Below are 144,179 nucleotides of genomic sequence, written 5' to 3' on the forward strand. Positions count from 1 at the left end.
TGAGTGGGGTGGAAGAGGGGTAGTGGTAGAGGAAACGAAGGGGTGAGAGAAGGGGGTATTTTGTTGCGTCCATCACGGCATGCAGCGTCGATATGAGCGGTGATATGAGCCGCGACAGGGCAACGGGAGCTGATGGGAAGCCAACAAAAAAAAAACCGACGAAAATAATTTCAAGGACTTATGCTAAAATAACAAACAAGCTGAAAAGGAGCGACCAAATTGGCTTTTAGTGCGTGCGTCAGAACGAGAGCGAGAGAGAGAGAGAGAGGGCGCGATCGACGAAACAGAAAACATCCCCCAACGGCGCGCACCCTTGCACGAATACACAATCCGTGCATGATCGTCGTCTTGGTGAAGATCGCGACCGAGCTAGTGTCAATTGTTATGCAAGCAAATATGCCGATCGCGGATCGAGTAGATCGAGCATTACGGGCACCCGGTGACAGTGTGTTTGTGTGGAAATCAAAGCGCGCCAAAAATCACTGTCATTTTAGGGGTTGCTACAAGAGGGAGTCCTGCGAATGTGGCCTTTTCAGCATTCGATCGCACTTATTTCGCTCACGATCGATTCGTGGATGGATTTGTGGAATTGTTGCCAACAAAAATGCATCTCCAATTCACTCACCACTCGCCTCGCGTGCTAATGGACTCGAGTGATCGCATAATTCGCAAACGGTAGGGATGAAAAAAACAATCGGTTAAAAGCATGGCCGCAAGCTAAGCCTTCGTACACGCATCATCGCCCTCGAACGCATACTCCCGCGACGCAATCAATGCGGTGCGATAAGCGAAAATTGATTTCCAAACACAAACCAACGCACCGGCCCTCGGTGCTCCTGGTGTTGGTAGGCTGCCGTTTCGCGCGTCCCTTCGCGGACGATCGCGGTTTCGAACAAAAACGAGAGATTTTGTTTGTTTCTATTTAGCAACTCCGGCACACACGCGGTCCATAATCGCCATTCCTTGCCGGCGCAAACCACAGCCCGGGACGAGAGCTCTTATCTTATCAGCGCAGCTCGATGTGTGTGTGTGTGTGTGCGCGAGCCCGCGAATACAACGGTGCCCTTCGGTGCCGGACTGTCTTAACCAGTTGCCGGTATTACGATTCACGCTGAACCGACCCAAAGCGATGGATAAATCTCAGTTCCGTAAACGCGCATGCGATCATCCAACGCGCATGCGATCAGCTCCCTGGCAGGACTCCTGGCAAAGACAGGCGTTATTTTTACTTCGCTTATTTTTCCGCCATCACGCAGTTAGGCGGGTGTGTGCGAAATGGCACGCCATGGTTCGCGTGGGGTGGCGATAGACACAGGGACTGAAACAAGAAACACATTCACCCCAAGGCAAGGGCCGGTTGCTCTGGAAGTGCTCGTCCGCCCACCCATCCATCCACCCACCGACACCCGTTCGCTACGAAATGGAATTCGAGAAACACAAAATGGTGACGTGTGCAAGCGACGGTGCGGTATGCGCGGTTAGAAACGCACCCTCCAGCGACTCGATCCTCGATCCACCACCAGCAGAACCGCTGGCCAACTAGGGGGTGTAGTCGGGTCGGGTTCTTATCGCTTCGCTTGGTTGGAGTAATGTTCACGAATCTACCCCCAAGCCACGCTCGTGCGTGGTACGGCAAAGCGTCATCGCGTCATTGGGGTGGAATGGAAGTATTCTCCCGAGTGTCTCGTAATCGTAACTGTTCGTTCCCGGCAGCAGTCCGGTTGGCTACGGGCGCTTTATGACGTACAGTGTGTGCTAACGTTTGGACAACTTTCGCCGAAACCGAGCCAGCCTTGGCCGTGAAGCACATTCTCGAGTCCGAAGCTATCGAGACTCGTTGCGTAATGCGGTAATTCTCTGGCACATTATCCACTAACGATCCGCGGTGGATTCGGCGATTAATTTGAAATTATTCCGCGATTACGATCACTCGTCGCGATTCACTTTCGATGTGATTAGACTTTTTCTATCTTTATTTGGGGAAGGGCAACAATATAATAAGCGAACAAACATGTGGTGTGCCCATGAAATGACCCAAACGGACAACGAAAGGCCTGATCGGTGTCGCAGGTAATATCAAGCAGATCCCTGTGCCTGTGAGCATCCCTGGACAGATGATTTCAAACCGAGCGTTGAAGCTTTTATTGCGAGTAATAAATCAAACGAAAATGCACATTTTTAATGTCCCGAGTTATCGCTCTTTATTATTAACGGTGCAATGCCGTGCATTTATCAACATTTTCCAATAAACACTGGCCAGCATTGTGGGCAAATAAAAATTGTTTTACGACTTGCGAAGGGAAACAATTGGCTACTTTAGCAGCACCATGTTTACCGAGGTTCCGTCTAGAAAACAGCGATCATGCGTTGCTTCCTTATTCCACAGACGTGCCTTCTTCTCGTCACGTCCCAACGATCGCTTCCAGCACGCTTGAGCTTATCAGCATCCCTAACGCCTTATTTGGATCGCGATCACGGAAACAACGGCATCATCGCCCTTCCACGGCTGAAGACGTGCTCCGATTTCTCGCACACGACTCAGCCCCTTTGCGTGGACGAATTATGTTTGCCGTCGTGGCAATGGCCCTGCCCAGAGTCCTCTGTTGCCTGCCTGCTTCGACCAAAGGGCGTCCTCAATTTACGCCACGCGGTCGCTGTTGAGTCGCACAAAGACGTCAGGCATCGTCACGGACTGCTCCAGATTAGCCGGGTTGTACGCGTCGACGACGATGCCACCGGGAGCGAGAGTTCGTTGTGATAGAGCAGCTTAAATGAATTTAAACACTTGCCTCCATTTTGATTCAATTCGTCCACTAAACGGCCCTGCTCGGATCTAGGCACGGATCAAGTGCGTAATTTGTGCCAGCGGGCTCACGACCGTACCACGTGGTGGTTACAAAATCACGCGTGGTGTTGCTTGAAAAACGAGCCAGCAACGCAGAATTTTGGTGGAGAGTGGAAGGAAACGATTGATTTGTGTACGGAATTCAAAAACAATAAACCACGTTGTGAACCGCCCTTTAGAGCTTCATCGCTAGTTAGCCGTTGACGTATGAGAAAAATCGTTTGAAAAAATACGGTTTATTCGGTTTCCAACAGACGGGTCCAGTTGAACCGGTGTCGAAGAAAACCAAAAGACAAACCACGGATAAAACCGCTTTTAAAGGCGAGTTTTAAAAAACCCATTTTTTGAAGCGAACACGTGCATCGGCACAGAAATCAAATCTTCTGCTTCAACCACGCTGTTTGCTACAGCTCTCGCTCTGGCTGAAAAGCGCTACCATTCGCTTTTCGCTCACTCTTCGGTCGTCTCTCGCGTTCGAAAGCGTCTCATCTTGCGGGATCCCTTCGTCCTGAAGCGTAACTACCTGTTCCTACCTGTTCTCATCCCCTTTTATTCAGCCTCCGACAGGACTCGGCACGATCGATAAGCGGGCAAGTGCAAGGGCGATCAAAAGTAAAGCGAGAGAGAAAGAGCGAATAAGATGCGACTGTACGGGTCCGTACGTGTATGTGTGGTTTTATGTTCTCTGATTATCCTTTGCCCTCGCAGCTTCCATCGCACGCACGCTTCGGATCGCATTCAGGCAGCATGGTCCGTAAATCTTGCGCGCTAAAATCCCCATACGCAATGGCGCGTAACGAAGAGCTGGCCACATCGAACGTACATAATAATGCCACTCCCGGGAACAGCATCCCGGTTCATCGGTTGACAGCCAAAGCTGGTACGTGGCTATGTGCTTACAGAGCAACCGAGCGAGAGAGAAAGAGAGCGAGAAAGAAGATGCTAAGGACGTCGATGTCAGCGTCTTCGAGGCAGGGTGTAGGTGGTGTATTAGATTCGAAAACGCGCTCGTAAGATGAAGTAGACAAAGTGATGGAAAAGAAAACGCAACCACACGCTCGCACACACCAACGCGCGTGTGATAAAGACACAAAACAACCCCCAGAAGGGCGCTGTCAGGGCGACAACGTCCAAGGAGCATGGCGGGTGCGCGCGAGATCGTATCTCGCTTACTACGAGCGTAATTCGGCGTTCCGCATCCTTCCGTCAGCTTCCCTTTCCCATGCTTGGGGCTCCACAATTCTTCCCTTATCCCACCCGCAACCCCTTTCAACCCCCTTTTTTACGGGCGCGTCCCCACCCCATTTGCAAAGGGGTTGTTTGCGGGAGCTCTCAGCCCTTTCTGCAACCCGTTCCCGTTTTTCCGACCACAATCCCGTTTTCTTGCAGCTCTCTCTCTCTCTCTTGCTCGCTATTATTTCTCTTTCAAATCACGCGTGTGTGTGTGTGTGTTTTTACTGCGCGATCGTCCCTCGCAGCCACCAACCCACCATCTGTGGCCGCGTATTCAAATAATCGCGAAACCGCGCACCAGAGAACGTGGAACGGGGACGAATGGCGCGAAACGTGGACTTTTTTGTCCTTTCTTTTTTTTTGATTCTCGTTCACTCTCTCTCTCTCTCTTTTATTTGTAGCGACGCGAAGGTGACCCAAGCCATAACGCAGAAGACGATGACGAGCGATCAGGGAGCTCGCGATCGGCTGAAAAAAAAAGCGCGCCAAACCTCGCGAGATCGCGACGATGACGACGACGGATTCTGCCGCGCGCGGAACCTGTTTGTTTGCTTGCGTGTGTGCGTGTGTGTGTGTGTGTGGGAGGGTGGGTGGTGGCGGGTTGCAAGGGTTGCTTTTTGCTCTCGAGTGGAGAAGCTGTTCTTGCGTGCTTTTTTTCTTTCTTTCATTCTTTCTTTCTTTCTTTTTAACAACGATGCTCTCCCGAGCGTGTGTCACGTTGCGTGGAAAGGATTTGGTGTTTTGGTTTTGCTGCTCTCTCCCCCTTTGGGCACCACTCCACCCACTCCACCACCCCATTGTTCTCGGGCTCTTTCGTTTCTTTATCATCCGTCGCGTCCCTTTTACCGCCGCCATCGAGTCCCTTTTCTTTCCATTCGTCGACTCATCGAGCCCTCCGGTCGCGATCGTGTTGTGATTGGGGATGGTTTTGCCGTTCGCTACCGATCGACTCATCGTCATCGATCTTGCCCACTTTTCTCCTCGCTAGGAATTCTTCTTCCTCATCGAAGCTTCCCGGGCGTATCCTTGTCAAAAACCCAGCACCGTTGCTGAGCAGCAAGCAAAAAAAAAAACAACGGCAACAACAACACGCTTCCATCGACCCCTTTTGCGAAACCAATTTGTTCGTTGTACGCGGAACGGGCAGAAAGAACGATGGCAGGAAGGGAGAACTGAAGCCACGACCCCAAACCCTCTCAACCTAAAACCCCAAAAGCGTCTCGGGGACGCTCGAATGACGGCCACTTCGCCTGCTTCGTCCACCAAAATTGCAGCTCCTGGGCTCCGCGCTTTCATCCTGCTGTCCTTCCTGCTCGCGAACCCAGCCAGCCTAGCATTAGCATGTCATTATTTGTAGATTTCCTTCCTTTTCTTATTCGTCTGATGCGTTTTTTTTTGTTTCCTCCTCGAGTCGTTCCTACTCTGCTCTACCCACAGCCTGGACGGACGATCGGACCAGTCTTATCAGCGACCATCCAGCGCACCACGCGGCTTCCTTTTTCCCTACACCACCACCACCACCACCATCACCACCGTCACAGGTCCACGAGCGCAGTTTTGGCGCGCATCGCATTTTGGCGCAAAAGTTTTGATTTTTGTTGCCCTCTCGCTTGCAAATCCTTCGCGAATCGCAAACAAAACAAAAACCCCCGCGACGTCCCGAAACCGGTTCGTCGTCTCCGTCGACCATGGTGGGGATAAGGTGAACAAAGGAAGTACGCAGGAAGCGGTGGAGCCTTGAAGCGAAAGGATCGATTTTGGGGGTTTTGCCTCGGTTCGTTTTCGGTGGTTTTTCGCTCCGTTTTTTGGGGGACCGCAAGGGCGACGGTGAACGGAGGACGATGGTGCAGGACGTTCTTTAGTGATGGTCTTTTATTCCTGCAGCCATCCAGATGGGAAGGTTGCTGCTTTTTTTTCTTTTCTCCCTTTTATGCCGAGGATCAGTGCCGATCACCCCCAGGGCGGATGGGAGATGGAGTTGGAAAATGGCGCGCCCGGAACCCTTCCAGATCCTTTCCAGGGAGCGCACGAGCTGGGCCGGTTGCGCGAAACCGAAAGAGTTGTCATGTAATGTTGAAATGCACACATCGCGAACACGTGCGCGAACCAACTGGTCGCTGCCGGGCTCCGAAAAGGCGGGAACGTGCCCAAGCGCGGGCTTTCGAATGGGACGCGGAATTGGGTATTCGTGTAATGGATGTGTGTGTAAATTATATTTTTTTTTTCAATTTGACCTCAAAATTAACCGCGGTGTTTACGGGTGGTGTTGAGATTTCGATGAAATTTTCCCCGAAAAAAAAACCGGGCTAGTTGATTTATTTATCTCTTCCAATCACACGCCAGATCAGCTTAGCGCAATAAATTGTGATATGGATGAAAAACAGATACATTTGAGGAAAACTCGGTACAAATATGTGCCAGGTGTTCGCTCAAACCGCGCCAATGGTTATTGCTTTTATGAGAACCTGTAGTATGATAAATGTGTGTACAATTTCCGAATACGAAATTCATTTTCATCCCGTATTTTTTTTTAGATAAGGTTTTGGCTTCAGTTCCCATCCAAGCCATCATCTAACGATCGTAAAAATCGCCCGATCAAATCACTGTGCAGTTTATTTCCATTTGTTTCACCATCAGCTATCATTATCTTGCATTATTGCAACAAAATAGCACTCACACCGTCATTTCGGCGGCACGTTGCAGTGAATCGGTCAATAATTTCATTTTAATTGCCCCATCCGACCCGCCAAACCGCCCCGACAATGTAACCATCCGCCCGGGTTGTTCGCAATTTGTTTCCGGGTCCGGGGAATTCGTGTGCCAATCATTTCTGGGCACATCGCATCGCATCGATTCGCGGCAATCATTTTGGCAATCATCATCTGGAAATGCCTCGTGGTTTCGGACGATTTCCAGGAACGGTACTTGCATGCAACCCTCACAAGACTCCATCCAGGGACCTTTGCGTCTTCTACGTCCTTTACCAGCGTGGTTTCTCGTCTGTTTGCACGATGCTGACGTCGAAATCTCGACATCACGCGCGCTTTGTGCCACCTGTGACTTTGAGTGGTTGCCAGTGCAGTCATGCAGCGGGCGAGTTTGTGTTTTTTTTTCCCTACAGCAAACCTTCTGCAGCAGCAAGGTTTGAAATTTTATTTTGCATTTTTTTCGTGGCCTTTGTTTTGTTTCCTTTCCGCGAACGCCCCTGCGGTCACGACGAATCAATTGGGAGGGCACGTTTACGCGTCGCAACACTAGCTGCCAAAGTAATATCAGACCATAAAGTATTGGAAGTGTGCGCGTTTTTTTTTCTTCATTATAGTTTTTTTTTCAGCTACAGCTCCCCACGTTTGACTGAAAGTCATCTCCCCGGGTCAGCAGTGGATGCGTTCATATTTTTACGAGCAATAAAATTAACATTCTGCTTACCCCCAGTCCTGGGAGCGTTTTGGGTTGTAAAAATAACCATCACTGCCATATAATTGGCCCTTTAGCGTGCAGTTTATGAAGGTGTCGGCCACGGGATCCGCGTAACGACTTAACGACGTGTGCGGAAATCAAGCAATTTGTGTCTCCTTTGTTGTCCTTTTTGGCCAACCAATCCATAAAGCTTTTGCCAGGTCTACATGTTGATTTTGAATGCACAAAACAAAAGTTGCTTGTCTGACACGAACTACGAACGTTTTCCAGGCTGATCTGTTCAACCGAGCCAGTAGGTTGCGCTCATTTCGCCCACGGGTGTCGCGAGTCGCATTCAAGCAGCATACCGTGTGCTTGGACGATTTGCCCAAAATCGAGGATCCTTCGGCCGGTTTTGCTCCTTACGTCAAACGCCAGGTCTCCGCAGACGCGGTCGAATGCCCATTTTTAACATCCTTTTTGGCTTTCCCGGATTCCCTGCCGCATGTCCGCGACCGCTGGATGACGCGAGGGCCCAATAAAAAAGGAAGGAGAGCGAAAAACGGAGAGCGAGACGAAAAAAGCACACCCAATCACGTCCCACGGGGCGAGCCTTGACATTGGCTTCTGCGTGCGAGGAACGCTGCTCGGAACCGAGCCTCATGAACCGTAGGAAGGTGTAATACGGTAAGCTGAATTTTTATGATTCATAATGTTGTTATTCTTTCCGAGCCTCTTCCTTTCTCGCTGATCTCGCTTCATCTTGACCTTCCGCATCGGTGCGTTCTGGATTGTGTCGCGGTTGCGCCGCGTGTATCGGCGTCACCATCTCTCTTGTGGCCGCATCCTTCCTCCGGTGGCTGTATCCTTTCCTTTTGGCTGTCGCCCCGAGCGGTGTACCCGGGCAGGTTTTCGGGTCTCTTTGCGTGGGTCGCACGAAAAGTGCCTGGATGCTAGCAAATCAGGCGACGCGTCGATTGTCGGCCCATTTCGGAGAGTTGCGTTGGAGGGTTTCTTTCATTAATTAAAAATCAAACCAACTCGACGTAAATGATCGAATGGGGTATTTAGAATTGGCTGATCTTTCTACGATCTTTCGAATAAAGTATAATTTAACTGGTTGATCTTACGAAAGCGCGATAAAACGATCAAAGAGAGCATAGCTTTGCAGATTGCGTTCTGTTAAGGATCATTAGCTATGTGATCGTTTTAAATGTTAATTTTAGATAGTAGTACTCTTAAAGCTTTCCACATATATAAGTCTCAAAAGCGATGTTTGTTTTTGTTTAAAAATATAAACAAAAATCCCTCAAAAATCATTTCGTATACGCTCGTACTCTCTGACACACCTAAACCCTGTCTGCAACGGGCTGTCCTTCGTTGCCGGCTCCTGCTGTGGGCGGAAGACGTCCGAGTACGGGCCACAAAAAAACGAGCCCTCGACGAAGTTTGGAAGGCAATCTCCAACACCAGCCCCCGTTTCAAGTGTTCTCGTCCACGTCCGAGACACGCCACGACCAGCAACGAAGCCTGCCAGCCAGCCTGCCGATTTCGATGGAAAATATGCCAAACCAATCCTGCCGAGGGGGTAGCGCAGAGTTATTATTACCATACCCCTTTTAAAGACTCATTTTTTACGCCGAATCTCCTCCTCCGGATCCGCAGGCAGCACGCTTTCGGTTGCTTCTGCTCCTTCCTGACATGCAGCGTCCGTTCGTCTGCATGATGCATCACGGTGCATACTCTTCCGAAGGTCTCTACCCAAGCCACTCTCGATCACCGCACCCTTGCAGTTCGTTTCTTATTTCCTTAATTTCTTTCCTTCGTCTCACACATCTGACGACCCCCGATCGAGGGATGTCTAATTTGGCTGGTGCCTAATGTTGGCAGCATGCGGTTTCAACGTAGCCCACTTGGAGTTTGGGGATCGCCTTTTTCCGTTTTCTGTTTCATTCACTCTTTCTTCTTCTCCCTTTCGACGTTGGCTTCTTTGCATGATTTATAAATGGACCGCATCAAATGACCCCCTGCTGTCGATTTATGTTAGGATCGTCCTCCAATTGTGCATGCGCATTCGACGATTTGCGAGCGGCCCCAAACCTAGGCCGATGCAAAAACCGCGCCAGCACCCCAAATCCGGATGATCTTTTTCCCGGGCCCCCGGTTCGATGGACTTTCCGTTTCGCTTTGGTTTGCTCGGCTGTCGTATTTATCGTGCTGTCAATAATAAACTATCGAGCTCCGTTTCCGACCCGTTTTCTGAGACGATTTCGCGGGCCCGCAGACCAGCGAGAATGTGGCCAGCCCGAGCTGCCCGGCAGCCCCCATCGACACAATCAAATTATAAGCCTAACGAACTTGATTGATTGCCTCGGTGGGCAGGAAATGGCGGTTCGATCGCACTATGCAACGGGCATGCGTGCATCGAGCGGCGGACGTTTGCATCTTTATCTGATTGTTCGTTTTGTTAGCGCTCGCTTGTTGGGCACCGAAAGCGAAATGAATCGACATCATTTTGGGCGATGAGTGGAAATGCGCGGCCATCGAATCAAATCGATACTTTCCGATCACGGGCCGAGTGATGACATCAGTTGACGATGGCTTCCGGACGTGGCCGGAGTGCCGTTTGCTAGCGGGTCATTGGAAAGGGCATCGTTGGGTCGGTTTTATTAACACACTGCAGATTGATTTGATGTCATTCAAAAAGCACCCGCAACTCCACGCAATGTGCCTTTCCAAATGCAAACATTCAACCCCTAAAGTACGCGCTGACGAATGGCCCTTTCTCGTTGCTCCTGGTCCCGTTATGCTTGATCCTCGATGTGGATGTTGTTTGGCAATTTCCAACGCATTACCAGTTCGTCGTATCCCGTCGACCCCTGCTGCTCAGCCGCCATGTTCAGTCGACCGAGTACAGGATACTTTGTTGCAAGCAGCAGGGGCGTTAAAACGCTTTTAATGCTACACAACCCTTTCCGTCCGCCATGCACTTTCGCGGATCCGTACACCGAAGGACCGATCTGTCAACCGGCAGGCGGCAAGTCACGGTCTGCGCTGGAGACGAAGGTCCGCGGGGACGATTTAATTTGTCATTCCAAATCCGGTTCCAGTCTCGAGGCCGCGCAAATCCGTTGCCGTCCGTTATCCTTCCGAGCAGGAGGAGACTCTGACTCCACACCGACGCGAGTCCTCTCCGATCCATTGTGTCGTAAATCTTCGTAATCAAAAGTTGCTTCAAAACGTTGAATCCATCACTCAATCAAACCACGGCCCGGGTCAGCCAACCAATAAAGGAGACAGCCTTCGAAAGGATACTGCCCGATCGGGAGCCGCACGCACGTGTGCTGAGCGAGAGCGAGAGGAAAGTGCGATGAAAAACAACGAAAAACAACAACTGAATACAAACGAAGCGTGATCCGTACGACCTCGGTTGTTAAATGTGTCCCCAGCCACGCTCCACGCGTTTTCCTCGCCGAGGCTTCGCACGCAGGCCTGGGTGAGTGTTTCTTTTTCCTGCCCGGCTGCACGCCGACCAAAGCAGCAGTATCAATAATGGCAGTGAAAAAGATAATAATACTAACGTTGGCCATCATGAGGGCAATAAAAACGCATTCGCGAGATGTTCTGTGGACGAAAGGATCACCGGTTCCGGCTGGATGCTGCTTCAGTAGTGAGACGTAGTGAGAACCGTATGGTGAGCTCCGAGCGATCCGAGTGAGCAGTGAGCTGCGAGGTGAGAGCTAGTGAGTGCATGCAAAAGCGCAAAAGCGCACACTGATCTAGGCGAAATGCATGCGGTGGTCATTGTATGACATCAATTCCTTGTTCATTACGCTTTCAGACAATGAGCCGTCGAATGCTCAAATCGTCAAAGGATCTTTTAGCGAATATTGTAATAAATTTCATACTCCTTAGGTGTGCGCTTTTGGTCACTCATGAGCCCACCATGCCAAGGGGTCGAAATGGACGCACAATCGCGTCGGACTGGGGTTGAACGACCGGTCAGGGTGGATGACTCTTGCCAGGCGACGCAAGAACCACAACACAGCCGACCCTTCCCACCCACGGCCACCTTGGGGCACGTCCTTTCTCCTTGCGAGCGGTTCGCAATCGAACGATCGCCTGAACCGGCACAACGCGTGCAAGTGTAAGTGCACCGCCATCGTGAGTGCAGTGGTTTAATGCGAGCCTCTTTGTAATACATTCATTGCACGGCACACGGCCGCGGGGTTTCGTCTCCTTAGCTCATCTCATCTTTTACTTTCCAAGTTGTTTTATCCGTTCGTTTGTTCGTTGTTGTCATTTCGATCTGCCCTGCAAACGGTTCGCCGTTTTTGCGGCACTTTCTTTGCAGCACGTTGCATTCTTTTTCTCCTTTTCCACGGTTGCCTTTCTCTCTGTTCATCACGCCTTTTGTTTTTCCTTGGGCTTACGCGCGAAACGTGGCGCGCGCAAATGCAAACGTGCGCGCTGGTTTGTAGTACTCGTTGGGCACGCGTTTCGAACGACAGCACACGTACGCCCGTACGATGCCCGTTGTTCTACCATCGACGATGCTGTTGCTGCTGCCGGCTTTTACGTTACCGTCAACAAACTTATTTGCTTTCTTAACGCCGTGCAGTGACGTTGTGGTCTAATGCTTGCTTTTACCGTTGTACACTTTCTTTCTTTACCATTTTCTCCTCGCACTCGCGCAAGGCAGCCACTTCGGTGTTTACCTTCGATTCTTATACATTTTTGTCAACACTTTCTTCAGTGCCGACACCGTCGCCGAGCTATCCATTAATCCTTTCAACTGGTTGTTGACTTTTGCGCGTCTCTTGCTTTTTCTCGGCCAGCACTGAATCAATCCCAAAGCCTATAGCAAGGTTTCGTTAGGGAAGCATTATTTTTAAAAGGCCGATAAACGATTTCCGATCAAGCTTTAGTTCGGATTCATACGCGATATGCTAATGGCGAACCACCGTTTGTAGGTTACGGTTTATGCAAATGTGAGCGAAAGCTGCGAGGCGCTTATTTCGGCGTCGATTTTGCGTGAGGCTTTCGTCACGGTGCGTAGACGAGCGCAATGGCAGTTCCGAGAACCACCGGGACGGGTTTTAATTGGTCTGCGTTCCTGTGGGACGTGCGAGCCCAGGTTCTAAATCTGCGTGACCATTCTGCGTTCTACGCATGGCTCGTTTGCATAATAGCCGGTGCGTGTCGTTTTGGTTGTGCGAAGGTTTTGCAAATTTTACGCACAAAACCTGATTAGCGATTCGGGATCGGTTCTGCAAATGATCTGCTATGGTGTTCGAAATTGGCCATACGATGCGAGAATTCTAATTAAGCACCGTGCTGCGCAAACATGGCAATAACGATAGGAGGGATGACATTGAAAAGGATATAAAAAGGTGCTTTAATTGGCCTTGTTTTGCAAATAGCTCGCCATTATCAATTTGCCAGTGTTGTGACTATCGGCCAGGGGTATTTATAGGACGTTTGGATGTTTGTTTCGATGCTCTTGATGACTTTAACATTTTTTTATGACATTGGAGCATTTTTGCAGCACAGTTTCCTGTGTCTGGTAATAAAATTATTCGAATAAAATTGCTTATTGGCTACTTTAAAGAGCCTGTTTTCGATTACAACCCCTACCAATTGAGCGCACGGTGATCATAAACAAGCTCGTTATGTTTTGCGTGGTATCTCGCGATCGGTCGCAAACATAGACCAGCATAAGCCCTGCAATTATAAATTCATCGTAGACCCACCAGTGGCCCAGCGCTCGTTCTCGTTCCCGACCTTAACCATCCAGTGGGCGAGAAATCTCTCGTCGAATAAAAACCACACAATCCTTAACGCAAGGGCCGATGACTGGGGGTGGGAACGGGCGCGGATAAACACCGCGAGGACACACACACGGTAAGGAACGCGCGAGTTCATTGGCCCATCGGTTCCACAGACCACAGGCGACCGGGAGAGAGCGTTGGCCTACAATCGATAGAAAAATCTCCATCCTAGAAAGCCCTCCGGCACTGTTGCCGTGGGGTGGTAGAGACGGTGGAACCGGTGAAGGGTGGCTTCGGTAGGGGCTGTGGGTTGGAATTGATGCCGTTTACGAAATCATGACGAGAGAGAAGTTGCAGAAAGGCAACATAACGAAAAGGGAAATAACGCCTGACCGGCGAAATCGAGAAAAAAACGAGAAAGATACAGTGAGGGTGAGTGATAGAAAGAGCAGAAAAGCTTAGACAAAAGAAAGATCGGTAGGACAGAAATGTTGAGGGCAATTTTCTAGCACAGCGAGGCCGGTCCTCGTAATCTTTCCAGCTTTCCTCGTGAGCTCATTACACACCCCACAAACCCGTGCGCACACACACACACACATGCTGGCATGGCTGCTATTTGTGTCAAACGAAGCCTCAGGGTATTTTTGCTCGTTGACGACGCCCAGGACTCCTGTGGCTCGTTTTTCAGCTCGCCTGGCCAACGCATTCTCGTTGGCGGTTTTTGCGTCGGGATCGCGTGTTTGTGGCGCGAGATCACGCGGAATGAACTTTGACAGCACGCGAGTGCGCAAAAGAGACGCCCTGGAAGGCGTGCTTCTGCTGGGTTTTTCCTCTTTCGTTTCGGCTTTGATTCTTCACCCTTTCTACGCCACGGGGAAACGGCCGGCAGAAGTGGACAGGGAAGTGAGATGCGTGCCAGATGTCATATCTCATCAGCACACCCAGGTGACCACCGATCGAGCATTGTTGATATCGAAACGCGCCATGACAATGGCGGTAGGGCAATGAAGCTGGCGGACTGGCCGACGGAGGCTTCGATGGCTCGCTTTAAAAATCTAATCCAGCCAGGCCGCGTGATATGACGCTTTTTGGGCTTCTCCCTTCGGTAGATTTCGCAGTCGCGATCGCTCTTGACGATCGTTCGCTTCCCATCCTGTGGGGGAGCCATTGTCAAAGGTCAATGCCTCTTTTATGCCCTACGGCAGCTTCCCTCGCGGGTGTCGCGGGAACGGGTTGTGGAGTCCGCCCAGGAGTCTAGTCCAGGACGGGAGGAAGGCCGAAAGGAGGAAATATAAATAAGCGGGCTTTCTCTCTCCCTCTCTTATTTTCGCTCGCTCGTTAGCAGTGGGCAAAAAATGGCGATCGATGAGAAAATTACCAATGAAACAACCCTTCCGATCGAGTGTCATTGGCCGGTGGGGCTGTCCCGCTTATCATGATAACCCTTCCGGAAGGCGAATGAACCGCTAGAGAGAGCATACAAAAAGACAGAGAGAGAGAGAGAGAGAGAGAGCAGTTGATTCAAACTCGACAGTATAAACCCACAGCCGCACAGTGCATGATGTAATGAGACAACCGGCGTAGTCGGCGGTAGAGGTTTTGTTGGTTTATGCTACGATTTGGACGCCACGTTCCACACGAAACCGTTACTGAGCTGTTTGTTTACGCATAGCGGACTCTTTAAATGCTTCCACCCCAACAGGTTGTCTCGACAACTCCCCTCCAGCAGGTCAGGTGGGTGTTAACTGGCTGGGAAATGGCGCGAACGTACCAAAGGAAACGTTCATTATCCTCCAAGTGCTAGTGCTTTGCATTCCTTACCGACACTGCAGTCTAAATAAACCGCAAGAAGGAGGATTCGCATACAAACGAGAAAGGAGAGAAAGTCAACCACAGCCAGGCGTAATTTTGGCGAATGTTGCAGCGTAAGTTATGCGCTATTTATGCTGTCAGGAGGCTGTGTAGGGCACGACGCGACTCGGTCTGCGAAACGCGGATCGTCTATGAAACCAAACAATGCCTTCAGTCAATTTTCTAGCATGACGTGATGCTACATATTTTCTCCATTTAAAAAGGCTGCCTTTGTTCGGATCCACGAGCCATCTCGGTCGCGCACTTCCGACCGCCAGTTGCCATACGTTGGCACGTTGGGAGAGGTCAACGAACCTGCTTCGAGTGCCCTTTGAAGTAAAGCGACCGTAATCGCTGAGGGATGATGTGGAGAGATCTTGTCCAAGAGAAATCACACGCCACGCGTAAAGGAAGGCGTTTTGCTAATGCGGCGCACTGATCAAACGAGCTGATCTCAAGCAGAGCATAAATAAAAATCAGAATTTACGGAGGTTTCCAGAACATTCATAACATTGACGAAAAGAAAAAATAACGAACGCATTTTTAATTTAAACATAAAGCATCGATGTTCTTTGCTTGTGAAGATTATTGAGTATTTAATTGCCGAAATCGTTCAACTATAACATCACATGTTTATTATTATTACATTTCCACTCCCGCTTTATTCCTTGCGTTGCAGGCCTTAAATCATTATGCATTCTAGCCACCATATGCAATCATGCGGCCTCGCTCGGCAACGTACGTGAGCACTTTGACAAGCAGCCGTTCCCAACAAACCCCGATTTGGGTGCTTGCGCTCGCGTGTAAAAGCACAAATTCAATCGATAAAGCGTCGTAGCGTAGCTCCCGTGAAACCGTTATTGTGCAAATGTGCATTCTTGACCTCAAGTGTTATCTAGCGGCTGATGTTGATGCCTCGACGACTGGCCCAAACCTAGCAGTAGAACGTGGAGCGAAGAATGTGCTGTTGTTGTTGGTAATGTGGAGGACAAATCGCACCAATGCGCATCGCTCGGTGCGTTTTTACGCGCGTGAACACGCCATCTGTAGCGTGCTTGATGGAGCAGAGAGGCAAAAACGGCATGCACTCGTGGGGATCGTGTCGGTCGTAGGAACGTTCGGTTCAGTTTCATCTGGTTCTTTGCTTTCTGCTGTGCTTGTTTGTTTTGGCAAAGAAAGCCGTCGCAGGCGATAACAAACGCGTAATGCCGACACGGCCACTGTTTCAGGCATGGCGGCTGGAAACGGGACAGAATGGGCAGTAAACAAACACAGAAAAAGGAATCTTTTACACGACCTTCACAACCGCAGAAAGAGACAGTCCATCGGCGTGAAAAATGTGCTATTTTTCTCCACGCTTCGTAGAACGAGTGGCAAAATGTTGTTTTTTTTTTGCATCTGTTGGATCCCGCTGGCATTTACAAAAAATGGATATTCTAGCTAAAGAAAAACAGCGCACAGAAATAACCCGCTAGCTTACGATTGACTTATTTTCGGAGAAAAATGAAACTATAAACACAGAGTTTAAAACATTGTGCAAGATTAATTTACTTATTGTTTAAGGTCTCAATTGTTGTTTGGTTTCTGCCCAACAAACCTGACATGAGCTCGCAAGACGTCTAACGCAAGTGATCTTACCAACACGCGCAGAAAGAAAATAATGTCTGCTAAGCGTAACTCGCCTTATCAACACGGATCAAGATGATCTTGATCTTCACAAGATCATCCTCCAGCAGCAACTTTGGTGATGATTTTGGCTTGGCTGGGAAACCCGGAACCCCATCAGAGCCCATGTTTACGGTTTGTTCAAACAACACCGTACCGATCGGGATCTCCACAAAATCTTTCGCTTCTACACAAATAACGACCAGAACGTCGCACATCTGGAGCAGCCACACATATGCGCCATGCTCGGCAAAGGAAAAATTGTCACACCTCCCGTGGAGGGGTTGCAGGCGAGATCGATATGGGGAAGAAATGGGGCCTGTCTTGGCGTCCCCAAGCGTGCAGAGAAAGCGTGAAGTGTGAGAGAAAAAAAATCCACACCACAACAGAAAGGGCATTGATGAGAATCGTCATTTTGCCGGCGGAGGCATCAGGTGGAGACACGAGACGCACGAAACGCAAATATACGACCATAGGCAAAGGACGTGACGGTGGGGCTAGTCAGGAGGGAAAAGGGGGGGGGATAAAGACAGCAATTGACAAAGAAAGAGCCAAAAAGAACCACCATGACCCACCATGAAGAAGAGGCGAAAGAAGGAGCAAAACGTAAACATCAACCTCGTCAAAAGAACGCTACTCAGCGCGTCACGAGACGCTACTACGGCCAAGGAAGCTGGTGGTGATTGGGACAGGCGGAGTGATCGAGAACACGCGAGGTGGAGCACGATAGTATGGATGCCGTTTTTCTTGAGGCGAACCATCCCCAGCGAAGAATGAAAAGCAGAAAAAGGATAACCAGCAAAAGGGTGCAAAGACAAATGGGTCCCGAAGGGGTACTACGAACTGGGAGTGCTCGGTGCACAGGGGGTTGTTCGCAGTCAGATACCCACGGAGCGAAAAGGAGAACAAGAGAGAGAGAGAGAGAGAGAGAGAGAGAGAGAGATCGCGCGTTAGATAAAAGAAGCACAAGACGAAGACGAACCCACAAAGAAACGTCAACAAATGCACACACTACAAGAAGGATGGAAGACTCCTTGCGAGAGCAGAGGGATTGGAGTGGAGTGGCCAGATAAGGGTGAAGGAAAAGAAGCACACAATACAAATGGCGAAGATAGCGTGGAGACGCGCGTTAGGATCGACCATAGCCTGGAGGGTGTGGTTTGCTGAAACGTCGCGTGGAACTGGTGCGATGGAAAACGAAAATCAAAACAACGTACGACGGGTTGGGTCTCCATTCCAACCCTCTGAAAAGGGTGGCTACAGCTCCCGTTGCCGTTTTTGCTGCCATTTTTTGCTGTTGTTGTTGTCGCTGGTGGCGATGTTGTAGAAGCATGTGACCGATCGCGTGGTGCTTAACTATGGCTTACGAACAACGCCGGACCTTTTCGGGGCAATTCGAGTAGAGGTTATTCGTCTGCTTCCCAAATCAAGCAAGTCTATGAGTCGAAGAAGGTCCTGAGACGGAAGAATCCTAGGATCAGAACTCCCAAAACATTGTTTGAATTTGAGTCAACATTTTGACCACACAATTCGCCTCCATTCCCACAGTGCAGTGGAGGAGCTTCGTAAAACGAAAACTGCGAAAGAGAAGAGCAGAAATCGTAAACCTCACGGTCCACGGCAGTAAGAAGAGGGTAGTTCTACGATCGAGGAGCTCCACTTTCCACCTCCCCGCCCCCAGCTGTGGGCAGCTTCCCCCCTTTCGTCATGCATTTCGCCCAACCTTCACCTTCCCCAACTCACCCAAAATGATCGTCCTTGTCTTGGCTGCTGCGTGGCTGAGCGCTCGTGTATTGGTGCGATCTCGGATCGAGCCGCGCGAAAGCAAAGCCCATTTTTGTAACGGATAAAATTCAAATTTTCAACCCAAGCGACGCGCTCGAGCGGCGTGTGTTTTGTTTTGAATTCGAGCGTCGTTCACGCGGGTCGAAGCGAGGATCGTTGGGATCGTCCTGCAGACGGGTACGCTCTAACAAAAGGGCTCCATTAGAGGGTTTGAAGGTTTCCCGCGAGCGCGCACACGTTTGCCCGTGGTTCTTTAGCTGCTTCGCGGTGGCTTCATGGCTATTGAGCGGTGGTTTTGGCATCTCATTGCAAAAGCCGACCCGGAACGGCGGCGCGACAGAAAAGAGGTCAAACACGCTCGATTACTACGCCAAGCTTGCGCCACACGCCACGTCGCAGTTGGGAAAAAAGACACGCCGCCAACACGGACGCGGCCGAGTCAAGCCGTCCGGAGTCCTGTTTCGGCGAACCTTTCCGCAGGGTTGTGCGGTTTTCGCACATCTTTGCGCATTTATGCCACGGTTGTGTCGCGCGTCAGATTCCGCGCTCGCTTGGCGCAATCGCGATTTCAATCGTGTGGCTTGCGTGCATTGTTGACACTGAGTCGCGGTGTTAGCCATTTGTCCTGGGCTCCGTTACTGAATGGTTGCCTTTGATCAAGGCGATTCGGGAGCATTTCCACTGGTCCATTTCGTCGACCCACACGTCCGATCGCCTTCTCCTAGCAGCTGCAAAGGAAAATAAGCTCGCGTGTAAATCATATGCCAGCATGGCCATACAAACTCGCCCAAATATTCTACTTTGGCTGTAACACCCTTTCTTTATTTCCGAGTTGCTACGTGTAAACTATCTGCGTAATACATAAAATTATTATGCCCGCTAATCACGGTTAGCTAAACACGCTGTCAAGCGCAATTATTTTAAGTGGTTTAGTTTTGTTTAGGGAAAAATATCCGCTTATCAACATGACGGTTCGGAAAGTATACAATGAGGGCACGTGATGTAAGCCCGAACGCAAACATGGTACACATGTGCAAGCACGTCGACGAGCACTAATTGGCCCATAGTCGATAACATTGGGAACATGACTCATAGTCCTTTCTTTTTTATTTTGAACATGTCCTATGTGCTTCCTCAATCGGGGAAACTCAAACTGAAAGAGAACAGGTTTACGCTGGTTTCGAAACGTGTGCCATACTCGAAGCGTGCTGTACAATGACTAGCAGCATTTGTTACGATTGTTTAACACACATTAGAAGTATCAATTTCGTAGCGTTTAATCTGGAAAATCGTTGGTTTTGTTTAGTGCTTATAAAATGGGTTATATTTAGGTTAAAAAATAGGTGTGAAATGAGCGGTAATTACCGTTCAAATAGAACAAGATAAATTAAATGATTTAAACATTTTTCATTCTGTTAGCGTTGTGCAGCACGGTGAAGATAAGGAACAAAACAATAAATGAACCCTTATCACGCCGTCGAGCAGCGGCGGAAAAAACATCCCATTTATCTACGCACAAATAGATAAAAGCTTTGCTTTCCAATGGTTCCAATGGCTCCGTTCTTGACCTTCAATTGCGACGGTATTGATAGCATTATCATCGCTCGCATAATGCCTGCCCCCGTTCGGTGGTGCTCGAAGAAGTTCGGTCCCAATATTTGGATTAGGGATTGAGATGTTTGACACGCTGTGTAAACCATGAGCGCATAGATTGGCTCGGGCGATGTTTGCCAACAGTTTGCTGCCGACTAGGAAACGTTCCGCAAATGTTTAAACGGTGCTTGCGTCTTATTTTGTAACAATCGACTCTTTGCTTTCCCAGCACGCTTTGCTGTCGTGTGGCCATTTGGCGCGTCCCTTAAGGTGCAACTAGTGTGCTTGCAGAGCATTTCGATCCTCATAGAAAACTCGCTCCCACTAAGAAGTGCGCTCTGATGGGATGCGGTTTGGAATGGAGACAGGGAAAAAAAACCTCAACCTCATCGCTAGACACGCGGCCCAGCATGAATTGTCTTTTCTGAAGGCTTGGCTCAAGATCGCGTCGCACTGCGATCTATTTTTTATGAACTTCTTCACGCATCCCGAGCGAAAATTGCGAGCGGACAGACGGATGGACGAATGAACGGACGAAGCACACTCAACAACAAAAAAAAACACGAGCACAAATAAAGGATAAAGATGGTCGGCGGGTGATAAAAATTAGATACGCCCGATTCGGTCTGCCTCCGGGGGCTACTGCAGGCCTCGTTTGTCAGCTACCGGAATCTGCGCGAGGTTCTCCGCACGCGAACTAGCGTTCCGGAAAGACGCAAAAGCCCACGCCGTCGCGCAACGACCGTACGCAAGACAAATTCGCAGCGAATCACTGTTAGCGCGCGCGCGCGCGCGTATGCTCGTTTTTCCGCTCCCGTCACGAGCAGAGGTCCCGTTTTGATGGAGCAGGACGTGGAGTGGATGATGCTTCTTCTACTATCGGCTTCTTCTTAGTTTCCTTTTGAGAAACCCATGTTTGGCCGAAATCCAACCCATGCCAAGTTGAGTTCTCAGTTTCTCCTTCCACCGAGCATAGTCGAATGTTTGTTTCGTTCTACCAGCTTATGCTTATGTTTCGAGGTGCGGACAATTTCGTACCGTCTGTCCTACGCAAACCATAGGTCTAATATGCGCAGCCAGAGCCGAGGTGCGATTTGCGAGTCCCTGGTGCTGGGATTACTTTACCGCTGTCTCTGGGCTGACCTCTTTCGCGGGTTCCCCGCGGTTTCTGAGCCTGTTCCACCCCGTCAATTCGCGGGAGGCTCGAGTGGCGAACGAGTTTTCTTAATGTATGAAGCGCTTGACAGTTTGAATGATTAGATTAATATTTAAATTTCGCCCCACCCGTTTTTTTTTGTGTTACTGCTGCTGCTGCTGCAACCCATCGACAGATGGAAGGGAAATGTTTGGGGACGAGAAATCTGTCAAATCTTTAAAGGGCTCCGTTTCTCATCACCACTTCCACCCGGTAACCGCAGACAAAAAGAAACTATCCTCACATGATCATGGATGGGGATGTAAGATGAATAAAATAGGGACTGCGACTTCGACGCGTCCATTTGAAGGAGTAAGAGCCAAGGTGCTTCAGCAGGATACAGCGAAAGAAAAAAGACAGGTCGTAGGTGACGAAATGAGTGTGTCTTTTATGGCAGAAAAGAACTGGAAATCAAAATTACCACAAGGTTATGTTTTACTCTATGTTCGAAGTAGAATCCTTCGGGGTGTGTTTTAAAACCCTAAAGTTGTCTTCCAGCTTTAAAGAGTGTGTATTAAATGTAAATGCCACACCTCGTTTAGCATTCTGTAATTATTCCATTATCTTAAACATGTGATATTCAATCAGTTTGCAGTCCATGCCGCAAAGCCCACATCTCGCAAGACATCGCAGGCGTTCTCACAACGATTTTTTTCTGATGGAGGGCTCCTTCGGCACGTTACCGATTACACGGCTCGTTTGGGGTTCGCACTTAAGATTACCGACCACAGCTTGCGCCTTATTTGATAAAACTTCAACGAATCTGGCCACGCATGCGTCTGTGCACGTTGATCGTTAAATTATTCACATTTTTCCACAAGATTTATGTTATGAGTCGGAGCGCTCCGTGGCCGAGAGATCAATTTCGTGCAGCGTGTATTTTTCGCAGCAAACCAGCGCAACCAAGAAAGCCTAAAGGTTCATAACCGAGATGGGGCGCAAATCTCCATGATCGTGATTTTCTCACCTCGCAAGGGGCATCAATTAAATGCTCCAGTGAGCCCCTGTGCGATGAACCGACAGTCTGGCTCATAGAAGTAGTACAACCTGCAAGCGATACGCATCGGCAGTCGCCGACCAACACGCCCCAAAGGAAGCGACTCATCAGACGCTGGCCAACTCTGACGATGACGGGTCAGTTTCTTTGCCTAGAGCCGGTATGGCACTCTTGCTGATAACGGATCTTGCCGGACGAGCCTGTTGACGGATGACGGAGCGTACTTCATCATCAGTGAAGCGGTTTGGAACGAGACGCTTTTGTCCTTCGAAAAGTGTGACTGTCCACTTGATTTCGAGGGCCATTGCGTTTCCGTGTGCCGTTGCGATATGAATAATTCCGAAATGACCCAGCGAGGAAATTGCTTTGCAACGTAACGCTTGGTCAATCGCGAAAACAACCGTTTGAGTTGAGCCGCTAACGAAATGCTCTTTTATGGGAGTTAGATTCGACTTCGCACCGTACGAGATCCGCTCGATTCGAGGGACCTCCAAGGGATTGGTGTTGGAGTCTCATGTTACACGATGTCAGGAAGGCCAGATTAGCCACGAGTCTGAACTAGCAGGTTTAGGGCTTCGATCGGAGTTCCTGGAACGGGATTCAGACGTGCCTGGGGATCGATGTGCTCATACGAAGTCTCCGCAAAACCAGGAGGCCCATCTCGTGAAGGAGGCCCTGTTCCCGAGAAAGAGTTGTTCAAAGCGACCCACCAACGCTCTCGTGTGTCTCTCGGGTTCCTTCTCGGGTTGATGTCCCGAGGACTGCTTCCACACTGTGCTGGACGTCTGGGCGAGTGTCGACGCAGCAGGAGCGTACCTAACTAATGATACTTTGTTTAGCGAAACACCCAATTAATCATTGGCCTGTCGAGGTTGGGTTTCGTCTCGGTGGACGAAAGGGTCCTTCAGTGACGTCTGCCTGCAATGGGAAGCTGTTCCCATTTCCTTCTACCTTTGCTGGTTCGTTTCGTCCCGGCCAGTTGAACCTCGGGGTGTTCGCATCCCGTATATATTAGCATTTCGGATGGCGTGCGACCACGTCCTGCGTTTCACACACCCTGTCAAGGCTGGAGGACGGCGTGTCCTGAGGTCGTGTGGGTTCCTTCCACGATGTTCGCCTGTGTGTCGGACCCATCACTAACCGGTCGGGAAGGCGAACGTGGCCGATCGTTTCCAGAAGCCTTCCTGCAGATCATTATCGCGCCCCGGATTGACAACATTGTAGCGGGCCGGGACACGCGGGATTGTGTACGACCGAAATTTGGCGCGAAATGTTTCCCCGTTTTCGTGCAGGGTAGGTAGGCAAACAAGGCGAGTGCAAAGGTTATATTTATTCATATTTTATTTCTGTCTAAGGCTTTGTTCACGTGCTTCGAAAATGCTGTTCTTTATCCCACGAGAAACATGGCCAAAAACATGTTTACGGTCGTGAAGATACCTACCGAAATCTGAGAAAATATCGTAAGCTAACGTTCATCGCGTGACTGATCATTGTGGAATGAAACTTCACGGTGGAGCGAACGATAGCGCACTGATGAGCTCACGATGTGTTTAAGGATCCTTTTAAGCGAAGGAAGCGTAATAATATCTTTGGTACACCGATCAACCTACAAAAGCACAATTTTGTAGTTGAATAGAATCCTGTAAAATTACGTGAAAATGCTGCTTGTTCAATAATAAGCTCTGGCATTATTCTAGCATTATTAAACACATATGTTCATGACCCCATGTTGTCTTGATCTTTTATCACAATATAAAATTTGATACAGTATTAGATCAAATATAGTTTACTCCAGCAACCGACCAGTGACGTGGTCAAACTGCTGCGCACACAGATTGCGCGTGATTTAGAGGAATTTCGCTTTAGTTTCTAATTTATTTTGCGATATGGCTCCAATTTCGGTCAAGATGCGATACATCCGGTACTATTAACACCAGACGTGCCGAAAGCCGTGTGATGCACTTTAAATTTCTATTACCCATTTCGCGCCTGTTGGCGGTTTCAGCCTCATTTAAGCCACCGTTGGGCAATTTCGCGGCAAGCTTTCTTCCCAGACGCTGTTGGGAATCGAAAATTACGCTCGATTCGCGCTACCGGTGCTGATTGCGGTCAACTTTGGGATTAGTGCTATGCGGCTTTTTTTTATGAAGGAGGGATTTGGTTTTTCGTTTAACCACGAGTATTAGCGCAGAATGACGGTAGTGCGAAGCGAATAACCAAACCATGGGCGTTTCACTCGACACACCAAGTGGCGAAAAGGAAGCCATTTCCAGGAGCACTGCAATCAGTCAAACCAAAAAAAACGAAACCAAATTAAGCCCACAAATTGAGAAAGTAAAAACAACGCGAAAGAACAACTGCCAAAACTTCGCATCATCGCAGGAGGAGGCCTGGGTTTTCGCGGCCAGCAAAAGGTAATACAACACGTGAAGATTTCGGTGGCAACGCGAGTAAAAAAAAGGAGGTCCTCCGATCACTTCGATAACTTGCGCGAGCCAAAAACAAAGGCTTATGGTGAGTGTTTTTGTTACGTTTCCTTTCTTCAAATGTAGAGCAAAGGCCTGAACAAATTGCTCTGTGGAAAGAGTACAAAAAAGAGGGCATTTTACGAATCCCGAAAACCGCACAATAGCATAGAACGACGAAGCGAAAGCTCGTCAAAGGCCCTCGGGGCGAAATGGAACCGAAACCTTGCAAGGATGGCAGGTCGAGGTTGTCGGTAGCCGAGGAAGATAATTATTTTTCCCTCCGAGAAGAGTGAAAAAGCCTTACCAGAGTGGCTCCTCGGGAAGGGAATGATGAGGAGCGCAATCTCAAAAATGAGAATTGCCGTGGAGTTGCTTGGGGTCGCTTGTTGCGGGAGTCGCTACGCGAAGTAGGAGTTCACAATTTTCGCCTTCTATCGGCACCACATTTCGAACGCCAGGGGTCGATTGCCAGTGGACCGTGGTAATCGAAGATAGTTTTTCTCCGCTTTTGTTTTATTTTCGGCTTTGCCTTTCGCGAGGTGCCTGAGGTATGTTATTACTCATGTCCAGGGTGGAAGATTATCGCGGTTACAGGTTGCTTGAGTTCAGTTGGACGTGTCCGTTTGTCCCGTGGTAAAAGACTTGGGGTGTAGAAAAAGTACTAAGTAGCTCAACAGACAACTCGTTTTATATATCAACACATTTAATCTCATAACTTGTGTTTATTTTGAAAAAAAAAAACTTTAAATAGAAGAAACTAACTGAGTAAATGTAAATCAAATAAACCAAATGTCAATCAACCAAATTTGGGCAAAAAAAAACAATTTAAATGTGATAGTTGATTGCTTTTTCCTCTTAATTCCACCGGAAAAACCGCTATTGCCGCTGAACTCGTCGTAACTCTATTGACAATCGGTGAAGCGAATCACTCCAGCACGAACAGACGTAACATGGAGCACGAGTTACATGACATTTACGACAACCCAAACCTCGGCGTAGTGCGCAGGTTCACAATTTTCTCTTCGCAACCGTGTTGCTTCTGGTGTTTGCGCCCGAAGCCTTCATATTTGGCACGGTGTGGGTTTGCGTTCGGCCCGTCTTACGCCTCGTCGGATCGGATAATACCATGTAATGCCGCCCTTCGCGCGAAGGGTGGTAGATTTAAAAGGGAGGAAACGATCAACGAAGCGATCATGCACCGCCACTAAGTACAACCAGGGCTCAGGGTCACTGTACGGATTGTGGCCTTCGAGTGGCTCCCTTCCCACGGGGCCTCCCTTTGTGCCCTTTTCGATCTCGATCTTCTTATTCGCATCTTTCCCACTTCGCCGCGGGCGCTGGCCTTATCTCGGGCCTCGAAAGGGCTCCCGATTCTGGCACAAGACGCACGTCAGCCAGGGGATGAAGGGCTCAGGAAGAAGCCAGCCGGTAACTTATGTGCTGCTGTTCCTGTTCTCTTCCCAGCCACGAAGAAGCACCCCTCGGGGGAAGCAACAGCGAAATAATAGGCCGCGTAACGAACCGCGCAACAGCGAGGAAGGAAAGCTCGTCTGGTGGTGGGAAATGAGGTTGCTCAAATTAACTTTTTGCTTTTCCGCCAGCTCACCCACCTGGAGTCGTGGCTGGTGCGCCCTTCGACGGTGCCCTTCGAAAGCCCTTCCGACGGACCCATCCAGACGGATCCGCGATCGCCAGCCGTCTCCGGATGACAAAACGAGTGCCCTCGGAACTTCTCGGCCCAGATGGGCATGGCCAGCTCCGGATGGGGGCCAGATTAAAGGGATGGAAAGTGGCCCGGGGTGGGTTAAAACCGGTAGCTTAAATGGCTACTCGTACCGTGGAGCAACGAAACGGAACGAACCGGCTTAGGCATGAGGTCGAATTTGTGTACAGTTTGTTGTTAATCCGCTTCCACGCTTTGTGCCATTGTGCGAGATTTCCAAGCTTGCAAGGGGTGAAACTGAATCGCCACAACGAACGCCCAGATCTGCACTGCGATTGTATCCAACTGCGTGGATCCTGGAGCCAAGTCGACGGGGCGAGATCCTTGTGGTTTGTTTTTCGTTCGCTCTTTTCTACTGCACCATGCGTCTTATTCGAACGATCGACTGTTCCTTCATTCCTTCAGGTGCAATCGAATCCCGCTACAGTGAGGATCGAGTTTTAATACAACAATTCTGTAGCGAACAAAACATTTCTTTCCTTTTTAAGAAAACCCCATTGGGAAAGTTTTAACATTTGGAGTAGTAAAAATCAGCCGTTTAAATACTCGCAACAATCGGCATTGGCAAATGGCGCAATTTAACAATTCATCGTGTCCCTTATTGAGGGTTATCGAGGGTATTTTGCACCAATGTGTGAAAGATTTAGCACCGCTCGGTAGCCACATTTCAGTGGAAATTTACGCTCGAGCTAAGAAAACAACAAGAAATCGTAAATCTTCAACCACCGGTCGACTCTGGGATGGCAGCAGAAGTGCACTGTAGCAGCCACGATCAACCGCCCCCTGCAAGGTAACGAATGGATTGTTGCTTCTTGATTTACGTTACTTCCATTACCACCGGCACCACCGCCACTTCGCCAGGAACACCAGCTGGACGACGACATGTGTGTCTTATCATCCACCGAAAGGTTCAGATGATTCGATGGCAGTCTTCGTTTGCCGTGATCCGGTGCTAATCTGCCTCCCTCGGGCACAAAAACGTAACCACCATGGACCAAGCCTGGCGCAGTGCAGCGAATTATGCAAATACTCATTTTTATTGATACAAAAGCGCATTAGTCTACCGATGGCTTTTGGGACAAGGCCTGAACGTGGCCCTGGGGAGAGAACAACGCACGAAAATGGAAGCTTTGTGCACACTTTTACGACCATCAATCGGCATTTAATGGGCGTCCGGAAGGATGTGCAAGTTGCAGTATTAAAATATTGACCAATCGATTCCAAAAACCCGTGACTACGTAGACTACGAGAGAAGATCGCTTACTCGTCAGTCTTGTGCTCAACGCGGGTTTTGTAAGCATTTTACACAGAGTTTTCGACAAACCCTCTTTTTGAAGAGATCAAGATTGAAAATGATTGACAATCTGTCATCTTGAAACCTTTCTGCAAATAAATGGGTCGCAAAAAATGTGCGAAAGTACCACACTCGTTGCAGCACTCGTAAACAATGCCATCCATTTAGCCGTTCCATTTATCCCACATGAAATATCGCCTCAATTGAAACGAGGCCAAGAGGCCAAACGAAGGCGTTCCGAAATGCCATCTTGGAGCAATATGAGTGTAACTTGATACACACCACGGGCACACGCACGATCGGTTGGTTGATTCTGCCAGATCGACGATCAACGGTAAGCAAATAAATCGGCTGCATCGACTCAACGAAGAAAGTGCAACTCAGCAATCAAAGCAAGCCTTGTGCATGTGGGTTAAAAAATGGCATCCGTTGCGATTGCCACCTTCTGACCAGTTTCACGATTTGCGATTTGTTTATCGAATTTCCTATCCAATAAATGTGGAACGCTTTGGCATGATCGCGATCGATGGGCAAAAGGAAGCACCCGTTCGGTGCAAGAACTCCGTTTCTTGGTTTGTTTACACGGCTTCGGTTAACAGAATCTGCCCGCAAACGACTGCTAATTGATTGTATAGCTTCTGATTCGCCGCAGGCGCTCGAAACCGATCGATGCAGTTACCACTCAGATGCTATCGCTTGTTATTTTGACTGGAAGATCGGGCTCGATTAATTTGCATACGATGCTGGGAATAGAAATGATAGCGATATTATGCGGCTAGGAATGCGAGCCAGCCTTGAGCGTATGTTTGCTTCGTTTTATGAAAGTCGTGTCCGCAATCTTGGAATTGAAATGCGAAACTTTGACTCCATGATGATGATAATTTTCGGCATTTTAAAATACCCACCTCATTATCAAAGAAGGTACTAAAACGGTTTTACCATCCCGTAAGATTATATTCCCTCCTCGGAGCGTGGAATCAAATAGATCGCCTTTCTCGCAGGACCAATGCCATCCTTGGGTTTGGGTTAACTTCTGTTCTTCCATGGGAGCATTACCTGCGTGTCGGTTCGTGGCGTCGAGGACTAGGAGCAGCGCTGGGGAAGCGAACGGTTTATGTATTTCGGTAGCTAGCGACGTCTTAATGATCACATTCATTAGCACCGACTGGCCGCGGTTGGGCAGCGCCGGCGATCAACTGCGGCTTCGAACCGACGAATGTTAAACGGTCGAGCCAGACAATCGAAACCGAAATCGAACGAACAAACAAACCAAACGCACGGTAACAGGCCACGAAACATTGGTGGAATGAGCAAAGGAACCAGCTCCACCACCGTCGGGAAGGACAAGGAACACGCATAACGAACACTTAATAGTGGATTCAAACAAATGTCTACCACTCCAGGTCGTCTGGGCCACCAAAACGGCCCAGCTGCTCGGCGTGAAGTGAACGCGAAGAACAGAAACAACATTAACGCTCGGACACAAAATTCAGTAGCACAACGAGACAGCCACCATCACTCTAAGCTCCTTTCGGCGAGGCGCACTCGGCAGCCAATTCCGGTAGCGTCAATAAATTAGCGGATTTTCGGCGGCTTTAAGCATCTTTCCGCACCATTTGGTTGAACGGGGCGCGTATCCTGAGCCGCGAGGAGCCTTCGAGGAGCCAGGTTGGTTGTGCTGGTTTTTTTTTTAAACATCCCTGGAACGAGACGCATGCTTGGAAGCGTTTTATGTGTTTCGTTAATTTTAAATTCTCGCTCCGGCAGCCGCACACGCAGTTTGGTGGTGAATTTGGCGTCGTCCTTCGTTGTCAAATAACAAATCCTCTTGCAGGATCTCGACTCGCTGTTGATGATTTTGAAAGTTCAATCAACAGGTTTGGTGTGTTACTGGCACAAAAATTATATTCAAATCTATCAGCTCGGAAGCAACTAAAAAGATGCCTTAAGACACCATCTAGAACACCCGAGGAAACGTCGATGGTTGCCGAGTGATCTAGAAAGAGATGCGTCTGGTTTAACTCCAACCAAGAATGGTACCTCACTCTTGGGATCACAATGCACTTCCCCATTGGCCCCGCTAGCAAGAGCTTCTAGCCGCAATCAAGGCCAACGCTTGTACCGGAGGGAGACCGAGTAAAATAATCGTGAAAATATTGCGAGCTAAATCGAAGGACCGGTACGCAGCGAATCGCAGCCACATTCAAACAGGCAGCCGCGCCTGCAACCTTGAATCCCGCGTGCCACAGCCAGTGGGTGGATGTGCACACCCACCAACGCACCATGTTGCATCGTGGCAAGGAACGCACTGGCAAAAGGATTGGCACTGGCAAGACGTAGGCCCGTAGAATCTTTGCGTGCTATTTTTAGCAGCACGTGGTACGCAACGGCTGAACGAGTGCGCGCCGAACTGGAACCGGCATGAGTCGCCTGTGGCATCTCGCGTGGGTTCGCGCAAACGGATGGAACAAAATAAAACCACACCATTGGGCCAAAGTGCAATTGCAAGCGGCGTCACCATATGCAGCCGCTGGAGCCACACGCGGCGGCATCTCGAGCCGGATCATGAATAATGGAATCGTCGTCCTGACACCCGGAGCTCAATTCCCGCACCGTGCGCCTGTTGGCGCGTGAATGATGGCGGCGTGAGGCCAGGGCCATAAATTAAGGAATTATTGTCCGCACACGAGTGGCGCACGATGGTCGATCCTTTATTAGAACGCGGTGGAGCTGCGAAGGGTTGTGGTGCAAGTGCATATGTCAGCAGGCGTATCCGTCAAGTGTGGTTCGAGGTAAGACGTCGTGAGGCGCGAACGTGGTCGAGCTTCCGCAGGCTTCGAAGGAACATGCCAGCGTAATTCGATACGTATCGCGATCGAGCGGTTGGCGCGCTGGCTAATGATACATTTAATGCCATCGGCGATCGAGGACGACAAGGATTAGGCGCATGGGTTCGTACCGGTGTTGAATTTCAAATACCCGCTCGGTGGCGGGAATAAAGCTACGGCAAGTCGACTAGAAACCATGCTTTGCGTGAGAGTCCTTCATCGCCATCGAAATCTTGATAATATATGCAGAAAGGAAAGAAGGTGCTACAAGTTTTATTTTAGCATTTGAATGTAGAATATCCTGTTCGCTTAGCTTGCCGATTTTAACGTTTTTTAAGGAACTTTGTGAGAACTAGAAAATTTTCGCCCTAACGTTGTGATGAAATTCCTCCTGCTGTGGTGCTTGAAGCCATTCAATAAAGACATTACGCGCGAAGAGCTGCTTTTTTATGGAATGATTTATGATCGTTGGTCATAAACGATCGAATAAATCGTGCCGCCTGCCAAGCAAGCATCCCGGTAAGGTTCTAAAAATATTGCAGTTCCCCCGAACCGATCTCACGGGGATGCCATTTGTGCGGTGCAACATTGCAGCAGTGGAGGTAGCGAGTTGCAGTAAATCAGCGAATACCATCCTGAGCATGAGCCCCGGGTACCTCGCGCATGATAGACGTGATCGCGGCAGATGAGCACAGCGTCCGTGCAGCTTTGGGCGGAGAAGGTTCCTGCAGCGTTAAGGAAAGAGCAATAAATCGAGTCCCCGAGCCGAGATGGCCTGTGCACCGTAGGGAATATGCAATGTAGGGCTAGGTAAGGCAGCTAATTATAACACGAAGCCGTTTGCAGTGCGCTCAACGCATTATATGAGGAATAATCAACGGGAATCCGGCCAGTTTCACCGAGAACGTGCTATATTCATTACCAACTAAGATGCCATAATGCATTGTAATTCATGTAAACTTTAATTTCATTCGAAAGATCGATGATACAAAAATATGTCTGAAAATTATTCCCTCGAACATGTTTGGATATTCTTTCATATTATCTACAAAAGAAAATTGGGCTAGCGCACGAAATCCTCATATGTTCTATAACCGCCATGCCTTTGCATGAGAGAGTGCACTCCAGTGAAGGTTCCTCGATAGTTTTATTGCGGAATGCAGTTCACCTTGAGGGCCACCGTTACCATCTTTCTCTGTTTCTTGTTCTCGCTAACCTCCTCATACACCAAGGGTCACGAATCAAGTCGCATGCAGAGAAACGCATATGAAATCACAGCCTTAAACATAAACATAAAATAAATGCCCTTGCACTTCGTTTACGATGCCCGTGTAGCAACTCTATTTCAAAAACGCGTGCGACCAGGGAGCCTTTAAATTGGCGATTTTCCAGGCGTACGATTTAATCCCTGCCCGGGGACGGCTCCAGCCAGTATCTCCGTGTATGAAAGTAGTAATTGCTCTCCATATGTGCCTCGGATCGTTTCACTTCAATGGGTACTGAAGGGAAGAGAAAAAGAGAACGTTCAACGGAGAGAGAGAGAGGAAGAGAGTCGTTTTTGATGGGCGCAAGGCGGTGTATTTAAAAGCACGCAATGGGTTTTAAATTTCAATTTCAACCGAACGTACTGGATGGGTTCCATGTGAAGCCGCAATTGTTAGGCTCTTTTCCTGCATGGTCACCTCACGGTTTCTTCCGGCACCGTGGTAGGGCCTAATAAAGCAGCACCATCTGAGCGCGGTTCTGGGACTGGTTCCCGAGAGCTCGCGCACCGCGGTCAGTAATCTTTCGCGTATTTCTTCTATACGCGCCGCAAGTTCATCAACCTTCGATCGTCGCTTGCCAACGGGGTGGCGGTTCTGTTTCTCCCGCAACTAATCATGTGCACATCTCCACCCGGTGATGGGACGCGGCGATTGAGGTCAGGTTTAAGAATTTGTTGAGAAACAGAAACAAGAACCCACGGTGCTTCCATCGGAGAATGGTGCGTAGATATCGCAATCGAGTGTGCGTTAGCTATTTCGAACGTGCGTGTCGTTTTTCTTTGCTAGGCGAACATAGAGCTAAAGAAGAAACGGAAGATGAATTCTTCGTCACAACAGAAGATCAGGTTCGTCTCCAGTTTCCCCCGACTTCTTAGTGCTACAATGCTAGCGTGAGCAAACCTGCCCACTTTGGAAAGAAAGCAGTCTCCGTTGGCAAGCGATGCTATCGAAATCGGTGTTAATGATCTCGTTTATGATCGTCGTTACGATTGGTCTCGGTCGGATGTATTCGTCAAGATGCTGGGATGTTTGCCAAACAAAACCTATAACCTGTAAAGTTTTCTGCCAGTGCACGTGATGATGAAGAGCCTATTGCCAAAACGAAACCTTCAATCACGTGTAGACTATAATTAAATGCGCGATCAATTAGAGCAATCACTCTCTTCTACGCACAGGGCTCGTGAACGTAATCTAGCAGTAGCTTTAGCGATCCTAATCCCTATCTCATTTTCCATCCAGACCCATTTCAAACCGGTTTGGTGAGGGAAAGACTATGCACTCCAAGATATGGTTTTGAGGGGTTTTATTTACATTCGCCCTACACACTAGTCATCAACACGACGGTTCCATCGAACACCGGCTAATGTAACGAGAAGGTATAACTAACGGATGGGCTGCCAGTACTCAAGAACGTCGGCGTACTTTTTGCGTTCTGAAAAGAAGAATAATTATCATTAACCATTACAAACAGGAGTGCTTCACACAACTAACCGGGTGTTGGAAAGTCTTCCGGATGCAGCGAAATATAGTGGCGGAGAGTAGCATCTTTTTCGGCGAAATGGGCATCGCGCCACTTATCTATCATGGTACATGCTGCACCGACGGCTAATGCAGCAGCGATGTGTTTCTGGATACCTATTGGAAAACAAACACAGGATTGATTTAGTTTTTATCGACTGATGGAACGTTACATCACAACCACCGAAGTTTGTACACATTACCGCTGAGTGGAGGACGACCGGTGCCATAGTTGACGTAGCAGGCTCCTACGAATCCAAATAAGCCACCCACCAATGGAGCCCACTTATCGTGCAGCCAGGACTTCGAGAACGAGCCCGATAGCAATTCGTCTGGAGATTTTCCGCCGTACATTATTGTTTTTCGTGAACGCGATACGGATTTCGTTAGTACGGCCTGTCTACAGCAACTGACGTTCGCTGTCAAAAGGATGACAACAGAAATGTTCAGCATAGCTTGTTGTAAAATCTTCTCTAATCTCTTCGATTTTATTTATCATATTTCAAAATTGGAGCTAAGATTAAAGATTATTCTCTAACAAATAAATTGGGTTTATTTCAAACATATCATTTCAACTATTAAAATACCTACAAAATGCTACAAAAGGTAGCACACTGCCACAGTTGATATCATGCTATAAAATTTGAAGTGCTATAAAGCATACGTTGCTTTCTAGTCTATTTTCCAAACGAAATATACAAAAATATTATTTAGAAAACCTGTTTGTTGAGTTCATAGATTTGCGATACATTCATAGCTAACATGTCATAGACTCGTTGTGCAGATGAAGAAACATATGGCGTATGATAATTTCAAATTTTTAAAGCATGCTAGCATCTTTCGTTTAAATTTTAGATTAGGACTATTCGTACACAATGTGAAGCAGGCAAATTTACCTATGAATTATTCTTTTAACGAGAAGACAATTGTTGGTTTCCAATCACAATAGATGTTGTAAGTCGTCCACGTGGTGCTACCGTTAATCAGAATGCGGCTGATGCACGATTACGATTATGCGCTTTATCTCATTATACAATCTAGGTTGTTTTGTCTTCGTAAGCTTGTCAACGACAATTTTTGAATCACCTAGCACGTGGTCGGGTCGATGTTTTTTGTAAGTCATTAGAAAAAACGCTCACTAGTTTTAGTTAATTGTCACATTCGTACCTTCAACCATTTAAAATTCACTTAAGCCATAACCTTTTGCCAGAATAATGCTGATATGCCATGGCGTCCGGTAACCGTGCTGTTAGCGCTTATTTCCCATTGGTCACAGGTTATCAACGATGGAGTTCCCTGTGATACCCCATAATCTTGGAGTGCGTAAACTTTAAACATATTTTTAAGTTTATAAACAAAAAAGAGCTGAGAGCTACAAACATTCTTATACTTTTACCCTCTCTATCAATATGCCACCGTAAAAATGCCGCCAGCATCATTTCATCCAGTATACCCTCGAAAACGATGCACTTTGGACCCCGCCTGATCGGTGTATGCCTGCTACTGATTCACTCCCATGATTGGTGCCTCGTGTTTTATGAAATGCTGCCGACTCTCACCGACCATTCGAGAGCGGCATCGTGCGGTATCACACATTAGCGTGCATTTTCCTTTCCAAGGGGAGGCTTATCAATTTAATTAATAGCCGCCTTTGGAGCCAGTCGCGACCGTTTGGAGGATGATCACCGTTGCGGACCGGTTTGAATCGTCAGTCGTTGCTGGGCATCTGCAGCATTCAGTTGAGCTGTAAGAAATCGTGCGGAAGTGCTGCCTTTTTCGGATTCCGTAACGGTGGATCAGTGCCCAAACTTCCGCCTGAAATCCGGCGCTAGTATCTGCGCAGTGTATCGCGTTCCATAGTGCCCCTAGGTGGGTTTATTGGCACCAATAGCCAGCGGCCACCGTTAGTGTCAGAAGGATCTGTCAAAATGCAGCCTCCAAAAACGATGGGTCAGTAGCAAGGAGCTGGGTGTGGTAGGAACACCGGTTAAGCATCCTAACGGCAGCACGTGGTTGCACCGTGATGGTAGTGATACGTAGCACAGTGTTTTTACTGTCAGTTAAATTCATCGTTTCAGTGCACCGTCAACTGAAGCGGCAACATTCGGGCTTACCCCAGATGGAGTCACTGTCACGCTTTAGCAGCATTCCGGTGGTCGAAACCGGCATCAAGACGGCCGGTACAGTGTACAAACGCGTGAAGACGAGCAACGGGCTACTGACATGGGGCTTCGAAACGGCTGAATCGCTCACGTACGCTTTGATCGACTCCTTGCGCCCGGCAACGAAGATGATCGAAGGTCCACTGCACCAGTTGGACAGCATCATGTGCAAAAGCCTCGATTTGGTCGAGCAGAAGGTGCCGTCGATGTATCTTCCGCCAGAAATGGTACGCCAGAGATACGCGACAACGTAGACTGAGCTGTGAGGTAACAGTCATTAACTGTATGCTTTCCCTTTTTTTGGGCAGATGTTTTGGAACACCAAGGAGTACATGTCCGATCATCTGATGAAACCAGTCCTGTCGCGTGCAAACTCGATGAAGAACCTAGGACACGCCGTGCTGGAATCACGCGTGTCTAATTATGCCGCCGGTCGGATCGATGGTGCGCTGGTTGTTTGCGACAAATACGTCGAGCGATACCTGCCCACGGAGCCGCAGGATCAAGTTGACTGTAAGTACCTCGCCAGGACTGGTCAGACGCACACGAGCTCAGCTTGTGCAACACTGGCCGGTTATCAGCAGGGAACGCCTTTGCAGGCACGTCCAGACCAGCATGCCTATCATCAGATTTTGGTGACCCTTACGACCCCAAAATAGGATGATAGCACTGCACGCCATCAATCATTGCATGTTGATTGTGCGGCCAAACATAATGCTGCAGCCGACTTCGTTAGGCGTGTGTGCTTGTTTTTTTTGTTGTTACTTTCGATCTTTAACGGGATAGCTGTTTTTATGAAGGGATTTGTTAATACAATTAAGCGAGACTGGTGTAGTTTTACAGCTTTACTAACATTTTAGCTAATGAATTATTGTTGTATGTATATTTTCAAAATGAGTGCATTTATGAGCTTTTTTTTCGTATTTACACCCCGTTCAAAACTGCATTTTAGCTTCCGGAGCCACCTGTCCAGCGAATAACACAAATGAAATGCACGTGGTGCAAACATTTCACCGAGGTCAACAGTTCTCTCGTAAGCTCAAGCGACGGTTGACATTCCGCACGCGCCAGGAATTAAGTGCACTCAAGAAGCAGAGCACGGAGGCTGTCCACGTAGTCGCGTATGCGGCCGAACTGATCGCAACCAACCCCCGGCTGGCGATGCAAAAAGCCGTCGAACTATGGCACTACCTGAGCAAGGACGAACCGGAAAACCAGGCCCGCCCCCAGACCCTCGAACAGCTTGCTGTACTGTTGACTCGTGAATCCGCTCGTAAGATGGTACATCTGATCAATTTTGTCACCGGTGCCGTAACACGCGTTCCGAAGCTGGTTCGAGCACAGACTCGCGAAATCGTGCACCACTTCCTGTTTGCAACCGACCAGCTAATGAAGACGGTGCATCTCGAGAAGGCCAAGGCAGCGACCCTTTCGGAGGCGAGCGGATTGATGCACAAAATACAGCACACCTACGATGATCTGCAGAACCAAACAAACCTTGCGCTGGTAAGTAGCAGCTGGTGGAACTCGCAACTTTGACGTTCCGAAGCTCGTCGTAGGATCGTCCGCATTAGACGTTTCAAAATTATCCTTGAGTGCTGTTCTGATCGGACGTAAAATTCCTCATCTTCCCACACTTTCACCCCCAGCATGGTCAGCTATCGCTGGCGAACATAGATCGGCACGATTTTATCCATTGGCTTTTGTTGAAATTGGTAAGTGGCCGTTAAAAATTGCTTTTCGAAAAGATCACTCAAAGGCCCTTTCGGTGTGCAAAACTCGCTGAATATCGCGTTCGGTCACGTGCTTTTCTTCGCTCGTCATCAAGGTGGAAGTATTCTTTCGCATCTCTAATGCTTTCGGTTGCTTATTCTAGGAACGCTTGGCAGTTTTTCTCTCCGGAAGCCTGGAAGCAGAGAAGATCACCACCAGCGGAAATCCACGTCGGCGTATCCAAACCCGGCCAAACAACAATCCGATGAATTCGAATATTAACGGCGTGTACTAGCGTTTGCCGTTTGCCTAAGTCTGCTGAAAGACTGAACCGTAGACCGTTGTTGCTTCGAAAAAACCACATCCCGCTCACCAAAAGGGACCTGATAAAGCCGTGATGCCCTTCGCGAGTTCGGGGTAAATCCGGTGAATGTTTCCGTTTAGCATCTAAGTGCATTTTAATATGTATTTTTTCTATTGTTTTCTGTTTGCTGTTTGTTAACACGATTAAATGGCGATAAACTAAAGTCCACACGTGTCGACTGTTTTTTTTTCTCTGAATTAGGCGTCTTTTATTCTGGTTTGGCTCTATACAGCTTTCTCTTACGTTAGTAGAATAAAATTACAATCGTTCACAAAACGGCAGGATAATTTCAACTTCATTCCTTCGGCTACCGGAGAAAGATTTCGACGCAATCGATGTGGACTAGGCGCAATCATCACAGCTTGCCTGCCACGCGTTCGCCTACGTTCACCGGTCGCTCGTTCGGACGGAGCGAATTGAAATATAATTTACGTGTGTGTTTTACAGTACGCAACGATAAAGGAGAACACACAAACTTAGAAGAAAATTAAAACAAACAAGAAACATAACAAATCTAATCTGTTCCTGATTGCGGCTTTGCTGCTCCCTATGGATCGGGTGCATCATTTGACGCAGATGTGCTGCGAGAGGGTTTCTTAGCATTATTTCAGTTTGAATTTGGCACAACATTTCCTCGACTGCAGCCAGATTTTCAGGAAGGATTGTGCCATCGCGTTCAGTTACGCATGAGCATCGATTCGGTTGGCATTGGCACTGATCGTGCCTTCCGGCTTCACAAACGCCGTTCGATTATTTTATAATCAAAAGAAGTCATACGTCGAAAGCAGTCGTAACACTTAAAGTATCATCACATTGAAATCTTAGCGCATTTTAGGCGATATACCACGGGTTACGAAATGGTGTGTGTGTTGAGTTTCCGCCGAGGCATCCTTGTTGCATCGAGCCCCGTGCCACAAAACTAGGTTCGGCCCTGAGGATTACGAAAGAAGAAAAGAGCATTATTTAGCTGCAAGTAAGGCATAACAATAGCAGTAGCATGACGAACAACGATGTTTAAAAAAAATTGGTTTGTTACCCAAGCAGCAACCTTGTCAGCGAAAGCATTAAAACATAACATCTGTGTTAAGCATTAGGCGCAAATGAGGGAATTATAGATAAGCAGCTGTGATCGCCTTTCAAACAACGTGTAACGAGGTAACGAACCTTTTCGAGCGACTTTCGGTTTCCGCCCTACCAATTCCAATATATCTAGGTGAGTTGAGAGGATGAAATTTTGGAGCACCACTAGACCAACTATCTCATAGGTAGGGTGCAAGGGAACATAGTGCGGCGGTGTGAGCAAATCATTGCTGAGTGACAATCATAACATACAGTACAATACGGTGCCAGGATAATCAGCACGTAACGCATCCTTAAGGGATTTTATAACGGCATTTTTGAAGGCCGCAACTCACACAAAAACATCACGTGCTATCAGTGAACATGTAGTGTACGGTGTCGGAAAAGTTGCCATCGATCTTCGGAGCATCTTGCCCACTTTTGTGACGTGGTGTGTACGTGTCGTGATCGTAGTGTCTTTTTGGGTGCATCAACGGCAAGTCTCACAACTCGGCACCACATCAGCTGCCCTTTATCAGTTCTCGGCACTGGCAATACTACTAGCTAGAGCTGCAGCAGTGGCTACTGCTGTTGGCCGGGATGACCGTTGGTGTGTTTGGTTGTGGCATTAATGGTAGTACTATCACTGCGATCGTGGTTTATATTATCTAGCTCGATGTCGGAGCAGTTGTCCGAGTTGGACAGTGCCGAATCCATCGAGGTGATTGTGTTATTTACTTTTTTATCGCTGTACATGTCACCGGATCGCTTCGGCAGCAAGGGTTCGTCCGCCGAAATGCCATTATTGTTGTCTGACTCTGCAAGAGGGAACAGAAATATAAATTACAGTCCCATTTTGTCGACGGAGTCATCTGTTCGATCCTTCGGGGGAGCTTACCTTTCTGTTCTTGAGCACGTGCTTCTTCCTCCTGCTTAGCTTTGACTGTTTCTGGTGTTAGAGTTCCGCTGTTCACGTTCTCAATCGCAGAGCGAAGCTATTAAACAACGAATATGAACGAAATAATAGAATTACATGTCAGTTGCGAATTGTGGTGCGTTTTCATCCTGATGTCCTTTGCTTACCTCCTTAAGAGCTACCACACCGACCAGCCGACCAACGTTAGTCACGTACGCGTGATTGATGCCAACCATCGAGAACAGCGAGTGGACCTTCAGGATGGACGTTCGCTCGACTAACTGGAACGGAGCTGGATCGATGTGCAGGTGATCGACGTCGATCGATTTCGCCATTTCTTCCATCTCCCAGGCCTTCTGATCCTCGGAGGACATGTCGATGACGCGTTCCCGCGGCAACTGCACCTTCTTCGAGATGCCAGGCGTGAGAGGCGGACCTTCCGATCCGACGATGCTCGGTGTGCCGATGGAACCGATCTCGGGATCAGGTGTGACGTCCTGCAGCGTGGCTGACTTACGGAAGATGATGTCGAACGCGGACCGTATGCGACTCTCCGTGCCCGTGATCGTGGTATAAGGCGTGTGAACTGGGCTGTGCGGAGACAACGGACTGAGTCCCTTCAGCGTGAACGAGTTCGTTTTCTTCAGGATCGATTTCTTGGGCTGTGTGCCTCCAAACACCGGTGTACCTGTAACGGAGGCGTTCGATTCTCGGCGTGCTTGCGGAGGCAGCATCTCATTGTTGGCACGCTCCCGGAGCTTCAGGATGTCCGGTGCTGGGACCACCTCGAAACGGGACGGACGCCGTGCCTTCTGAGCTTCGGCCGCTTCGCGCTTCTGGCGCTCCTGTTCCTCGCGAGCTTTTTCTTCAGCTTCCTTCATCAGCTTGGCAGCCACTTCGAGGCGTTTCTCACGACCAATATGCTTGTCGATCATCTTGATCAGCTCGTAACGCTGCACGCTACCAAGCAACACCTTGTTGTCGGGGCTGTCGACGATCGGCAGGCTGCGCAGGCTCTTGTTCGCCTTCAGGATCTCCTTCAGCTGCTGGTACGAGATGCCCTTCCAGATGTAGCGCACCTCGCGCAGCATAAAGTCCTCCACGTAGATGTTGTACATACCCGAGCCGGACGGCAGGAGATCGGGCAGGTACGGCAGCTTCTTGATCAGGATAATGCTGTCGTACATGGACGGCTGCAGCAGTGCGGCTACAGCGTTCGAGATAAGGGCCGCTATCATGACCGGCACGATATGCGTTATTTGGCCCGTCATCTCGAACACGATCACACCGACGGAGACCGTGTGTGTGACGGCACCGGAGAAAGCTGCCGCACCAACCACGGAATACCCGCCAGGGATTATCGGGGCGAGCATGCCACCGTATCGTACGCCATGCGGGAACCAGAGGTGCATCGCTTCACCAACTATCCGGCCAAACGCGGCACCGATCTTGAACACCGGAATAAACATACCAGATGGCACGGGAATGGTTGAGGCGATGATCGACAGGAAGAACTGCAGGAAAGAGGCGACAAATCGAGAGACAATCGGTGAACTTCGAGATCCTGTGTGAAGCGGAACTTGCAGCGTATGCTGAGCGTACGTACCGTGTACAACAGGTATATGATGAGGTTCGCGAACACGTTCGTTTCGGACGTGCGCCAGTTCGACACTACGGCCGCCTGCTCGACGGTCAGCTCGTGTTTGGTCCAGGTGAAGTTCGAGAATAGCTGGTGCACTTGATCGTGAGTGCTCAGCTCACCAGCGATATATTTGCCAAATCCAAGTGGGAACGAAAGAGTGGCCACAATCAGCGCCACAATGCCAGGATACAGGAAGCGGCTGTAACGAGATAACATAGTGAAAGATCGCGATCAGGACTATCGAGGATGGGGACAAACCATACACGATGCTTACTTCTTCTGCAAGAATTTGTTCATCTTTTTGTTGGAGCGCATGAACAGGACGTACTTTCGATGTACCCACACGTACAACGCACCTCCTAGGCCGCAAATGAGTCTACAAAATTTGAACGAACACAGTAAGTAGGCTGTTCAATAACATAACACCTCTCGGGTGCTCAGTACGCTCACCCAATCAGTGCGAACACGAACAGCTCCTGAGGGTCGAAGGGAAAATCCGACGTGAAGTTAGTCGAAAACATCGCCGTTACGGTGTCCGCTTTCTGGAACCATACGGCTAGCAGTCGGAACACTGTCGCACCGCAAACGGCCGCGAAGAACCCACGCCAGTAGTTACGCACGGCGAAGTACGTCGTGGTGACCTCAATGCTGAACAACACGCCCCCGATTGGGGCAGCAAAGCAAGCGCCAACACCGACGGCACACGCCGCCGCCAACATCTCGGTGTTGCGCGATTCGTTCTCGTAGATCGATTGGAATGATGTGATGATCTTACTTAGCAGCTGCGACACTATACTAGCTATATGTACAAAGGGGCCTTCCTTGCCGAGCGGCATACCACTGCCGAGGGTTGCGGTCAGGCCGATCACCTTCGCGACCAGCGTCTTGAAGGTGAGATATTCCTTCAGCGCGACACCGCGCAGGATAGTCTTCATCTCCGGAATGCCGGAACCGATACTCTGCGGGGCGACCAGGTGGACGAACCCGGCCGAGAAGAGGATCAGGCAAACGGGCAGCGAAACCCAGGCCAGGTATTGCGCCACCGGGTGGTTGGTGAGATCACGGTACAGCCAAACACGAGCTACAAGTCCAAGGACATGCTCAGTTAGGACGGTGCTATGATCTATGCTGTCGAACCACAGCCTGTTACTTACAGTTCGTGCACATCGAGATGCCCTTATCCATCACGTAGGATAGCATCGCCATGATGATGCCGAGCATCGCCAGGAACACCCAGTCTTCGCCCAGCCGCGCGAATGTGTTTCGCCACAGCCACGACGCGGCTTTGAAGCACTTGTTATCCCGGACGTCCAGCAGTTCCTGCAACGGTTTCCATCTAGTTGGTTTATAATTTTTGAAACATGGCTCATCCTGCGCCGTTGCACCAAGCGGCATTTCAGGGAAAGGAATGGTAGGGTGGAAAGGGATGCGAGGATCACATCAAAAAGGGTTACACCGTTGGGAACGGTCCGCGGTTACCTTGTTTCTTGCTTTATCATTTTTTTTTCTTCGTCGTTCAAGAAGCCTGAGTCTTCGCGCTTCATCTTTGGCGTATTCTCCTAGGTCCTTGGTGTAGCGACCATACATCTGTGGAAAGCGATGTGGAAAGAGCGATCAGTAATGAGAACCAACTGGCAAAAGTACTATCATCACAACCATGCAACGACAAACGTCATGCTGCGGAAGGAGTTTTCATTGCTATAATTTACGGATAACATCGCACTAGAAACGCAAGCAAACTTATGAGATGAGGCAATAGCAAAAGATAGCATTCGTAAATGGAGCTGTACGGTGAAAGAAAAACGACATCGAGAGCATATTCAAACGCTTAAAGCGACCATGAACTAGCAGCATACCGGCTGTAGCGTTTTACGCACAATTTTAACCCGTTCATGCTGCTATGGGCCACGAGGACAGCCCAAAAATATGACTGATGACAGTGTCCCGTTTTCGCAGCTCGAACCGCCTGCAATAATTGTTGCCTGGGGGAGGCGACAGGAATGGAAACAATGCTAATTTGTCGCGGTGGTTTGCCGGGATAATAATAGCACCAAAGAGCATCAGCGCTGCGAAGACGCACGCCTGTGCCCGGCAGAAAAATGCTCCCAGGGTGTTATGATGTCGTAATCGGGGAGAACACCGACGTATGCTTGGATGGTTGGGTTGGCTGTCGGTGCAAAAATCCCCCAATCTCAACGATAATTAATAGTTACGTTGCTCTTGAACTGTTTTGGCAGATAGGTCGGATGTGTAGACGAGCCCGTTTGGAGCTATTCGGAAAAAACATTCTAATGAAATGTGTATTATTGCTGTTAAAGCTAACCGAAACGCCATCAGACCCGTTTTTACACGAAAGGGCATTGATAGATCGCAAAGGTAAAATGTGCTGAAAGGCAAATTAGCGAAGGATAGAAATCATGCTGCTAGAAAACTCAAAACCAACGGCTTTATTCACCGCACGAGACAGCCATGCCCGAGCCACTGATGGGAAAATGAACCATATTGATTTGCTTTTAAATGTCGACACGAAAAACAGATCTTTCAAACACTCATGGCAGGTAGTAAAAACAGCATCACTAATGGAGGACGGAAAAATCATGTATCCGGTAACATTATCTTCGTGCGTAAGAGTCGCATCAAACGAGCGTACGTATGCAGCATGTTTAGACATTCAGTCGGACTGGGTTTCTTTCTCTCCTCATCGTTTGAGCGCGAACATGCGAAACAGAGTGGCAGATATGCCAACGAAACACATATTGTTCGTAGAATGGCCTTGCACGACGATTTTACGACAGAAAGCACGGATAGCGTAGATAAGAAGTAAATAAATCAATCATACATACGAAAACAATCACCGGGATCGCTAAATAATGTGTTTTCAAATCGAACGAATTGATAACGTTAAACAGAAAGAAATTAAAGTTCAGCGTGCACTTACGATGCTTCGCTTGCTGTTAATGAGCATATTAAGCATCCGTAAGTTTAGCGTCAGTGTTCCAGACACGGTTCAGCGAAAGCGTCAACGAAGCGATCAATTTGAAGATGACTCCCAATATCTGTAATTGCACTGCACTGTGGACAAAGTGTTGCTGTTGGACCTGACAGGATTCGCTGCCAATATGGTTCTTCGTGTTGGCGTGTAATGTGTGTTTGTGTGCCACTAGTGTCCACTGTCCACTTACGTAGTAGAACTCTTCAATCTCGATGTCAACGATACCTCGCCGAATTTCTTCCTTATCTTGTGGATCGAGATCGTCCAGGGCGCTCCCGACAGGACACCCTAGGGTCCCGCTAGAGACGCTGCTCGGAACATATGCACTTGCCTCGCTTTCGCTGCCACTTCTCGCGATACCTACAGCTCTAATATCATCTCCACCATCACCGGTACTGCCGGTCTGTTCTAGGTTGATTTGTGACGGCACAGCCGGGGCTTTGGCCAAAACCTGTAGGGCACTGTGTTTCAGGCGCTTCCGGCGGCTAATGAGTCGCTTCTGGTGGTATTTATCACGCTGAATATCCAGCGAGTCCTTACGACGTAGGATAATTTCCGGCTCGAACGAAAAGTCCCGTACGTATTCATCTTTGATCGGTATATGCATTGGAGAGTTATTGGCTGAAGGACTTCAGATATTGGCGAGCGAATGATGGATTACGCTGCAAGCACTCTTTTTGGCTTTGGTGACTGTATACGATTGTCTGATGCTAAAAATGCAAAGACGATCAGCAGGTAGAGAGTTTTGAATGCATTTAGATATTATTTTACCAACAACAAATCCTTAGGATAACGTACGTCCCAAAGATAAACTAAACAAAAATCGAAAATATGTTTAAAAACAAAACACAATACTATGGCGCGCATTTACATCGGGTCCTTCGTTATCCTTGCAAAATCGCGCGTCATAAGATGTTGCAAAAATTGGCAAGGAAAAACAACGCCATGAGTCATATTCTAACCTGCGGCAGACGGTGTAATCCACCATATCCCCCGGGTGGCGAAATGATACGAAACGAAACGGGTAATTTGAGACACCGTGACATGGTCACCAAGGTCGAGAAGTCCTAGTTGCCGGTGTGGGGTTTATAAAATTGAAAAAAATGAACCTAAAGTGTAACATCTATTTTACACGAACAATACATCTCGATTGCATTCGCAATGATCATCCTTTTGCGTCATTTTGCTTCATCATTGAGCGTGATCATGCAGGAAGAACAGATAACCTTTGCCGTGAAGTATACAAAATCCTTGATTTTCAGCCAAAAATTCTTCAAAAATGCTCTCTCTGTTAATCTTTGAAAGCTAGAATTTTTTCAAATAAAGGATTTGAAATGCTTTGCAGTTATCGAAAGCTTCAAACAACGCAATTGTCAAAAACTGAAGACTGGAGCTCTAACGGCAAAATAAAAACCGACCCTCTCGAAAAAGTAACGAGACCATATGTAGTTATGAGATGGCCATTGCAGGCTATAAATAGAAAAATTTGCGTTACGATACAATTGTTAAAAATAAAACTACAGTAAAACCACAAGAATAATATACAACGTATTCAACTCCTACTCGCGTAAAACAAAAATCAAGTCCATAAGCTGCACAAAACAAAAATTTAATGAGTGCAACTCCGCTCCACATTGGCGACAGGGCTAGTATTAGAGACTACACTGAAGGTTATTGTGTTACACTGAAGCACATGTAAACTTGCTACGGAACTCGTGCAATTACAGTATACATCTGTGAATCCACGCTCTCCGGTATTTGACGATCGTAGACATGATTTTTCTTATTTTTTTTTGGGTTAGGAAGACAACAAAATAAACACAGTGCTGAACACGCGTTTGGCATCAGCCTCGTCATTCCTAGGTGCGATGTTAGATCTATGTCGGAAACAACTACATACGAAGACGCTCTCTCACACAAGAACACACAATTTGCAGGTGCAATGTGTAGGATGTTGCATCTAGCTACAAAAAGATACTGCAAGCACTATAATGCATCCGCTCAAATCACTCACATGACACGATCGATCTTCAGTTTGTGGAGGTGTGCGTCTCCAATTGAATTGCCAAATATCCCTTCACTTATTCTATAGAACACTTCCTCTTGGAATTGGTTGCAACGGTAAATACTTGTTCACTTGTTCTACAACGTCTTGTACCGCGTTTTTTTTATCAAGAATCACTATTCCACGTGATATCGCATATTTGTTTCTGCTTACGAAAGGAAACGCTTGTCGTCATCGATGATCGCCCTCGTCTTGGTTTGAGTTTTTTGTCAACAGCGCAGTGAGGAAAACCACCTGCTAGACAAATACGCTGCTAATGATACATCGCGTTTCTCTATCGAAAAGTTTTATGGATGCCAAAAATCTCTTTGATTTTTCGTCATCGTCGTGCACGATCGGGAGCTCAATCGCGAAGGTGTGTATCACAACCATCCTGACGCGATAATGCAGATCGATTGTTGAATGTTTTCCCTTTCTTTTGGCAAACCACGAGATGCGATCTCTTGACTGGGAAGGGAACGAAACGCAAAAAACCCTTCTACAATCCTATACGACTGCGGTTTGCCCTAACATCAAACAGCGATCGCCAAGCCGAACGTCACCATTGGCAAACGTTCCGCACAGCACTGTTCGGCGGACCGGCTGATCGTACTGGTGAATGCACGGCAAGACGCTGGGTCGTTGTTCAGAGGAAATCGGCGGAAAATCAGATGCTCACTTTTTTTGTCCTCGCTTGGTCTAGGTTGACCACCGGCGGACCCGGGGGGGTTTATTTTTACAGCGACATACTCTTTTCCTGCTTTGCTGCGAAACACAGCCAGCCGAAAACAGCGTCGCCCATCGGTGGGTACGTTGGATGCGAGATGAGCAACAAATGCGCGCGGGAACGCTGTTCTTGAAAAGCGAAGGCAACCGTTTCGTTGTTTAAAATTTCTTCCAATTCTTAACGACCCACGGCGTGCTAGAAAATCACCTCACAACCAACCGCGCCGGTCGGTCGGTACGGCCAAGATCAAGTTCACGTACGCACTATGAACGAGGTGGATATTTTCACTCGATGCTATTGACCCGCGGTACGATGCGAAACGATACTCTAGCCTTGGTAAAAATCCCATTTTCCGAAGCCAGTGCTCAATACCTATATGCGGCATTACCTTTGGGCTCGACGACGATCACTGTTTAACGATCGGATTCATGATCTACCGCCCGCTCGTACCGGACTGGATCTTCTCGATTTTGTGTTCTCGTTTCGCAATAACAAAAAAAACGCGCAAACACAATGAGAATTAAAATCCGGAAACAAAAACTCGTACCCACAAATCACGATCCCGCCGCGAGTGAATCGCGAGCACGAACTGTCGCTGCAGCAGCCCGGGATGACATTGGCGACCCGACTGACGGGTGGGAAAACGGTCAGAATTTTCCGACACCACCCAGCACCAAACGAATCGACTAATGCACAATACACGCTAGCCTGCTGCTGACCGCGAAGGAGCATAACCCACACAGGTGCCGGAACAGCGGCGTGTGCGTACTTGTAAGCGATTTTTTTACGATCGCGAAGGACGCGGGATTCCTTTTCCGCGTCCCTTCCCACCTTCATGGGGCGCAGTATCAAGAATAAGCCGAAAAAAGAAAATGCCAAGTTCACCGCTACTCACGTGCGACGGAGAGACGAACGATTCGACCGACACGCTGCCCCATTGTCTGAATGACCGCCACCAACAACGACGATGACGATGACGGTGATCGACGATGGATCGGTTCGGTAGATTTCCCGCCGGTTTTTTTTTCTCGCAAGCGCGGGAGTCACTCGCAGGAGAAGTTGCCAATTGCAATAGGTGAAATGATAAGTGGCGATGCCATGCCATTCGAGCGAGCAATGATCGTTAAAATGGCCGGACGCTCTTGTATCGAGAATACATATCGAAGAAATTCACCCCAGAAACGCGATGTTTAATTTTAACTCGCATTTGTAGAAAGGTTATTTTACATATTTTGCAAACACTGGCACCTAGCCGGTTCACCCTCGCGCTTCAATGGGTGGAGCAGTGTCAGGGCATTTGGCTACAATTTAATTAACCGATTGCCAGTGAAGTCGTTCGCCCCACTACGATCATACAGCACGCTTATAGTCGCGGTCTGGCTTCAATAAACGCCCGGCAAAGGACGTGTGGTATGACATACGGCGCCGGGCCACGCCAACGGGGGATAGCAAGTTTACTACTTCCTGCCATTTTGTAGACCGATTTATGCACCGGACAGACCGTGGCGTTGATCCGGGCCCCTCACCGAATCTATCAATCATCTATCGCTACCGAGCTGCACCTGGTGCAGTCCGTAATAGCCGTGCCGATGGGACGCATGCTAGCGGTGAGCGTGTATTAAATACGATTCATCAATTCCCAAGCATGCATGCGCCATTTGCGAGCCGCCAGCTGATCCGCTTTTTACGGCGTTTTGTTTTGCCGCCATTCACGGCGACTGCGGTGACCGCAGATGACGTTGAGCATGATTTATGACGCTTAGCTTCGAGAGAAGAAGGGCTTTTTTTGCGGATTTTGTGTGGAACACCAACTCACGTTTACGAACGATACAAATTTTGGCACACTTTGGCTGCTAAAGAGAGCCGGGGCAAAGATTGTATGTTTGCTGAAGACGGGCTTAACCAAATATTGATCACAATGAAGCCAGCCAAACACGGAACTGACGACGAAATGCAAATGCAAATCTAAGACAGAGAATAACGAAACTCCTGCTTCTCACCTGAGCTACAAAGAAAACCGACGAAAATAGCAGCTAATAATGAACCTTTACAAGCTAACCGATTCAATTCGAGCGTTCATTTGCGATTCGTGTGTGTCCAGAGCTGGAATTGGTTCCGCCAGATACCGGCATCAATTACGGACCCTAATGTGTTGTAATTATCGTACCGACAATCGCGTGGACACGAACAGGCGGCACAGATAATGGCGGCGATGGCTGTGATGGCGGTCGCGTCAACACGCGTCATGCACGCAGCAACACGCCAGCATGCACGTGCACATGCAGAAACGAACAGTATGGCGCTTACAAGCGTGCGGATGTAGCCGTCTTCGTCCGTTTCGTACGCCTCATCGCTACTGCTGGCGGAGCTACTGTCCGGGTCGACGGTGTCACTCATGCTGGGCATCGGCATCGGGTAGAACGCTTGTGCGCGCTGTTTGCGTGATGACTTCTTCTGCCGTGGCATGTTGTCCATTGACGCCTTCAGGAGACGGCGCTCGCGGAACTCTCTTCGTGCGGAAGAAAGCAACATGTACGCGGCATGGTCTGTTAATATCCGTTGTGATGTCTTGATGGTGACATTCCGAGGCAGAATGAACTGTGCAAATTACCTTAGCACCCGCTCGAAGCTAGCCCATTCCTCATCGACTAGCTCGACGTTTTCTTCGCCAAACTCCTCGTCATGGAAGATCCGCTCGGTGTAGTCCGTGGTGTTGGCACGCAGCCGTTCCAGCCCACCACTTGAGGTGCGATGGCCAACCCGATCCCGCACCTTCCCGGTGCGATCTGTATCGGACTTGCGCCACATCTTGCTGACGCCGGAAAAGCCACTCGTACAGGCGTTGGAAAGCCGGACACTACCTACAGGCGTTGGGTCGCGAACGTCTGGAACGTCTGGAACGTCGGAACAACTGGCGCTGCCTTGTGCGGATAACAGCAGGAACTTATCTAATTTGGTACAATTTAGTGCTCAATTCGTGCCTCTCGCGTTGATACGCGCAGAAATGAATATCCACGAAAGAAGGGTCGCGATTGGCTCAACGAGAGTCGTGACGACTGACGTCAGCCGGTGGATAGTTTGTCGGATCGAGAAGCACGAATGAGGTCAACTCCACATCCACAGGTAGGAGCGTGATTTAATGGGTTACATTCCCCGTTCGGCAGTGGCTAGTTATTGCGCCGAAAGGAAGACGATCGCGATCGAGTTAAAAGACTCTGCTCTGGAAACGGAAACTAACTGCACCAGGCGCACATTGCAGTTAAGTTTGTCCACCTTTTGTCAAACACCAAACTCACTATGCTGCGTCGCGACGGCAGCCATCACCGATAGCGGTTACCGGAAGTGATGAACACGATTCGGTGCACACTTTAGCACTTTAGCAAAAACACCACACCGAACGCACGTCCAGATCGCACAAAGATCACCCTCGAACTGATCTCCTGCAGACAATGGATCTGCTCTCTCCGGCGACATCACGCTGGACTGTGTGACTTTCTTCGCTCGCATTGCGCCGTTCTACTACGGGGCAGAATATTTAGATTGATGGATTTTAATGGGAAAATTAGCGCACTCGCGGACGCTCTCCGGGAAGACATTCAGCTGGAGAGACAGCCAGTTAGAACGGCTACTTCTAACTAGGAGTTAGCGTCAGGTAAAGGTTGTTGGAGGTGAGAGGTCCATTTAACCACAGCTATAGCTCCCATTTTCCAACAGGAGCAACAAAAGTGAAGCAGTTACCTCGACCGTAGAGTACTGGCTGTCCCATAGAAGCGGATGTGGTCGTCTGGTACGTTCCTTTTTAAGAGTTTCCGTGCGGACCATCGTGTTCCTGGAGCACGACAAATCGAATGTGCTAAGAGAATTCGAGATGGTTGTGCGTAGACGCTAAAATTCCACCGAACTAGTCGAGCATCCATGGTAGACAATGCTCTTTTATAGACTTTCGGGGACACTTTCGCTCAAAAACAATGCCCGATCGTGTAGTTTCTTATCGAAGAACCAATATTTGGAACTGAGCGTTTTAATTAAAAGAAATCGCACTGCTTACAACGTTAAACGTACCACCGTGCATTCGAATTACGTCACTAGACAGGCACGTTTCATGTACCGCGGTGAACATTGTACAGATTTCGGTACGATCATTAAGCACAGTCAATTTGCACTAGTTACTTTTAGTATTTTGGTAGAAAGGCGTCTTCATGATCTTTGGATCACGCTGCTTTCTTGTAACATGTTTTGGAATATAAAATACTATTTTTATAAATTAGATTGTTGAACAGAACAAGACCAACAGGTGTTGTTTGCGATTTTTTTCGCTTGCTAACAACAACAACTAAGTTAATTTCTTTGCAATTATAAACCAATAAAACCTAGCTGCGAATAATTTCGTTTATTCGACAAAATTGCTCTTATTATATGGTCATTAAACTAGTATTACTGTTATGAAATTGATGGCTGAACAATGATGCCCAGCAGTTTGTGATATTCAAAAGTTATTTGCAAATAATAGTTACTATTGGGGTATAAAGGTACTTATTCGGGCATTACTGAATGTGTTATGAATTAAGTTTTATCAAGAAGAATTGCATTACTATTCATGAACATTTTAAAAACAAAAGTACGATCATGTTTAAGTTATGACTTAACATCTAGTAGCTTTTTAAGTTAAAATTCGATGCTATGTCTGTTTTGGATTTGGATTTGAACTTAGTAAAAAAGCAACAAATTCCTCTTCATCTAAATCACTTCAAGTTTGTTCAGAAACATTTCTCCTACTGCCAAAAGCATAACGGACATTCATCAGTTATCGCTTCGCACTCTCGTCTTGCGGCCAGCTGGCTGGCGAGAGATGTAAACAAGATTCCCTTTCGTTCGACGTGCGTCGAACATCTAGTGCAGCGTGACCTAGGTTCGGGTTCAGTGTTTGTATGCATCGTTCGTATGCACGCTAAAAACTCGGCATCAAACCTAGCGGTTCTCGTCCTACCTTTGACAATATGGTTGGTATGGATGGTTGCAATACCCTTCAGTTATTGCGACGTGGTACGAACGCTGTGGGACTTGGAACGGACAATTAGAAAACCTTTTTGGCATCGGGGTTGCGTTTCTGATCGTGAAGTCAGTAATATGCACTGCTTGGCATTGACCAGCGTTGGGGTGCAGGTGTGAAACAAATAACGAAAAGGAAGTTTTGCCAAAACGAATTCTAACTTTTCCAAGGACGATTAAAGTAAGTTTGTGATGAATTTAGACCTACTTCTAATATTTCTAAAATAATTGCAATGCAAGTTTTTAGTATAAAAAATGTGGTGAACACATGGAAAGGTGCTTTTTTTTACAAAAGCAGTTAAAAAGTTATCCGTTTTGCGATAAAGCAACTATGAATTGAGGCTAACAGAATGGCGGTTTTATGTGATGTTTGGTTCAAAAATAGAAAGCCACTCTCACACCGACCGATGCGATTTGTTCATATCACTAATAGCGACCGGCAACTGCAGAAGCGTGCCGTATCCAAGCTGATAAAAGTAAATTCCCATCTTATCCTAGCCGTGGCCCACAGCATGGATATTTGCACGGTCGGTTTATTCCGAAGGTGGTCGAACTCGTTGAGTTTAAATGTGTCAACCTGTTTTACATCCCCTCATGGAGTAATGCGAAACAAAAAACACAAAGTCGCTCCATAAAGATACGCGCAAATCAGCGGCGAGGCTGGTACGATAACAATGAGGATATCCAAATCGACAAATTATTTTATTGATCTTTTTATTGCAGTGGGTTTATCATTCCCGCTTGCCGTTTAGATAACTGCATAGTGACAGGAAAATAAAAAGTAAAACCAACATAAACAGAGCCGTAAAAGTTATATCAGCTAATACGGGTCTATCTAAATGTTTTACGCTATACTACGCTAGCTAATTCGGTCCATGAAACGTTCGCGTTCCAGCAACTCACTGCAACAATTTGCAATCACAAAACGCATCATCAGCCAAATACCCAATCGATCCAATCATGTCCTTTTGCTGTTGATGTAAAAACTCCAAAAACGATTTAGAAACTCCGTCAACGGCAACGATTATCGTCTATTGCAGTTGAGTTGCATTAGCTAGATGCGCTTGCATTAGCGACGGTCAACGTCAAGGCCACTACGAACACCTCAACACCGAGGCCTACCGGAACCACCCAACCAAAGGGCGTTGACGATGGCGCAAGCTTACAAAAGCACCGCCACAATGCACCCTTGCCTTCACCACGCCAGTTCACCCTTCACACGGCACCCATCATCGGCACGATCACACGGAACCGGTTCCAAACCTAGCGGGCATCGAGTGTATGGAACTGATCAGATTGCGCACCGATGGCCGACCGGCGCGTGCCCTACTAGTATGCAGTCACGTGCGCGTCAGCAGTAGCGTGCATTCCTAGTCGATTAGCATTCAACCTGTTCAGTGGCACCCACGCCAACTCCATCGTGTCGGCGTCACACGCGCTTTCTTACCGTGTTTTCGTTGCTGTCCTCACCGTCACCCTGGCCTTGGTAACCGACCTCCTGCAACAGTGCCATCGTGTAGCGATTAAACCGGCGCGGGTTGTACGGTGGTTTTCCGTCGATTTTCATCCTTTTCTGCAGGCCGATTTAAAATTCAATCTCACTCAATGCGAGACACAAGAGTGCGTTGGAGCTGTCAAACGGTGTGTTCGAACCGTAACTGTGGCGCGCGAATGCTAATATTCGCCAAACACAGAAACCTTCCCGGAATCCAAGTCGGGCAGATACAAACGCCGCCATCGTCGATAAAATCAACACTCACTGGTAAAAGCATTTCGATGCCGTTTCGCTCGGTGAGATATGAGTTGTGCTCGAAGCATACGAGAATCGAAGGTGGCGCTGGCGTACACCGATCGAAATCAGTTAAGGGAGAGGATAGATCTTTAACACTTTCTTATCAACGGTCTGATACACGGCCAGGGGCTTTTTGATCGGGCGATAGCGGCACTGACCTTCCGGTGTAGACCATTCTAGGGCCGGTCAACATGGGGCAGTTCAGTATCTGAGTGTATGTCCTCAGAGATGCATGTTTTTGTGGTCCACAATGTCAAGTTCAGCGCGCCGTTAGGCGTAGAGGACAAGAAAACCACTTCAGAACTGAGGACTTCTTACACGAATGACAACAATCAGGTAAGTATGTAAAATAAGCACGTGCAAGGATCAGTCTGCACATTACAGCGAAATAGAGGTTCTTTTCTCGTTTTATTTACTTATCATTTAATTCGTAGATTGAAAGTGGTAACTTAAAACAGGCAACATTGCAATATTCCAATATTTCTGTAAGCATGTTAGAATGTAGAATGAAGAATATTTTTTCCATATTGAGTCGTAATGTGATGTTTCAGAGAAGAAGTTTGGGGTTTAATTATTCATCAGAGAAACATGATAAGAAGTAGCAACAAAATAAGGTTGATGACCTACCGTTGTAAGGAGGGGTATCATTTATTGATGCCACAAATCCAAATGATTAAAAAATGATATATTGTGTCCCATGATAAAGTTGAAAACTTTTAATGCCTCTACTTGAAGCTACCGAATAATAAAGCAATGAACCATCACTACAAATAGATAAGATCAGTATGGCAAGCACGATACGTCGAAAAACTTCAACAAACTTGTTGCGTCCAATTTTGGGAACAACAACAGTTTAGCAAAACGTGAGCCCTAACGATAAGGGTTATCTCAGAGCGTAGAAGTAATCATGTTGGCTTATCTTTCTAGGAAAGAGTGAGATTTTTTTTGCTTCAACATGCATCTTTAACTATTTATATTCTTATCTTCGCTTGACAACTGAGCTCACGTTTTGCTAAAACAACATAGATTTATTAAGCGGCTTTACACTTGTCGAGTTTATCTTTTGTTTTGATCTATTGTATCGAAATTTTATCACTTCAATAACCCAATAAACATACGAAACTAAATGATAGACAAGCAACTGATCGAAGGAGTTGAAGTATTTGTTTGAGAGCATCACCCGCTTCACAGCACATTGATACTAATTGATAACAGATGTGATAAAACAGTTCCAAGGCAATTAGTTTAATCAATAAAGCAACCTCTTTGGGACAGTATTGCCAGTTTATGTTTTAGCATTTTGAGATCATCACCGTGGTGACCTTGGTGAGCCGGCTCACCTCTAAAGGCAGACTTAATTTTTACCAGTGCCTTCCACAACCAATCAGCTGGGGTCGTTCGCATGCGTGAAGCGCAAGGACGAAGTTGATGCAAAATATGATTTTTAATATCCAAAACACCTTCAAATATTCAAACATCTTTAATATGCAAACGGCCATCAGAAAAACGCGTGATGAGATCAATTTGCGAAAGATGATTTGTTCGATCGGCGTATTACGAATTCCTAGCACTGCATCACGTAGTGCTGCTTTTTGGGACCGTCTATGCGAAACCTTCGCTCGCACAAATCCGAGCATCCGAGCTACTGTTTGCATTGTGTTATTTATTTGCGTGACTCCCCGAGGCAAATGTCAACATCCAGTGGGAACGGAGTTTGGCCTAAGCGCAGTTTAAAACGCCCCTTTTGCGGCGAAGATCGAGTCGGGTTTACGCACGGCAGAGTTAAAAGAAACTGCTCCAGAAATGCCTCGCACGCGGCGCTATCTCCGGCTCATGTCCCCAACCCGCTGTTTTCGTAGCATATTAGACAAATATGTTTGCACAGCCGAGTGCGTGCCTGTACCTACCAGCGTGTGTGTGTAGCCGAGTCCGGGTTCCTCGTCGTCGCTTTGTATTTCCGCCAACACCTGCTTCATCGGCGTGATCTTCGTTGGGACCGTAAGGAAGTCCATCTCGCCGCTTCCACCACTCGCCATACCGAGCTTTCTGTTCTTCATGATGGTTTGTTTTGTGGGGATTTTCTATTACGTCGGAAAACACTGAACACTGAACACGGGATCACGCAACAGTTCACGCACAATTCGCCCGGTTTCACTTATTCTCGCCGGTGGGTGGTGGATATGGCACATATGTCACGGTTGGAAAATCCAGCCACTGTGTCACCTCTCGTTCTTAAACCGCGAGAAGCTGCAAAGAAACGGCGACGTAAACGAAGGAAGGAATTAATATGCGGTAGAGAAAATTCATACGAGGCAAACGTGTCAATCAGATCGGTCAACAGTGGGCCAAACACGTGATGCCGGTCAGCCGGTGACGTTCCGGGGCATCAGATGATAACGCGGCTGCATATATAGTTAAGTGATAATGAAACAGTCAAGTCTTTGCGTTTAGCGACCCTATGCAAAACGATACGATATGCTTGTGAGGCATTATGATACGCTGGATATTGGACCCGAGCTACGTCGCCTTTTGCATAATCCATAGTAGTTAGATCCTAAGCAGAGTAAAGTAGGAGGGATCTAATTTGATACATGAAATTAGAAATCACTTTCGAACGAAAGTCTGCCGTAATGCAACAGCAATGTTAATTGTCTCATTGTTTTAAAACACAAAAATTCAAAAAATTTCTTATACGCCGTTTAAACGACAATATTATAGCCATAAGCGAAAGTTAATTAATTAAGCCGTACCGCCTACCTGCAGGCGGTACAATTAGCAACACTAATGGTGTCAAAACTAATCATAAATGTGTCCCTCGTGGGGGGGGCAATTAAAGGTCAAAACTGGAGTGTGTGCTTCGATATATCGCTACCGCTCACCCTTCATACGATAATTAATCCCAAGGCCACACGAGCCAACCGCAACTTATCACACAACCGGCTTCCGACTGCATGTGCCTGCAGTTTCCAAACAGCGGCTGCAAGCCTCCGAATGGAAATACCCACATTTCAACACGAAGGTGCTTTTTCTTAAACATCCACGCCGCAAATTTATGGCACGAATGCCGTGATTGCATGGGGTGATTTTTTTTTGGAATTGGAATTAAACGCTCATCGAATGGAATTATCTCCTTCGGGCTGCCGTTTGCGTTTGAACGGGGAATTTATGATCAGTCTCGGGACGGAGCTTGTGCAACTTGAGCGTGCAATAGATATGAATCAGGTAGGCTTGCACATTCCTAAATCACAAATGTGAAAGCTTTATCTCTAGAACAACTGTAGCCTTAGATCGGTGTAAGTCGTTCGAGCAATCTCTGAGTCCATTGCGCGTAGCGAACAATAAAATTGCACAAATCATGATGTTCATACAAGCATATTGCTTCAGTGGATGATATTTAAATGCACCGTCCGTAGCGGACTTCAGGCTGAGCTAGTGGACCGAAAACGATGAGCGATAACGAGCAGACCCGGCCCGGGTCGTGACAAGGACTGCCATTGTGTGACAAGGACGCTTGTGTTCGACAAAAGTTCCACCAGAGCTGGCGCATTTTTGACGACCTATCAACAAACAACAGGCCACCACGACAGGGAGCCGTTGTCCCATCACTCGTCGCGTGTCGCCTTTCGACAAGCGAAATCATGCCTTTCCGAGCACCACTTCTTCTCCAAAGCCAATCGGGGTTTCAGCACAGATAAGATATCGACGAATCGGCACTTGGACAAGGCTCCACGTTGTGCTGTTGGGGGTTTAATCTTCTTGCAAATTGCGTTAAGAAGAAGAGTACGTCTGGCCTGATCTCGTGGCTTCAGTTCGACAGGCGTATTTTTTTTCCATCAGACCATTTCGATTTGATGAAGCTAGTACCATGCCAAACTTACCCGCCCCAACTGGAAACTGCGGAAACCGGATCGTGCCCGATAACGTACAGCACAGGGCAGGGTTGATGGACACACATAAGCACACACACACACACACACGCACAAAAAAATACGATCACGATCTCGACACAACGGTCTCGCACCAAAAATGCATCGACAACCGGCAGCTAGCGGGCGTTGCTAACCTAAATTCCGGGCGTTTATATTTCTTTTCACAACAAAGCTCTAACAACGTCCGCGCGCGCGATTTCGGAAGCGCCCATCGGAGCTTTCACCCGAACGAATTGGGGATTCCGTTTCGCATGCCCAACGGAAGAACCGGATCGAGCGAGCTGCAATCGGTGAGCCAGGACGAACAGTCAACAACAAAATCCACAGAATTGTGTAAAAGTTAAACATAAAAGCGAACAAAAAAAAATGAACACACACCGATCGCAACCAATCTCGGCAACCGAAGCCCGCACGGTTTGAAGTCCACTATTCGGTTGCGGTGTGTTCGTAGTACAACACACTCCACCACCACTGCACCGGCCGACATCAACTCGCTGACTGGCAGGCTGGCGGGCTGGCTAGTCGGGCTGACGGATTCCACCCTACTGGTGACTGATTCCGTGTCTGTTTACATCGTCCCCGGTCCGACCCCACTCCAAACCGGCCACCGGTGACAATGCCGCAGTGGCCGCGATTCGCAGCTGATCGGGTGTCCCCACCAGCAGTTCCACGCTGCGATGGAACGACGACGACATTAAGGCGGTGGCCATACGAGGTGTGATTAACACATTTTAACGACACGACAACGACACCTGGGGGCTGTTACGCGTGGGGCGCGTTTTCCGGAAAAACTGTACGGGGGCATTCCGATGGAAAACCCCCGACTGGTTTGCTCACGAGGTGCGGCTGAGATCGAGGCAAGGGATGGATGGATGGACTGCAATTAAATAACATGCAATAAATGCATCGGTTTGACAGCCCTGGCACTGGTAAGTACTCGGACGCACTAAGTCGTTTAGGTCGGCAGAAAAATGAAACCGATTTAAAAACGGTCGGATGTGAGAAAATTGTGTATAGTAATTTAAAAAAAAAACATTATTCTCGATGTTTAACGATGGATAGTTTTGATGGGCAATTTTATCTCAGCTTTTACCAACAGCTTATTAGTTTTGTTGGTTGCAATTTCAACAAGGACTTTTAGCAAGGACAAAAAAAATCTAAAAGAGGATTCATACCAGAGATGTAGCAGCAGTAGTATAAAACTATTCAAGGAAAAGTATCTAATGGTGGAGAAATATTCGGATCACCCAATCGTTGGCCGATGGGAGCCAACTGAGCCAACAACGACAACCCTTCGCTACATGCCGATGGGATGCGATAGCCCACGAGAGGAAGGCCGCAGTGTATGCGTGTAGGTTTTGATGCGCCTTATCACGGTGGCCCATGACGACGGCCATCGGCGGTTTACCATGGCGATGGCGTAAACAGACATAAACATATAAGATGCGGTCGCCGGTACCGGTGCGAAATCCCGAGCAAGGACACTAATGCCGTGCCGTCCTCATACGAGCCGCCGTGCAATAGTCGAAGCAAAAGGAAGAGCGAGAAAATGTGTTTGAGTTACTTCGTCGGGGTCTATCGAAAGCGAACGTACCGGATGATCATAAACGATCATATGGTGGGCTCCGGTTTGTTGATGCCTTTTTGCTGCACATACCGCAAGAAGAATAACGAAAGCAAACAACTCGAAAACTGAGTGCTGTGAAGAAGTATATTTACAAAGTGTTGTTCTTTGGTATGTCAGCACACCTTCGTTGTCTGAGGCACACGATGTGCTGGTAAGCCAATGAAAGTTGCGGTGATTTTTATTTAAAAAAATGTTAGCTGATAGCGAGAAAAAAACACTTGAAGCTACATTCATCTTAAACTACATTCTTGTGTTAGTACGACCGTACTGGTCGTCCTTAAGGATGCTAGTCGCGAAACCACAGATGCCTTTAGTGGGTTGCAATAGCAGTAACGGAACGTTGTCCTTCCCGAGCACGCGTTCATCGTCGATTCCGCAGGCTCAAAGGCTTCGTCGATCCGTGTCACGGAACGGTGAGGTCATCAAGCGTGTTTATCTGCATTGCTCTCGCGCATCAGCAGGAATAATCCGGAAATATTCGTTTCGAACCACCCCAAACTAGTTTGGTTCGGTGATGATTCGTAAAATATCACCGGTTACTTGTTTTCAGCTGTAACAATACAAAAAAAAACTAACTTCTCAGGTAGGGCAATTCTCTCGAGTCATACAATGGCCCAAAAACCAGCAAAACTCCTTGCCCATATCATGTACATGCAATGACGCAAGATTACTATAAAATGGATTAAATAAAAACAAATAAGAACTAAATTGAATAAATTACGAAAACTAGTTTACTGGTAGGACAACTTGTTGGATATGTCTCGACTAACGTAACGCTTTTCACCCCGCGAGAAACGATATAGAACGATAATAACTAAACGCTTCCTGCGGCATTTTCTCGATTGTTCGTTGAAACGATTTGAAACGGCTATTACGTTATGGGAAAAAGTAACAAACCATCGCAAAACACGACCGCAATCGCGATCGGATTATCGTAATTAGTTCCATTTACACAGCATCGAATTCAATCGAGCGATAAGCTAGTTAGCCGTTGAAAAAAAAAACGCCAACTCGAAAGGAAACTGGTTGAACTAATTTATCCAATCTCCCCCATAGCCCCGTCCACGCCTTCCATTTGTCATTCTATCGCCATATAGATAACGTGTCTATGAAGCGGTCCATTGCTTCCCACGATGCGCCCGATAAGTGGAGTTTGTTCTGTCGCCTTTTGCAACCTTTAATCCCATCAACCATCGTACAAGGATCGACGTTTAATACGTCATTGGGGCAGTCGTAAACGCGACCCGAAAAATGCATTTCGATGCGGAAAAACACGCGAACCCGTTGGCAGAAAGTATCGCGTAACGCAGTCGCACTAAAAATGCACCACCATCGTATGCATCGCACGGGGAATCGATCTTACCTTGGAAATACTAACCCACCACTCGAACGAGCAGCTCACCGTGTGCTCGCAATGTGATGCAATTTTGCTTCCTTTCCGCCACACCTCGCCGGCGCCCTGTGCTGGAAAGTGGACACTTCACCCTTGGCCACGTGCTAGCACGCGAAGTGAGCGCTGGCGCGCGAATCGTCAGGCGGAACCACACCAAAAGTGACAAGTTCAGTGTCACACAGGGCCACACACGCACAAACACTGGGGCACTTATAATTGTTTTACCCCGGGTGGATGATCAGCTCGGTTTCACGGCGAGAAAACGAAAAGGGAGTGTGCGAATTTCAGCTCGTTCTAGTGCTATTCCGTCTGGCGCAACGAGATCGCGCTCGTATTTCGCGCACGGGCTGCTGCGCCAGCTGATTCCTGCTGACACGGTGTCGTAGCGATGCTGCCGGATCTCGGTGCACGATTAGCGCGTTTTTCCTGCGGCGAGATCGTGTTTGGGAAGCGTCGCGTCTTTCCACCGTGTACCGGCGCCACAGAGCAATTAGCAGTTGTTCGTCAGCGGGAGCCACTCTGATCGCTTCACCTTGTACGATCGCTGATTTAGACGCGATCGCACTGCTGGCGCAGGAACGCGCAAAGGAAAGATAACAAAATGACGAATCGCAGAAGATTCCACCACGAGTCTTTCGGAGATCTTTTTGGGACAAAACGTGCACGAAAACCGATACCGAACCCGGTTTGGAGGTATTTCGTGTCGATCGTACCCAGCGTGATGGCCGTCGTCCGACCAGTAGCACACAAATTGGTATCAAAAACAAAATTCCACTTCATTCACAAACATGGCGGTAGGCGCACGGGTTGCGGATGAAAAACACTCTGCAACAACTCCAAAGATGACGGATTTAAAATTTTGTGAAAAAAAAACAAACATAAGCGCACACAAGAGGCGACAAACTGCGTCCCGAACGCCCGAAAGTATGATCAACCGGATTTTAGCAAAAGCACAAGGAAACCGCGATCGAGTGAGACCGATCGTATCGAAATGCACCAGACAACTGGCATGTGTGGTTCCCAAGAACTCGGTCGGAGTTGGGATGGAGAAGCGCAGCGAAACGAGAGGCGTGTACCTAACCGAAGCCGATCACCGGTCTCGATCACGGACAGGATCAGGGAGCACGGTAGCGAAGGGTTGTTCTGTTGGTGGCAGGCGCGTCTTAATGATGCGGCCGTCTACCGCCAACGATGAGGTGCAGGTGAGAGCGCGATAGAGAGATGCGAAGGAGATGGAAAGAGTAGCGTCTTCTTTCTTAAGACGACGAAAAGGTTCCACTTCATCCGTGTGCCATGTGGTGAAAAGTGTGCCCTGGCGAAAATGAATGAAAAGGTAAATGCGATCGCAAGATCGCAAAATGGATTGCCAAAATATGCACTGCGGTCTCGTTCGTGGACTAAATTGCATTGCTGATTTACATGAGAGTAGCACTTATTTGGTTATTTGGACTTAGTTTTAAAAAGTAATCTAAGCGAGTAAAATCGATTTTCTGTTATCACAACTAAATAAGATTATTTTTTAACTATCCAAGAAGCCGGTGTTTAGCACATGATTATTGATCAAGTAATATATTATGGATATGTGTTTAACAGTATCTCAATCTTTCGCTTATGTTGTGAATGTTTTAAACAAAACAGATCGAAACAACATTGCTGTGCTATTTTCTATTATGTTTTAAATATTGTAGACACTTGTGAAATTGCTTTGTAATTAAACACTCGTATGTCGGCCTTGACCAATCACCTAGACATGATAGAGACCAATCACCCTGACAAGCCATGGGTTAGTAACGTGTGAGCGAGTTTCTTTCCAAATATACGACAACCGCAAGTGGTATCATTTTTAAGTTGGGTGTCAGTTTATTTCTTGTGGTTCTCTTGCATATTATTTCCCTTGGCTTACGTAATTATTTCACTCCTACAATCAACCCTTCGTCGAACGCGAGTTCGCTCCAGAGAGACGCAAGCCTAATGATTCCTTTTGTATAATTAAACAAGAACTTGCGCTACAGCCACAAACGAAAGATAATCTATGTCATGCCAATACGTGACATGTTAATATTTATTTTATTTTAGAACTTTACTTTTGATCTCCTTCTTGTGTGGTGCTTTTGCTGCTGCTGATGCTAGAAGAGATGTCCTTCTTTTAATAATAATTGAGTTGTTTCCCTTGCCTCTATTTCGCTAACGATTTCTTAAGATCTATACATTATCCTTCGCAGTAGTCATTCTATATTCAGCGCCATTATGCAGAAGTATCACCACCACCATCGGTTAGCGTAACTGAAACTAATCAGTGTGCTCGTTTGTTAATACAATAGAACATTCTAAGTGCGCGGTCCCGAACATGCAGGGGGTGATTGACGTAAATTAAGTTTTACAAAAAAACACTCGAACCCGTTCCGGCCCTTGCCGGAACACTCACTCAAACTTGTCAGATTATCAGTAGTCAATGTTTGTTATTTATTATTACTTGAATCTTGCACAAACTTGCGTTTGAAAGAAAACAGAAAACATAGCCCCAAACAAGACGCGTGTGTCAGGTAAGCGTAAGGGTAAAATAAAAAAATTAAGATTTGTCATTCTAAGGATAAATGATACCATTGTACGCGCTCTCTTCGGCGGAGACACATAACAAAACGGCTTAGACGGATTCTGATAACGACTGGCGCAGAGAAATGTAGAGGAAAGGTCGTGAATAAGAATCCAGAAAACTCGCTCCGTATTGCAGCGCGAGCGAAGGAAAGGACGATGAATGAATGATGGAAGTGAAGACGTATGTAAATCTCATCTTAAAATCGGCTCCTCACATGCGTATTTCGATCGCGTGGTGCCTCAGTTGAAGTACCTTTTCGGGAATTGGTTACCTCCCATGCCACTGAGGCTGCTCCCACCCATACTACCACCGCCGTTACCGAAGTGGCGCTGGCCAGCGAACAGCTCGATGTAGCGTGAGCCCATCTTCTCCTTATCCTTGCGCATCGCCTTGATGGCTTCCTCCTTCGTTTCGAAGTATGCGTCTCCCTCGCCAGACGGACGCTTGCGACTGTTCAGCTGCACAACGCACTTAACCGGTCGGAGCGGCATGAAAAAATCGTGCATGTCCTGTTCGTCGCAGCTGAAAGGCATTCCACGCATGTGCACGCAGTACAGATTCGGTTCGTCACCGGAAAAGTCATTGTTGGCGTAGTTGCTCATGGAACCGTAGCTACCACCGCCGCTACCTCCGCCTGACCCGTATCCGTAGCTGCTGTTGTTGTACGATGGCATGCTGGAACTGTTGCCACCGCCCATGCTACCACTAGGCGAGTAATTGCTGTAGCTGTTCGACATCGGCCCCGAGGAGCGATAGCCTCCACCGCTGCCTCCGCGATCCATGCCCATCATTGACTGCATGTCACCGCCACCAGAATTTCCACCCGATCCGGAACCGTAGCCGCCACCGGTGTTGTAGTTGTTAACTCCGACATTGACACCGCCTCCACCACTGTTCATGACACCGCCAGGGGGACTTCCACTGCGTCCCGACCCGTAATTGGTACCGCCACCTCGCTCTACTTAAACGTAACACGAGAGAGAGTGCAAGAAACATCGAAAAGTTAAATTCACGCTCCACTGGCTACTAGCCATCTCGATCCTCGTTAACAGAGGAAAGTTACGAGTTAGCTACTTACTTAGCTGATCCTGCAACAGACGCAGGATGTCGATGTTGCCCAGATTGTTCGAAAGGCCCGCACCTGAATTTCCATTGTTTCCAGAAGAATACATCGGACCCATGTTCGAGCCGCTGTTGTATCCGCTTCCGCCGTTTCCATATCCGCCATTCGGACGATCGTTCCAGCTCCGACCCATACTGCCACCTGATCCCATAGGATTGTCGGAGTAATCTGTGGAAGGCATAGAAAAAACCATAAATGAGATCAATGCGAATCCTAACAGTAACGACGCCCACCCGAACTTACCTTGGCCATATCCTTGATCGGACATTGAATAGCCGCCTCCAGAGTTACGATCGTTACGTCCGTACGGTGTCATACGTCTCATGCGCTTTTCGGCACGCTTCAGCTCCCGAGTATTGCTGCGGAAAAGCTCGATATACCTGTTCCGCCAAAAAGACCGATATAAACGCATCCACCAAAGTCGTGTAACGTCACCAAGCAGGATATGTTTTGAGGAATACAAACGTGGAAAGAAGGAATAAAAATAAAAAAAAATAAATTACACACAGTTAGATTTTATCTACACATGTTTCGCTTTTATGGTGATAATTGGATTTGGCTTTTTAATTTCATAATATGTTGGGGCTTTTTAAAATATTCCATACATGAGATGCTGTCGTCAAGGTGAATCAATTTGTGGCGGAGGAGTGATGGACGGCAAAATAGGTGGCCGCGAGAGCTCTGTTAATGTGCAATATTTTTTTAGATGTAGGAATAAAACATTTGTATTGAAAGTCTCATATTTCATCTTAGCAGATTGATTATGTGCTCGATAGATGTAGCAGCATTTAATGATTATGTCGGTTTAGTTGCACCCGAAAATGTACCTTTTTAACAATCATACTCCTGCGATGGCAAGAAACACACGTTTGGTAGATTCTTTTAAATGCGTACACTACAGCCGCAAGATGAATTAAAGTTTTATCTTAAATAAAACTGCAACTGCACTTAATTTAGCGATTATCCCTGCGATCCCTGCATAAATCATCCATATATCCACCGTCAATTGATACCCACTTCCGACAATCGTCAGCACTCCACTAAGTGCAGGAACAACAACAGTGGGAGCCGAACCAATTGCACATGCGTGAAATAGAGCAATTGTTACCCGCCACAACATTTATCTAAAGCATTGGTTTGCCCCAAGTGACAGAGACCCATAACAGCGCCCAATTTTTAAGCGCAAACGTAACTCTTCATGTAGAAAAATAGCAGCAATAATAGAAGGAGCAATGATAAAGAAAGAGTTAATCGAACTTAAATCGAGAGTTACCTTACTTCAAAACATATATAGTCTTTCGCCACATTACGCAACAAGGAAAGCCAAAAGCTATTTGTCAAGACATCTTTAATTTATAAACTCCAGCGAAAAAAGCATTTCACTAGCGTTTTGCGAAATTTGTGGCTCTTAAGGTTTGAAAACGATGACAATGTTAAAGAAAGCACAATATAATAGTGTTATAGAACAACTGGTTTTAAGCAGGTATTTGCGTAAGAATAAAGTAAAAATTCATGACTCCATTAACAAATAACTCAATTTATAGTGAAAAAACTGACCCTAATTGATTGCTTTAACTGCTTTCCATACCGTTACACTACAATTTATCCGATGTTTTCTTTTTGTTTGTTTCAATTTTATAAAAAAATGTAACAAGAACGAACCACCCACCTGTTCCCAATCTTCTCTTTGTGCTTGCCCATGGCCGCTTCAGCATCGGCCTCGGTTGCAAACTCTACAATCGCCTCCCCAGATGCCCGTCCCAGGTTGTCCAGTAGCAAAAGAATCCCATTATATCCATTCTTTATCGTCAAGCCTGCGGGAGTGTGGTTAGTTTTCCGTTGATTTTGTTTTTTTTTGATTTTTCATTTCATATTGGTTTTATGTGTAAGGAATACGATCCGATCAAAGGGAAAGGAATACAAGGAAAAGTGAAAAGTAGTTGGAATTGTAAATTAATTCATATAAAAACGTAGAGAAAGAAAAACTCCATTCTAGGTAGCAGGGTTCGAAACAGATATTCGATTGATAGGAAATCAGACAGGAGATTGGAGGGACAGAGGATCGAATTTACCACTGGCCGTATGACCGATGCCCATTTTATAGTTCACGCGCATGGGATACCATTTCGCAGACTGACCCACACCCGTTAACCCATCCGCACGCCTCGCCCGAAGTAGTGTTGGGGGTGACTGCTTGAAACCTGGCGGTGCGGCAGCAGGCAGCAGATGGGCAAAAATTAGGGGGGAGAGGAGGACATATACTATCCCGTCCAGTCCGATTCGGCGCGGATCGTAAAACGGTGCAACGGAACTAGATGACCTAGGGAATTGAATCGATCGTCCTTGGCCAGATCGTTTATACTTACCCTGGAAGAACGCTTTTATTTCCTCCTTGGTGCTCGACCAGGGCAGACCTCGTAACTTCACGACTGGGCCACCGTCTTCACCGTCATCCACTTCCTGCAGAGACATCTCGTACTGCTCTTCGGTAGCGTTGAAAAACTCGATGTACCGGTGCCCGATAGTTTGCTTATTGCGCGAAAAGGCATTGTTGCGATCATGCACGGTGGCTACGCGAATGTACGCCTCACCCGTTTGCCGTTTCGTTTGCGGGTTCATGCCGATGTGCACGTGCAGAATGTTAACTCCATGCAAAAACGTTCTTATCTCTTCCTCCGTGATGCTCCATGGCAAGCCACGAAGGCGCAGGTATAGCGACGAACCATCGTCGCCCGTTGCAGGACCTTGATTCTGGTCGAATCCACTCATGGCGCCACCACCGAGATCACCGTCTCCGTCGCAACTGCCAACGCCGCTGTAGCTGCTACTGTCCTGTTGCTGTAGATTAGCGATATCCGTCATATTGAGCTGTGAGTGAGGATTGTAAACAGAAAAGATTCAATCGCAAAAAACGACCAAACGACGCTTGCCGCCGAACGTGTCAACGAAGAAGCCTATGAAAACAAATCATCGCTAGCGCCGCGTGCGGCAGTGAGCTTCACTACGCAGCATTGAATGCAGTGCTTAGGAAAGAGAAAGAGGAGAATACAAGCCGCTCTTGCGTGCTCTTTCTCGCCTGTTACGATAAGCAGAGCAATCAAGCGGACGCCATATTGGCGCTGAAAAACGAGGAGCATCGTGAAGGAGTATTAGGGCGAATGTTTTCGAAAATCACTGCTTAGTTCATAGTTTTGCGGTCACACTTTGATCAATGTTCACTCGCAACAGTTCTTACACTGGCTTAACTGTGTGGCAACTTCTGAAAGCAGCCAATATAATAGTAGGCGTTCTTTTCTGCAAGCATCAGTCTAGCCGCAGTCGTAGGCTGAGAGAAAAACTTACCGTGAGTTATGGGATTGACGTGTAATGCGTTATCTTCACTCTCGACACTGAAGCAAGCAAAATTGGGATGAGTTGCTCCGATATTTGGAAGAAACTTTCACTGCAATTTGCACCAAAACTAACTTTCACTCGACACAACTCGCCCACCCGGTCCTACCTCCACAAGAAAAGCAGCGAAAAGTGACGTTGTTTATGACGCCTTCGATGAAGAACTGTCAAATGTTAATGTTGACCTACGTTTGATGTCGGAAACAAGTTCAAAGATTGGTCGATTTTCATGAGGTTATTCGTATTTTACCGAAATGTTTCATGATACTTTTAGAATAATTACATTTCAGAATTTCACTTAGTGGCCTATTGCATGTTTTAGTTAAGTTTGGCGAATAATGAATCAGCTGTGGGAATGTATTATTATAGCATAGTTATTATAGCATAATTATAGCATCTCTAGAATCATACACATTTATTTATCGATTATTAAACTATTAGATAAACTAGCTTATGGTGTTAAAAAATAATCTGGTTTCTGCAAAAGAACTACTTATTTATTTAACGAGCTTATTCTGTTCGAATAAAATACAATATACTACACATTGCGGCAAGCATTAGTCATTAAATATGTCTTGAACTTTTACAGTTTTACCGGAATCTTCTGGTGCCGGCGAATGTTTAGGCAGTTCTTGCGTGGAGCTTTCTGCCGATCGTTTCTCCTTTTGTTGGCGTAATTTATCTTCGTACAAATCCAGTGCAGTCTCAAAGACTTTTGTCTCATCCAATGCTCCTTGCAAGGATAAGTTCTGGTATATTTCTACGAACTGTTGCGTTGGTGTGCGATTTTTGAAGTCCTGTAAGTTAACCGCAAACGGAGCCTTGCTAGTTTTGTGGAATTTTCTGCGAACCGATATAACTTCTTGTAGCTATACTTTTATTATTACTTAAATATTATGCTAGATTACTCTTAACTTACGCTCGGATCATATCTTCTTGGTAAAATATAGGGCGCAATGATACTTTAGGAGCAGGACGATCGTACCGTGGTTCCTCATGGGGTGGGAACGCAGTCACAACATCGTACCACAGTGGTCTTTCCTCAAACTTCATTGCACCAGATTTTAGCAGACCTTGAGTCCTAAAGAGGATTTATTTAGTTGCAGTATCACTCAGATTGTTCTCAAGGTATGCGTTTACCTACCTTGTGATGATTGTTCCAATTTTCTCGAGTCTGCTATTTGCCATATTTGAAAATATCTGAACTTAGGGTTTTGGTCCAACGGTTATCGTTGAAGAAAAGCACTTTTTAACTTAACTTCAACTAGCACTATTACCTTGCCAAACTGAACAATTCTGGATTGTCTTGTTTAATGCAAAATAGTTATTTAATGCTTGCCAAGCGATTTGACTACCACCATGCTTTTTTGTAAACATACAAAATATGACGGCTATGTGTTGAGTTTATACCTACAATCTACAACGCTTCATAACAGACCCCTTACAGGGGTCGCCACCTGATCATGCTTTTTACAGTTAATGGTAAGGAACTACAGCGACGTGTAATAGCAATTAATCAAATGAAGGTTAAATTATTTCGGTTTATTCCATTCTCTTGAAGATGAATTTTGCATGTTGTGATGAAAGCATGATAATTAGTTGCAAATGTATTTATATTTTATAAATATTCGATGATCAAATACATATTTTATAGTAATGACTACTCGATATTTGCGATAAGCGGTGTTTGTCTACTTTAAATACTCATAATGTTAATGCCTCTGATAAAGATAGACTATTCAGTATAAAATAAGCGCTGAAAACATCGCGTCAAAAAGTCAAATTGCTCAATGAATTTAACGAATGTCAGGAATATGTTAAGATACGTTTTGAGTTAACTGTGCGTTTTTTCCTTTTATACAATCTTTTATAGTTATATTAGGACATTATGTATGAAACATTATACAATTTCCCAAATTTTTACAACAGCGCATGTGGAGTGATGGAGACGCCTGGTTGTTTGTATCTGGTACGAGAATATATTTTTCTGTGTCATTCCCTATCTCTCTTGTTACTCGGTTGTTCCTAAAGTCTATTGTTTTATTCATCTTATATTCCTCATAAATCAATCATTGTCGTTATTGTTCGTTCTGATAATGATTTCTCTTAGTTTTATCCTTTCAATTTGATTATGCAGTAGAGCGGAATTAACACGATCGGTGGGAGCACAGAGAAATCAATTCCAGTTGTGCGAGAATCTTCGATAACTAATAAGCTGAAGACATTATATTGATATTGATTTAAACGAATCAACAAATTTTAACTGTATCTTTGAATGGACACAGCAAAATAATATTTAAAAGAAAGTCACCACATTCATCCCAAATTAAAAATCAACCATCGTAGTATTAGAGTATCTTGGAAGGTAAATTCAAAGCATGGCGAGCTCTAGAGAGAAAAACTTCATCGATGATTGACACGCCAACGCAATCTAACACGCACCACGGAGATGGTTTCAAATCGCACGCATGTACGCGCACCGCTAGCGACGACTTCATTCATGAAATGGAAGAGTGGCGTGAAGGATAGGCACCGTTCCAGCCGAACAGAGAGCTCGTCAAGCTCGCCACCAGTTGATCCATTTCCTCGTTCTCGCACTCCCGCGTGGAACAGGAAGCGTGGCTTATCGCAACGAGGTTATCGAAAACTCAACCGCTCTCGGTGCTCTAATTTTCCCGTATAGCATTTTCCGGCGACGCTCTCTTGCGGAGCAGTAATTCTCACACCTTAGTCGGTCGCTCGGCTCGTACTAGCTCCCGATGGTGGTTCAGTTCGCATACGGCAGTCAGCGCTTGTGGTTGAGCTTTGTGAACTCGCGGGAAAACGTCGCACTCCAAGGCAGCAGCGATACGTAACGTGCAGTCCTTCCGATCGCCGTCGGTAATGGTGTCTCCGAAAGCTCTCGTTAGCGATGGCTAGCACTGATGGGGAAATTCGAGCTGAAATGGTGCCATTCTGTGGTGTGTAGAAAGATCTGTCAACTCATATTTCAACCTGTTGCGCTGGCGAAGGATAAGACGTTTCCGGCTGGACAGTTTGCTGAATCAAACATACGTAACCTCCGGTGGTGTCGTGCAAGGTGTTCAGTTTGAACTTAGTGTGTGCCTACGCAAAATGCTTTACCCCAGTCGGGCTCGTGCTAGTTTTTGAAGTGCGTATGCGTCTCGTTTGGTGAAGAAAATGGTGGACGAGAATTACACCCAGCTGCTGCTGGATGCGGCGAGTCGGGGAAATATAACCGCATTCAGCACGGCCGCTGGACCGACCATGTCGCATGAAGAGGAGATGCAAACGGAGATGATCGTATCGACGATCGTGCCGATCTTTTTCGGTTTCATCGGCATTACCGGACTGCTCGGGAACGCGCTCGTTGTGCTCGTCGTCCTGTCTAACCCCCAGATGCGTTCGACGACGAACCTGCTCATCATCAACCTCGCTATCGCGGACCTGCTGTTCGTGGTGTTTTGCATTCCGTTCACCGCGACCGACTACGTCTTAGCGTCCTGGCCGTTTGGTGATCTCTGGTGCAAAATTGTCCAGTACCTGATCGTCGTAACGGCCCACGCTAGCATCTACACACTCGTGCTAATGTCGCTGGATCGTTTCCTGGCTGTGGTGCATCCGATCGCTAGCATGGTCATACGGACGGAGAAGAACACAGTGCTCGCGATTACGATCCTGTGGGTACTGATCATCACCACTGGGCTGCCCGTGCCCTTCGCACACGGCATCGCGGTGAGTGCCCCTGTTTGTCCTCCTTTTATCATCTTATTTCTCGATCTCACTCGTTTGATTTTGGGTCGATTTTTGGGAAACTTTCCACCAAACCCACCGTGCCATGCGGGCGTTGGTTTTCGCCGTCATCCTCGCGAATTAGGTATTTGTATTACGCCGAGTGGCAAGATAATGGTCGGTATTTTATTGGCCTGTAATGCTATGCCGCTGCTCGACCACGAAAACAGTTTCGATAATGGCGAACCGAACCGCGAAACCGTGGTGACGAGGAGGTTGATAAGAGCGTGGTGTCGGGGAGCAAAACCCAACCGCATCCTGATCCGATCGGTACCAATCGATATCGCACAGTGGCTGTCGTTGACGAACGTCTGTTACCGACATTGCCCGGAAGGGTAGCCGCGACCGTGTTTATTAATATTGCTTTTACTCACATACGCACACGTACGCTTTACTACACGCACGTTGATACCCCTGTTGATGGGGATGATGGCAATGATGTCACTGATGTTGGACAGTGCCCATCCAAACCTCTCCATTGTGGAAAGGTGCGGCATGTTTTCGGGTTTTATTTCCGTGTCCTTCTCGCCGTTGCCGCCCATTAATCTGCCGGAAACAAGTGTTTCGCCACCGGCCACGGCCATGTGTGGATGCACAGGCGTGGACGGCTCGTGACGAGCGCCATCTGGCTCCGCGAATGTGGAATGCTTTTGGGGATTTGCGGATGTGCAATAAACCGGCCATTGATTAGGGGCAAATGGGTACGAGACGTGCTGAGTGGGGAGGCTCGGTTGGTGCCCCATTTCGCTATGCTGCGCCTTTTGTTGGGCCCGTTCGCGGAATGTAATCCACCAGTGATACAAACTCAATCTCTCTTACCCTCAATATGGCACGCCTTGCCGTACAGCGCTGTCAAATTGCGCGCAGGATGGGACACGGCGTTCATTTTTTTTGCTTGTTTCATTCGATGACACTGTCCCACATCAGAGCGAACCAAATCGAGCCAAACGAGGTGGAAAAGTCATAAAAATTCCAAGCTTTGAAGATCCATTTCTATCTGACAAAATATGTGTTGTTGGAGGCAAATACAATTAATAACGCAAGCTTTGATCGCGCCTCTTATACTGTAACCGTCAGTGTCGCAGTGGAAAAACAGAGAGGAAGAACGAAAAAAAAATGCATCGATTCAAATTACCGCATCCGCGTGTTTCCATAACGCTCTCTCAGGTTTTGATATATACCATTGTTCACTGGCCTTGATTTGGTGGTAAAAAAATGTGTTCAATTTCCGATGCTACTCGAGCGAGGTGATAACTGCGGAATGATTATGAATAATTGAGCAGCAAATTATGCTGAATAGTGGAATCGATTTTGCCAGTAGTTATCGATCGTGTTGCGGTTCCTCTTAGTTATAAATAATCAATCATCTGAGTTGAATCCCATTTCACGGATCCCGTGCCATCCCTCGTTGTTTACATTGTGACTTAATTTATTGCAGAATTTTTTGTGACTGTTTCCCAATCATTATTCCAAACCTAGGTGGGTGTCACAAATCCAAACAACGGACGACAATATGCGTTTCTCTTTTATTTGGTATTAAATCAGTAGCTGGTTATGCAATCCTGATTTCTGCATCATTGATATTTAAAGAGCGCTTTTCAGTTAAACGTAATGGGACAAAAAAAATCGCCGTAGGTAAATACCGTTCGTTACCCCTTTTCTTGTCGCAAAATCGAATTCTCTCAAGGACCCGCGCAAACAGGCGCACTTGTTCGATTGTGAAATTCAACGAACTCAACCGTTCAATTGTTACCAAAGCGAAAAAAAAATCGGACGGTAAATGGAAGTCTTCGGTCGCAGAGCAATTGAATCAGAGCTTCACTTACCGGCTACGCGAGCTACCCACGCCGAATGTATCTCAAGAATGAAATATTTGCTCGCAATTTCCATTACACTCTAATGACGTTCTCGAGCTTCGACGCTGAACGAGGATAATGCAGGGTTTTTTTTCCACAGCATAGCTTGTCTGTGTTTTTCCTCAAGTGAATCAAATGTCTATATGCTTTTTTCTGGTGTCATTCTTCTATCTCCACAATTCTTAATTTTGTTAGCTCGCCCAAACGAACTGGTTTGATGGAAGGAAAACGAACGTATGGTTGTTATATTCCCCAAGATCAAAGGCTAAGCGTGCAGTGGTAGGAAGTGTACCGACTGTCAGGCACACGTCGCATACATCACGATGGCAGTGGCAACCCAATTAGTTTGGGAACTCCCACGGAACGGGCGCCATTTTTAATTCAATTTTCTCATCGATCTTTTCTTGAGCAAACACATCAGCTCTGTTCGCTATTTATACTTAATTTCATGCATGGGTTAATTCACTTCCCTTAGATTTATTTTAATTTAGCAAATGAAATAAACGACATACATCTAGCTCAATGGAGCACATTCGTTGTGAAATGCGTACCAAGTGAAGTGGATATGTTGACATTCGTCTGATTTATTTCGACAACGGATAGAGCAGAGCCAAAGTCGTTTGAGGAATTGATTGCTCCTGGGCGAAGGAACAAAAACACGCTTAAGTGCTAATGAGCTGTCGACTTTCTAGAGGACGCCCACGAAAAACCGATCGAACGAATAAACAGCCAAGGGCTATAAATGTGCATGGTGCCGGTGATGGGCACCGTGGTTGGGTGTGTCGTTTCGGAAATTGCATTATCGAAATTGCATTCACAACATTACCAGTTTCCTTTGTGCCTTTGCACGTAATGCAACAAAATCAATGCACTCACCTTAATGCGACCGCTCGTTTTGCCTGTTGGTGGACTGAATATAAAGCACAAAATGGTAATCACCGGCATGGTCGATGGAAGAAGGTGTAGCTCTTTTCTGTTCGTCGTGGCAGAGTAGGCATTATTTGCAGCATTACCAGAATAAAGTTATGCCTTTTCTCTCTTTCTCTCTATCTCTCTACCTCTCTCTATGTTGACCAAAACAAGCGAAACAATGAGAATTGTCCGAAAGGACGAACGTACGAGGCCTATCTAGTAGTTGCCCCAATTGGAAGAATTTCATATCGTTGGGCTGCAATTTGCATTTCCGAATTTATAAATTCCAGTCTGTGCCTGCGTTGCAGATGGACACGTGATACCTGTGCATCGGATTCTGCACTCAGAACGGATGCATCATGGTCATATCGTTGGAGGAATTTGAATGCATTTCCATGGATTTTTAACGAAAGATCATGTATTTTGTATTCACTTGGCATTCAAAACTTTCAACAGGCAAACATTCCGAGACCACGAGATAAGCAAACTACGAGATAAGTTTTTCAATATACGAATGCAAAAGATTTGTGTATAGTTGCGCTAGCGATTTTATTTAAATATTTCCACAACAGATGACTATTTTTCTCCTGCCTCACGTTAGCAAACTCTCTTAGTTTTTCCTAAGCTTAATTGTTTCGTTTCATTTCGCCAAGGAATGAAGGCATAATTTCATTAGCCTCATCTGAGCGGCTGATTGGAAGATCGGTTTGATATAATTATGTTCGTCACATTGCTGTGGCCAGTCGCTCATAATAATCACAGACCACCTCCGATAAGGCGACAGGATGCTGGGGTGGGAGATATTTAAATTTGTCACAACGGTGCTTGCCAAGGTTAGTGCTTGCCATGTCGTTAACACTACGCTGCTGCTGCTGCTGACAGGGGGTTGGAAAATGTGGAAAGAAAAAAATATAATCGCCCAAGTTCAGTCGCTTTTCTTGAGGGCTGGAAACGTTGACAACCGATGCCTAGTTGTACCGCCCAACACGAATACTAATTATTTGCCCATTTGCTCGTACCTCGACCGTGGAAATTGGCTCGAGTAAGGAGCGCGTCTTACGGTCTGGCTTGTGTACGGCGGCTTGATAGCATCATCTAAGATAAAGGAAGCTGGGCGCGCCTGAACGCCGATTTCGGTGAATCCAAAATCGTCCATTTAAATTGGAACCGGTCGAGTCATTTTTATCGTCGCGAGCTAATCACCGTTGACAATTTTGATTGGCCTCAGCCAGCCAGCGTGCTGGTTTTAATCAGATTTTAATGGCTTTTGCGACGGAATCTAGTGTTAGATCAAAGCCGGCTGTTGGTCGGTATATCGAAGGAATAGAAGGAATTTCTTATCGCTAATGACGGTTAACTGATGGCACGGTGAGGATCAGAAGAATGTCGAATGTTAATTAGAATTGTCTGGCGCTTAAAATATGGGCTCAATTCTACGGCTTATTTTCGGTGGAAGTGACTACGTATGAATTGAGTTGTACTATGTCGTTTTTTCACCATTTTTCCAATTGTGTCCCCACTTTTTTCCAATCTTTTCTATCATATTCCGTGGCATAAATTATGCCATGATAAAATCAAAATAGCACAAATCATAATAAATTGTTCACAGATACTACACAAATAGATCATTACCTCGTAATAGACGGATGATCGCGAACTCCCTCTGGCGTGGTGTAGGCACGTGCTCGCTGGAAAAAGAAGGAAGATGAAGCCCTTTTGATCGCATTAAAACGTTCCTCGAGCAGTTCTTCACGCTTTTCGGGCGGTTCGCAGAATTTGTAATACTTTAGAAAGTCCGTCATACCCGAGGGCGCTGCCATCGTTGTTGGCGAAAAAAGATGGGCTTCTTTTTTTCCTTTATTTTACCTTCCAAACGGACGTGCCCTTTCCAGGTTCTTCCAGCCGCTTTCCGGACCGTTGAATCCGATCGGGCTTCCGCTTGGTTTGCTCGATGCGCCCGGCATTCTCCGCAAGACGGATTCGAGTCGGATTCGTTATGAGTGAATATATTTATATCATTCTCTAGTGGGATAGAAGTTTGCAGAACCTTGACTTAGGCCGTCTAATGCTGCGACGATGGACGGTTTTGTAATAGCATCAGGGCGACGAACAGAAACGAAGCGAAAAGAAAAGCCAAACCAAACGCCATCCGGGCGTTCCCGAAGTTGGTTTGACTTTTCCTATTTACTTTGCGCGTCTAATGCCTTCCGGCTCAGGATGCGCCCCGTTAAGAATTCACGGTCGAATCTGTCCTCCGTCCCGTCGTCCTTTGTCCTTCCAGTCGCTGGCTACATGGCTCATCGCTGGGTTGGCATGATAGAAATATGTTTGTCGTATGCGACGGCGCTTGGGATGCCTCTGAAAGGAAATGACAAGCAGGACCTGGCAACTGGCCCAAAAATCATAAATTCGCCTAGAACGAGCGCACCCCGCCCGTTCATGGCCTCCAATTATTCTGCTCACATTTTTGGTGAATTTTTTTTCTCACTCCCACAGCTCTATAAGCTACGTGTATATGTATCTTCTGTTCTTTTCTACGAAAATGTGAGCGGCTGTTGGGCTGTCGGAGGCAAACTTTGAATCAATTTACGCATCTTGACTCCCGATTAGGTTCGAATGAGTTTGCTCGATGATTTTGCTGCCTTTTTTTGTTGTTGAAATTATTCCACATTGTCCATCCACGTTTTCTCTTTCGATGGCCGCTTGATCTTTTCGCAGTTGAAAATTGGCTCGGAAAAGTCTATTGGCACGCGCGTAGCCCCCGATAATGTAACGGAATTCACAATCCCCAGGGCAGCGAGTGGGAGCATGCATGAGTGGGAGCTCAAACTGCTTTTGACCTCTGTTAGCGAACCGGACCCGAGCGAACTGTTTGGCAAATGGCAACCCCTCCGGACACTTGCTGCGCCGGAAGCGGGCAAACTTGTCGAATAATTAGATTCTTTTCTGCTGCCCTTTTCGTGCTGCGCTCGCTTGTCTTGCTTTGGGTGCCGGTTCCGGCCCCTGGCCTTTGGTGCTCCAACCAAACCGGATCGCCTTATCCTTAGCCGGATGTTTGTCTTTCCCCGGCTAGGGTGAATTATCTTGGCGCCGAAAACTGGTCCAAACTTTTCTGCCACCCCAGAGGGCCCCGGGCTTGAGAGGAAATAATTATTCTCGCTCTAACGCCTGCGCGACGCCGGTGGGCGAGTTTCCTGCGTGGCTAATGCCGTGGGACGGTGGGACGACCCGGTCGGTGAGGGTAATTTCCGCTTCCGAGCGTACTGGCTGCGAGATTTCCTTCAGCTCCAGCTCGGAAAAGCTGGACTTGACCCAAAAGAAATAATAATTCTCATCTTCTTATTTTTTTTTATGAGGAGACAGGCGCTTTTCTTCTTGCCGATTAACCATTCGGGTTCGTTCGACCGATACCGAGCACGGTTCACTGCCCCGTGTATGCCGTACGGACGATAATTTACTGTGACGGCAATAGGTTATCGAGCGCGTTTGCCAAGAATAATATTGCCCATTTGCACCGGGCGCGTTCGGTACGGTTGTCTTAACCTCTCATCGTCACACACCGTGGCCAAGCAGAACGACCGCCAGCAGAAGCTGGGTGGCTTCTTAGTGCTTCCAGCGAAATCGATACCGCCACTTTTCCCGAAGATGGTTCAAATCTTCCCCCACCCCAGGGCCACAGGACTACATGGTCGAGAGAAGCTAAGGCTTTTTCGCAAATTTGTCCAACCAAACCGCCCGAATCCGGGCAACCCGAGTATCCTCCCACCGTTGACATGCGTGCTTAGTAAGAGCAAATAATTTAATCAGCTTGCCGGAGTGCGCTTGGCGAGTGAGTTATTATTCGCCCAGCATCCATAAATCTCCATTATTGCCGACGCTGGTTGTTTCAATGTTTCGCCGCTAGTTTTCTAATCGGTGTGATTTATTCGTTCCGACCATTGCCGGCTGGCTCGACGGGCGGGAAAAGCGGAATTGGCCAACGTGTGCCGGCGTGTGTTGGTCGGCCGGCGGAATGTGGGTCAATTTTGAGTGGCGGTCCAGACGCGATGGGCAGGCGGTTTTTGCTATAAGATAAACAAATAAATCACCACTTTCAATCAATCACGACCATGAGGCCGTTTTCACATGACACGTGAGGAAAAGACTATCGGGCGGACGGGCGAGATGGCAAAGGTCTCGCCGATCGATCCTGCAATGAAGGCAATGCGTGGCTGGGGTTTATTGATTTTTCGCAAGCAATACGACCCACGAGCCCTTTGAAGCGTGGCGGTTTGTTGATCTTTTATTTTAATTCGTTCCGAAGAGATGAGCTTAAGCAGCTCATATCGAGATGGTTGCGTTACATATCGCATCGAAACGGCAAGCATCGCTGATGGTGGTCCTTGTTTCAACATGTTGTCCATTCTTAGCCATGAGCTTCATTCAATAAAAAAAAGGGAAAGTTAATACACCACACACACACACACACTCAAACAAAGTGGTAAAAATGTGTAGCAAGCTTTCAAGCCTCGTTGGGTTCGCATTAGCATTTGCGCAACCCTTCTGCTAATATATTGCTAACATCCATTTTGTTTGATAGCAATCCCTCGCAAACGGAGCAGCAGTACCTTTGCTTGCAAATGGAAGCCGATGTTTTAGTTTGGGATCGCAGGAAACTTTTTTCCCGACGGATGAACTTCATTTCCATACCGAATTGCTTAGTCTACCCCGCAGGGCTTAACCGGAACCGGTGCGGGCGCTTTTTGACCAGTCGGTAGGAGAATTGTGGGAAAAGAGAAATCTGTCCCTTGATAACGTTGTTAATAGTTGGTACGGTTTTTACCCACCGTCAAAAGACTGCCCGGGGAAAGCGCGAATGGACGCGAGAAGATAAAAGGAAAAATGTGCCGTATTTATTTTTCCGCCATGATTAGACACCCACAGGCCGATCGTTGGCCCGATCCTTGGGAAAGTGTGGCTTGGGACGGCGGTGATGGTGGTGATGGTGCGACTGTTTACTGTAAATGAAGAGATGAAGAGTTTTTCAGCCGCAGAAGTTGCTTTTTTCCTTGCTTTCTGGCGCTGCCTTTACGTCCCATCGGCTACATAAATACGAACGTAAGCGAACCGGAACCGGTCCTGGGATCGTCGGATTAACCTAATTTCGGTGTTGGTGCCCGGCTGGTGGCAAAAGGGGTGGTATTTTGCCTTTCACCCAAATTGGCCAATTGGGACGCGTAATCGTGCCGTAATCAGCATTACACCGAAAATACCTTACCGCGGGTGGCGTTTGCCGAAGGGATCCGTGGGAGGAAAAATGCAATTTTCCTTCGAGACTTGTTGGATTCGATTTTCTCGTTACGTCTGCTACATGCCAAGCTACAGCTGTTGCGATGGTTCAGTAGCGATGTGTCTCTAAAATAAGGCGGTAGATATATAATTGCGTTTCCGCACTCGATGCGTAAAGCAGGAGTAATTATGGTGCTCAAAAATAGAGCAGCTGCGGGGACGGGCAATCATATAATATCATGAGCATGGATCGTAGCAGTTAGGTTTGCGAAAAGCAATAACAACAGACACGCTGAGTGATAGATGGAATGATTGGGGAAATTGTTGGTTCATGGTTTGCTCAGAAACAGTGAAATTATATTCTTGATCGGCTTCACAATGACACGCAAATTGGGAGTATCTAAGCAAGCATATAAATTTGTTTGGTGACCACCGATTATGGCCTCCTGGCATTCTACGAAGGACTACGACAAGCCATCCAGGATGATGTAGAAAAATACTAACCTAATCCCTAATATGTGGAAGTGAGATTTAAGCACTTAGGTTTTAACCGTCCTATTTTGCTTTATAAAGTGTTTTCTGTTATCAGTCATGGATTCCTTTTTTTAAGGCTAATTAATATTCTAGCCAATAGAATGAATAATAAAATTTGTCGGTAGCTTAAATTTGTGCTGCACAAACAAAACCAAGTAGATGGCATAAGATTAATAATAGCGCTTCGGGGGGTATTGTTACATAACATTAACGTTACTGCTGCCATTACGCTGGATGCAATGATTCATTCACGAGAGGCGAACGCATGAAGTCTTCTCAAACTGGCTACAAAAGAATCGCACGGCGAACATGCCAGAAGGCTTTAGCTTTCCCTGTTCATCAATAGGTTTTTTTCCTTGCTCATACAGGATTTTTGTGTTCGGAGTAAAGCTCTTATTTTAATTAAAAACCTTGATCGAGGAAGGGGAAAAACTTTGCATCACCGACATGGTGCGATCATAACTCAACCCATAATTCATGCGAACGCGTTTATCCCAGCTCCCATCTGGGCCGTAAGCGTTGGGTTATGGAATTCAATTCTAAGAGAAGAATTTCGTCCGCTAAAAACGATCAAGCACCGAACAGTGGGTGTGTGATTATTTCGAGAGCGTTAAACTATGGTCGTAAATCATTGTGGCTGAACGTGGAGCCGCTTGGCAAAGAAATAAAGCAAACCACGTGGCTTGTACGGTGGGCTTTTTTTTGTTTAGGAATATTTTGATATGCCAAGGTACGTTTGATGCATATGCAATGAGGAGCAGCTGAGGTAGATGTGCCTCCATCGATCATAGCTTTGAGCGAGTGTAAGTGATTGTTTAATTAAGCAAAATCCATCCACCGGTCGAGATTGTTGGTGGTTGGTTGGATGGTATTATATAAGGTATTGAAACAAGAAGATGCATGCTGTACAAACACATTACGATAGAGTGTCATACGACAGAAACAAACGTCTTTATGTATACACTCTGTCCACTATATCGCCCCGAGACGATGGACGATAGCAAAGTGAAGGATATTCGCCCACGGTGCCGCACGAAGTGGTCGTCAACATATTGCTTAACCACTTTTCAATTTCAACGTTCTGGTAAACACTCAAACAATTGTCCCACATTTCGTGCCCTTTTCGCAGAGTAAACATTTGTCCTAGCTCCTGACGGAGAGCACTATGTCACGATGGTGCTGGAGCTTGCTGACAGGGAAGTTGATTTATGAAGTGCCGTATCCTCCGAAGCATACAAAAATGCTCTCAAAATCTGTGACAATTTTATGCCGAACATGCTGTGCACCCGTACTTTGAATCGGATCGGTGCTGCAGTTGCAATCGATGCCAAAACTTGCAAAACTACAAACTTTCGGGTTTTCTGCACAGCAAAACTCGAAAGCACGATGATGATGATGATGATGATGATGGGACTACGTGTTTCTTCTACAGTGCTAAGCCTTCTCTGAAAATAACTTTTCCATGGAACAAAAATTAAAGATTGAACACGAGCCACGGGCTTGCGTCATAAATTTAGCTCAAACCCGACAAAACCGGCACCGGGTCGGCATGCGGGATTTGTGCATTATTAATGACTGCCGCTGCCAAAGATGGAAACTTTCCGCGCTTTGATTGCACCCAAGGTATTCCGCGAGGGAGCTTTTCGCCGGAGCCTTACCTTCTTACTTTCTGTTCGCGCATTCACACGATTTGTATGTCCATGGCAATAAAATGGAATCGGTACGGTGGCCCCACCACAAGCCTTCTGATAACGAATGAAGAAGGAAATATTTTAAGTTTTTGGAGGGCTATAATGTCCTATTTGGTTTGTTTGAGAGAGAGAAAAGGTAGCAAAGCTGCCTTTCGTTCACCCACAAGTCGTTAAAAATGAAACCCTCCTCAAAGCGAAAAACAGCAAACACAAATCGAAGAAAACCGTTCGTCCATCGATAGCCCATCAATCATTCGATGAAAGGCGTGGTGAATTTTCTCGGTAAACCGCCACCTGAAGCGGAAAGGTGAACCAGAGCGTTATATGAAGCTGTCATAATAAGCACCGCCGCATGGCGGGTGTGTGAACGAGTTGGCGTTGCTGAGTTTAATTGATGTAGTTGGTACGGACAGAGCGGAACGATGAAAGATATCGTAATTATAGTGGACAGTTTGAGAAACACTGTAGCAAAAATCTTGGCAAACATAGCCGCATTTATTAAATTATTTATTACAACGTGTTCGTCATTGCGTGGTGTTACAAAACTGTTTTAGCACGGTGAATGAATTATAACCGTATGCTACCATCAAAAGGCATACAAAAAAAGGAAGATAACAATCACAGAACTGTTGTTTTTGACAGTAGCCGCTTTCTGTCATGGCAACATATGCTTCTTCGGTTGATTTCTGCAACATTTCGCATGATTTCACGCCTGAACAATCCCTTCGAGTCTGGGTTGCTTTACTTGCTGCAGTCTACGCTCCGTTGATAGGATTATGCATTTTCTTGTGCCACGTTTTCCGCTGTGCGCTGGCAAAGTTTTGAAATCCTCCTGGAAGCGCTCTCCCGGGCATACGGACAAGAGAGTGTGCTATGATGGGCTGGTGAGTAATCAGACGCCCTGGCAGAGTGGGTGCGCCGGATCAACGGGTCAGCAGGCACATGTTCGTGCCGCCATGATAAGAGCGTCAATGGGACGGAAGAAGCTATTCCTTGCCGGATAGCTGCGAACGATCTGGGATAGCCAGCAGGAAGCAAAATGAGGTCAACGACGTTGATGTAGACGGGAACGAATAGGAACCGGAGATGGGGATGTTTTGCTGGCATCGGCTGTACTTTTGAAAGAGAACGCTGACACGAGCCACTCCGCGCAATAACACTCACCCTTTTGAATGTGGCAGTGGGTTAGGATTTCATTCACGAAATATGTGGCTCAATTTGCAAAACTTGTAAAATAATCCCGGCGAAAACAGTATAACTCACTTCATGCCCTACGTAAATATTGCTGATCGGAATTTAGAGCGTATAATCTCGAGAAGTTATAGCTATTGATTGAGCATCGCAGAGAGAAAAACTTTTCGCATTTCATAGGAAGTCAGTTAAAAAAACACACATCCTTCTATATGAGAATGATTTGTATATGAGAATGAGCAGCTCAAAATCGTGTCGAGTTAGAAACAAATGTAAGTGAACCCGTTAGCAGATAAGCGTTTTTCAATTTCGCTCCGTCATGTTCCTTTCAGGGACTTGGTTTTCCATTAAGATAAGTAAGAGTGTAAATACTTTTCCAGCGATTCGGAAAAAAAACCATTTCTCGGCCGATCAGCTTTCGACATTTTCTCATATAGATAAGCGAGCGCGAACGCTGCACAATCGCGTCGGCTTAAGTTAACAGTTTGACAATCAGAAGGAATGAATTTTATCGCAATGTCAACACACGACACGTATTTAAAATTCATGATTCGTCTTTCACCGGGAGCGGTGAGAAGATACACTAGAGCAATTCCAATGCCTAAATGTAACGATGAGAATCGGCAATGACGATATCCGGTTGCTATTGTGAATTATCGCAATATTCTGCCATCGTGCATGCGACGTTGGTTTAAGCGGACCAAGCAGATGGTTTTTATATTGATATTCAAAACCCAAATAGACCGCTCGCGAAGATGGGATGTGGGATTTCGAATTAATGGATCAGAACGGAATCCCCTTTTGAAACGTGGTACACACATGGGGCTTGACAAACATCAAAGCGATTGGATGGGACACGAAATGAGTTTTCCCCACGTCTTGTACGTTTGCATACGCTGTACATAGCGTATTACATTTTGTTTGTACGCAGGAATCAAATCAACAGGGTTTCGGTTTCATCATGCAGTGCACAAACCACAGACGGATCGTGAAATTTCACGGTAATGTTGTGTTATGTTTTTTTCTTTATTTTGTAATTTAAAATATGATTAATTTCACTGTCGATGAACGCAGCACGTAAATAGTTCTTTCGTGTTTGAATTATAGTTACCAGTTTGAATAAAAAAGGGGTATCTCTCCTGATTGCGAAAGTGTATCCAATGCAATCTTGGTAAGTTTAACATTAAGTTAATCCCATCGTTAATCCCATTGAGACTAAACGCTCAACATTGGAAAGAGTTTTTAAGCTCAGGTGGATCAACTTCACGCGAAACATTTCAGGGCTACGCTTCGCTGAGGGCAATTTAGCTCCAAATAGGTTTTGCTACAAAAACAGAACCCAATCGGCTCAGCATGCGGCCGTTTGAGGTGTACACATATCGGAGCATATTGTGTGTAATTTATGGTTCAGTGAACGACCGCCGAAGAAAGAAAAAATGCGAAATACCAAGAAGGTCCCTTCACTCTAGTGTGAGGTATTGAAAAAAAGAACCACGTGAGTCACCGGCCTGGAAGAGGGACCATCCAAAAAACGATCATTCGTAACAGTCACAGGTTACGAGTGCCACCCGTTTTGGTCGTTGCTGCGGAACAAATGGCGATTGAGCTGTTGGCCTGCTGTTGCCGGGTAATTCACGCAGACCGAAGAGGCCCCCTATGAATATTCCTGAATGCTCGTACGCCTGGGGCAAGCGGTTAAGTTGTCAACATTCTTCCGAAAACGAGAAATCGTTTCCAAGATATCCGCCACATGACGGGGAACCTGTCCGAGCCAGAACACGACAAACGGGAGTGATTGAAAAGTCGACACACTTGGGTTTTCTCTGGAAACGTCAAACGACGCTGGCTGTTTTTTTGTATATTAGATTTCCTCGTCATCCGTGGCAAAGAATTCGTGTGTGGGTGTTTGTGTGTGTGTGTGTGAATCCTGCGTAGACCTTTTCGTACATCGTTGAAGTCCTCTTTGAACTGTGATATGCCCTGCTGGGCGTGTATAACCGTAATCTGAGGGGCAACGATCGGGCCAATCAGTTGACGGTACGTTTGTTGCGTTTCGTTTCCGTTGAGCTACGCAAGAGAGCGATAAAGTGGTGCCCTTTGGGTCGCAGTTTGCATAAAATTTTCGATCCGCCAGTAGCTTTTTATCCAGTCCGTCCAGTGACGATGGCCTCGAGTAACTATTTTTCTTTCTTCGCTGACGCAAAGGTCTCGAATGGTAAGGATGTTTACGGCTGTGCGTCGCCCTACAACTGCGGACTCTATGGCAAGCGGTTCGGGTTTGATTTATGTGCCGTAAAATCATGGACATTTTATTTGCATTCCGTGCTCCATACGGGACGTCTCCGATCGGTGCAGGAATCTTGAGAGATGCCTCTCATGGTTCATGCGCTATTTCGCAACTGAGGCATCCAGGTGCTCGAGCCACAAATGGTCGACCCGCATGGTGGGTCAAAACTGGATCGATTGTATGTTGGCAGCTGGGCGGAGTTGTGGCAAATCGCAGGGGCATAAAAAAGGCTTTGGAATTTTAATCCCCACCGGTAACCGGGTCTGTTTTTGTTCCGGCCGCCGGTCCAGCTGGCAGAGATTGGGAACGACAACAGAGCGCACGTTCCGTTCACCTTCGCGTTCCCACGGTTCGCTTCGGTCCGGCGCGCGATAGCGCCCTTCCAGAGTGCACGCCGGGCGGAAATTTCATTTTCTTGCGATTTTCCGTTCACGCTCGAGCACATTTCAATCGAAATTGATCCAAGCTTCTGGCACACCCGGTGCGGTTGGGTTCCGGGCGGGAATGAAAGCTTCGCGTCGCGTTGTGTTTGGTGGCGTTTCGCGAGGGATTGTTTTTCTTCCTCATTTTGTTTGTTGTGTTTCCAGAAATATTCTCTCATATCTTTCACCAAGGGCTCGCGGCACTCAGAACGTCAGCTCCGACGGGCACTTGGCAGCAAAATTTTCAGATCGTTAGCATCGCTGGAAGCGCGAAGGGGAAAGATTAACTTTGCTTTCTTTCTCTCTCTCTCTCTCTCGCGGGAAGAGCGATAAGTAGGCAGGGCGCCCGAAAGGAGCGACACGGTGTGTTTATGTGTACCGTAGCTGTTAATTTTGACAGCTACGGCCGCGTGCTGGGCTTGCCACTCTTCGCGCTACTAATTCCCTCACGATTCGGCCCGCTTGCTCTCGTCCCAACGTCGAGCTTCGTTTCACGGGTGGCTCGAGCGGAATGATGTTGCAAAATGTGGCGACCGGAATAGCAAAAACAAACAACATCAAATGAATTGCCGTCGCTGGGTGCTGCTGCTGGAGAGGCAACACTGGCGATGGCCTGTGACCGCTGGCGAATGCTGCCACGATGCCTGAGCGCGCTGGTGATGGAGCGAAAAGTGAGCAGCGTTTGCTAGCGTCTTCATAATTGTAAAAAATAGAGCAAAGCGCTTTACAGAAAAAAAAAATACACACATTTTTTCTACGCAACTCCTGGGAATTGTGGTGGAAGCGTCCAAGGACGGGAGGGAAAAATGCTGTGCTTTCAATGAAGCGTTTGATTGGTAGGTGGGTGGAGATTCAGGGCCTGCGGAAAGCTTTGCTGGGAGGGTTTGGGTGCGGAGAAGAATCAATTTGCTCAACGGACTGGCAGAATAATGATGATTTTTCGTAGCCACCACTGCAGCGTGTATCGTGAGCTGTTGCTATTCTCATTTCGCGTTCTGGCACACCTACTTCCGCATTCCTCGAGCGCGTTTACAACGTGGTAGTGTTGAATTCCTCAGAACAGGACACCAGAATGGCTTCCAAGACGCGTGGACACCGAAACGTGACATCGAAGGTCTGGCTGAGAGTGATGATGTTGCGCGGACGCTGCCGGTGTGCTGAAACCATTCGAAGGAAGGATATCGTTGGTGTGCAGTGGCAATGCTGTGACCCGATCCGTGCTCCGTCGAAAGGTCGTCTACCATGGCTACCGGAAAGGTGCAAGATACAGTGTCGAATTGCTATAATCGTAAATTCATCATCGTTGGTGATGGTATGGATTTCTGCTGATTTGTCATCATCCTCCGCGCATCGTTAGCGTTAGAACCGATAATTTATGCGCTTCGATGCGCGAACGGAGTGATTGAGGTAGAAGTGCGCAGTACGACGTTGTTCAACCACCAGCATTTGTGGTTTGATTTCGTGTCCTTCCGTCCAGCTACATTTATTATTTCTGCTTCTACAATCATTTTGCAATCCGATTGAATTGGGAAAGAGTAATTGGAAAACAGAAACTATTCGTTCGGAAAAGTTTTTGCAATAAAAATCATATATTTTTTTAAATCAATTTATGGAATAACACGCATTTCAAATTGAGTCAGATAATGTAGATAAACATCGAATATTTTTTAGTTTTTTGTTACTACTGAAACAAGTAAATTTATGTTCATTTTTGCTTCAACGCATAGTTTTTATTTCAATGGAGACGCATGGTGCTTTGTAGTTTGTTGCAATAGTGGGAGCATTGTGAGACAATAATTGGTAAAAAAAATGATTTAATATAGTTTTACATCAACTGCTGATATTGTATACAGTATACAACAAAGCTAATGATTGAAAATTGCTATTGAAATTGCTTGTAGCAACTGACGCGTAACCATGATGGAGGCGCATGGTTGTTGACGATCTTTTTTCGAATAATGTGTTATTGTAAGATTGAGAAATCATAGAAGTTTCATCAGACCGACTAATGAAATTAACATATTGTAATTGAGTTTGTAATGTCAAATCAGTTGATCTAAAATGTTAGTAGTGCATGCACCATTTCCCCAACAATATAGAACAATTTTCTAGATGGTTTGTTGTACTCAAGTACTATTACGGGCAGGGTGTTTTTAAAGTTTCGCAATTTGTTCACTATGTAAACTGATCGTAAGGTTAGGGCGTAACGTAAGTGTTGCTCATTAAGTTGATTACATTACAGAAAAGTGCACGTGATTATCCTGCAAGTAAATTTAATGCGCCATTTACCAGCGTTCGTGCACGACAACCGTGTTTGTACTCGTGTATGTAAGTTAAAACTGCCTCCGAGGGTTATTTGGTCAGGCGCATAATATGCATAGTTCTGGCGCTTCCCCCTCTTTTGCTTCACGAATGACGCAAATTCAAACGACCAATCAACGACAGCAAGTGCAGCGGTTTTCCGTGTTGACCTTATCAAACATGCTCACCGTCAAAGATCGTTGCCAACCCGGTGGCCTCCCAGGACGTGACGACGTTAAGTGTGACCAAATTCTACCACCTCCTATACTACATCCCAAGGACGAGGTAACACTTGGCTGCTAGCCGAAGAATTCAATTACCGTCAATCTTGACCACCACTGCTCTTTCCTGCTGCTTGAAAGGGGCAAGCAAAACAGCCAAATACACCAACCGTGCGGCATTACGTGTCTCAAAGGCACGCCGTGAGTAAACTGAGAAGGTGAACGTCGTAGGAGCAGCTGGAGAGCGCAAGCACTCCCTCTTCTAACAGCACTTGTTTACTCGGGCGTCTGTTGGAAACCATTTTCCCGGGTCGAGAGATTTCCTTTGGAAGAGGAGAAAAATCGTTTTATTTTCCAACGCGTGTGGATATCCCCCTTTGAGTGCCCAAACCCAGTGTGGTTCGGGTGGCAAACGTGTGCCCGTCCTCTGCCGAACGGACATTTATTGTGCTATGAGGAACCCTAAATTTCTACCGTAGGTGATGTAAGGGCAAAATAAACACCCGTAACAAAAGGGGTGCGGGATTAAACGTGCAAATATTTCACATCTACCATCGAACACGACAAGGCACAGAAGAATTAGTGCACGACGGGCAGAACGGAGCGGTCGATAATTTATACATCACAGGAGTATGGAAACGGCTCCGACCCGTAATATGCGGTGTTTGATTTTTCCGTAAAAACACGCGCTCCACCAACTGTACCGTGATTAGTTCGTTAGAAACGTGTATGGTTGTTTTTATTCCCGGCTTCGTTATGCTAGGCTTCGTTCGTGTAGCTTCGAGTTCCTGTTGCATCGGGGTGGAACGGAGCAAAACCAAAAGTCACTTGGGAACTGGCTAGTGCTGCAGCTGGATGGCCAATTAAAATTCTAATGAATAGCCCATATATATAGGGGCACCGGGGGCAAGAAGATGGTCACGTTCGAGGTATTACACATGCAAGTGGTTCCGTTTATGCAGCTGCTAAAGAAACTAAACGAGCTAGTTAGATGGTCGGATGGAGACTTCATCTAGTAAAGTTATGCACGTTACTTCCAGTTTGCTTCCGATGCATCACGGTTAATTCGTAGATAAAGTTCAAAGTTTACAGTGCTGCAGCGTACTTTGCTCTTGATTGAAATTTGCTTCCTGGTTTTTGGGAGTTTTTGGATCAGCCGATTCTGGCGCGTTCCTCCTGCGTGGCGGTTGGAACGAGGTCAAGGCAAAAATATACAACATTCCGCTATGTTTGCTTTGCATAAAAACCGACAATTTAACCGCACCGTCGCGTGAGGGCTGGCCACGCATGGTTGGAGGTGCCTACACACAGTGAGCTGCAGTCGGCTGGGATCAAGGCACTTCGCCACATCCGATACATCCCACCGTGATGGCGGATGGTGGACACGAATGCTGGCAAGTTCTGCAACCGTTCCGAGGTAAACCGCAGGTGGTTTATATTCCGGTGCATAATGGTTGCTCAGGTTCGGGCACTCCTGGGTCCAGTTTGTTTGCTTTCTTGTCACATTTGCCGTGCTGTGGTTTGTCTTGATACGAGTTATTCTTTCACTGCTTTCTGGCGCTGTACCACGCGTTCTTTTACACAGCACAGGCATGATTCAGCGTTTCCGTTTTGGAAAGTGTGCTGCTCTTTGCTAAACAGCAGCGGCAAAGTATTCTCAGTGCGCTATTTGTGCGGTTCATTTTTCTTACAAGGTCTCACAAAGGAACAAAGTGTAATTAAGTGTTTTTATGCAATTGCGATAGCACAACTCGCTCATAGGACAGGTTTCTTGCGAAAACGGAAGGATGTCAAGCAGCGTAAAATTGTTTTTCCGATTTGCTTTTGTATTTGCAACACGGAAACTCTTCCAGAAACGGAACACTTGAGTAGTCAAAAGATTTTCTAAGTTGAAGCACTTTCGTTTGATGCTTGAAGCTCAAAACATAATTAGCTGCTACGCCGCATATCATTCCTTTTTAAAAACGCAGTTCAGATCCGCATCTTGGCTTCTTAAATCTAGCAAGAGCTAGAAAAAGAAGAAGAGTTTGTTATTATATATGTATATATAAATTAAGCACATTGAATAATAGATCTAGCCCCAGAAAGAACGTGTACAATTAAACAATTTAGTGGAAATTGAGCTAGTCACACTACTGGTCCATAAATATGATTGAAATTGTGATCAAAGATAAGTACACTCCAAAATCGTCTTATCCAAAACAAAACGTAATAGTACAACACTATTATCGAATAATAGCCTCCTGGGACCAATCCCAGCACGTTATCGGCTTATCGCGATTCCATTCACATTTTGGGAAATTTATTCTACATAAATAATATCACAAACGCCGACTAAATCCAACAGGTTCAACGTATTCTATTCCGGTGGAGCGTCCGATACGTGTCTGGCATATCGTACTTCGCCAAGAACTGGTTCGGTCCTCGATATTGCGTGCCCTGAACGGCTGATAGATGGTCGTTACCGTAAATGTGTCTAATGAAAATCGCATCTTTATGATCGGAGGTCGGATTGCCGATTGGATCGTTTCGCACCACATTTCGATTCATCCCCGATACTCGCTGATTACTCCCCGAGGGACAGTTTGGCGTGGTGGCTCGTAGTCTTTAAGGGGATGACGTCGAGTACACCGATTCTGACATTAATCTTTCTGATGTGCGCGCGCGCTTTCCGGATTGCGGTGGAACCTAATAATGGACGGTTATGGGATTTTTCTCCTTTCCTGTGGTTTCGTTTCCCACATTAAAACTCGATCCATTCTCGGGTCGAATGCGTTAAGACCAGCTGGCTTATCCTGCTGACACTGCCGCCTGCCGGTTTCGTTGGGATCAAGACTCGTCGAATGCCTAAGCTCACTCTGGTGGCAATAAAATTATAAATTACGGCACTTTGCTCCGTGCCATAGCCCTTTCGGTGAAGCCATCCAAGGTTCTTGGACCAGTTAGCTTCTCTCTCTCTCTCACTCGTCTTGCGTGGTCATTGTAGGGTCACAATTGTTAAAGGTTGGTTTTCTTCGCGTTTTTGGCAATACCACTTTCGGTTCCCGTTGGATGCTGTTGTTTTTGGTTTTTATGTGCTGCGGCAACAAAAAATACGCCTCACCAGCAAGAAACGGGTCATCGTTTTAGTGACTACACGAGAGAAGAGCGTAATTTAGATGTTAGTCACGCGTTCGGTTGATAGCCATTTTCGGCAGAACTTGTCTGAAGACGGGGACACGTTGCGTTTCTTGAGAAGCTCTTTAAAACTTTCATAATTTAAATCAGATAAAATGTTCTTATTTTACCTGGCGGCTGCTACGAAACTAGCATTTTATGCTTCAAGGCGGTTTCATTTAAAGCTTAAACAAAACAGTTTATTTTTATAATTTACTGAGCTTATTTTAAAACTAATATGATATCCAACTCATGAGTATCACGAAACTCTGATTAATCTTACTCTCTCATTCTGGCAGTTATGCGTGTATCAAAATTCCAATAGAGGATGAATGCTCTGTATCATGAAAGGAATAAGCCACAAAATTCAGTACATGCATTTTATGCTGATGATGCAAAGGAATGTATTCAGTTCACACGAACCACCCATGTCTCATTACCGTTGGGATGCTTCACGCGTCGCATAGCGGTGCCTCAACCAGATCAGTCAGACCAGGAAAAATACCTGGAAAGCGTGCAATACGTCCTGTAGGTTGAACATGTTTTCTCATGCTGTCACAGTACGATGACGTAAAACAACATATTGATTAACCTTCAAACACTCGTGCAGCGGCCGGATGCCATGCAAATAAGTTCATTATTTCAGTATAATTTATCCCGGCTACTCTGGCGCGAGCTACAGTGACTTTTGCTACAGGCGGCATTCAATGGTCACCTCGATTTCTCGCAATTCATAATGCGATTAACCCATTTCTGTTAACGATCTACTCGAGCGTCCGTGTGACTCAAAATTTCATCGGTTCGACACGCGCGACTGCCCCCAAACCCGGCAGCGATGTTTTCCATCCATGGACCACTTTGGCTATGCCGCCATGATGATAATCGATAATATATTAATGATTTATGATCGCAAATGTTTGCTCCGCAAAGAGGCGACGGCAGTTGGATGGTATCGCGACTGTTCGTTTTGTCATTCCCGTTGTTTGTATACCGGTTGCTATAGTTGAACGAAGCATAAAGTGCCATTCGCCGTGGAGTCACAGCTAGTAGAAATTGATGTTTCTCTTTTATTTTTGAACTGCGGATTTCCGCGAATTTCATGGGAGCCTGACGACACAAAAAATTGAATGAAAAACCAGCATTCATACGTGGTAGCCGATGGAAAGTGGGAGCTCAAAAGCCTCGAAATAATTAAGGGAATCAATTGCATAGGCGTTTGACGAGCATTGTTGATAGAAAAATAAATATTATCAACCAAAACAGTTCAAATCAAAGTCAAGGTAATCAACACGCCTTGGATGTACTTTAATCAATGTACGATCTGAAAGCATTTGAAACTTCCCATTAGTTTTATTATATACATTTTGAATTTAATTTGACTGCATAGTAAAGCAGTTAAATTATACCATGTACAGTAATTATGAAGCTCCTAAAGCCGAACCTTTCCCAAAATACACGTAATGGTTGTCGTTTAGTTTGAGAATATGCCACTACAACTGATTCTCACGTTGTTTCTTGTGGAAGCGACAACTCACGCGACTTTGAATGATGGCCGTCTGATTACCGAGCAGAATTTAATTAGTTTATCAAAAGCTGTGTCTACAAATCCACCAGTACAACGCTGGTCACGGCACAGGTCTGCGATCTACCTACCTATCGTCTGTTGGCTTCGACGATTGTTTGCATCTCGATTCGAATGAATGCGAATCTTAATTGAAAATACCCCCCGTCTCGTACGGCATTTGACCCTGAACAGGAAAGCGCTGTGTTTGCCTGGTATCGTGAAGATGAAAAACGCAAACGATGCTGATTAAATTAAACCCATTCCGGAATGGCGAAAGGTAATGACGGTTCACGGTCATGCTACGGTGGTCTCCACATCCGAATCGGCGAGGTTACAGTAAATAGCCCACCACGAATGCTTTCGTCCTGAGGCATGCGAAAATACAACGTCATGGTGTACCTGCGTAGAACTGGGTCGAAGGAAGTCATTTGTCTAGGATTGAAATGGATAAGAAGTGACCGATGAACTTGCCAAAATTAAACTTTATCGATATAATTAAACTCGATCGGCCGCAGCCATCTTGTTTCATTCTGCACTCATTTTGAGGTGAATAAATTCGACCGGCGGGTATAATTCGGGCGTCGTCCCATGGATCTTTGTTGTAACAGCAACATTATGGCTCAATGATTACGGTGAAGATCTGATTTGCAAATGGCCGTCCAAGATAAACCAGGTGTGGTCGATGGTTCAACGGGCGGATGAAAAATGATGTCGGGCAACTCGTTTTTTTTTTGTTAAATGAAACGCATTTATTTCCATTCCCGAGCCCCTTTACGCAAGATACCCACCTTTTCCAGACACAAAGCTATTGTACGAAAGTTTTGTCGGACCCCACCTTGCCTCTTGTGAGTTCGCTGTGTGAGTCCCGGGAATTATACAGGGTTGAGATAAATTAGGCACAATGTAATCAAATTGGAAGGTTCTGCTCTTTTTCCGATTTTTTTGCAATGCTCGTCATTCTGCTGAACACTACGCCGGAGGTTAGATTCGTGTGAGTACGGTAGGCTAGGTAGTGTGTATCCGGAGTCCCCGGTACGGCGAAATCAACCGTCCGAAATGGGGATAAGAAACAGAGGCGTGGCTCGGTTGTGGTACGGCAAACGGTTCGATGATGTAATGGCGGGCAACTCGAAGTTGCCGAACGTGTTGAAGCGGGATTGGGATGGTTCGGTAGAAGAGCGGTTGGCACGGGTTCGGAAGGGAAAAAGTGACACGAAGGAGCTTCCCAAAAGCGAACCAAAAATGGATGGAAAGGTTATTAGTGAAGGGCTTCGGTTGAGAAATGTGTGCATTAAACATCCATTTTGCAAGATCGGTTAGGAAAACAGATTAGTGGAAAGTGAAGGACAAAAGGAGAGTGGTAACGAAGTAAAGTTAGGAAGCATCGGCTGCGAGAGTTCATTTAGGTTTGGGTGCTACTAACCCGAAATTGCTGACAACAGGTGTGGTAGCTAATTGGAAAATGCTTCAAACAATTTTAGCGTCGCAGGCGAGGCTGTCAACAAGTGTTTGCAAAGATGAAGGGACTCAGCTCTTGGGTGCGGCAGATTATCACCAGGGACCACTGGAAAATTTCTATCACGAGTTGGTAAAATGTAGTCTTACATAGACTGCATGTAATATAATAGTTTATATTGAGCTTAACGAACGTATACGTCACTGAAATAAAATTCTAAAATCGAGCAATTGATGAAATAACTCCTAATGTATCTTTATTTTTCACTTAAATTATACATCTTTGTATTACATTTTCGATATGGTTTCATTTTCCATTTAATACATTACAATAAAAGATTCTAGATTTTGCATAAGATTTTCATGCACAATTTCATTAGCTTAGTTGACACCATTGGAACTAATACCATTTACAATATAAACAGACTGAAACCAAGGCAAATATGTACGGTAAAGTTATATGCAACTACAATCCGCGGCACATGAGCAGAACCGGTTTTGATTTGGTGTCTCGTTTCGTATTCGAAGTATTGTGGTGATTCTCTTTGCTTGGTTTTGTATGCTTTGGAAAAGGGACAAAGCACCGAACGATGCTAAGCAAAGCTGAGTCTCCAAATAAACATGCAGTGTACTGCCGGAAGCAGCTTAGTATGTAGAAGTCACATGGCAACATCACCGGAAATTGAACAATGTTTTTTCGAGCACCGATTGCAAGGCATGCCAATGCCGGAAGGTATTGATGGACGCGGTATTGTTGGATCACTGAGAAAGAAAGCTCGACCGGAAGCAAAGACTGCCATTTGCAGCCTAGTAACAAATGCTGTAGGAGCAGGGAAAGCTATCAGGATTTCACTGGAACCGGATGGAGTTTGGCCATCAGAGCGACTTTGTTGACAGAACTATTGTGTCGACTGAGTAAGCTGAGTGGCTGTTGTCAAGGCAATAATACGGCTCGTGTGCACTCGCTTATGCCCCGCTACGGTGCTCTGATATTGCTAATTAAATCATGAAGCTCATGTGAAACGATTAATGTCACCTTACACGGTATCAGACCGTAGATAATTGTTTTTCATGGGCCTTAACGATAGAAATTATAGCGTTCCAGCAAATAGCCACCCCAGGGAACTCTGATACGTCCCTTAAGCTACATCACAGCAATCCGAAAGCTTGGTGTTTTGAGTGTATTAATTAGTATCGATTATGTTGGTTCAGGGTAGTGTGCGTTTAGTTAACACCATCCAGAGGACGAAGCGGTTCAGTAAGCCACCAGAAGGTGGCATAGTGTCCTTCGTTCTTGGAGGAGGAATTCATGGCTCGGTCCCGACCTAGCGGACACGGCTATTGCACGCGAGACGGAATTGTTCCACATGTGTTACGGTCAATTCATAATGCATTATGTGTTTCGGAACTGAGACGCAAGCACTAATGCGATAGCTATTTAATTGATTCAAATGGTCGAGCGGCTGATGGTCGAATGGTACGTAAAGGAGCGATGAAGCTCTATCGCCTTGCTTGTCGATGACTGTTGCGTGAAAGTGATGTTTGAGGTCATAGGAACATACGATAGATACATTATTCATGTAAGCACTGCCGTATGAATAATCGATTTCCTATGTAAATGTGTTTTTTTTCACACAGCCTACTGTCTGTAGGTTTTAAAGATTTTACGCTAGTCTTGCGATAATCGCTTAAAGTGCTTCAACACTGACAGTTTCATTAGCTTTAATACCAATCTTGCCAGAATCCATGCTGCTTGTAATATTTGAAACAGCCTTTTTCGCAGTTTTATTCCTCTCGTTTCACTCGTTTATATTTAAAAGTGTCATAAGATATAATCCATACTTCATTCTCAAGACTCCTGAGTGTTGCCTACATCATCGTTTCTCTCGTGACACATAATCAATTCACTATAATTGAGCTAGCTTCCCGGACGTTTTGCGTGACATTACGTCGTTTCGTAGAATGATGTGGTATGACGCTCCACGCACCCTTCCCTGCGATGCCACCTTGCTATCTCGATTCGTCACCCGCTTTTTTGCTCAACCCAACCGCAGAAGACATGCTAGGCTTCCATTTACCTTCTGAGACCATAACCGGAATCCGTTTACGCTCGTAGTGGTAGCCCCCAACGCAGGGCTGCTCGACAAGTAAATTATGGTGAATTTTATTAAGAATGAAGCCGCAGTCTCATGAGACGCCGTGGGGGTGTCAACAAGCGACGAAACCAATGCCACCTCGCAAAGGGGATGAAATTTCACTTGCTGGTGCGTTTATGCTTCCGCAAATGGAGTGAAGCTAATCTGCATTGCAAATTTTCCTTCAGCCGTCCTTCAGCTCCAAGCGGGAATGGGCCTGCACTGGAAGGCATGGGAAACAATAGCAAAACCCTCCCCGGGCGCATGAAGCGATAACGGAAGAGTTACTCTTACTTAGGCGTATAAATTCTGACATTAGCCCCACCACCATCGTCGCCGTCTGGTTCGAAACGGCTCTAAGCTTTCGCCAAGATGTTCGGTGCATCCTTGCCTGCTACTTGGCTCAGAGCCACCGCCACCAGCACCGATCGTTTAGGCTGTGGCCACCATTTACTTACGCATACATTATGCGCGTCTTATGGCAGTGCTCCACTCAATTCTCGATGGTGGAGTGTATTTGGTGGCTACTGAGATGCCGGTTCACTAACAATGTGTGTCACGGTCAAGTGGTGCCGTTATCTTCACTCTATTCTGCCAAATGTACGATCAAACCATTATCAAGAGCGTGTAGTAATTTGCGTGAATTTTTTTTTCTGTTGCGCTCTTTCACTACCAAATATTTAATAATGGTCTTCTGTTTCAACATTCGAGAGAGACTCAAAATATACAGCTAAACCTTGGATTGAAAAAAAAAACATTTACTTTAAGAAACGCTGCCGGCATTGATTTAATCGCGAGCACTACCACCACGCAAATGCACGAATTTAAAGGAAAGGGTAACTATATTTGCTCATCTGTACCGTTGTTTATGTTACGGGTTTGGTACAGTAAATGTTACACATCAATATGATAACTTCGGCAGCTCATTAAGGTCAGACTGCTCGACTGTTTGTGCATAATTTCATGTCTAATGCATACATTGGGTCAATTCCGAGCCATGCCAACGTTGTGTCGGTTGCCTTCGAGGTTCAACATTTGTAAACATGGGGCTGCTAGAGCGCTCGGGAAATGATGCTCATCTCTAGGGTTTTCGCATACCGCCGGAGGAAGGCCTTTCTAATCAAACGCATCTCGGTCGCCATATGAGGGTGGCTGGGATCTCAACGAGCCGGTCAATAGTAATCAGCAATAGTGGATTAGCAGCTTCGCCAGGCCCCGAAGGAGAATGGAATAAATTATAAATGGCGAGGTAGTGCTGGACTGAATCAATTACACTTGTTGCATATGCGTATACCGCACCGAGTTTCCCTAATTTTGTGAAATACGATGAATAATTTCTTTCTCTCATGTTGCAGGCGAAAGGACATGGAACACTCGAGCATCGAGATGTATATACGTGCAAAAGTACATACTCGGAAAGTGATTCCTCTGAGCCATTGTTCGGATCGCTTTCGTTGGCTAAGGTTTAGTCTTCTTGCAGTACGAAAGCTTCGGTTAGAGAGCTGATGGTGATGGCAAGTGTCAGTGTTTGTCGGTACCTTGTCGGACGCTGGAACGCTTTCGTTTAGCATCTTTTCAGCAGACCATTCGCATTACCTTCTCCCATTGTGGTGGTGAGTTGTACGGTGCATCGTAGATCGGTGCTTTATTTCTTCTCCAGAGGGCAAACCACGTCGTTGCACAAGATTACATTCTGTGGTTTGGAAATTGAAATATATTTTATCCACACAGCGAACCTGGATCGGGTTCATGTCGATGGGCAGCTCCAGAAGGACGATGTTTGAAGCCACACGTCGAAAACGTGCGATCCTGGAGCGAGATCGTTGAGCCGTCGGTGTGTCGGATGTACAATAGGGATTTGGTAGTGTCGGTATCCGAGTGTAGTTTTATTTTACTGCGCTTAACACCTAATACGTCGCACTTGAATGCAAGCGTGTGCGAGCTAAATCCCTTTGCGGGCATTCGGGCGTGGATAGAGCTAAGGTGGTGGGCGATTTATTTCCCAGCAGATTTGCGCAAACGTTTGTAAACGGCTATTCATGTGCATACGTACATCGTGTGTGCATTCGAACGTTGGCCAGATGGGCTGGTCTAAGGTGCTGGCCGTACTGTGCTGCTGCGGTTGTGACTACCTTTTTTTGCTGAAAAACTCTTTACCACTTATCATGGGTCGTACATACGAATAGATAGGAATGTGTGGCATTTTTTGGTCTCTCTCGCTCTCTGCTTCTGAGGATCGAATTTATTGTTCCAATACAATCAAGAGCGCAAGAAAACACAATACTTTTTTATTGACAACAAAGCTTTCATGGCGTGAAATGTTTCCAACCGTTTGAGCTGCTTTGGAGATTGTGGTAACTCACGCCATGACGTTCTTTACACGTTCTAGCACTGTCTCCTATCGACAGTTTTTCGTTTGCCCTGAAGGCTACATTTTTACCTTACATTCCTTCCACCAGGGGACCATTTTCGTTCCACAAGAGAGATTGAAAATCAATCGGCTTAAGACCGGCCGATGTGGTAGAGCACATTCTCGAAATCGATTTTGATTACACCTGTCAAAACATCCGGGTTTTTTCCACTACGTTACCGTACGTACGTTGGATCCAACGCTCTCCATCCTTCGGGCTACGAGTGTTTATTTGGTTTCGTTTAATTGAATGGACAGCGAGCGAAGAAGCCAGGTCTACTATACAAGGGAATGAGGCGCTACTTTATTATCCGTCGATTCGATGAAGTTCCATCTGGAAGAGGAAACTGATACAGACAGCCTAATAGAAGCTTGGCAAGTGGAATTTTCATTGAATTTCGATAGGGCCGATCGAGGATGGTAAAAAATTTCCCACCCAGTGTTGAAGAGCGGTTGATTCGGAGAGAGATTTGTTTTCATTTCTTCCATTCATTCGCGCAGGGGTGGGCTAGAATAAGAGGCACTATTCGTCATCTCACGATAGTAAACACAAACAAGCTCTAGCAATTCTAAAACGAAAGATGAAAGGAATATCAAATAGGCGATCGATACCACAAGTCATTTTTTTCCATTTGTGATGGATTCCTTTGATAGCATGAAAAGCGTGAATGAGTCGAAAGCAGAGTTATTGAATTCGAGTGAAAAAGGTGAATCAAGAATCCCAATATTATGCCGTGATTTTGGTTCTGTGTATGAGAAACTGATGCCCACCTTATAGCAATGCTAAAGAATATTAAATATTGATGCATGTTTAATCACGTTTAACTCCATGATCGGAAAGGCATGTTCGAAAGTTCATCAATCATCAATTTTTAACAGGAATACTTTGCTCATGAATATGGAATTCAATTACCGAACAACTGACGGCGTTCGCCGTGTTGAAAATAATGGGAAAAAATTGAATTACGCCACCGTTCGATTTTCCAAAGAAATGCCCAATGGGGGTTTCTCACGTTTGACCAACCCAATTGTAGCCTCTGAAATGGCTGCACGATGTACCACGCAACCGCTGTATTGAAAAAGTGAAAAATGCATTGTTAACAAAACGATAGCATCTTTTGATACCTTTCGAATGCACAAATCCGTAAAAAATTTATGAAACAGAATCCAAAAAGAGGATTTAAGAGCACTTTTGCAGTAAGAAATTCGTATTATGTTTATCACAACTATTCAAAAATAAGGATGAAGGAGTGATTACGAAGGATAAGTAGTAGCATGTTTCTTACAAGATATACTGAAGCTTCTTGGAGAATCATAATGCTAAAGTATGATGGATATTTTTTAGTCAAATAATCTTAGAGTTGAAACGGAAAACAATTTTTTTGAAATAAATTCTTATCGATTTTGTTCTCTTTCACTGCCTCTGCATCTTTCACAAAGTAGTCCTTCGATGTTATTGGATCTGCCAAAATCAGTGCTGGCCGGAGAGTGAAATGATTGAAAACTTCTGCTTGGATAACGCGGCAGGAGGTATCTTCAGTTACTCTCATTTTTATGTCCTAATCATTGGTCGTAGGCAGAATTCAATGCGTTTTGCTAAAAAAATCCACTCATCGTGCCGATAGCCATTCGTGGATGAGCCAATGTTTCTGACGGGTTCACGACCATGGTAGTTAAAAAATCGTTTCCCGTAGGCAACTCTTACTTGATGCGCTTCGATGGATTCTCGTAAGTGCTGGTTTAGCGGAATGATGGAATCTGAAAAGAATAAGAATCAATTGTTTGTGCAGCGAACCATGGAAATGAGTCAATGAAGAATGTTTTGGTAGTTATGGTGAGAAAGGGACAAGCTATTGGTTTGTAAAATTGAATGAAATATAACCTGCTTAAGATTTGCCTAACGATGGGTCCTTGCGTGGCGAATATTTGATTTTTAACATACCAAAAGGTATGTTCTACAAAATTAAATCCTTTTCTCTTGTTTGGCATTGGAAATATTTACATACAGCTATTCACGTTTTGGTGTAATGAGTTTTTTTTTCTGAAAATTTGATTCTTTTTGGCAAATCAATGCAGTTCACATTACCAGAAACAAATACTCATACTATGTTTTAGAAAGTTTTAAAATACATAAAAAAACACATAAAAAACCGATTCCTTTCCTTAGAATTCACATCTTTGTTTCCAATTATTACACGTGTCCGTACAGAGGGAGCATCAATTTTTATTACCTGTCTTATCATGCCATTGTGAACAGATTGTCTTGGCGAAAATTATTCACGACAAGAGTGGTGATTGATTTCGAATATTGATTGAGAAATTAAGGAACTCATCTTTTTCGTTTATTTTTTCTGTTTTCCTGTCTGCGGTGGCTATGAGCAAGAATTGTGTCGAGGAAGTATAAAACTTCTTTATGATCCGTTAGTGTTAGGACAAGGTACTGTTATTTTTTCCAGCTCCAGGAACACAGTCAGTGGATGATAACTTTGCGTTAAATGGTACCGTAAAATTTATGATTTCTTTCCTGATTTACGACTGTACCGGTTCGTGATCATCGCGGCTTCTCGTGATCATGGGCATACCAGCAAAATAATGAGAAGATGTGCCACAAGTCTGCTGGCGATGGGATCGCATTTCGTTGGTAACGAAATCATTGCCCGGTAATTAAATATATTAAGTGCTGATTAATTAATTTACGTCCGTGAGCGCATCCTTCAATCTCGCGCTAGGAATTGCAGAATGAGAGCGTTTATTTTCGTCTGGCGTGATGAAGCGGATGAGAACGAAGGCAATAGTGAAGGTGGAGACTGTTGTTGCCATGCAAGATTGGTAGCCAAAGAAACACGCCAGTCTAAGTAATGGCAATGAATTCGAGATTTTTTCCACTGTTAAGACAAATAAGCTGGTAGTCATGGCTATTAGCCAAGCATGGAAAACGCCGGTTTTATCATATAATCTACCGTTTATTGACGATGTTAGTTTTGCAAGAGACGCTGCTTTATGATCCAAATGATACAGTTCGTACACTATTCATTCAACGCCTTTACACGTCCGCTAGTCTCCAGGAAACAGAACGATTATTTTGATTTATGAGGGCAAGAAAACAATAACGGGCTATAAATCGTCCTTTTCCTTGTCGATCGATTCAACACAGCTGGCTCGTGTTGGTGTTCAAGAACAAGTTCCTCACCGGTTACAAGGCAATAAAGGTCATCTGTATCACCAGTGATCGGAGGCAATTTTTTTGCGTTGTCACTTGTGCCCAACACCAATGACGAAGTGAGCTGCATTGTGGTGCAGCAGCAAATTGTACGGTTTCGTGCTCTGAAGTGGCTTCTACAAGAGCTGTAGAAATAGCGGGTATTTTGTAGGGAATTTTGCGACACACATTCCAACGAACATGCCGAAGCTAGTGTAGAAACCGAGTCTAACTGATATTAGGGAGCACGGTCGAGCATATTTTTGAAAACCCTACCATGGTAATGTGGTATATGCTGAGCATGCACAGGAAATAATCGGGTGTAGTGGCATGAAAGTTGCGATACAATGAAGCCATATTTCCAAAACTATTTTCATAATTATTTAGACGATGAGTAGTAATTTGTTCTTTTTTTGTATTTGAACAAAACATTTTTAAACATTATTTCACTATTCTCATACTTGTTATAATTAGTCGCTATGCTCATTAATTGCTATGATTTTATCGATTTTTTCGTTATAGAGATTCAGATACAATGACCGCGACATGGCGACATGCGGGTTTCTGAAGAAGGACACCCCCGCTTTTCCAACTTTCCACATAGCGTTCTTCCTTAGTTCATACGTTGTGCCACTGATACTGATCAGTGTCCTGTATATGTGGATGTTATCACGATTGTGGCGAAGTTCCGTCGGAGGTCGCTCGGCGGAATCGAAGAAAGGCAAAAAGCGTGTCACCCGGCTGGTGGTGATCGTGGTGGCAGCCTTCGCTTCACTGTGGTTTCCAATTCAGGTAAGCTTCAGCAGTACATTGTTGTATCCATAACAAAACAGTATTACGTCATGCGCTTATAGAGCTTGGCTAGTAAAAACTTACATAATTTAAAAGTAAAACGCAGGCACAAAGCTAAAGGTAGAGAAATAAACAGTTGAAAAGTTGAATAAAGAAACTATACATTGTACAACAACATTAGTGTTATTGTTGTTACAAGATAATAGCACGAATTGTGAAGCAAAATTGTATGTTTTTCAACTAAAGGATCGCGACTGATTTAGCAGTTAAAGTAGACCATATTTCAATGAATATCTTAAAATGAACGCGAGGAAAAACCTTCTCGTCGTTCCGCTTTATAATCATTATTATGTTTATAATCATGACTGCCTACAGGGTTCTTTCATGGCTTTTCCTTACTGTCGTAAAATAGCCGACTACGTTTCGTGCTCACATATTTCAGTCCAGCGAGCAACATTTAATGCTCGTTAACTGGGAAGTTTTGTTGGTAATAGATTTTTTTTAATCTCATCACTTAATGGGCGCTTCGTTATACATAACGCAACAGTAGATGAATTAAATTGAAACGCGTTCTTTCGTGCTTACCGGAGCTATATAGTGAAGCTTATTCGTATCGCTTGGTTATTTTGTTGTTGGTCTGGGGAACAATATTTCGTGAATTCTTTAGCACTAATAACGCTCCTCGCATACACTTATGCTAGCCCCTAGCCTGCGTTAAGGAATGTGCACAATAAATTGTAGCAAATCAAATCTCGACTCGATTGGCCGTAGCATAATGGTGCGTACCAGATGGACTGTGATTGATTGATGACCGAGAACGATAGCAGACATTAGTTTTGGCACGCGTGTAAACCAACCTCGATTGCATTTGATTGATATTGTTACGTGGCTGACGGGCCATGAAAGAATGCGAGCTGGAATGCGCCGTCATCCATTAGGATCCTTCTATTCATGTGGAAGTTGGGTTGTTTCTTACCGCTCGTTTAATTTTGAACCGTTCAAATTCCAACAACACAGATTATGCGGGGCTAATCAAACTTATTCAATTAGCCAATACATACCTGAGTTGTGCTAATGTTTAATACATTGAAAATCAATATCGCTTATGACGGCACACATTGTTATGTTTTGTAAGCATAACAGAATGCAACTAGCGTGGACAAGGTACTGCATTGTACATGTTCGATTTATGGATAGTAAAGTAGTATAACATTAAAGCAAAATATATAAATACATTGCCTTGTCAGTGTATCTTCTACATAACCCTGCCTTGTTGCAAAAATGGAGTAAACATATTTTTTAAGGTTATGGTTGAGGCTATAGGTTGTAAGTTAATGTAATGAATACTCTGAAAGCTAAATTCATGCGGGTAACGATAGTTAAGCTATTGTTCCACGTTTTAAGTGCGTACGCGCTGGTTCTAATCTGCAAATTTCTGCGTAATAATTGTTTTTGAATGCTAACCATGCCCATAGGTGGCATTGGAAAATTATTATCATGGATTTCATTGATATGCCGGAGAGAAAATTGAATTCAACCGAAAGGGGGATTCATTGAATGGTTGGTGTCTGTATCCTGATTCTATACAGCCCGTACATACGCAGGCCGTGATGCAAATGAGAAATGAACTAATTTGAGTGGGCAAGGGATGCTGTTCTCTAAGCGCTTCATAGGATTACATCCGTCCCAGCTAATGACTAGAAAGCCTCTATTTAGTGCTATTTCAGCGATGGACAGGATATTTCGGTCGAAACCCCACGTAATTTGGTTCTGGTGACTACACTCGTTTTGTGCGATGGTTTGTAATTCATGGAAGCTTATTTCCACTGGTAGCTGGGTGAAATGTGCGCTACATTGGTCGTGTTGTGCATTGAATCGCTTGCAATGCTACGCTTGGTTTGATTTGCAAGCAATCCAGGTTTATGAAATGGTGGTTCAGGATTCATTTCTTAGATTTATTGAACAATTCATAGCATTAGTTTATCTCATAGATTGCACATCCAATTATATCTAACGGTTATACGTAATCAAGGATAGCACGCTTGCATTTTGCGTACGTTTTAATCATTTATTTTTTCTCGTCCAGTTCGTCTATAACGGAAATGTAACTGAGCACAGGGTCTAAGAGTGACGTGTTGTAATCTTGTATGGATGATTTCTCAATATTTGATTTTTCGTAACAGCTTAATTATGAAGTTGACAGAAAAACAACTGGATCACTTGGAGGTCATAAAACTTCTGAGCATACCCAGGAGAACTCATTGTCAGTGTGCAACGTTTTCAGTGACCGCATATTGTGTTGCATAAAAGAGAACGAGCACTTCCCACAGTTCGTCATTTGTAGATGGGCGATTCCCAGTTGACCGTCATTGCACTTCCATGCTCCAGGTTGTTAGTGCACAGTACGGCGAGCAGTGCGTGAGTGTACTAGCACACATTTGGTATGAATTTAATCTCATTAAAATGATAATTGCTTTGCACGTCTGTGACGCTATCTGCTGATATTTTTATTGGAGTGGTTGGTTTTGGTACTTCAGTATGACCATTTGGAAGACAAAGTTCATATGAAAAACCCGTTTAGAGCAATTCAAGTCAGGCGGAGCACACGGTACAGGCAAGCTGTATAACCTGTTTTCATATCTCATTTCCACAGCAATAAGCTAAATTCTCGGTATTGCTATGAATACAGTACAAATTTATGCCATTTTATCCGTGTTGTTATTATGCATAGCTGTTCCAAGAACATAAGGGTCAAATGTCGGATGAATTTTTGAAGCAGTGTTCAGTGGTAATAATCAACCATTTATGTACACTTGATATATACCATGCAACAAAGTATTTTCTAGAAGTTTTTACTATGTTTTGTTTCATGTATAGTTTAGAGAATGTTTCATTCATATCTAAAGTCGCGTTCATCTGTCATTAGAAAAAGTCATACATAGTTTATAATACGAAAAAAAAATGCAATACAAGTAATACTTTGTTGATATCAACATCTCATAAATGAGTCTCTGATTTCGTGATGCTAATACTAAAACTTTCAATTGCTTTCATCCTGACTAGATGGTAGTGTTTTTATTCGCAAGGGCTCATTGAAAATGATCATCTTGAATAAATCTTTTTTGTTGCAGGTCATTCTGGTGCTGAAAAGTGTCGATGTTTTCGTACCGGATACACATTTCAAAATATCGCTACAAATAGTTTCGCATGTCCTGGCCTACACAAGCTCCTGTATAAATCCCCTGCTGTATGCGTTCCTCTCGGAAAATTTTCGGAAAGCGTTTCGCAAGGTAGGTATTTCTTTCTGAATATGACCACTGTGAGTGTGTGTTTGTGGGTGATTTTTTTTTTCTCGTGTCCCAAAGCTCGACCTTGCAGGGGCTTGGTGAGACACGTTGATATTGTTCTTTTCATCACCGTGTTTCGGCTGTGTGGTTAGTCATCTTCCCGTGGGGAGTCATTTATCATTCCATTATACGTTACGGTACGGAAGACTTTTTCTCTGCTCGTAAAAGGTTCGGTCCAGCTTGGTTGCCCTGGCGCAGAAAACAATAAATTCTAGACATTGGTTTATGGTTTGCGGTTACTTTCATGTTTCATCTGTACCTCAAAGGACACTGTATATAACCGCTAACCTGTGTGTAGCTGTCGTACTTTTGCAAGTCCATGAGGTACAAAATACCACGGGTAGCAAGTACGAAATCTTTTAGATTGTTTTGGTTTCTATCGATGTAGGTCGTTTCCACAGTATCGATGTAAGTAATTAACCTTAGCACGGTTGATGTTTATGTCCCATTTGAAACCTTAGCTTTTATTTATTTTCGCTAGATTTACGGGTCTTTGTTGCAAAAAAAAAAATACAATGGTCGGGTTCTTAGAACACGTCATGCTATTATATTACGCTTTTAAAGACAAACATCGTTGCACAGGGAAATGTTTTTACTCTACGTTACGTATTTCTTGTTTTTTCCTCCAGTTCATGATTGTTTATTTTTCAAACGACTGTTCAATTGTTTCGGTACATGATCCCTTCGTTAAAAGATAGCTTGCAGCAAATTGACGGTAAGTTTCTAAAAATATGAGTTAAACATCGAAAAATACCGTCGCTAGCTCTTAAATATTTACAGTAGCAAAACACGTTTGTTGGAATACGTGTAGTAAAAATAATTTAATTCGGCTTAGAATCAAAGTCTACAAAGCATGGTGAGGTTTAAAATATTGCTTTGCGGACATATTGAAACAAAACAGTACTCCAACACATCACAATATTTGCAATCTGCGTTGTGAAAATAAACATTGTTATTGAAACTGGGACATGTATCCAGTGAATGCATTAAAAAGCGTGTGTGAAAATGATGTCAACTAATAGCACGGATTGCTTGGACAAGAATATCAGGAAATGGTTACTTGTTAGACAACATAATTACGTTGAAACTATATGCATTGTTTTTTGAATGCTCATGTCTAAACATCAAAACAGCTCCCTCGAAATGATGAGATGTAACGTTACAAGCTATGCAATCTCACAGATCGGTACTACATTGGCTATCCAGAAACGTCATATGGTCAAACACATTGCAAATGTATGAACCTGCTGTTTTATTCTACTGGCTTCATCATCAATTTATCTGGAATCTTTCATCTCAAGAGACGTGCTAACTTTTGAATCATAAACTAGCGTCGTATGAACTGTCGGGACTGTAACAAGCTCTCGAATGTAGCAGAAACATCAAGGATTAGTTAACCCTCGGTCACCGTAGCCCCAGAACGACCGGTACACGTACACGACGTTGCTTTGGTAACCCTGTTTGATGACGGTTCCGGTTGACGTGATCGGAAACGAGATTGATTTTCTTCGATGAAGCTGTAAATAAATAGTGTCGAGTGGGCTGGAATCTGAGCTACTAATTTGCATTTTGCGTCTTCGGTATTGAAAGTACCCTAAGTCAACACAATTTACGCATTGTATTTTATTGCAAAAGGGTAGAGTCTCCACGTGACCATTAGTGCGAGGCGGAAGTGATCAATCCAGATTCGATGCGAAGTGACAGACCAGTAATTCGTTACGTGACGATTGAGCTCAGTTTAAGGTTGAGCAACACACGTACTGGTGAGCTTTGGTCCCAGTTATATCAGAAGATTAGAAGCGTGTCCACACGATGCTCGAAAGCAGAGAAATGTAATCACAGTATTCCTTCTAGTGTCTGCTGAAATTAAGTGTTGATTTATTATTTTTAGTTTTTTTCCCATTTTCATACATTTTTCCAAAAAAGTTATTCTATCTAAAAACCACATATGTGCATAAAATAAACAAAAATAGAATATGAATTATATGCAAAACAACGCATGTTCGCATATTACACAGGTTCATCGTAGATAAAATAGTGTTTGAATGTGCAAGTCCTTTATGCAAATGGTAATACGCTATGGACAGATAAGTCCAGATGAAAGCAAGGGCGAAACTTGTCTAACGCAATTAATCTGACTGTATCCTTGGAACGACCATACTTCGCTCAGCTTCTGGGACACTATCAATTGTTGCTTTCGAATTCAATCTCCTAGCAACGCAATCGATTCCAGGCAGAGCTTACACACATTTCTGACGTTTTGTTTTCGTGCTGCTCTATAACATTGAATCGAACATCTACCAGATGCTGACGATACATTGTAGATGATTTCAGATTTCTATAGACTCCACTCTGTATCCGACGGATTCCATTTCCGGGGATACGGTGGCAGTTTTATTCATGTTTTATCGAAGCAAATTGACTTTCAATTTGTTGCTTGGTTGATGAAAAAAGCTTTGTGAACACACAGTTTCGTTCCAAGATTAATTATTTTCGGACAAAAAATTAGATAACTGGAAAGTTCTTCAAGTATAGAAAAAGTAATGTCTAGTCAAATTGAAATGGTTAAATGGTAAACTTATTAGATGATGCTCAATTCATTGATCTACTAGTTATTACTTTATCTAAGATATGGGCCATCCTTCAAGATATTCGTTCCAATCATACTGTATGCTGTAGCATTTATGTACAGTGATTGTTGGTTGAGCGCGTTTTTATCGAACATTAACTTCAAATAAACTTTCTGTGTGTGCTAATTCCGGTGTATGCGATAATCACCTTGAATATGCTATTTTCGTCCAGCGCATCATTGGTTAACCCTGCGACGATCGCGTCATGCACTTACGCACATGCAAGTGGATTGCGGTATTCCGAATATCGAGATTGTTTATTTGAAAACCGTACCCAATTGCCAGCGGAAGTGTGGTGTGAACTCACGCCGAGCATCGAGCCGAAAATGGCGTTTTGTTTACACGCTCTGGCGCATAAATAAAACCGTAACATCAAACGTTTCCCAACGGCACGCGGTGGAATTTCTCACATGAGAGCTCGTAACGTAAGCCAAACGGTCGGGCTGCCAAGCGAGTTTGATCATGTAAATGTCACATGCGCCATAGGATGCTTTTTGTTAGTTGCTCCGATGAATCTGCTTCTGCTCGAGACAGTTTTATCTTCAGCGAATTGCCTCCATTCATGTCGTTCGCCCAGAGACCGATAAGACTAGATGAAATACACATGAGACTCACGCTGCCCGAGAAAAATGGTCACTGTATAGCAGCGTTACAATATTTGCAACTATGCCGAATGTGAAATGATTTTTTATTTTAAAATCATTTTAATGTAAGCATCTACGTTAGCTCGTATATTTAGTATTGAGATTATTTTGATGACGTTTTCAACATCACTATGGTTGTAGTAGGGTTCCCAATAACAACTTTATTATAAAATATCACATGTTTAGGGAGTAAAATAGGACATTGAATGTATGATAATTTCAGTCAATCCAACAGGCCACTTGAAACGCTGTCGCTTTGCTCAATGGCTCCGTGGTTCTGCTTTGATTTTCGTTTCTGTGCCCGTAATATGCCATCGGTATCGTGCTTTGAAAAATTGAGCCGGTCCTGATGCACCGTCCTCGAGCTCTACGCTCAAGGACAAAGAACACATGCAAAGCACATTCATTTTCCTTTTCACGATGAATGCAGCTTGGCGTGGCATCGAGCAGCTGCGTTCGTGTACTGTTGCTGCGATAAGGCCACGATTTTATTACGACGGGAAATGGAAAACGATTCGTTTGGTGACATCAGCTACCGTTCCGTGAGATCGGTTCGTTCTAGCTGTGCCGTTGTGTGATGAGTACGTAAGGTAAGGCATCGAAGGAAATATGCTCGCAGCATGCATCGAGTGGGACGACTGCTGTCAAATGATTTCCCGACGATTAAAGGTTAATGGAAACGATGGACAACGTGACGCGGGTTGCTCGCAGAGACGCGCTTCGAGCAGTGCGATTGCCTTGGGCAGCTCGCTAAAACGATACTAAAGCAACGAGATGACCAAAGCGGACGGCTACGTGCTTGGGTTAATGAGTATTTCGATCCACTTTTTCTCCATTCGCAGATCCCTGACTTGCATAACCACAGATTTGGTACAGTTTGAATGCATAGTTCTGTTTGTACTTGAGATTGGAAAGGATGGCTACGAAAGGACATTATAATTAAGCACACGGGAAAGTTTGAGTTTTACGTAGGCTAACTTGCTGCTTGGGATGATAGATTGAACGACGCACATTTGGAAATGTTCATTCTGTAACGAAACAAACTTCCATGTGTTTCCATATTGAAAACACTCTTAAAGATCTCTAATTATGTGATATGCCATTAAGAACGAGATAGACATTTACAGCATGCTGTTTTTTTTTGACTGAGGCACTGCATAGGACATCATAAGAGTTCATGCTTAAATTTTCATTGAAAATTTTTTGTGCAAGCTGTGAATATTTGCTTGCAAAAACTAATATGCTATTTTTAGTATTTTTAAACAATTATCCTATACTAAAAACCAACATAAACTTAGGAATATAAAACGCATCGAAAACAGCTAGCTGAATGTTTAAAGATGTGCTGATAGTTTTAATGTATGCGAAAGTTAAAAAATTCCAGCAAAACCAAAAAAAGTTCACACGTCATATTACTACAGCCGTGCAGGAATATTAAGTTACCACGCTTGCATTGAAAAATAGCAAAAACAGGTTGCAACTGACGGATTATTCACTGGGCTACCCTGAAATGGGTTGGCAAATAAATTATGCAAATACGAATTTTGAAACTTTTTGCTATTTGCACAGCTTTTACGAGGGATCTATCGGTTTTGAATTTGCACAAGCGATATTTTACAAAGCGCAGAAAGTAGTATTTGATAACGATAAAGTTGTTGTGATTGCACATCCAACATTGATGTTACGATAGCAGGACGCAAAATATTCTCGCTCAATTGGGTTTATCGTTTCTCATGAGAAAAAAAACAAGAGCTTACGAGCCATGCGACGAAATTAGCCATGTTGGGTGTCTTATGACTGGATGACCTACTTTCCAATAAGCTATTTTTCATTCTGAAGAGTCATTACCTTTCCCCAACATTGTTCCAGCATTAGGTAGGCCCGGCGTCTGTGGTCTAGGTGGAACTGGGCAAGTCACAAGCCAACCAGCTATGGCTGGCGACGGGCAAAGTGCTGGCTAGCGATGAAACGATGTTTAACCTGATAAATATTTAATACGGGAGTCACTTTGGCGCCCATAATGTTAAAACCGAGTGGTCTTGCATACGGCGGGTTTCCAACAGCTTTCCGGTGGTGAGGTCGTGCTGAAAGAAACGATCTCATTGCAGGAGATGTCAAGCGTTAGACCGGACCAACGTCGGCGTGCTGCAACCACTCGTAGGTACAAGTGAGGCCTTCGCGCACTAAGGGCTCGTTCATTTCTCTCCTCCGAGCCTATCATGCTCTCTTTGAAGGTAACAGCGTTGGAAAGTCGTTTTTCTCGCCATTGCATCCCATGGCTGACAAGCAGCTTTTCGTGCAGCCAGCGGGAGACCACGTTTCGGAATACTTTATGATCTGACAGCGTGTAGCGCGACAGATGACGCTGAGAAAAGGCTGAAAGGAAGAGCGCACGAACTGTCGAAAGATGGCTTCAATCTAGCTTCGCTCGTGATGTCGCTCGGCTTGATGCGCTCGATGTCCGGAACGAAGATTGCCATCCGGTAGATTGTCATCTAAATTTTTAATCCCGACTGTGCCTTCGTACACAGTTCAAAGCAGAAACAGATAGCAAGCTGCACTAAGCGTAGCGCTTAAAATGGTGCGTGCTTTAAGTACGAGAAATGTGTATTGAATATTTCATTGTCTTCTATTAGGTGTGTGAAATGTGTATGGATAAAAATGTAATTTATTTAATTACTGCCAAAGAAGCTTTTTGTATGTATGTTAATAGGCTGTACAAACAAGTACTACGTGAAGCATATTTGAAAATCTTTACAAATTATAATTTTGCTGTGATTGTATTCTATTAATACTTAAATGTTAATATTGAAAATCTGTGCAACAAAAAAGAATTGCTTCTACATTGCCCATAACGTATGCAAAAAGTTGGCACACATGAATCAAGCATGACTCTGTGAAAATGAGCCAGAAATGCTGTCTATCTAAATCATGTCAGGTGTCTGAATGATGTTGCTTGTTTTCCGTGTAAAGCTTTTCAGGAATAACATGTCCAAACCATATGCCAAAGGTTACACGTTTCTGAAAATATTGCATTTTGGAATAGGAGCAAAAGAAATAAACGGGTATGAGTTCACTGGAATGTTGTTCATTCAGTGATTTTCTATCAACCGTATTCACTTTCCATTCACAGAGTATGCATAGCGTCCATGGTAATGAGTGGATTTCAAAGGTTTGAAAGGATCATAGTGAGGGTAATAAATCACCCAGAACCAGTTGGGAGATTTGTCACACACTCGTATTATTTATTGATTTGCGCATAAGCCTTACTATGATTATCACTACTGTCATCATTTGATGAATGTGGCTCAGAATTTAACGTTGTCTAACGAGTACTCATACGAAGTGCCCATCATCGGATCAAGCTAAGCAGGGCCTTTGTAAAAATGTGAAAAATGGATCGTAAATGAATAAGTTCTTATAACTTTATATTTGCTTTCAAACATAGAATGACTTCGTATAACATATTTCAAGAGTAACAGCAACTACATTAGGCAGTATAAATGATTATTTAAATACCTATTTGCGGTAAATGTAAACCAACTCACTATCTACTTATAAATCGACCCTGGACGCATTATATCTACAATGCTCTGGGTGACAATCAGCAAGCCGCAGCAGCTCGAGTTACCGTATACCCATTGGGAGAGAAAGGGACATTTGTCATATCTGTTGCAAATTGTTCGGGAGCAAAACTTGGACAGTTTAATAACCTCCAGGGACACGATAGCGTCATGTTAAGTGTCTAGAGAGGCAACGAGAAATATTGAATAACGATTTCACCCGAAGGCACCGTAAGTAGCTGTAGAAATTTAAGCTATGCCCTTCCGCGTGGTTAGCAGCGGGAAGTCCTTTAGGGGATTAAACTTTTTCCAGCAAACCCTCGTCATAAATTGGCGATTGGACTTCTTTGCTGTTGTCTCCGGCAGTGGCAGGTGCAAGAATCAAGGAAAAAGGCAATAGGAATTGTGAAATCAAATATATAAAATCAGAGATACAATAGGAATGAAATTAAATTTTTCGTTTAAAAAATTTGACCCAACAGGTTCTCGACGCAATGACCATGCAAAATTCCTATTGTTAAGCTTCCACAACAAAAGGAAAATCATCTTGATTTAATAAATGCACTTCCAGGCATCAGCTCGAAACTTTTCTGAGATCGCAACCCAAGTCCAGTGAAAAACCAAGTTCACACTTATCAGCGATCTATGCAGTTTGCTGAATCAGATACACGAGCAATGACATCTTGCAAGTAAAAGGAGCATCCATTTGAAACGTATGGAGTTCTAGGAACAGTATCTAAAGATAGAAATCTTCTCAACACCGTTCCGTGCAAGGTGTATGAGCAAAGGGTGGGACAATGAAGTCTCTCCAAATTGGAAAGTTAGCTCAAAGTTCGCATCCCCACACATATAGTTGGTCGGAAACACACACACACTGCATACGGTTGCTCTTCTAATGTCGAGCTTCCCGCTTGCGGTTCGTTTGGAAGTTGACAAACAGGATCGTGGTTCGTAGCAGCCACAAATGGCAGGCTAGCTACGTCGCTTGCAGAATGACTTAGACATCCTTCTCCGTCATCGCGTGGGTACGTGGGAACGATATTTCCTTCAGCTTCCGTTTCGTTTTTATTTCCATTTTTCCCCGAAGAGCGTGTATATATCGGGTTGCACGCGATGTGGCTTTTCCCATTCTTCCCTCGTTGTGCTTTACCAACGCTGGTATATTGCAACAATCGACTCCGGGTGCGGAAAGCGAATATATTAGGAAAGGAGTGCTCCCGGGAGCCGCTGATGAGAATGTCGGCCCGTGTGCTCCAGTGAACTAATTGCAACTGCAGTTGCCGGGGTGCACATGCTACACGTGCTCGAGAGCAAATTGAGTTCCTTTGTCGGTGGCATTGTTCTACAGCCGGTATCCCTTCGTTTGGCTCTGGTAACAACAACCGCAACATGGAACAGCTGGTGTCAAAAGACATTCCGATGTGTGAGGTGCGCGAGGAACGCGTTCGGGTGCATGCCGGACAAAGAAAGTTGCCATCGAGAGGATGCTAGTGAGATGGTGCTGTTAAACGCTATCGTTTCAGGCGGTACTTACTTAACAGTTACCTCTAAGCTTCGAATAGACGACTGGCTGAGGGGATTTATTTAAGAGCACTTTGCACATACACATTTAATTGTTGGTGCATTGCTATGGCTTGAATGGCATCGGGATAGCTTATCATAATCCATAAGACGAGTGCTTTAACTACTTATCAGAAATTTTATGGAAATGCTTCGGTGTAAGTCGCTTTAAAACAAACTAACCTAAACCTCCATTTATGGTATAAAAAAATGATGTAATTTCGCATAAAAACAGCTTAGGTTGATCGACATAACAGTTTGAAAGTACCTGCTCATGGAAGCTTAAAAAATGTCGCGACACGATTTATCACATCTTGTCTTTGACAACAGCTTCCAGCCGTAGCTTCTGCGTGACTAATTTGAAAGATAAGCATGCAACCATGCAGAGTAGAGTGCATCCACAGGGATGGTAGTAAGCTGTTTTTTTATATCTTTAAGTTGTCGTTTCGTGCTTAATGAGTAACCATCCTCAGCGTTCGTTCACCCATTCGCGAGTGCCCAAGCGGTTCGTTCGGGATGGAATGTTAACACTTTTCATTTTGTTTGCTGGTGCCATACCACGCACACCCATTCATCATAATAAATTGTGGTGCCTGGTTTCTTTCACATTTTATGCTATCGCATCATTCTGCTGCCAATGCGGTTGGTTTGGACGCTCGACACGTGCATGAGGAAAAAGCGAATGCAAAGGAAAACTGCGGTGGACAAGAGAAACGTAGTGAAGCCTTTCCGTCTTCTGTTACACATGCTCCCAACACCCAGTGGGGCATGATCGCGTTTGCGCTCAAAAATAAAACGTCATCAACGGGTGACTGTAATCGTATTTTACTATCGCACCCTCCTTCAGGGGCACTCTCGTGGAGTCTGCTGGGTGAGCAAAGCGCATAACGATGCAGCATCAGCACTTGGTGATTTTCTTTGCGGCGACAAAAGCTTCCGCGAAGCAGTGGAGGGATTGTGAGAGTGGCCAACAGGGGTCGCTACATCCATGATTAAAGCACTTCGGGGCAGATGAGCATGCATTCGAGAGCCGTATCGCATCATAAGGCAAGGGTGAAACGAACTCGCGCGTGTGTGGTATGCGACAACTGTGATGTATAAGATGCTCGACGCTTGGTGACAATGTGGCTGGTTCCGTGTGTTATTTTCCTCTTTATCCCATAACGATATCAATTCAGGCCTGCTCTATTTGTAAGAAAGGATCCATGTCAAGTTCATGATAGTCAAAGGCGATAGTACCACGATGGCTTTGTGTGGCTTAAACGATAATATTGAAAGGAATTTTTGCCACTGTTTTTATTTAATTTGACATATCATAGTTTGCGAATGTGAAACGCAGCGAGCGAGAAGAGAGTAGAAAAATTCAAAGAAATAAAAAATCGTCTCCTTCACATGTTTGTTCTCTGTTTGGGTTTATTTGCTGTTCGTTACGGCATATGTTTTATCTTATTACGTTGCTTCATAATCATCATCTTCGGAACTCATTACGAGAATAATCTTTAATTTTCAAAAGTGGCAAGTTGGATTGTGTTTCACCTTTTGTAAACAAGTCACAACAGCCATATGCCAATGCCGCAATATCCTTCGACCTGCTGTAAATCTTGTTAACACGTCAAGTAATTAAGCGTAACCATACCACACCTGAAGGAAAAGGCGAACAGCAGCTCATCACTCCCGGTCGGGATAAATAGCCCGCTTCGACACATGTTTATTTGCTTCGGGTTTGAACCGAAACGCGTAATCCAATTTATCTTACGTTTCGGCTTCAAGACACACAAACATAATCTCTTCCCATCAATGCCGTGCGCTGCTGACGATGTACGTGCCAAACGGCTGCGAGAAAGATTATGGATTATTGTTTCGGTGGAGCATTCGAAATAAACATCTTCAAATGGCACGTAGCGTCTTAAGGGAGCCTGATCGGCCCCTGGCGGGATTGTTGACTAATGTGCAGGAAATGGGTCGGTTGGGAGGCCACTCCTAACCACGGTTTGTTTGCCAAGCTGTCATAAGAGATTTCGTTTTTTTTCGCTCTCACAATTGCGTCTCGTTTTCTTCCTTTCCAGATCGTCTACTGTGGACCGGGAAGCCGACGGCTGGGAAGCCAGCGACATATGCCACTGCCAACGAAAACGACGCGTACTGGTAGCTGTCCAGACATTTTATAACCGGAAGCAACGTCCGTCACTGGCGTTTAAGATGTTTCTAGTTCAGCGCTCCGTAGTAGCTGCTAATCGCTTGCGTGTTTATCATCAAATTACCTTGCCATCAACCCCGACTCCATCTTCATCATCATGAGTAGAAACCCATAAAGGAAGAAAATATTGTAAGTAACTGTAGATTAAAGATTCTTTAAATGTAAAATGTTCGTAAAGCTTTTTGAAATGCACAGCTGTTGAGATGTTGAGTCCTTTCTACTGGAAAGCATTAACCCATCAAACGTTGATGAAAGAACACCAAACATCTAACGAAACTCATAAAACTCACCATTATTATTGAACAGACTTTTGAAACGACTTTTCATCCAAGAGCTAAAGCTTTACCGTAACATTTTTCAAACTCAGCTGCTAAGCTCGGGGAGCTTGGTTGTTTGATTAGCATTGAACGAAAATGAAATTACTTCAAGCTAGAAGAGATATTTACCCAGCCTGCGGGAGAAAAGCAAATGGATTACACAAAGTAAATTTCATCAGCTGAAAATCCAATAAATCACTTTGGCGTTTAAGCGAATTGAAGCCATTGAATCTTTTTCGAAAAGTTATCTTTCGCAGTCCCTACTGTGGGGTGATCGTTTTTAATGAACAATTGCTGCTAGGGATAGAATCACTGTTGAAAAGATTCGCTGCGGGTATTGCGGATGAACAGATGGGTAATTTCAACCACGGAATAAAGAATATTTTGAGCATTGAAAAAAAAACACGTCAATGTTACTGAGGTCAAAAGCTCATTAACAGCCCCCATGGAAAACCATTAATCCGATTGTGGCTTCTGTGGGTGGCTTGATTTTTTTTATATTTGAGTGATTGCTTCGGGATAAATTTGCCCCACTAATCTGTAAGCTTTTGGACTGGGAAAAATGTACATTTTAGGGGGCATTGGAAAAATTATATAAGAATTGTTAGGCATTTAGCCATGATACAAAAAAGGTAAGATAAGTGTTATAAAATAATGAAAAGCTCCAAGATTAAATATCGAGCGAGTGAGTTTTGTGAAGTTTTGTGAAGTTTGCGAGTGAATTTGGTTTCTGACCAAAAATTCGAGTAAATAAAAACAAGAAATAAGTAAAAGCAAGTGCCTTTCCGGATGCAATAATTCTTTGGTTGTAATAATTGCTCTTGGTTGCTGGTATCAAATAGAATTACATGAAAGTACTATAGATTACATAGCATAGCTAAGCTAACATGAATCTGTTGCTATAGCATATGGCTTTAGCTAAAATGCTTGTGCACTCTATTGAAAATAAAATTAAAATCTTCTGGGATACTGAAAAACCTTTGTTTATGTATGAGGCTCAGAAATGTTTATTATTCAAATGCCTTAAAATATTTTAATTTTCATAAAGCGTAAATCTTTGCTGTCTACAGAACTGAATACAGTTTCTGAATGAAATTTAGAGATAATTTTATTAGTTTGTGATGAGAAAACCCTACGGTATAAAAGTGAGTGGAGGTTGTTTTCTTAGCAATTTTAAACTGCATACAACTTTAAAAAAAAATATGCTCTGTTTCACAGCATAGAGCACCAGGTAGGGTTATTTTAATCCGGGCACGAAGACGCCATTTTCCTTGAAACCACGCAAATCAAGCTGCATTGCCAGGCTACTGTCCTCAAGGCGAAGCCATTTTCTTATTTCCTCCCTTCAACCGGTACGTAGAATGACTTTTATTCCCTTGGTAAAAAGTCCGAACGGTGACAGGGATGGTGTTTGAAACCAAGAGAAACTTAAATGGTGAACAAAAGGGAAATTGCGAAGAATGGCAAAGCAAAAAAAATTCACCCTCACCGGTGAATACAGGATGGTTTGGGTGCATCTGGTGCTTACGAGAGATGCATCGAAACGCTTAAGGCAAGCAATTCACTTAGCAGGCAGATAGTGGTTTTATTAGAGGATCAGAAGCCGTATTCTAGAAAAACTTTGCAGGTGTAGGAAACGTTTTTAAAGACACATTAAATCGGTAATGCTGTTTAAATGTTGATAGCTATCGAATGAGTTATTACTATTTCTCTATAGCCTTCGAATCAGGATAATTCCGTAAATTCGTGGTACCACGTACACAGCACCATTAATTTACGAGTCATACAAGATTCTCTCGTGGGCTCATAAAAAGAGTTGGAAATGTGCAGGTTTAGTAAATCGACAGGAAGATTTTCATGGTTGCATTGACGAGATGTGCATATACTGGTACATATTTGGATTTTTTGCTTTACACGATAGATATGTAATCGTCATGCAACTTGCTACATTTATTTGCCACGCTGGACTCGTTGAGCTTTTTACTGCCCTCGTGCTTTGAGAGCAGAAAGCAACCCTCATAAACATCAAACCTAAAACGGAAAATTCGTGGCCGAGCGGAAGTGGATAAAAGTTTATAGCAAAATAAAAATAGACAAACCAACGACTGGGTCCGGTTAAGTTGCCCGAACCTGCTAGTAAAGATGCCGTTGCCCACGTCACAGAACGGAACCAAACGCACGCTACCATTACCTTCTCCAAGGCACGCCAACAAATCGTCCAGAGTGACAGACCGGAAGATACCGGGTTACGGCAGCATGGTAAAGGAAACCGCAAGCAAAAACACGAGAACGCTGCCTTTTTCCGTAATCATCGACCTCGCTCCTTTTCAACCGGCAACTCATGCACGTGGCGGTCAGTTGCTTGGTGAATTCCATTTCCGTCTTAGATTAATATGGATGGATAACCGGACCGAGATGAGAGGGAGATTGCCGGCAACATGGCACGTAAGTGAAATTGTGTGTTCTTTTATCGAAGTTTATGAGCCAGACCGAATGGAAGTGAAGGTTGGTAAAATTTAGCAACAGTTTTTAGGTTGGAAGTGTGTCCATTCGTAGCGTCGACGTTCTAACAGAATTGGAAAGGTTTTCCTTCTAGTTTGTCAGATGGTGCAAAAGTTGTATTCTTTTCCAACTGTTGCATATGATTCATGAGTGTCTGGTTTTAATGCTTTGGATGGAAACCAGTTCAGCAAGTATGTCATCCATTAAATCAAAAATAAATCAGATAGGCGCACAACTTCAATAGCAAAATTAATTAATAATAAGTAGAGCATGTTTTGACATCTCTTTCGCTTCAAAATAAATTAGTCTACCTAGTACAATTTGGTTTCGGCAATGACACGAATTTTAAAGTGACCAACTTCATTGTAGGAGTGTGGTTTGATTGAGGAAAATTCAAGTGATGTCACTATATTAAGTGATTATCAAACATTTTGTTTTGTAACTCAATAGAACTGTTTCACTAAAAAACATGCTTTTTTCCTTACTTGACTGGTTGATTGAATATAATGACAGACGAAAAAAAAACCTATTTATAAGCTCATTTGGTTTGATTTTTTTTCCAACGGTATAGCCTACAGTATCAAATTGTAAACCTATTCTACATGAGATCAATTATATTTAACACAATTAATGACAATTTATTGTATCATAAATGTCTAGAATAAAGAAACTATGCAAGGAACGAAAATGATTATTTCGAGTTAAGTTAGTACTATTTATATTAGGTGGATTATCGAACTAGGGAAAATGACCTTTATTTGATTTAAAGAAAAAAATAAAGAGCTATGGCACTTGTACAGCAACAATCGAAGAGTACAGGCCTGTATTAAAATGAGACGTCTTGTAACTGAACGTGAACGGTTTTTACTTTCTTGTTTTCAATGTAAAAACTTGTCCCATTTTGTTGATTGTTCGATATTCTGTGCACTGCGCAATGATTGTTAGTTGAAAAAGTCGGGTACATTCAAATTGGTTTTAGGGTTGTTATAACATTTACAATCACCATTTACCCTATGTTTATAACAAGCAAATCATTGGTCAATATAAAAAAAGGTCGTATTTTTCTTCTTTTGAAAACATAAGTGAACTGTCAGAATACAAAAGAGAAAGCTTACACACGAACATCAATAGGACAAAAGAAAGTAAGAAATGAACTTTATCCTGTACCTCCTTTAACTTGGGTTGAGTTTAATAGGCTGAGTTTTGTGGATGTCAACAAACAATAAAAACAGCTGACAGCTTGCAGAAAGTTTCCAGCCGTCGGTTATGCGGTTTCTGTCAGCATTTGAAAGTTTTAAAATAACTACTGTATGTTTTGCATGTATTACGAGTAAAAAACTTTTCGAAGTAGAATAGCACCCTTAGAAAGCGTGCACATGATTTTTTTTTATCTTTGTCAATCTCTGCATTCACGAAACTGTTTATTGTAAAAAATTATCCATTGTAAGGAAACGTCTTGTACAGCATGGGATGAATAAAGTTTCATTTTCTGAGTTGAGCTTGATGATTGATCAGATTGAGCTAGATGACCATTTATTAGATCCGTTTAAAGACAGTTTGGTTGAGCCATTCTGTTAGATGAAGTAGCCACAAATCAAGTGAAAGTAAAAAAATTCCGCAAACTAACAGACTTGTTCAAACCTTACATTGCTGTTCAATTATTGTTTTTTTTTCTAATTTTAAGAGTTATGCAATAATACTCATTTCTCTACATTACAGGATAAATCACATATCTCGTTGGTGCACAACCTTGATGAGCGGCATGATCATGATCATCCATTTTTTCATCAATAATGAGAACGTAATCATCATCATCGCTATAGTTCATAATTACCAGCTCCCGTATTAAAAAGCCTGGTGAGCTGCCATCAGGTACGTTAGAGCTCGACTGATGAAAATCAACTCTCCCAGTGTATTCACCGTGGTCGATAATAAAGCTCGGAGGTTTCCACCGCCTATTTCGGATAACCGGCCCGATGCAAATGAGTGCGCCAGAGTGAAAGATGTAGTGGGGGCGTCGGCGTTTCGAAACGTGAAACCCAATTGTCGTTCCCATGTTTTTACTCTTTCCCACAACCGTATGTCCATCCTTAACGATTTCGATGAAGCTCTCGTTCACAAATTCGGTCACGTCTAATTAGGCATTAAATGGAGCAGTATGAATTGGAAGTAAAAGGGTACTTCACGCACCTGATAATGGACTGGTGCTTCCCTCAACGTAATGGACCACTATTAGCATCGCGGAGAGAAATGTGGCTCGGCTTTTTCTGCACATACAACGATTTCTATCTCGAGGAGGGTTAGCATCAGTCACTATGTAAAGTAGTATCTAAAGCTGTTTCATGATGTAAGCGTTAAGCGCCATGCAACGAAAAATGGGTTTGAAACCAGTTCGGTGAGACAGGATTTTGGGTGAAATGTGTAAATTAAATCGTGCATGTTAAACTACATTGGTCCACGAAAACAAGGGAAAGTTCTGTGCAAAAAATTAAATGAAGATAGCAACAATGCCATATATTTATTTGACATCTACAATCGATGAACAATATTTATATAACATGCATGGAATAGATAAATATAAAAATACACTCTAATTCTGTCGAGATTACTTGTAAGCATTTTTTGTATAGCAATGCTTCATCAAACACGAATAGCTGGTTTCAAATGTCTAAAGCACTGAAGTGTTTTATAGAAGCGTTAGGTCAAATGTGGTGTATTTCAGCCTTTCGTGAAAACCCAGGAAAAAGAGAAACGATCATAATTGATCGAAAATAGAATGCAGAACTATCTGCTGTGTTGCTTCTGATGAGGATGGTTTCCAACTGTTTGACTGCGTAAATGAGCCCCAAAGGGTTTCCACGAAGATCTAGTTACGGATAGGTTGCTTGACGATCTTGCTCCATGTATTTGTGGCAATTACACAATTCTTTGCATTTCGTTATCCGGAAAATTAATTTAAGTTTAGATTGCATCACTATTTTGCGAGACATCATTCATCATTGTAATCGACGAAAAATGGTATTACATTGCGATAACCTACTGTACTCTATTGTTGTTTTTGAAGGCGTATGGTTGTTCTTTTTTATACTTGTTCCAGTAATGTGAACTTAACAAATTTTGTACAACGCTATTGGCTTTTGTGCCACGATGTCTATCGATTACCATCTGCGGTATGACACACCGTGAAAAAGCTGTTTCTTCAATCATCATCATCACCATTATCCTAAGTTGCTGAACGTTGAACACCGGCGTAAGTAGACTTTTCATGCTCAGTCGCTCAAAGTGAACATTATTCTTGCCGTTGTGCCCTACAAAAAGTCGTCATATCACACGTTGGATGATATGCAGTATCATAAATCATTTTTTGCGAGCTGACAACACCCACAGCCATAAGTATGCTCGGTCTGAGATTCGAGCAAGATGATGAGACATAAACACAAACAAACGCAAGTCTACAATGGCCGCTCTGCTAAACTTAATTCATAATAATAAGCAAGCAATCAACCAGTCCTGTATTTATGATTCAGAACATTCTTATTAAGAAAATAATACGATATCTGATTTTTGGAACTATATTGTTTTTCGACTAAGCGTTGAACAGTTGTTTAAATTTATGTGGCAAGTAATTATGCCTCATTTTTCTTGGAGAATACACATATTTTTTAATATTTTTCAATTCCTTACACGATACATACGGCACGCAGCACTATTGAAACTTTTATCTTCGTTGGAAATACCTCTCCTAGCTGCGGTTGGAAAGGTAGGCCTCATCAAAACCAACGAACACTTGTATTAGCCTAGAGCCATGTAGGAACATTATTATTAACGGATGCAGCTCTCTCAATCGAAAACAGTTCATTTTATCTTTTTCAGTTTAATAACACAAATTTATTCAACAAACATGTTCAGCTATTTATTGGGAGAGCACAATCCGTCGCAAAATCATTGAAATAACAACGCAGCTGGCTAAAACTAAATCAAACCGAACGAAAACCGACCCACGCAGCATTATAAGTATAAACTTATGAAAAACAAATAGCGTAAAGAAAAAGTTAAAAGAAGTAAGTCAATACAATTCAATGTGAAATTGTGCACCAGTACACGAAAAGTTGTTTATTGTAAACTGAGAGAATATATAATTGTTTAAATCAAATTAAACGATTAGGATTTTACCATAAACATGGTTATTGAATCGCAGGTATGTTGAATTCAGTTTATCAACATTTTTTATAAGCAGAAACGTGCTAAAAAGTAAAAATATAAATAATGTTGGAGCTAGAATGAAACAAACGAGTTTTTAATCTTACCTATGAATCGTATCTCAATCGAAATGAGAATTAATATAAATAAGAACCAAGTACAATTGTACGTTCCAAAATAGGATCATTTAAATAAACTGCACAGAGCTTAATGATTGGTATTTTTTAAACGACATGATACCAATGGAGTTATCAGAACATGCGAAAACTGATCTTGCATTTCAATTGATCACGAAGAGCAAAGCTCCGCAGTTTATTCTTAGCAGTATCTAAACAACAATGAGTAATGTGTATCATGTTTTACTTTGAAAGGTTTCTGAGGATTCAGTAAAGGCAGGCAGTCACTCAAAAACCATCTATCGGTACGTATATAGTAAAGGATACGTTGACAGCTTTGAGTTCTGAGTATTAACAAAATACAACCAACTACAAGGATAGTGGTCCATAACCAAATGTAGCTCGCCGACATTGAAATTAAGAATACATGGTTATTGAAGCCCACAATATTATACTATAAGGTTGATCGAGGAAACCAAATGATAGTAGACTAAATATAACACAATAAAAAATCTGAATTCGCATGACGTTGCATTTCCCAAGAGACACTAGATGGGTGGGGAAACTATGAAAACTAATCCAATTAATCGCAAATTCTGTTCAGGCAGACAAGGTGAAAAAAAAAGATTGTTATTGCGGAAACGTATTTAAGGAGTTATATTTATATTTTCAACGCTTTTTAAAAAGCTTATGCTATGTTGTTAGGTGTATGCCCAATTGATTGCATTCCGCGGAAAACAATCATGCGTATATTTGAAATCTATAAGAAACAAAGTAAAACAACAATTCGAACACAAAGTTACAATGCAAAGAAGTAATATGCAAAGAACTAAAATTTTCAATGAGTAAATTTTTATCTTTCACGTGGAAATGTGCAAAGCAAGAATCAAACTCGCTTCGAAGTGCTATTATTGCGAATGCAATTACGCAAGAAAAAGGCGTTTTTCTAGTGTTCTTCCAAGGATGTAAGGAAAACACTTTAAAGAGGTCTTTTATTGGTCGCGAAGAAAAGAGGCCTCGCAGGACCCTCGTTCTGCCCTTTATATTAAATCCTTCTCGGTTCTGAACCGGTTCACTCAGTGGGCGCGAGAGCATTACAAATGTCATTTGTAACAGCTATTGATATACGGAAATCACGAACCTTTTCAACAAATTTTTTTTTGTTGCTATTTTTTGTTAACAAAATATCAATAATTCATTAACTTCTGGGTTCCATAGAAAACAAATAATTTGCTGTCAGCCCAAGGAAGTTAAAACAAATTGTTTGAGATACAAGGTCGAAAAAAATGACATTTCTCAATAGCAAATAGAAAATTGTACATCTCGAACCAGATAGGAAGAAATATGATTAAAATCAAAATAAAATCTAACAAATGCAACCGTACAGGGTTTAAATATTTGAGCAACTGATTCGATAGATAATGATTCTTTTATTAATAAAGTCAAATTACAAACACAATAAAGTGTCGTTGAAAGTACAGTGAAACGCAACATTTTTCTATATTTCATCCTACATTTGAGAGAATAAAATGCCAAAAACTATTCGTCACCAAACATTGTATTCTTATTTGACTGGTATTAAAAGATTGATTCTTCTATTGATCCATACGGTAAGTCATTTTGATTATATGTTATCTTTAATTGTACAATTTTAGAATATGATTTCTTTTGTTTTCAAAAAGCTATAACAAATTTTGAATATTACAGTCAAAAGCACAATAACCATTTTGTTTCTCAAATTCCGGATTGACGTATCCATATATATCCTAGACTGCTTTGAATACATGCAATCATTTCATTCCTTTCAATGCAAATCTGCTTGAACAGTTGGATCTCAATATAGCAATATCTACAAGATACCAGGCGTCTCCATCGTAATTCGTGGTGTCACCATGTGCTTTACAAGCAACCAGGAGTCTCCATCTAGCGCATTTTTGACATCAAAAGCCGTCGAGATTCAAGCAATGATGATGGCCAATTCATTCAAGTCAAAAGTAAAACAAAACCAAACATTCTTTTCATTCATGCCAATTCTTTCATCCAGACACACCTGCATCGAAGAAAGAGCTAGTTTCGTGCTAGATTCAAGCTAGATGAGTGTTTATGTGAAACACCGTTCTTAGCTTGAAAAAAAGAAAAAGAATAGAGAAACTTTCATATAGAACAGTTTCCATCATAGCTGATAAAGCATCCAGGGCAAATGCTGTATACAAAGTTACACATGACTGCGGTACAAAAAATCAAGCAGAAAAACGAACATAGTCTACACGACGATTCGAAGCATTCGATTTTCTGGAATATGGATTTTGTTCTTTTAGTGATTCTGCTAAAAGAACTTTAACCATGCATAGAAAGAGAAAAACTTTTGCCATCTTTTGTTAGTTTAAAGAAATAAAATCAGCACATTTGTTTTTGATTGCACCCTGACTATTGTGAAAAATGTTCAATTTTTTCTTTTCGTCATCATCAGCACCTTAATGTTTATTCTAGCAATGAAAATAACCGCCATTTCACATGCTTGTATTTGTTCTAGATGTGTGATGAATGGAACAGAGCTATGAACAAGCTCCTATCATATTCGTTAGGGTGCTTTTATTTGGCATCTCGATTATTTTTATCACCCATTTTCTCCGGGAATCATTAAAATATTTCAACGTTTTCGACACCTCATTTAATAAAACTTTTTTAGTTGCTTTTATAGTTGCTCATTACAAAGCTTTTAAATTCTATACCTTTTGAAAATTCGAATTTTGAAATTGGAACAAACTCTATGCCTGCATAATGTAGTTAATACAATGAAGAAGAAAGTTTTCATATTTTCCTTACGATGAGAGCCCTGGTCAATCTGCCGCTTCGTTTCGAAATACTTTTAGTGGTAAGCCACAGAAAAACGTTGTTTTTTCCGAAGTATTCATCTGTTGAAAGCAAAATGAGTAACGCAGAGGTTAATGTTTGGTTCGCTTGCACCGAGTTCAGGTAGACCGGTAAAAGATGTGAGCATTTGCGTACATTTTTTTAGCTTTTTCTAGTCTGCAGGAGCTGAAAGAGCTACCTCACGAACGATGAGATACTTTTGCTCGTTGTTCTGTTAGCACAGTGGCTTCGTTTATGGAGGTGATTTATGAACTTTACCACCCCGCAGCAAAGGGTGCATGATTTATCACCTCAACCACCGCAACCGATCTTCTTCAATGCTTCAAGAAAGCTAACATCGTCCCTGGTGGGGTTGAGATTTTCTCATGTTTATGTATATTTGCAATCCACACTTGGACTTGAATAGTCTGCATTTTGTTCCACCGCTTCGCTTCGTCGTCGTCCATTCTTCGACGCATCTATTTTCGACAACATTCTTTGCGCGGACCCTCAAGCTGTCACCGGAACAAACGGGTAGTATACGCATTTGCTCGTGTCACCATGGTAATAAAGTTCATACTGTCATCTGAAGGAAACAACATTCTAAAGTTTTATTGCAGTGCTACACCAATGTATCATTCTGAAAACTCATACCACAACGCTAGTTGCGAAACGTTGTATAAAATGTGTTTGCTGCAATGGAATACAAAATACAATGTATCAAAAAAAGTAAACAATCAATAAAAAATCAACAAAAAAAAATGAAAATGAGCGATTTAATATGTCAATCACATTTGGAAAGATTGAACAAACTAGTTTAATATAGCAAATACAATATCCATTTTCATTGTCTTCTATCTTACTGCATAGAAAAATTAATTAAGTAGCAATGGTATTTTTAACTTTTGGTTTGGTTTTCAAACAATCAATTTTGTGATCAAACTACGATGCCACAAGAACCATTTTTTAACTAGTTGTAACACCTTGAATCTCGATTAGACTATCCTAATGAAGCATATGTTGCGATGCGCTCAATTTCATCGTAAATGTTTTGTTACACCTCAGTAAAGCTATTCTTTCTTTGCTGGTTGGAATCATTCTAACATACACAATCATTAAGAGAAAAGTTACCGCTCTTATGGAAGATACGAAACGAGCAAAAAATAAATCTTTTTTTTTTCACATCATCTTGTAAACGTGTACAGAGACATGGAAAAAAAGGTATGAAAATGCTTTACCACACAGCAGCAACGGCATCATGAGTATCTGCAAGCGGTATTTGATGGGGTGTATTCATAGCGTCCAAACTTTCGCTGGCACCAGGAAGACATGCATGATGAGTTCTGAAGAAGTTCGCTCTGTTCCTCATTGCATTATTTTCAAGCAGAAAAAAATCGGTTCATGTGGTACGTGACCAAGGAAACGCAAGCATGCTGTTATCGATGCGAGTGTCAGAAATGCTGAAGCAAAGCCTTTTTCATTGCGTTTGGGACAATGGAACGAGAGGTTATCCTTTAGTGTTCAATAACTCTTTCTAGTAATCGTACGATGCTTAATTTTTGTGGTATATTCTTTCAAACCATTCAAGGCTGTGTATGTTTACATTAAATAAAGTTTCTTGCTAGTTTGGGTTGAATTCAAACTATTACACGAAAGGCGTGATGCATCTCCAAGGGTTAATCAAACCAGATACTCCTAGAATGTGTTGCTAGTAGCGTCGTCCTTAGAAACTCAGTTTCTTTATTAGTTCTCGCTTCATATCAACGTTACATGGGATTGTAATGTAGCATCATCCTTGTCATGATTATCTGTACAGCAGTAGAAGCTTGCTCGATTTAAGCGTTCGCTGCTATCTGGCACATAAAGGTGTGTAGATGGTAAGAACCGTGTGCGAAAATCGAATACGGATAAAATTGAATCGGAAAATCGATACCGCACCAAACTTCCGTATGCATGCATGCGAATCTATTATCTGGCCACCGTTGGTGCGAATTCTATGGCGCGAAAGTTTGCCTGGGCTTGGAAGCGAGCGTGTTGTTTTTTTATCGCTGACGAAGGTTTTTTAATTAAATCCCTTATCAACGGCAACCGCTGGTGGGGGCCGGGGTTGTGATTTTCGTAGAAAATGAGAAAAAGGAAATAACAACTCGCTGCAGCTGGCTGCAAGTGACAGAAGGCCGCTTACCCAAACACTACACCGCCAGCAGCGCTAGAGCACTCCACCGGTTCTAAATGTTCTACCAGCCCAGGAACCACAAAAGCCCGAGGAAGCGCTCGTTCGTTATAACAATGGTTGAGGAGATCGGAAAGAAGTGGATAATTCCATTAGGAGTGCTTTGAATGTCTTTTTACCTCTCGTTCTCTCTTTCTCTACCTCGCTGTTTATTTCTTCATTTACTTCTCTCTCTCTCTCTCTCAACTACGCACTCTCTCTATCTCTCTTTTTCTTTCTATCTAGCCGTTGCCGGTAGCTGCCCTGGTGTTCGCTTTGAAACCTCCGCGAAAGCCCCTCAGTCGAGCCGGCTACCGGTTTTAGTGGCACAACTGATTAAGGCTCAATGGGTAGAAGCAATCTGTTGACACAATCACGACGACGACGACGACGACGACGACGGGAACGATCGTTGACAGAAGACACAACAACAATTAATTTGTTTAATTAGCAGCAAACTCTCGACTTGTGTTAGCACCGCACCGACCGAGTGCTGCTACTTCAGAGGCGCACTTATCTCTGGGGGCGCGCTGGGGGAAACTGGAAAGCTCCTCTGGTCGGCTGATTTACCCTCTGGCCACACCCGGGATCGGTAATTGCTCTGGCAGGTCCATGTTTACGCAGGGGGCGTCTGGGATAAGGGTAGGTGCTGGAGACACGAAGATTACAAATTACATCCAAAAATGTTTTATTCCACACGCCCAAAGTACTATTGTGGTGTTGATGTAACCGAAAACATCGTTCGCTCTCTGTTGGCTATGGTGGTGTTTTCTCTGCCAAAAAATTCAAATTTCCCGCTCGGCTACTTCGTGCGTTTTTCGCTTGGGGAACTAGGATCCATTCAAGCTCGCTTCAGGCAATGGACCTCTGCTCAATGGCAGCATCAGACGCAAACATCGTCCTCCAACGCCGAAAAGAAGAATCAACGCTACCCCCATTGTAATCTTCAACCGTTCTCTGTAGTCCTCACGAGAAACCGGCCAGTAATCCGACGGCTCTGTCAGTCGTCTCTCGAGAACGGGCTGGAGGAGCACTTATGCCGGTGGCGCTGGCAGGATTTGTCTCGCAATCCTTCGTTTTCATTTCCATTTTTCTGTGCTGCTTATGTCGCCTACCCGTTCCCTGTGAGGTGCTCTTACGCCCCACAGGCGTATCGATTCCGGACGGTTTTACCCGAAGGTCAGCAATCTTGCTCGGAACGAGTGCCATCCAAAGCCCGCTTAAAGAGCACGCCTCAACGCAGAATGCCATGGATGTGGCGCCTTAAGATGTGGAGCAATTCGGCCCAATTGCTGCCAGCTGTTTGCGTTTATGCTGTCACTTTTATCGCAGACTTTTTCGTGCTTCGGATGAAAGGACTGCTGGTATGGTACGGGTACTTCTTGTGGAATGTGAGTGGCTTTTCTTATGGGCCGTTCTACTTCGTAGTGAATGGAAGAGGCAAAAAGCCCATACCGGTGGGAAGCAGCTGGTCTCGCTGGATAATGAGCTCTGGTTGGTAAAATGCACTCGCTTTCGTGACGAAGGTTGAGTGCTAACATTAGATTCTTCATCATTTGATCGAACAATCACGACCCAAACAGCATCGGAGAGCTATGGTTCATGCGTTACCTATTTTTCCGACCAGAACAGTATCTAAGAAATATTTTAATTGTTGCAAAACATTCGCTTATCTGATCGATATCGATATTCGCTGATCAATCACTGACTTCGAACGAAGAGAATAATTTACTGAATGCAAAGTATTCGATTCTAATTATCGAATGTGTTGCTTTCATCATCGAGATTGATGTGGATTTATCTTCTCTTCTCTGTAAAGGTTATCTGAGTAATCCGCACAGATCAACCATACATTCGACCTGCCGAGCTTGCAGGGTTGCCATATAAGCGGAGATAACGGATTGGCAACGATCGAGTCTAGTCGCTGTAGCGCTGAAGGGTCACGACCGGTCACACCAGCCAGCGTAGACCCTCATCACTCAAATTAACACATCTAATCAACCCATCGTGCCGTGTTGCTCGCTCGCTATGATCCTATTTATGTGGCTTTGATTTTCCACCCACGCTGGAAAGGAGCAGGTGGTTTCCAACACCCTCACCGACAGTACGTCTCCATTCAAAGGCCAATAGTTAAGCCCGAAAATTGGATCGAAGATGAAAACTTCGTTCAGTGAGGAACGATCAAAATTTCCTCGGCGTAAAGGCGCGTAGAAGAAGAAAGCTGTCCATAGGATGGAAAAAAATCGGGCGAACGTATCGCGCTTTCCACTCGCAGATCGGTGGGCGCGGTATAACGGTGAACAGCTGCGTTCGCATCGCAAACAGGGGGTGAGAAGAAAACTCGGTTTGGTAAACGTTCAAACCCCGTCTGTCTGGTTACGTTTGCCACGGAAATCACCCCGCAGGGCGCTAGCTGCGGTCCGATTGAGTAGATCCGCCATTTGACGGGAGGTCATGGGACGTTGGCAATAGCTGCGTGAGAGTGTTTGCCCGTTCAATCGAGGGTAGCACTGGCGGCGTCACCATACCGGATGGAATACCTAATGCGGTTGGCAGAAACGCGAGAAGCAGTGCAAGGGTTTGCGGAGTGAGCCATATGTATTCTTTTACCAGACGTGGGCTGCATGCCAACTCGCACGACCACGTCTACTAGCGGTGTTTGTTGCGTATCTATCTGTGGCAGTATAATGTTGGGATAAATTTATGAATACAAAATTACCATTAAAGCTCTCTGCCGATATATTTTCCTATAAATTTTGTTGCAGCTTTGTGTCAAAATTACGGCGTATTTGAAACAGAAAAAAACCCTTCCCTTACTCATTCAAGTTGGTTCGTTTTGTGGTACGTTGCGGTACAGTACGAATAATTGCGAAATCCGCGAATGCCAGGGATTAGAGAGTGTGCTGAAAAAATGAACACGCCACCTGGAAGCATCATTGCGTGTTAAACCAAAATCGCGCCAAGGAAGCGATACATTATCGTCGCATCAAACGTTTATACCAGACGACCCATGAATGCCGTGCACGTGCCAACATAACCCTATCTTTGCAACGAAATCGCGCAAAACCGTCGAAAAGCAACGGCAACGGCACAATCACCGACGTGGCATTTCACAACACACCTTCAACCTCGGACCGATTATTATCACGGACGGATGATAAGCGGAGGAAAAACAGAAACCTTCGTATGACGTCGCACCGAACATTGGCAACACAGTGGAAATGCGATTTGAAACCGCAAGTCGCCGTAACAAATTTGGTGTGCAAACAGCAAGCACACCACACAGTCCCGGATCGAGTGTTTCATCCAAAAATAGCTGACACTCTTCTAAGGAAAGCGGAATGTCGATGGAGGGATGAACCGGATCAAACTTCCTACACATTCGCTTCAAGAGGGGAGACGGTCGCGAATGACAGCCTTTTTTTTGGGGTGTTTTCTTTTTTCTTTTTCCCAAACCGCCCATGTGCACTAGCACACAAAGGATCAAACGGCAGCACGTTTGATGCGTTTCGATGAAACACGCAGATGAAGAAGGCGGAAGAAAGTTGTTGATAGGATGTGTGATACAGGCCGGATGTTTACCGCATCAAGACTTGCGTCGGGAGTCTGAAAGATAAAGTTTGCCGAAGATACACAATCGATTAGTTGTAGTGTTTATCTTCGAAATGGACACACTGGGTGAACTTACTGAGTATGCTCGTTGCGAGAAGACAATGTACATGAACAAAATGACAGTAGGTACTGATCATCTATCAAATGAATAAATAAGCCATAAATCCTTTCGTGAATGTAACTAGCTGAAATTCCTTTATGAACCTTTTGAAGCTAAATCACTAGATGATGGTAAAGCTCTTAAAACACTGTGGAATTCGGAATGCATGACCTCCATGTATTGCTATAAAAAATGAATTTAATCTTTGTTCATGTACTTTTATAAAAACAAACGGGGAAGAATCAGATGCTACTTTACAATTAACACGCATGATGTGCCTTATACCATAGCTTTTCGAGTGTTGTCGTATATTACAAGGAAACGAATGCTCGTGACAACGACATGGGCTGGAACAGCATCGGTAACATGCTGCGGTGAAATGTTGCGTTTCCGACAAACAAACAGAACAATAACCGTTTCCTTTTATGCCTAACGATCGTTAAACGCAAGGATACTAGATGTTTCCCTAGACGGAGTCGGAACCGGTACTCTCGTATCTTTAAGGTCGTGGCTGTTGCAGCTACAAGAAGTAATAATCCGTAAACGGGATAGAAACAAGTTTTCTCGGATGTGCGCCATGCACGACTCGTGAACGGTGGTTGAAAGTACGTTGGTTGCCGTGAGCTGCAACTAATTATTCAAACTGGATTTTTCGTCGGATAAAATTCCCATTTAACCGCTTCGCGGGATGTGCCATCGGTCTGACCGCGCAGAAAATTGAGCGGAAGTGCTATCAGGGGCATTTCCGGCTTAGGACCCTGCGAGAAACTGCCACGAACAACTAATGACGGGATCTAAATTTAATTTTACTTTCATCACTCACACCACTCTGGTTCCGGGTGATCACGCCAGGGTGCTTAATTCTTCACTCGCGTTTGAGTTTTACGATGCAGCAGTGTGCATTCGGAAAAAAATAAAATTTTAAAAGAAACCTAAACCAAGAAGACGTCGGTTCATTTTGCTAAAGTAACTAACGAGGCCACGGGGATTTTCTTCGTGACTCATTGCATATCACTGACTAAGAAACGCTGGTCTGTACGAGCAACTAATTCAACAGTGGATTTAGCCGCTTGGATGATCCAGGAAGCTGTGAAGTTTCATGTTGCGTTTCGCATTTGCAAAAAGGAAGCAAAATTTTAAATTTATTGCGTTAATTCTGCGAATTTTAGCAGCACCCAAACAAAAGGGTTTTTTGTTGAATTCCAAGGATGAATTCAACCGCATTTTGTTTAATGTTGTTTTGTAGGCAATAAAGTTGAACGTTCCCAAAAAAAAATCTTTTCTTACTTGTTGTATAATCTAAAAGTATAAATATAAATAAATAAATGTTGTTATATGCCAGTGTATTCCATACTTATATTGTTACAGAAATAGATAAATGTTAATGAATAAATGTACAAAAGTTACAAGAATTTTAAAGATTTATTATCCATTTAAACTGTTGAAAAATAAATGTGTTCTTGATATATTGAACTAAAATATAGCATAAATGAATATTGAAAAAGGATATGCCTTTCATTTTTTAAATTAAAGTTTATTCCAAATTTATTACGTAAATTATTTACATTTATTCTAGAGCCTGATCAACATGCGGTAAATTCATCAATGCCAGAATGTAATGAAATAAAGAAAGTGTTCATGTTCGCCAGGGAATATCCCTAAATGAACGCTTCTGCCCCGCAGCGCTTTGCTCGCAGGCTCCATGGCTTCCTGGAATGCCGTTGGATAGAAAGTGCAGGTGCTCGGTGTGTATTGATAGTACAAGCATAGCGAGTGGAAATGGTGCCACCACGCTTCTCATAAAATGTAACAAATTTAATATCGGTCGCACCGTGCGATAGTTCGGTTAAATTTATGACCAACAGCACTGGATTCGACGAAGGGAAGAATCAAATTGGCGATAGAGGACAATAAAATTTACTGCACCTTGTAACGAACGCAATGCACTTTCGAAGCCGTTTCGACGTTCCACATGTATTGGATCCATCCCTGGAACCACAATGATATGGTTCCGTGTTCAGGTTGTGGTCATTGGTTTTATGGAGAAAAGCAATTGTTTGTTTTTAATTGCTTGTCTGATCGTATTGGTGGTTGATATTTGTATTTATTACTCTAGAAGAAATGGTTCAATGATCGGTATTGTACTTTGCCCATCAATTCGAACAAGATATTATTTCGGGCTAAAAAAGACAAAATCTTCATATTGGGTCAATCTGGTCAAGCTGGTCAATCTTAAGAAGCCGTTTTCAGATAGAATCAATTTATGTTTTCATACGAGAAATAAAACCTGCTGAAGACTTAGCTCATGGAAACATACAAAAATGTACTGCTAAGATCAGTGGAAACTCATTCGTAAATAGAAATCTGATCCCCATTTTCGTCAACACTTGAAATATCGCAAATGCTCATAGAAATAGAAATGCTCCACATGAATTGCTAAATAAAAACAGATGATTATCTCGATGTTTCGATTCAAGCACATACAAGAGGGTCGTTAGTCTTAAAAATGTGTGCAAATCTTGTCGAGCGAGATCTCCGTCCTATTTTTTATCCGTATCATCCGTTCGCTAGCGTTCTGACTTTTACCGTAGCGAGTTTTTGATTCACCTCGTAGTTATAAAAAACGGAATTAATGTCACTGATCGGAAAGTGCTGTAGCTCTCCTCTTGCCGAAAAATTTCTATCATACTTCGGTAGATCTGTTTATATTGAGCCACTAAAATAAACGGTTGATCCAACAGTAGCTGTCGACCGGAAGCTTGAATCATCTTCCCCTTTCTCGTCCTTTCCATGATCATCTTTTCATTAAGATGCTTGGTTTGTTTCCCTATTTCCACACGTTTTCTTAAATTCAGTCAGTCTCTTGCATGCAAGAGAAATGCTGCCACGCTAGGAATCATTCACTCACGAGCTTGTTCTGACTCGCTTTTCCCTTTCGTATCAAGTTTTAACATTCGTGAGAAATGCTGTCGGATTTATGATAAATTGTTTCGAACAGTAACGATATGTGATTCAAAAGCAACAATGAAATAGAGTTTTATGCAGATATCAAGCTAAATTTCTAGAATTGTATTTTACTTGCTATGGTTTCACAGAGCACAACCGTTTCTTTGGACCCGCACATTTTGAATAGCTGTAACAAGATGCCGTTGATTTTTCAGTGGCTTTATTTCTTTGAATTTTGTTTGTGAATTTAAAAGAGAACAAATATTTGGAACTTCACTGCTTACCTAGAAGCCCCTTAGAAATCATACAAATGCTCACAAATTGGAATGTATTCCGAATGACAAATATATAACGATTTTTTATATGTACTTTATGATGCAACGTTGCAGCATGTAGACCACGCGCTAACACGTATTTTAATTCATCAAATATTAGTGCAAGTGGCAACAAAAAAATTTGTGGTCAATAACACAATTTTAACTTTAATATTTATTAACTATACTTGTGTAATTACTCAAACAAAGTTGTAAATTAGTGCTTTAATTTGATTTCGTATACACTACGTTTCATTTTGCCTATCGACAAATCTCATTACGCTGTTGGTCGAGCATCATAATCGTGAATTGGACGCAAGCAAATATCTTTGTCATTTATTGCTCACAATCATTTCACCTGCAAAAGTGTGAATGAAAAACTATCCAATTCCATGTGAATAACTATCACGCTTTACGATTGACATTAAACGAAAGTAATCTCAGCTCTACGATTTGCCTTGACTTTATTACATTGTATTTGACTCATGAGCAATGTAAAAAAGAAAATCAACTCAATTAAGGCCATTGCGGAAAGAATGTCATATGGATGAAACATATCGTTGACATTATTATACACTAAAGTAAAGAAAGTTAGAAAAACTACAGTACCATATCGAATCGAGGATCAAACATATTGATACACTTTTATGATATTATCACAAACTCTACTGGCGTAAGCTGTTTTTTTTAGCTTATTGGTCCATGCACTCAAACGCAACGCAATCGAATGATGAGTTAGTGAAATTGGCTTTCACGCTAGAAGGATGCGTATGGACCTGAACGGAAGCGGAGCGGAAAATTAATTAAATCAGAAACTTGTTATTTCTGTTCTTGCGTGTACCAAAATGTGCATTTCCATTCGAGCAAATACCTCAGGTTTATTTACATTCTATTTGTCATTATGTTATAGTATTTGAACGTACTGGTACTGTGCCGATGCAATGAAAGTCGTTTCAAACCATTAAGCTGCCTTCGGGGTTGCCAGGACCAATTTTGCACCGTATGGAAGTGCACCACGAAAACCGAATAGTGATGGAACGCTGAGCGTAGTTTGTGGTGGAATTTATTTAATTCAACACCTTTAAACAAATAATGAATTCCATTCGGATTCGTGCCAACAATAGCCATCAGGCCGTCTGTCCATGCGATTGAAGAGTATCTTTTGTTGCTTGACTAACAGGTCGAACTCTGTGAGTGAGATGAGAATATATTGCTTAGGTTTGTTGTCTTGAGACTCATCAGGCAATTACCATAAGGAAACGGGGAAATCGTAAAACAAACAACGCCTAGTTCGGTTTGCCGTGTCCACTACTCTCTTGAATGGATGGATGGACGATCCTTCCGTGAAAGCATCCGTTACAGAATGGATGCGAAATTATTCATAGCATAGGTCTGAAGCAACGCTTGTTTGCTATTCCGATTCCAATAATCAACAGTTTCGGCAGACACACCGTTCTTTTGAAAGCGGTCAAGAAGCGCAAAACAAAAGAACTTGTAGTCATTTGTATCGTTAGAGTACTTTTTCAAATGGTTAGTCAAGACTGGCTCTTCAAGGTTGTTAAATATGGCCATATTGTGTAGAGAGAGTTTTTTAGAGATAGCTTTTCGTGGTTGATAGTAATATTTATAATAATTATTTTGATTTTTTGAGAACTTGTGCAACATGAATTGAAGCTTATGTGGAACAAACATCTCCAGAGAGCCGTAAACATATACCGGTTGTTCATCCCTGGTAAAGCTGTCCTAGTGCTAACTGAAACAGAGCTTTATTATAGCGCCACCACACTTGCTAAGAGCTTTAGCGCATGACAAAATGGTGCTTTACACCACACGCATTGATGCCATAAAAATGTCGGAGGAAAGCTTACACAAAGAATCGAGTAAAAATTTAAGAGCAATCATCCTGGATCAAAGCTTATGTTTACTGAACTTTTACGTTGCAAGCTTACAGCTTTTATGTTTCAAGATTGATTAAGCTGCTTCGCTATTCTCGTAAACGAAATGTTTCGTGTCGCTTTAAGTGCTTGCATAGTTTCTAACAGTTTCAGTCGCACTTATATAAGGTTTTCTATGCATAGATATTGTACCAAATTTTGAGCTTTTGTCTACTTGTTGTCTTTTGAACGAAATTAACATTACCCCAAATGGATATCTAGTAAAGCTAAATAGAAACTTTTTCCACCCTTTATCAATCCACCAGCCAATAACAAAACAGAAGAATTGAATGCATAATGTATGCTTATCTTCAACCTGTAAAGTGTTTTATAAATTGTATTCAATTGACGTTTTGAGAAAGAAAATTCCCATTTCAAGCGAAACCAATAATCCCAAGTCATAGCATACATTAGCAAGTTGCGGGCAGTAACGTATTTTGATCCTACCGATGCAAAATAAAAGAAAATGCTTTACAAGCTTATCAGACGAGTGCATTAGTCCACCGTCAGATATATTATTCATAATACTTTAAAATTATTCTTAAAACTTATTTTTGAATATTCTTTATTTGTAACTGAACCGACGTGTTATTAAGCAAAATTTAACTGACATACTTTTCTCATTTCTATGTACAATACTCTTATGAAGCCCAAGGGCAACGACAGGTGTGAGAAAAACTCCTCACTGAGGAAACATTATGCTTCAATATTTGTACTACAGCCGCCCCAATGATGTTTTCGTGAAATTCAAGAGCACATTTACTTTTCTCAAGGAACTTTCATCTATTGTTTTGCATGTCTTTAAAGAACAGCATTTAATCGAAGCATATCATGGCGAAGCACTTTAAGAAGCATTCATTGAGAAGAGAATCTTTCAAGGTACTGCTTTCAATGAAAGTTTGAAGGGCCCCAACTAGTGCGAAGTGACAGGCACACAAGGTGCACCAGTTGATTGAAGCAGTTATATTTTTTTCTTTGCCATTATAAAAGCGCGAACAAAGGACACCAGCCGTGAAAGGAGCCATTTCCCTTTAACGTTGTACGGTGCAACCAGCACCGAACAGAATTCGTCTTTTTCCACCCAATTGAATCGATTTCTGTCGGTTTTCGAGGCGAGCTATCAAAACGACAATTACGCTATTTGCTGCGCATGAGGAATGGGAAGCGACCACGAAATGAAACCAAAAAGTTCAAATAAAGACAAAACTAAAGCGAGAAAAAAATGGCACTCATACACACAAACACACACACACTCACGAAGAAAATCAGGCAAGAAATTGGTACACCTCTGAAGGGCCCTTATCCCTGGAAAGAATCACTAGAACGGCAGCAAATGGCATAGCAGGCACCTTTGCGAACAATTTAGCGATAGCGCACGGAAAATGATCGCATAAAACACTCCAAGCATGGGCACTGGAGGTGCCAGATGAACGAGTAAAAAACGGGAGAAGGTAAAGATGAAGGAAAACCCGAATGGGATGCTCGGTCGCGGTCGTGGTAGCAATTGCAGCCGCGGTAGACTGCATCGCATCATGTGCAACGCCGTGGACAAAAGCATTACAAGTGTCTTCGCGCGGCTCCAAAAGAAGTGCGCGCATTGAGAGCCTGCAGAAACGAAATGAGGATTTCTCCCACAAACGCAGAGGCAGAGCATTGCCTAGCCATACCACGAAGCGGACAAAAAAGCATTAAAGAAAGACTAAAGAAGGAAAGGAAAACCACGCAAAAAAATTCCGCGGAACGACGGGATAAGCTGCAAGAGAAAAGTTGCTCGTTTCCCATTTGGTACGATTCAATTCAAGATGGGGATTTCTCCAGGAGCACTTTTCAATTGGCGAGAATAGTGGTGTTACAATTTACCGAAAACTTGCTCGTTCAGCTTCAGGCTCGTGTGGCAATGTAATGATAACAAAAACGAAAAAGAAAAAAGTGCATTCATCGGCCGCCGGCTGCTTGGCTGGAGGTGATTGGAGAAAATGTGACAAATCCATCCGCAGCACAAAGATATCGCATCGGGGAGCAAATGCTGAATGGCCCAAGAAGATGTCCACGACGAATAAAGCACGAGTTAAAGAAAAAAAATAGAAGTAGATACCGGAAATCATAAAGAACGAATACTAGGTAAAGTGCATTTCGAGGAAAATAATTTTAATCTTGACGCGTCTTGCCACACCTGCCTCCGCTGCAAGTAGAATGCTTCCTTTAGCATGCGGCCTTTGTAATCTTGTTTTCGCATTCCAGCATTCTGGCATTCCGGTGCATTCCCTAATGAATGCGTATGTGCGCCGTTTGATTCGTGCCACATTTCAGTGATGCGAACGTGCTGAAGCTTCAGCTGACGACCTAGCGCACCCCAAGTGCCATTTGGTTGATTGTGGCCGTGATTTTAAGTACTATCTTCCTGTTTTTCTTCTCTCGTTTGCATTCCCCGCTGGCAGTACTTCAAAACGCGAGCAATCGAGCTGTGAAATTTCATTTCAACTTCCCGGCGATGAAGTGTTCTTTCTAGGCGAGATATTGCACGACCGCGGTGCACGAGTCGCGTTGCTTATATTCCGTACAGCGGCAGGGAACGGTATTTTCCTGCTTCCCGATCCACGGTGAGTACTGGAGCATAATGAGCCAAAGTGGTGGAACCATAGGTCCACACCACTTTGTGGTGAAATGCTGGAGAGAAGAAAAAAAAACCTCAAGTGCTTCTCTCAACGAAAGAGCCGCCGAACCCGTGACGGTTCGTGAGGGCCCTTGGCGAGTGTCGAGTTTGCGTTTAAGATCGCTAATTCAACGATGATGCCGGGACAAGCAAAATGGCACGCCAGGAGAGCCGTAATAGCAGCACTTGAAAAACAACCGCGAATGCAACCGGAAGCATCCTTAAGGATACCCTTTGGAGAGGGGCTTATGGGTTTCTTTTTATACTTTATATGGGTTTTTAGCTTTGCCATTTGTCGTGCCAATGGTTACATCTCACTGGGCTTTCTGGTGGCCTTGAGAGCCCGGGGCAACGCAGAGCACTGCACTACTCCTAGCCGATTGAATGCAAACTTGGCCATCGGTTGATGCAGTTTTATATTAGCTGCAAGGAAAGTTAAATGCCATGCTGTTAAAAATATTCTATTCTCCAGCTGAGTGCTCTTTCGGCAAATGAGTTGCTACAGCTCCATTGGATATACCAAACAAATGTTGACTCTCCTAAGAGGATAGAGATGAGTGACAGAAACAAATCATAAAAAAATTACATAAACGAGAAGGGAGGGAAATCAAATCAAACAATCTCACCTTCTCGCCCGCGGTCCTGCAGTCCCGTGGTAATCGTAAACAATGTTTTATGCTCGCGGACATTAACGGTGCGACCATAAAGCGTAGCGACGCGAGTGGTCATCAGTGTAAGGGTGTAGCGCTGAAGATAAGGCAAACAGAATAAACGATCGCCCGGTCAGCCCGTCGGAACCCCCACCAAGGAAGGGGAAAAGCTTTCCCCTGGGAAACCCCTGGCAACGACCGAGAGCGAGATAGCAGGAGCGTGCTAGGAGTGAGAAAGTGCGACTCGGCTCAAATGCGACACTTATTGACCTGAAATGGAATGGCTAATGTTGCCAAAGCGAATGCGGAAGAATCGCGAAACCACGGGAAAAGCGGGAAAATAAACACTCCTCCTGCACCGTGCACCACCAGTCACCAGACCCGCGGAAAAACCGCACACGGACGGCGGACGTTTTATTTGCATTTTGTTTTATCGTTTTAACTCCATCCGGTCGGAATTTGCTGCGTATGCTTTATGGTTGAAGAAAACGGTGTTTATTTTTGCCGGCCGTCTGCTGGGTCCCCATTCGGTTAGTAGCACCGCAGAGAGTGAATGCTTTTTTCCCCGAAACTTTAAGCACACTTACACATGGCGGGCTCGGTACGCACGCCTGGCCAAGGGCATGAAACGTGCACTCGGTAATTGGACGGAATGGTGGTGCGAAATTCTTATGCAACGTCTGCGACTCCCCAGGAATGGTTCTGTCTCTCTCTCTTCTTCTCTTTCTCTTTCTCTTTCTCTTTCGCTCTCTGTGGTATCGTAAAAGAAAAATCAGTTCCTGTCCCCATTTCGGGATGCCGCTCGCAACCAAAGCATTTTATGCTGCTACTTTTCTGCCACATTTCTCCCGTCTAACCGTCACCGTGGCGTGGGCAATATTCACCCGCTGCATACGCCATCATCATACACCGGAGGGATAGAACAAGAATTGCGCTCCAAAAAAAAAAAAGAAGACGTCTCGTCCTTCAGACGCGATGCAGTCCACCCCTCTTGTGCTGGGGGAAGAGAAGCAAAAAAAAACCGTAGGACATTGTGAACGTTAATTTAAATTCACGTCAGATTCAATTTCGTCGAGCCGTTTCCTTCTTTTACGGTTAAAAATGTTTCATCGCGGACGACAGCCGGAACGGGTAGGAATAAAGAAGCAATGGAGAAGAAGTGGATTTTTTTTGTATACATATTTAACGCTTTTGATTTTTTTCTTGAAATTTCTGTTTTTTTTTTCACAACGGCTATGAGTTTCTCAGAGCAGTTCGTGGGAACTGCGGGAAAAGGTGAGAGAAATATAATTTATTTAATTTTGCCGCGCCTTCTTTTCTCACGCCAAAAAACCCCCATAGCAATACTGTGCGATTGAATGCAGTGAGGAAAACCGAAGCAAACATTCGGAATGCAGGTGTGTTTTCTGTCTGGATTTTCATTTTGTATTATAAGCTCTTTCTAGTGTAAAGAGAACGGTATCGCAAAGTGAGCCGTCATTCACGCTTTCACAATCAATATTCTGGGCAGATACGGTTAGGAAGTGTTTTTTCCGAGTACCACACATGATGGTACTTTTTGTAGGAACTCGTAGACAGATGTCTTATCCAAGAACTTGGCTAACGTATTACAGTTTTCGAGTTATGCTACTCTTACTTACCATACTTATTTTTTCGTGGTCCATATAATGGTACAAAAAAAAACAAATAATATTCTATTCCGTTTTTTTTCGTTCAAAAGCGTAGAGTCACATTGATTGTTTCCAATGAGAAAATATTTCACTTAAACGAGAAAAGAGAAAAACAAGTAAACGACGAAATAATAGAAGATGAAGTGATACAAAAATATTAACTCCTAATTGACGTGATGCGAATCAGCACCCAGTAATGCTTTCCTCAGTACCCCGTTCAGAGGAGCATGAAAAGAGATTGAAGAAATTCGAACACCACCTCATCGAAAACCTTTTTAAAAATCAACGATCACGGAATCGAACATGGTGAGGGTGAAAAAAGCAAGTTTTTTTTTTATTTTATACCACTTTGCGTCCTTTCCCTTCTCGTGTTCATGACCTTTTGGTATCGAATAGCCCTGAGTGAAAAACGCGAACAGGGTGTGAAAGAGGTTGCAAAACCTCAAACATTTTCAATTTGCAATCATCGGGCGTAATCAGGATTGATGGCTGAGAAATGTGAGCGGAATCGCCTTTGTGAGATAATTTGTTCCAATTTATCTTCCGTTTCGGTTTCATTTTGGTTCATGTTTCGAAACCGCTATTGGTTTGGCAGATCGAGGCCCAAAGTGTGTTTTACTGTCTGCATTCACCCGACGCTTGCAAAACGTTAAGTAAAGAATTAGAATACCAATGAAGCCAGCTCCCGTGTGATGTGTTACGATAGGCCAATGAAAATGGCTTGATTGCGAAGGAAATTACGAGCTTCTAGATATGCAAATGCAAACATTAATTGGCAATCGAAATGCTTGCCAGTACGAACGGTATGACGCCAGTTCTCTCTGGTGTGAGGTTGATCTTACACAAACCCAGTTGAAGAAGAATACGTTTGAAGATGAGATGCTGCAGCGGCATGGCGTGTTTGACGGGGCACACCTGCTGGAAACAAAACCTTTCAAAAAACGGATAACATAAAGTTATTCGGGCAAAACGAAACGTCATTCCACTTGAGCAACTCTCCGTATCAGTAAGCGTGCGAAACGACC

General features: G+C 44.6%; 6 protein-coding genes across 6 annotated transcripts; 2 read left to right on the top strand and 4 right to left on the bottom strand.

The window, feature by feature from the left end:
* Positions 1-33,207: 33,207 nt before the first annotated feature.
* Positions 33,208-33,817, bottom strand: LOC128720084 (NADH dehydrogenase [ubiquinone] 1 subunit C2). The gene is made up of 3 exons (XM_053813730.1): positions 33,634-33,817; positions 33,404-33,547; positions 33,208-33,344 (listed from the first exon to the last, which is right to left on the bottom strand). The coding sequence occupies exons 1-3, from the start codon at positions 33,782-33,784 to the stop codon at positions 33,295-33,297; spliced, it is 345 nt and encodes a 114-aa protein (XP_053669705.1). The 5' UTR covers positions 33,785-33,817; the 3' UTR covers positions 33,208-33,294.
* Positions 33,818-35,741: 1,924 nt separating this feature from the next.
* Positions 35,742-37,600, top strand: LOC128730703 (lipid storage droplets surface-binding protein 1). Its single transcript, XM_053823780.1, is given in 7 exon segments — positions 35,742-35,819; positions 35,901-36,105; positions 36,174-36,250; positions 36,252-36,330; positions 36,545-37,098; positions 37,242-37,307; positions 37,469-37,600. Coding segments are annotated over 7 exon segments (1,176 nt in total). The 5' UTR covers positions 35,742-35,756.
* Positions 37,601-38,995: 1,395 nt separating this feature from the next.
* On the bottom strand, positions 38,996-57,812 carry LOC128721822 (chloride channel protein 2). Its single transcript, XM_053815617.1, has 10 exons — positions 57,769-57,812; positions 55,798-56,137; positions 42,766-42,873; positions 42,441-42,606; positions 41,737-42,367; positions 41,561-41,662; positions 41,251-41,485; positions 39,812-41,158; positions 39,667-39,723; positions 38,996-39,544 (listed from the first exon to the last, which is right to left on the bottom strand). Exons 2-10 carry the CDS (start codon positions 55,945-55,947, stop codon positions 39,311-39,313), a joined length of 3,030 nt encoding a protein of 1,009 aa, XP_053671592.1. The 5' UTR covers positions 55,948-56,137; positions 57,769-57,812; the 3' UTR covers positions 38,996-39,310.
* Positions 57,813-62,697: 4,885 nt separating this feature from the next.
* Positions 62,698-68,045, bottom strand: LOC128730121 (heterogeneous nuclear ribonucleoprotein F). The gene is made up of 6 exons (XM_053823153.1): positions 67,901-68,045; positions 66,925-67,426; positions 66,228-66,372; positions 64,802-64,938; positions 64,514-64,726; positions 62,698-64,396 (listed from the first exon to the last, which is right to left on the bottom strand). Exons 2-6 carry the CDS (start codon positions 67,418-67,420, stop codon positions 63,675-63,677), a joined length of 1,713 nt encoding a protein of 570 aa, XP_053679128.1. The 5' UTR covers positions 67,421-67,426; positions 67,901-68,045; the 3' UTR covers positions 62,698-63,674.
* A 426-nt stretch (positions 68,046-68,471) lies between these two features.
* Positions 68,472-69,294, bottom strand: LOC128732024 (28S ribosomal protein S23, mitochondrial). Its single transcript, XM_053825182.1, has 3 exons — positions 69,093-69,294; positions 68,868-69,029; positions 68,472-68,791 (listed from the first exon to the last, which is right to left on the bottom strand). Exons 1-3 carry the CDS (start codon positions 69,134-69,136, stop codon positions 68,506-68,508), a joined length of 492 nt encoding a protein of 163 aa, XP_053681157.1. The 5' UTR covers positions 69,137-69,294; the 3' UTR covers positions 68,472-68,505.
* Positions 69,295-71,128: 1,834 nt separating this feature from the next.
* On the top strand, positions 71,129-117,046 carry LOC128720348 (allatostatin-A receptor-like). The gene is made up of 4 exons (XM_053814015.1): positions 71,129-71,683; positions 102,865-103,134; positions 106,266-106,424; positions 116,945-117,046. Exons 1-4 carry the CDS (start codon positions 71,129-71,131, stop codon positions 117,044-117,046), a joined length of 1,086 nt encoding a protein of 361 aa, XP_053669990.1.
* The last annotated feature ends 27,133 nt before the right edge of the window (positions 117,047-144,179 follow it).

This window comes from Anopheles nili, chromosome 2, assembly GCF_943737925.1.
Source record: "Anopheles nili chromosome 2, idAnoNiliSN_F5_01, whole genome shotgun sequence".
NCBI lineage: Eukaryota > Metazoa > Arthropoda > Insecta > Diptera > Culicidae > Anopheles > Anopheles nili.

Coding starts and splice junctions, on each gene's coding strand:
- LOC128720084 (XM_053813730.1), bottom strand. CDS start 33,784: ATGTACGGCGGAAAATCTCCAGACGAATTGCTATCGGGCTCGTTCTCG. Junction 33,548..33,633: donor CGGTCGTCCTCCACTCAGCG/GTAATGTGTACA, acceptor GTTTTCCAATAG/GTATCCAGAAACACATCGCT. Junction 33,345..33,403: donor GGAAGACTTTCCAACACCCG/GTTAGTTGTGTG, acceptor TCTTCTTTTCAG/AACGCAAAAAGTACGCCGAC.
- LOC128721822 (XM_053815617.1), bottom strand. CDS start 55,947: ATGAAGAACAGAAAGCTCGGTATGGCGAGTGGTGGAAGCGGCGAGATG. Junction 42,874..55,797: donor TCGGCTACACACACACGCTG/GTAGGTACAGGC, acceptor CGCTTTCCACAG/ATGTATGGTCGCTACACCAA. Junction 42,368..42,440: donor CATCTCGATGTGCACGAACT/GTAAGTAACAGG, acceptor TTGGACTTGTAG/CTCGTGTTTGGCTGTACCGT.
- LOC128730121 (XM_053823153.1), bottom strand. CDS start 67,420: ATGACGGATATCGCTAATCTACAGCAACAGGACAGTAGCAGCTACAGC. Junction 66,373..66,924: donor AATAAAAGCGTTCTTCCAGG/GTAAGTATAAAC, acceptor ACACTCCCGCAG/GCTTGACGATAAAGAATGGA. Junction 64,397..64,513: donor TCTGTTGCAGGATCAGCTAA/GTAAGTAGCTAA, acceptor GTTACGTTTAAG/TAGAGCGAGGTGGCGGTACC.
- LOC128732024 (XM_053825182.1), bottom strand. CDS start 69,136: ATGGCAAATAGCAGACTCGAGAAAATTGGAACAATCATCACAAG. Junction 69,030..69,092: donor ATTGGAACAATCATCACAAG/GTAGGTAAACGC, acceptor AATCCTCTTTAG/GACTCAAGGTCTGCTAAAAT. Junction 68,792..68,867: donor CAAGAAGATATGATCCGAGC/GTAAGTTAAGAG, acceptor ATCGGTTCGCAG/AAAATTCCACAAAACTAGCA.
- LOC128720348 (XM_053814015.1), top strand. CDS start 71,129: ATGGTGGACGAGAATTACACCCAGCTGCTGCTGGATGCGGCGAGTCGG. Junction 71,684..102,864: donor CCTTCGCACACGGCATCGCG/GTGAGTGCCCCT, acceptor TTTTCGTTATAG/AGATTCAGATACAATGACCG. Junction 103,135..106,265: donor CACTGTGGTTTCCAATTCAG/GTAAGCTTCAGC, acceptor TTTTTGTTGCAG/GTCATTCTGGTGCTGAAAAG.